This window comes from Haliotis cracherodii, unplaced genomic scaffold (assembly GCF_022045235.1).
Source record: "Haliotis cracherodii isolate W230 unplaced genomic scaffold, xgHalCrac1.p SCAF_9, whole genome shotgun sequence".
Classification (NCBI taxonomy): domain Eukaryota; kingdom Metazoa; phylum Mollusca; class Gastropoda; order Lepetellida; family Haliotidae; genus Haliotis; species Haliotis cracherodii.
Genome location: NW_027266343.1, coordinates 19183582 through 19327760, shown reverse-complemented (window position 1 = coordinate 19327760; position 144179 = coordinate 19183582). Strand labels below are relative to the sequence as shown.

General features: G+C 41.5%; 5 protein-coding genes and 1 pseudogene across 7 annotated transcripts; 2 read left to right on the top strand and 4 right to left on the bottom strand.

Annotated features, from left to right (window-relative positions):
- Positions 1–443: 443 nt before the first annotated feature.
- Positions 444–16215, bottom strand: LOC139452608 (DNA cross-link repair 1A protein-like). The gene is made up of 11 exons (XM_071234136.1): positions 16166–16215; positions 15229–16037; positions 14636–14746; positions 12754–13701; positions 12141–12274; positions 11132–11250; positions 8850–8993; positions 6994–7139; positions 5422–5576; positions 2039–2180; positions 444–844 (listed from the first exon to the last, which is right to left on the bottom strand). Exons 2-11 carry the CDS (start codon positions 15875–15877, stop codon positions 618–620), a joined length of 2775 nt encoding a protein of 924 aa, XP_071090237.1. The 5' UTR covers positions 15878–16037; positions 16166–16215; the 3' UTR covers positions 444–617.
- A 5679-nt stretch (positions 16216–21894) lies between these two features.
- LOC139453301 (uncharacterized) lies at positions 21895–42732 on the top strand. Of its 2 annotated transcripts, none has more exons than XM_071234949.1 (3): positions 21895–21979; positions 37577–38776; positions 39355–42732. In XM_071234949.1, the coding sequence occupies exons 1-3, from the start codon at positions 21920–21922 to the stop codon at positions 41089–41091; spliced, it is 2997 nt and encodes a 998-aa protein (XP_071091050.1). In that variant the 5' UTR covers positions 21895–21919; the 3' UTR covers positions 41092–42732. The 2 variants fall into 2 exon arrangements, with proteins under 2 accessions (XP_071091050.1, XP_071091051.1); XM_071234950.1 differs by lacking the exon at positions 21895–21979 and adding an exon at positions 27222–27381.
- Positions 42733–48566: 5834 nt separating this feature from the next.
- Positions 48567–68053, bottom strand: LOC139453308 (transcription elongation regulator 1-like). The gene is made up of 21 exons (XM_071234964.1): positions 67810–68053; positions 66228–66543; positions 65816–65965; positions 65226–65385; positions 65020–65058; positions 64682–64818; positions 64334–64463; positions 62263–62381; positions 61552–61643; positions 60401–60540; positions 59696–59753; positions 59147–59321; positions 58508–58716; positions 57718–57868; positions 54200–54367; positions 52753–52956; positions 51656–51835; positions 50425–50508; positions 50075–50175; positions 49321–49381; positions 48567–48772 (listed from the first exon to the last, which is right to left on the bottom strand). The coding sequence occupies exons 1-21, from the start codon at positions 68043–68045 to the stop codon at positions 48632–48634; spliced, it is 3051 nt and encodes a 1016-aa protein (XP_071091065.1). The 5' UTR covers positions 68046–68053; the 3' UTR covers positions 48567–48631.
- On the bottom strand, positions 62455–64324 carry LOC139452906 (uncharacterized; annotated as a pseudogene).
- Positions 68054–70593: 2540 nt separating the features above from the next.
- On the top strand, positions 70594–115530 carry LOC139452143 (phosphatidylinositol 4-kinase type 2-beta-like). 2 transcript variants are annotated; one of them, XM_071233481.1, is made up of 9 exons: positions 70594–71038; positions 99830–100030; positions 105599–105730; positions 106225–106378; positions 107331–107395; positions 109184–109283; positions 110802–110935; positions 111706–111765; positions 112511–115530. In XM_071233481.1, exons 1-9 carry the CDS (start codon positions 70706–70708, stop codon positions 112679–112681), a joined length of 1350 nt encoding a protein of 449 aa, XP_071089582.1. In that variant the 5' UTR covers positions 70594–70705; the 3' UTR covers positions 112682–115530. The 2 variants fall into 2 exon arrangements, with proteins under 2 accessions (XP_071089582.1, XP_071089583.1); XM_071233482.1 differs by lacking the exon at positions 70594–71038 and adding an exon at positions 81768–82255.
- Positions 115531–124992: 9462 nt separating this feature from the next.
- LOC139451785 (stabilizer of axonemal microtubules 2-like) lies at positions 124993–143072 on the bottom strand. The gene is made up of 10 exons (XM_071233092.1): positions 143023–143072; positions 141738–141831; positions 139905–140053; positions 138055–138232; positions 136685–136774; positions 135130–135333; positions 134042–134192; positions 128702–128976; positions 127895–128138; positions 124993–125967 (listed from the first exon to the last, which is right to left on the bottom strand). Exons 1-10 carry the CDS (start codon positions 143070–143072, stop codon positions 125657–125659), a joined length of 1746 nt encoding a protein of 581 aa, XP_071089193.1. The 3' UTR covers positions 124993–125656.
- Positions 143073–144179: the final 1107 nt, after the last annotated feature.

Genomic DNA, 144179 nt, shown 5'->3' with positions numbered 1-144179 from the left:
ACGACTTGTACAATAAAACACTGCAGAGAGTATGTCACTGGCATCTGATTCAGGTAAACACCATTGGTTTCACAAATAACATCCCATAATACCCTGTTTATTTGAAGCCTACGTAACCTGAGGATTGTTTATCTGAAGCATTGTTAAACTGAAGATGGTTTATCTATTAAGCACCAGTAAACTGATGCCTGTTTTCTTGAAACACTGTTGAAGGAGGTAGATGTATTGGTATAGATATAAATGCTACATTCATATTGTCCATAGTCAATGAAGTAGAAAGCATAATTTCACTTCCTATTTCTGTGATGAAAAGTCCCTGGTTTACAGAACAGCTAGATTGGGAAAAGTCTCAGATCCAGCCTATATGTCTGTAAACCTTTGTGTGTTCTTCATATAATGACATATTGAAAAAGCAAGAGATCCAAATACCTGTACCCCAAGAATTGACTGTCACTGTACTTCCATGACTGATATCAGCTAAGACAATATCATGCCTTTTCATCAAATGGCAATATCCTGCCAGGTATTTCACAATGGCTTGCACTAAAATCTGTGACCTCCCAGACTGAAAATAGATCTCTATTTCTCAAAACTATTCATTTGAAGCATGAGGGAAATTATTTGAACCAGGAGGAAAGGAAAGATTGTTTTTCTGTGGGTACAGGCTCCTTCTTTGCTGGATCATGTTTCTTCACTTCAGACAACCATGTCATGAAGAGAGTGTTCATTTTCTGGCGACTCTGTGGGTTGGTGTTGTTCACTGTGGCCAGAATTCGGTCTGGCCGGATGTACTGGGTGAAGCGTTTCATCTCCAGGTAGCTGCTGTGTTCGCTGTATGGAATACCTGGACAATATAGAACCATGTCAGTATTCACAGTGTTGGTCTTACAATATTGGTTTCAAATTGAGAAAGAAAAAGTATACCCAGAAGTCTTCATATGTTAGAAAATATACCCCAACAATACAAATCATGACAAGATTCATGAAAGAGATGACATATCCCCTGGGCTGTTTTTGCTGGTTACAAAACCTAAGTACCAGATGTTAAACCAAAGTACTAAGTACCTTTCTTCAAACTTTTTGAAACGTGAAAAAACAAAATTTCCAAAAATTTCCAAATAGCAATAGACAGCACTTTATCCCCTGATGAATACAACTACCATGTCATCTACCAAATCTGGAACAGTTTTTGAGTTCTGCTCCAGAAACGACACCTACCTCCGTTTTAGCCAAGTCTAACTGGAAATTCTGATAAATTCAAACAGCAAAAGACACCACTTCAACCCCTGGTTAATACATGTGCCAAGTTTGGATGAAACATCTTCAGGTTTTTTAAGTCATGCTCTGGAAACGAAATACGGCCGGCCGGACAGACCAGATGATGAACCCCCACCCCGCCCCCATTATATTCCAGGGGGGTAAAAAGCAATCAAATAGTCTTTCAATTGCACAAACATAATTGGCAAAACAGTTATAATCTGTTTCAGAAAAGCATACTGTTGAATATTTTTTGCATCTTGAAAACACATCATGTATGGCAACATTGTAACTAAAAAAGCTATCAGTAATGTTTGGAAGGACTATCTTTCTGCAACAGTTTGGAAGGACTCTTATTACATCAATTTTAAACAATGAAAAGACAATCGGTTTAGATATTTGAGTGATTTTAAGTCAATAAATGAAAAAGACAACAAAAAAAGAAAAGAAATTTAATAAAGAACTGATGTTCAAAAGCCTGAGTGAGAATCATCAATGGAGAAAGTGTATTTCTTTTTTAATCATTTATTATATAATTAATTATCCATGTCTGAAAACCTCAATTTAAAATCTATACACATGACAACTCACACACCAAAGATCTTTACCAAAAAAGGTACCGGTAATGGCTTGTGTACATCTTGTTTTCGTCAGGCAACCAACATATTTCTCAATCTGGGGTATTTCGAAAGTGAATGCTAGTCTGTTTATAATGTGCATTTGAGTCAAATAACTTGCAAGACATCAGATGTTTTTGTTTACATTCTTGTTGTCCCCTTACCATATATGGTAATGCCATTCCTGCTGTACTTGGGCTTTATCTGTTCAAGGGAGACAACTCTGTTGCTGTGAGACCACCCAGTGGGTTCCAAAGCGAGGATGCTGTTGAACTTGGTGTGTTGACTCAGGTAGATGCTGAGCTCCTGGACAGAGAAACCTAGCCTCAGTATACACTCAGATCCTGAACACAAAAACCTAGCCTCAGTATACACTCAGATCCTGAACACAAAAACCTAGCCTCAGCAAACACACACATCCTGAACACAAAAACCTAGCCTCAGCACACACACACATCCTGAACAGAGAAACCTAGCCTCAGTACACACACACATCCTGAACAGAGAAACCTAGCCTCAGTATACACTCAGATCCTGAACACAAAAACCTAGCCTCAGTATACACTCAGATCCTGAACACAAAAACCTAGCTTCAGCACACACACACATCTTGAACAGAGACACCTAGCCTCAGCACACACACACATCCTGAACAGAGAAACCTAGCCTCAGTATACACTCACATCCTGAACAGAGAAACCTAGCCTCAGTACACACTAACATCTTGAACAGAGAAACCTAGCCTCAGCACACACTCAGATCCTGAACAGAGAAATCTAGCCTCAGCACACACTCAGATCTTGAACAGAGAAACCTAGCCTCAGTACACACTCAGGTCCTGAACACAAAAACCTAGCCTCAGTACACACTCACATCTTGAACAGAGACACCTAGCCTCAGTACACTCAGATCCTGAACACAAAAACCTAGCCACAGCACACACTCACATCTTGAACAGAGACACTTAGCCTCAGTACACTCAGATCCTGAACACAAAAACCTAGCCTCAGCACACACTCACATCCTGAACAGAGACACCTAGCCTCAGTACACACTCAGATCCTGAACAGAGACACCTAGCCTCAGTACACACTCAGATCCTGAACACAAAAACCTAGCCACAGCACACACTCACATCTTGAACAGAGACACCTAGCCTCAGTACACTCACATCCTGAACACAAAAACCTAGCCTCAGTACACTCAGATCCTGAACATAAAAACCTAGCCTCGGCACACACTCACATCTTGAACAGAGACACCTAGCCTCAGTACACACTCAGATCCTGAACAGAGACACCTAGCCTCAGTACACTCAGGTCCTGAACACAAAAACCTAGCCACAGCACACACTCACATCTTGAACAGAGACACCTAGCCTTAGTACACACTCAGATCCTGAACAGAGACACCTAGCCTCAGTACACACTCAGTTCCTGAACACAAAAACCTAGCCGCAGCACACACTCACATCTTGAACAGAGACACCTAGCCTCAGCACACACTCACATCCTGAACACAAAAACCTAGCCACAGCACACACTCACATCTTGAACAGAGACACCTAGCCTCAGTATACACTCAGATCCTGAACACAAAAACCTAGCCTCAGCAAACACACTCAGATCCTGAACACAAAAACCTAGCCACAGCACACACTCACATCTTGAACAGAGACACCTAGCCTCAGTACACTCAGATCCTGAACATAAAAACCTAGCCACAGCACACACTCACATCCTGAACAGAGAAACCTAGCCTCAGTACACACTCACATCTTGAACAGAGACACCTAGCCTCAGTACACACTCAGATCCTGAACAGAGACACCTAGCCTAAGTACACTCAGGTCCTGAACACAAAAACCTAGCCTCAGCACACACTCAGATCCTGAACATAAAAACCTAGCCACAGCACACACTCACATCCTGAACACAAAAACCTAGCCACAGCACACACTCACATCTTGAACAGAGACACCTAGCCTCAGTACACACTCAGATCCTGAACAGAGACACCTAGCCTAAGTACACTCAGGTCCTGAACACAAAAACCTAGCCTCAGCACACACTCAAATCCTGAACACAAAAACCTAGCCACAGCACACACTCACATCTTGAACAGAGACACCTAGCCTCAGTACACTCACATCCTGAACACAAAAACCTAGCCTTAGTACACTCACATCCTGAACACAAAAACCTAGCCTCAGCACACACTCACATCCTGAACACAAAAACCTAGCCTCAGTACACTCAGATCCTGAACATAAAAACCTAGCCTCAGCACACACTCACATCCTGAACAGAGAAACCTAGCCTCAGTACACACTCAGATCCTGAACAGAGACACCTAGCCTCAGTACACACTCAGATCCTGAACAGAGACACCTAGCCTCAGTACACTCAGGTCCTGAACACAAAAACCTAGCCACAGCACACACTCACATCTTGAACACAAAAACCTAGCCTCAGTACACACTTACATCCTGAACACAAAAACCTAGCCTCAGTACACTCAGATCCTGAACACAAAAACCTTGCAACAGCACACACTCAGTACACACTCAGATCCTGAACAGAGACACCTAGCCTCAGCACACACTCAGATCCTGAACAGAGACACCTAGCCTCAGTACACACTCAGATCCTGAACAGAGACACCTAGCCTCAGCACACACTCAGATCCTGAACAGAGACACCTAGCCACAGCACACACTCTGATCCTGAACACAAAAACCTTGCCACAGCACACACTCAGTACACACTCAGATCCTCAACAGAGACACCTAGCCTCAGTACACACTCAGATCCTGAACAGAGACACCTAGCCTCAGCACACACTCTGATCCTGAACACAAAAACCTAGCCACAGCACACACTCACATCTTGAACAGAGACACCTAGCCTCAGTACACACTCAGATCCTGAACAGAGACACCTAGCCTCAGTACACTCAGGTCCTGAACACAAAAACCTAGCCACAGTACACACTCACATCTTGAACAGAGACACCTAGCCTCAGTACACTCAGGTCCTGAACACAAAAACCTAGCCACAGTACACACTCACATCTTGAACAGAGACACCTAGCCTCAGTACACTCACATCCTGTACACAAAAACCTTGCCACAGCACACACTCAGTACACACTCAGATCCTGAACACAGACACCTAGCCTCAGCACACACTCAGATCCTGAACAGAGACACCTAGCCTCAGTACACACTCAGATCCTGAACAGAGACACCTAGCCTCAGTACATACTCAGATCCTGGACAGAGAAACCTAGCAGCTATGGTCACATAGGTCTGTTCTTAAAAGGTTAAATAGGTTCTTCTCCCACGTGTTTACGCAGTTTAGTTTAAAAAAAGTAAATTTATCACTGGCTTTTTGTGAAAAACATCATCACAAGATATATTTGCTAAAACAAGTAAGATGTGTAAGAGTGCCCTTCAGAAACCAGGAACCTTGTTTAATCATGCCAATAAGATTTTAACTGTGCCACTGACACTCTTAATACAAGGAATTTCAAACCCTGTACTCACATTGGGTTTTAGTTTTCCCATGGGCAGGACATGGACCCTGGCTTCAGTGGGGCAAAGTGTGACCATCTTCTGAAGATGCTGGTCCTCAAGGCAGTCGAGGATAACCTTCTTGTCTTTCTTCACACATACTTTGCTCTCAAGGGCATCAGCTATCGCTGAAAACATTATGGACAAGAAATACAAATTCTTGGAATAACCAGCTGATAACACTAATACACATATCTTAGCCACTGAACTCAAACTTAATAGTACTAGTGAAAGTTTATGTCACTATTCCTCACAGTTTGCAGCAAATCCTGCTACAATGTTTCCTATATTTACATTTTCTGTCAGTTTTATTCATTCCAATTTGGAGAAAAATTGAACCATTGAGAACTGGTTCAGAATTATAAACCTCAAATGCTACTAATCCATGAGGACTACCATCATTGGATTATCACTTTTCCTCAGCACAATTCAGTAGTCTTAGGCTAACAGACTAGCGTGAATTTCAGAGGCTTGTATTGTGACACCACAAACCAATCCTGTCAGGGAACTCCAAAAGAGTTATCTCCCTTACCCTATCTGCATGGTTATTCTGCACAGTGATATCACAAATTAATGTAAAAAACACATATCAAGTCTTTCAATGTCCCCCTTCTCTAACAGACATGAAGTAACTGACAACCTTCATTGTGAACTGCAGCAAAATGTATTCAACAATAATGTCACTGTTTGATATATTTCCGAATTCAGCATATTATGATGCATATTGTAGAGTTGTACCACTTCAGTGAAATCTGGGAACATTTGTATGGTGCTGGCTCAGTGAAATCTGGGAACATTTGTATGGTGCTGGCTCAGTGAAATCTGGGAACATTTGTATGGTGCTGGCTCAGTGAAATCTGGGAACATTTGTATGGTGCTGGCTCAGTGAAATCTGGGAACATTTGTATGGTGCTGGCTCAGTGAAATCTGGGAACATTTGTATGGTGCCGGCTCAGTGAAATCTGGGAACATTTGTATGGTGCCGGCTCAGTGAAATCTGGGAACATTTGTATGGTGCTGGCTCAGTGAAATCTGGGAACATTTGTATGGTGCTGGCTCAGTGAAATCTGGGAACATTTGTATGGTGCTGGCTCAGTGAAATCTGGGAACATTTGTATGGTGCTGGCTCAGTGAAATCTGGGAACATTTGTATGGTGCTGGCTCAGTGAAATCTGGGAACATTTGTAATGTGCTGGCTCAGTGAAATCTGGGAACATTTGTATGGTGCTGGCTCAGTGAAATCTGGGAACATTTGTACAGTGCTCTCATTGGAAGAAAGACGTGAAATTCCTAATGATAACAACTTCTTTATTGTTCGTAACGTTTCAGAGCTACTTCTTGACCCTTCATAAGGTGAAAACTGAGAGAGCATATTCAGTTAATATTGTCCGGAGAACTGATGAAAGCATTTGCAACAGCAGAAACAACCACTTTCTTCACAATGGTATTCAGACCTCATACATAGTCATACAGGGTTAATTGACAGGTCACAACTCAACTTATCGTGGCTGACTAGTACTCTGAGAGGCTATGCCCTGCACTGACCTGTAAACACTCTCTCCTTGCCGATGGTGTATGTCCCACACACAACCAGCGTGTTTGGACTGGCCTCAACATGCTTCTTGGTTAGAGTCACAGCAAACTTGATCACTTCCGACTGAGGTGGGAATGTGTAGGAGGGGTCACAGTACCTGCAGCAACATCAGTAACACTTAAACATTTGAAACATGACAATAAACCTTGAAGATAAAATAACCTTTTGGAAACAGGCATTCAAAAAGCTTCAAGGGCTAAACATTTGTTTGTGTGGAAACATACTACAAAGTTACTCTTAGATCAAAGGACTGTCCCATTCCTATTCGAAACACATGCAAGAACTAAGGTTATACTTAAAAGTGACAAAGAGATAGGAATTCTTTCAGGTAATTTAGTGACCAAGAATAATCATATCCTTTCTAAGAAATCTGACAAACCATCCATTGACGGTTGCCTCTGGTGATTATCAGCCAATAAGCATCCAGACTTGTAAAGTATCTGTACAAGCATTAAGGATGAAAGCATTCACAATAGGGTATCTGTGTCTTTATCGTGAAAACAAACATATCTGGGCTGTCCTAAATGGAAATATTAAAAACTGGAAGTCTGGACTGTGTTCACCTGACACAAGCTGCTGTCACGTGTCTTCATGCAGGTATTGTACATGTATCAGAGTCAAGGATCTGATTCTAGTAAGAGTGGAGTCAGCTAGGAGTGAGTGAGTGAGTCGGTGAGTGAGTGAGTGAGTGAGTATGGCTTTACGCCGCTTTTAGCAATATTCCAGCAATATCAGGGCAGGGAACACGAGAAATGGGCTTCACAGATTGTACTCATTGCAGAAATCGAACCTGGGTCTTCGGGTGGCAAGCGAAGGCTTTAACCACAGAAACGGTCTTTCTGATCATTAAGACCCTTTGATCTTGAGCATTTTAGCATACATTGCGAAACATCAGAGAGTTTAACTGCATGATCGTTAACGAATATCCTTGCTCAACCCATCCCAGTGAACAAAATGAAGAAATGCACATCCAAACTATCATAGTATCAACTCCATCCGTGTCTAGGCTGACAGTGACAGTCGACAGCAATCTATGAATTTACTTTAGTGTCTATTTGACACATCTTTAATCACCTTTCAATGATCAGACAACTGATCAATGATGACTAACACATGTAACCGCCACAGATTCATGAACAACTTCCGAAATCTTTCCTGTTATGAGTTGGCCATTTTGATGTCTTGTACTTGATGTAAATGTATTACGATGCGCTGTCATTGTGGCTGACTTACTGTAGTCCTTAACAGACCTTCCTCATCTAATGGTGATATTATTTGAATACATGTGTTGCAATAGATATTTCTGAAGAGCATATTGTGCATCCATACGCTCATGTCACCATGGAACTATTTATTCCACGATATAGCTTGTTGTTGTATGGCTGTCAGTGTGAACATGCAGTCACACATACTAAATAAACTTATGTATAGATTTAGGCCTACATCCATGAGGTAAGACATTGACTTTCACTTTGTGTGGGTTTATTGGAGTATGAACCTTCATAGAGTGAGGGCACACAAAGTGAAAGTCAATTCCTAAATACAATATTTCATAGCTTCACAGAGTTCCAAGAAAGTTTCACATTCATGGATGCTTGTTTTTGAGACACACTACCTCCATAGTTAAATAGAACCGATATTACTAACAAAAAATAATGTATTTTCCCTGGACACAAGAAAACTTGACTTGAAAGTTGCTCTTGTGAGTATGAACAACTCTAAAGTTTAAATCTTCACATTCTATTCTTAAACAAGAATTATTTCAGGCAGTTTAAGAGTTAACTACGGCAGCTGAACCCGGACTCACGTGGTGTCGAGGTACAGCTGGTGGATCTTGGTGCCGACCAGGGGTGGGTACTGCTCCATGGCCGGGTCCGCTCGGAAGTCTCCTGTGTGGAGGAACGTCTGTCCGGACTTGAGACGTAACAAGATGATGACAGCACCCGGACAGCTGAAGTAAACACACACAGTAAGTGGCAAGTCACATGGGGGTCAGTCAGTGTGAGAGTGGGTGGGGAGTCAGTCGGAGGGTGAGTGGCAAGTCACATGGGGGTCAGTCAGTGTGAGAGTGGGTGGGGAGTCAGTCGGAGGGTGAGTGGCAAGTCACATGGGGGTCAGTCAGTGTGAGAGTGGGTGGGGAGTCAGTTGGAGGGTGAGTGGCAAGTCACATGGGGGTCAGTCAGTGTGAGAGTGGGTGGGGAGTCAGTTGGAGGGTGAGTGGCAAGTCACATGGGGGTCAGTCAGTGTGAGAGTGGGTGGGGAGTCAGTTGGAGGGTGAGTGGCAAGTCACATGGGGGTCAGTCAGTGTGAGAGTGGGTGGGGAGTCAGTTGGAGGGTGAGTGGCAAGTCACATGGGGGTCAGTCAGTGTGAGAGTGGGTGGGGAGTCAGTTGGAGGGTGAGTGGCAAGTCACATGGGGGTCAGTCAGTGTGAGAGTGGGTGGGGAGTCAGTTGGAGGGTGAGTGGCAAGTCACATGGGGGTCAGTCAGTGTGAGAGTGGGTGGGGAGTCAGTTGGAGGGTGAGTGGCAAGTCACATGGGGGTCAGTCAGTGTGAGAGTGGGTGGGGAGTCAGTTGGAGGGTGAGTGGCAAGTCACATGGGGGTCAGTCAGTGTGAGAGTGGGTGGGGAGTCAGTTGGAGGGTGAGTGGCAAGTGGATGGGGAGTCAGTTTGTGATTGGTGAGTGAGTGAGTGAGTGAGTGAGTGAGTGAGTGAGTGAGTGACTCAGTTTGTGGTTGGTGAGTGAGTTAGTGAAAAGTGAGTGGTGAGTGTGAGTGGGTGGTGCATCAGTTTGTGCATGAGTGAGGGAGTGAGTGAGTGAGAGAGTGGATGGTGAGTCAGTTGTGATCAGTGAATGACAGAGTGAAAAGTGAGTGAGTGAGTGGCTGTGTTTGTTGTGTGACACAGAAAACATATAAAGCTAAGCGATTTATGAAAGACATTATTTGTAAAACCCCAAATGTGCTAAAAAGTAAATATATGCAGATATAAAAGTCTCTGCATTTGGTTAAAATGACATGTCTCTTTTGCTACTCACTGATTGGCTTCCATCAGAGTTAGCTCCACCCCTTCCACGTCACATGGCTGGTTCAGGGGAAGTGTGTGTTGTGTGATATGTTTGTGTTGCTACTCACTGATTGGCTTCCATCAGAGTTAGCTCCACCCCTTCCACGTCACATGGCTGGTTCAGGGGAAGTGTGTGTTGTGTGATATGTCTGTGTTGCTACTCACTGATTGGCTTCCATCAGAGTTAGCTCCACCCCTTCCACGTCACATGGCTGGTTCAGGGGAAGTGTGTGTTGTGTGATATGTTTGTGTTGCTACTCACTGATTGGCTTCCATCAGAGTTAGCTCCACCCCTTCCACGTCACATGGCTGGTTCAGGGGAAGTGTGTGTTGTGTGATATGTCTGTATTGCTGCTCACTGATTGGCTTCAATCAGAGTTAGCTCCGCCCATTCCACATCACATTGCTGGTTCAGGGGAAGTGTGTGTTGTGTCTGTTGCTACTCACTGATTGGCTTCTGTCAGAGTTAGCTCCACCCTTTCCACGTCACATGGCTGGTTCAGGGGAAGTGTGTGTTGTGTGATATGTCTGTGTTGCTGCTCACTGATTGGCTTCCATCAGAGTTAGCTCCACCCCTTCCACGTCACATGGCTGGTTCAGGGGAAGTGTGTTGTGTGATATGTCTGTGTTGCTGCTCACTGATTGGCTTCCATCAGAGTTAGCTCCGCCCATTCCACATCACATTGCTGGTTCAGGGGAAGTGTGTGTTGCGTGATGTGTCTGTTGCTACTCACTGATTGGCTTCCATCAGAGTTAGCTCCACCCCTTCCACGTCACATGGCTGGTTCAGGGGAAGTGTGTGTTGTGTAATATGTCTGTGTTGCAACTCACTGATTGGCTTCCATCAGAGTTAGCTCCGCCCATTCCACATCACATGGCTGGTTCAGGGGAAGTGTGTGTTGTGTGATATGTCTGTGTTGCTACTCACTGATTGGCTTCCATCAGAGTTAGCTCCACCCCTTCCACATCACATGGCTGGTTCAGGGGAAGTGTGTGTTGTGTGATATGTTTGTGTTGCTACTCACTGATTGGCTTCCATCAGAGTTAGCTCCACCCCTTCCACGTCACATGGCTGGTTCAGGGGAAGTGTGTGAATGTACTGTGGATCCACCTTGATCTTTGTCCTGACCAAGTTGCCGGTCACCTATGACAACAAGAGGCGACTGTCAGGGGTGCAATTTTAATGTAATGGAGCAGCCCCCGAGAATTATCTTTGCACATAGAAAACTTGAAAACTTAACATGAATTTTAACTTTCAATACATGATGACTGCTTCAATGATATGTATCTAATCAACACTAGCTTCATTTGTATATAGTTGCTATATGGCTGAAATAATGCTGATGCAACGTAAAATGGAAGACTTGTCCCTGAAACTGAAACACGCCTTTATTGTGTGAATGTCTTTATATATGTGCTACTGTATACTATAAGTGAGGTGAGGTGAGGTGAGGTGAGGTGAGGTGAGGTGAGGTGAAATTGGGTTTAACGTTGCGTCCAAGATTATTGCACTTATATAGCGATGTGCATGTACATGTTATGTTTGTGTGGCTGCTTGTACTAGTCCGGACTGATGCGGATTTATAGTGCTAGCTCACTGAGATACCATGCCGCAGTTTAACATGAATACCCCACTCAGACACAGTATACTGACTCCGAGCTGACCAGACCTTGTTTTAGCCCCTTAATGCGGAGCGCCAGACAGGGTAACAAGTACCATATTTTAACGTCTTTGGTATGACGCGGCCGGGGATTCAAACCCCGGACCTTCTCCTCTCCGGGCGGACGCTCCACCACTAGACCACGGAGGCGGTCTGTTTTCAAGTGACTCTCACCATATACATACATGTTATGTTCCCCCAACCTGACATTTATCTGTTGAAGGGCAAGGAGTAGCCCTGAAACATTGTCTAGGTATAATAAAGAAGTTGTTTTCCATAACATATTCCTTGTCAGGTGATAAAGAGATGATATTCTTCCCTGACATGTCAGAGATACAAGTGCATGTTCCCCCCATTTGAAGCCCTGACAGACCTTGCTACAATACAGATGCTGCTTGAAGTGCTTGGTGAGGCCACCGTAGTGGTCGTAATGGAAGTGGGTGAGCACGTACGCCCTGCAGCCCGGGATCACACCATACCTGAAGGCATCCACGGTCAGAGTCGTGCCTGAAACACAAGTCTTTTTCATTACTGAAAATTACACAACTTTCATCCTCCTTCCAACATTGTCCAACATTCAGAAGAATTAACTTTGTGACCAACAAGCTATGACATGTATCAGAAATTAGGCTGTATCAATCCAATGTATTTAAAAGGCCTGTCCCTTTTACTGTTCAGGCGTCAGAATTACTAAAGCATATGTGCAAATACATTAAATATTTTAACCATAACCCAGATTATTTTTTCTAGGTTTGTCAGCACCATAACTGTGCTTAAGGGTTTCACCAAAGTGGCCAACGTCTAAGACCTGCATCACTTCAGGCCTTCCTCCAACACAAAGCTGACACCCCATGATATAACTTGAATACTGTTCAAAGTGGTGCTAAAACAAACTCGCTCACAAAAACAGACACGCTAACGTGTCTACTATTGTTCATGGATACGGAGACAATGTGTGTTTCTTTTTCCTTCATGGGGTTTGTTACCTGGTATTCTTTTGTAAAAGGGGCAATTTCTCCCTGCACCTTTGTTATAGACAGTCTTCTCATCACCAGAAATACCAGCACCCACAGTCTTGGATCTTTTCAAATCAAACCCACCCCGTGGACTTGGGTCACCAAGCAATGGGGTGGATGCAATTCTGGCCAAACCGTTCCTTAATTCTTTGATATCACAGGTCCGATCAGCTTGGTTGGTTTTTGCTGCTTCAGTCTTGTAAGCTTTAATGCTTGGTCGACTGAAAAAACTAAATATTGATGTCTGTTTTCTTGCCAGAGAAGATACAGGTACCTTCCCCAAACTCAAACTTGGATCTGTGGTCAGTTTATCGTCACTCGTGACATCGTTAATGCTTAACTTTTCATCATCATTCCTCTTATCATTTTTATCACAAATTTCCATGTCATCTCCAACCCTAGCATCACAGTCATCATAGTTACCCATGTTGCCAATTTCATTTCCGGTGTTGTCAGTTTCATACTGATCCTTGTCAATTTCAACATGTTCATTCTGATCACAATGAATTTCAGCATTATCCTCATCAACATCGCCTCTCTCTTCCTCATCTTCTGATCCTGCCAACAACTCTGTCAACTCTTTCTCCGACTCGTCATCTCTGTCATGTGCCACAAAGAACCCACCAACTTCATCATTGTCAGTCTTGGAACTCACTGCAGCACTTTTCCCGGGAATGGTTTCCATTATGTTTTTCTTGGCTGTTTTCCCCATCATAGTCAGTCCAACCCCTTTGTGGACAGGCTCTTCCATCTCCTCACTCTCAAGGCTGTCAATGATACTGTTGGCTTGTGAGGTAGATTTTGATGTTGCCTTGGATGAAGATGAGGTAGAGGCAGCACTCTTCTGAGAGGAGGTAGATTTTGGCATGTCATTTGTATTGGATATGTGGAGTTTAACATCTTCATCGACAGTCAGGTCTGGGGAGAGATTGACAGGAGTAAATTCAATACCTTGCACATACAAGAAGACACAATTTTATTGGCATGTAAACAAATCTGGGTTTATAACTTGAAAAATATATCACAAAAAAATGAGTTAAAAATTTGAATATTGCTTTTGGCCAGCTCATATAGTGAGTGAGTGAGTGAGTTGGGTTTAATGCCGCTTTTAACATTATTCCAAATATATATAACGGCGTGTCAGCTTAATGTGGGAGGAAAGCCCGAAGTGATGCAGGTCTCAGACGTTTACCACTTCGGTGAAACCCACGAGCACGGGTATGGTGCTGACAAACCTAGAAACATAATTGGGGCGAACCGGGATTCGAACCCACAATCATAGGTTTCTGGCGTGTCCAGGAGACGCAACTCTGCACAGCGGCGCCTTAGACGACTGGGCCACCCGTGCCCCCCCAGCTCATATAGTATAGCATAGGGAGGGTGTGACGTTAAACATCAAACAAATAAAAAATAATAATAGGGAGAGTGTATATGTGTGTGTGTGTGTGTGTGTGTGTGTGTGTGTGTGTGTGTGTGTGTGTGTGTGTGTGTGTGTGTGTGTGAAATGAACAAATGTTACATGTTGCATAAAATGTTGGGAGGTCAGCTAAATATGATAGTCCTAAGACCAATTTCAAACCCATCCACCCACCCATCCCCTATAAATGATAAATGGCCAACCCCTGACCATGATTTATGATAAAAGCTTTCATCAAATTTGGTATTTATAGTGGTGATGCAGTCATAACACACGAAAGGGCACGAAACAGTGTGAAAAAATATTTGCCTGCCCTTGTAGACTATTTCCGTGTCCATCATTTTAGCTCAACTTATCAGTGGCTGACTCACTAGCAAACATGCATCTACACATCTATTAACTTCTCTGGAAGAATTTGAAAGTTGAATATTATACCTGCTGACTTCCTGTTTTGAGTTGTGTCCCGTGATCCTGCAAGCTGTGTATGTGTGTACTTTCTGTAGTGAGACGGTAGGCGGCTCAAGCAGCACACACCATCTTCACACTCTGTAACACAACACAACATGTAAAACCCTCACATAAATGTCCAAAAGATGTCCACATTGAAGGTGTTTTATCAGGTACCATTTTCACTTCTGTGTTAAGAAACTCCAAACTCTTTAAGATCCTTTAACCATCAAAGTCATTTACTACTTTATTTAATGCCCACAGCATACAGTGATACATTGAAAGCACCGTTTTATCTTTTAATTAACAGTCAGAAGATATAATTGATATTGACAGTGTAACAGTTAAGTGAAATAAACAAGTACCAATAGTAACAAATGATACCTTGATATTTGGTTATTGTAATATTTTATATAAGGTAGCAAACAAAATATTTTTAGGGGCAATTGGTATTGTTGTTTCTTGAATATGTCTTTTCTGGTACTAAATTATATTTTAGTTAACTAGCTGTAAACATTTGTACATATACTTATTGTAAATGATAATTTTATGTTTTACTTTTATTCATTGAAAAATACTACCTTCAGTGTCAGACAAAAATGGTAAGTCCATGCATTCCATTGTGTGAGCATTGGGAGACAGTCGCAGCAGAGCAGAAAATGGAACTTGACAAAATGGACAGTATCCCCCAGAGCTTTGATTTGTCTTCTCATCTGTCTTTGCCTCACTTCTTCTCCCTGTCTTTTTCTTTCCAATTTTGTTTACATCTTTTGTTTTAGCTATAACCTTGGTTTTAATAGCTGAGCGTTTTGTTTTCACATTTGTAGTTTTCTGTGTTTGTGGAGATTTTAATGCTTGCAAAGTCTGGCTTGAATCACTCTCATCTACACCAAGCTGTGTCTGCATCGCCAAAGAAGATTTACTCATGAGGTCATCATTTGGTCCACTCGATGTCAAAAATGCCCTCTTCCGACTCTCCCTCAGCTCAGGGTCGTGGCCGTGTGAACTGACAATCAAACAGTCTGAATCGCTGTCACTATTGTCTATTTGGGATTTTAGCCGTTGTGAAGCAACTTTGGATACAGTTCGTTTGGGTCTATTGTTTGTTCTCGAATCTGCTGAAATAGCATTATTTTTCTTGCTCGGTACCTTCTTGGAACGCTTCAATGATTTAAAATCCCATAAATCATCTTCTTCATTTAATTCTTTAGCGTTTTTACTTCGTTTCATGATGATTGAAGAGTTATGACTTTAACATATATACCGTGACAACCCTGAACTCATGTCCATATCATCATCAACAGCCTGTCTGCACCCTCTACACTTCAGTACGTGTGTATCCATAAGCGTATTCGTACCCGTGTGATTTCCAACTTGATCATAAGATTAACTGAAACATCGATGAAGACAGATCGACGTTAAAAATCAAACTATTAACGTCGCAAGTCTGTTCAAATGCATTTTAGTTATTAAACCTACGTAACTTGCCGAAACATTACATTTGTTAAAGTTACCTACATGTTATGCAATTTCAAACTTTGTCCGCCATTCTTTTCTTTCGCTAAAATTCACGCAACATAAACTTCCTGTCTTAGACTCTTAGCACTATCTAACCATGGGTGCTATGAATAAATAGAGCGGTTGGATTGGATTTTTGTCAATGCAAGGAGCTTTCGCCGTTTTGTATATCTACAAATTGAGAAGTGGTGTTGAAACGAAATATGATTGTTATGCGATAACATTAAAATGTAAGTTTATCTGTTTTTAGTGTTTACTGGATGAAGGATTATTCTCAATCAATCTTTTTTTAACAGTATTGAAAAGACCATAGGAACATAGTACATATAAACATACAGTAACATTTGGTGCAATATGAATAAAAATATCGTAAACAATATCACATCTTCTAAAAGAATCATCATATCATAGCATTTCTTTGGGAATCTGGCGCTTGGCATATTAAGCAATTTTATCTACTGTTTTATTACTTTCATGTAACTAAATATATGCATAGGGTATCTCCCACATTTCCCATAAACTGTAACATTTGGAGTGTTAGAATTTAGCCTAAAAACTCTTACACGCATATAAATGTACCTTCTCTATTGTGTCTTAGTTTTCCAGACCCCATACTTCAGCACCATAGACTACAATAGGGCTAATCTTAGCATCGAAAATCTTGAAAAAAAAGTGTCAGAGCTAATGTTTCCAAGAGGTTTTAGGTTTTGTTAAATGCCAATAAATATATTTTTGGCTTGCAGTGCGGCTTTGTTCAATGCAGTGACCAAGTTAGTCGATTTGTAAAATGTACACCTAACTATTTGTAACTTCTTACAACATCAAGATTTTTTCCCACTTTCATAGAACCATTTTTCTCGTTTTGATAATTGCCCTCCATTTTTGAAAACTGTAACAATTGTCTTATCGATATTGTCATTCAATTTCCATTTATTATCTATGTAATATATTTATTATTACATGTTGTTTGATGCCCTCGTTACAATATTCATATATTTGAAGCGAAAGTTCATCTATCAAATAGACAAATGGACTTAGAATACATCCTTGTCTTACCCCAATAGTACAGTAGAAGTTATAAGTGTTATTTTTCGAACACAAACCTTCACATTGTGATATAGGTAACGTAATAATTAACCAGTTTAGTACTGATACTTTGATATTTACAAAGGGACCGCAGCATGTTTCTGTTAACAGAGTCAAACGCTTTGGCAAAATCTACAAATACAGTACACATTTCGTCTCCTTTTCGTGCTACATATCTCTGTACAAGTGTCTGCAATATAAATACATTATCAATTGTTGAGTATACATTCCTGAAATGTACTGTACCAGCGTGACGTCTCTGGGTGAATATACGAGCCTTACTTGGTCATGTCATCGTATCTCAATTGCGTGGATAGATGCTCATGATATCAATCACTGGATTGTCTGGTCCAGGCCCGATTATTTACAGACCGCCGTCATATAGCTGGAATACTGCTAAGTGCGGCGTTAAACAACAAACAAACAAAACAAAACAAACAAGCTACTATAGAGCTGAGTGAGTGAGTTGGGTTTAACGCCGCTTTTAACGGTTCCAGTTATATCACGGCGTATAGAGCTGTGAAGGGATGGGGTGAACGCATGAGTGAGTGAGTTGGGTTTAACGCCGCTTTTATATATGCGTATGCTTGCAAAATACATTATCAACTTACACATATTTTAAAGGCCGCACGTTTTTGTTGTTGTTTTTAAAAAAAAAAATAATGTCGTTTCATGGACTCACCGCCCCTTCTGAAAAGCAACCGGGAAAGATATAAATTCGACGGTAGAATGATTTTATATAAATAAATAAATGATTGACTATTTATTTTAATTTTAATTTCGATCGACCTTGTGTAGAAAAGCTGGAATAAATCCTTGAAACATAAAATTTAAAAGGCGTGTCCTAATATATAATATGTTTGATCGTCTAATTTGCACTGCATAGCTCCTAAAACTGTAAACTATATTTCATTGGAGATAAACTGCAGTCAGTATCAGATGTTACATCGCTCCAGGGATGCGGCATTATCGCAGTGATAATGTGAGGTTCCTAATGCGATTGCTATCGAGCCGTCACACGTTGTGTAGAGCCTTCTTTTCGGTGATATGTAGAGAATATCCACGCTGTCTCTCAGATGACGTCTATGGCAGGTAGTGCGTGTATATGTTCATGACTGGTGTCTCTTGCGAGGTAAGGCGACATTTTCTTCAACATTTATTTAGTTACTGACCGACTGGCAGACACAAACTATTAACAAACAAACAAACAAACATATGGAACTCGTGTAAGACAGTAAATTAATTTCCTATTAGTGTAAAGAAAACTTTAAGCACATTTCATATACCACCTGACAAAAGTGTAACTGACAAGTGTGGATGAGTGCTCATAGAAGTAGAGGTGAGGTGGGGTGAAATGGGGTTTAACGTCCCTTCCAAGGCTATTGCACTTATATAGCGACGTGCGTGCACGTGTGTGTGTCTGCTTGTGCTAGCCTGTCCTGATGCGAATTTATAGTGCTAGCAAACTGAGATACCATGCCGCAGTGTAACATGAATACCCCACTCAGACACAGTATACTGACTCCGAGCCTGACTTGTTTTAGCCCCTTAATGTCGGGCGCCAGACAGGGTAATAACAAGTACCATCTTTTAACGTCTTTTGGTATGACGCGGCCAGGAACGAACCCCGAACCTTCCGATCTCCAGGCGGACGCTCTTCCATTAGAGCACGGAGGCGGTCCATAGAAATTAAATACTAATAGCTAATAATTTGATGATGATAAAGACATGACCTCGAAGATCAACCAAATTTAGATTAATGCATAATACCGATTGTTGAGAAAGTCCTTGGGGTTGAATGTATGTGTACCTAAAGTATAAGTTGCTCCACAACCGTGCCGTTCGGCAAAGTAGGGTTTGACAGAATACTCTTGTGCCTTACCTCCATGTTTGTTCTATGTGATGAGCAGTCCGGCAATAGGATATCAGCCGTACACTGACATGTATCGTCAACAGAGTGAGTGAGTTTGGCTTGTCGCCGCTTTGAACAAAATTTCAGTTAATCTTTGGCGTGTCAGCTTAGTGAGGAAGCAAAGCCCGAAGTGATGCAGGTCTTAGACCTTTACAAGTTTAGGGAAACCCACGAGCAAACATATAGAAACATAATCAGAGCAAGCCCAAACATAATCGGGACCCACCAACATACTATAATCCTCGCCACTTGAATAAGAAACAGACATGTCCATTTCCTAATAAACATCATCATTGAGTTTTGATCACGTGGTGACAATCTGATTGCGGATCGGCAGTCAGGTGACTACGAGCGACTATATTTAGCAGCATGCGCAGAGGACGTACATTACCAGCACGAACTGAAAGCAACAAAACACGTGCAGATGAAGTATTCAAAGCGTTATTAACCAAGTTCACTGCTCAATATAATCGCTCGCAGTCACCTGACTGCCGATACCCGGATTGCAACCACGTGATCAAAACTCAATGATGATGTTTATGGTTAGCAAAATGGATATTTCTTGGAAAGCGAGCTTTGTAATTTTTGTCATAACTGTAAGTAACATTCTGTACCGCCGGAATGACTTGTTTTCACTTTATAAGTATTAGAACACATGCAGCTATCTTCGCGATATCTACACTCAACCACCCCCCCCCCCCCCCCCGCCGAGAGAGAGAGAGAGAGGGGGGGGGGGGTTTGGGGGGTTGAGTGTAGATATGTAGATGTGCGCGTGCGTGCATGCATATGTGTTCGTGCGTATGTGTATGTGTGTCTACGTGTATGTATGTGCATGCGTGTATGTGCATGTTTCACTTTTGAACGAAGAGTATATTACAAACGGTTTTTACCAAAATAGTCACACCCATCACAAGTGAGTATGACCATGCCTATTACAGCAGGGTACAGCCCAGCTTTTACACATTGCACCATGTGGGGAATCGAACCCGGGTCATAGTTGTGACCAGCGAACACTTCAACCACCATCGATGTGTCGCCTCGACGTGGAACCGGAAGGTCCCGGAACGGAGTAAGATGACCTGTATACACGTGGGTCCAAGTCGAGCTCTCTGATGTCGCCTATAGGCTATATTGCTCGTCACGGTTGAACATAACACGAAAACACTGACCTACTGATACTGCAAAGGGTTCAGGTTTATTTACAATAAAACGTCACGGCTCCATAGGGTCCATCTTTGTAATAATTGGGGCATGTGTTAGTTCGGAAGTTTGAACACGTTTCACTCACTGTAAAACATCATGGCTTCAAAAGGCCCAGCTGTGTAAAAGTGGTTTATATGTTTACATGGCGGTTTTACACGCGTTTTGCTGACAATAGAACGTCACGGCTCCATAGGGTTCAGGTGTAATTACGTAATTTTGTTTGTTTTTAACGGTGTCACGGGTGGCCCAGTCGTCTAAGGCGCCACGATTCGCTGTGCAGAGTTGCGTCCCTTGGGAAACCTATGATTGTGGGTTCGAATCCCGCTTCGCCCCGATTATGTTTCTAGGTTTGTCAGCACCATACCCGTGCTCGTGGGTAAACGTCTGAGACCTGCATCACTTCGGACTTTCCTCCCATATTAAGGTGACACGCCGCGATATAACTGGAATACTGTTAAAAACGGCGTTAAACCCAACTCACTCACCCAATTATGTTTTTAACGCTGCACTCAGCAATATTCCTATGCCGTGACGTCTGCGTGTAAATAATCTGGGAATATTACAGGTAATGACACAGGCCGTCATAGTACGTTGCCATGCTATCAACCAAAGACGTATCTAGATGTTATGTACAGTCAAGTCTGGTTATAATCCGACAATCGGCTTTATCCGACGCTAATGATGGGAACCGATTAAATCAGTGCTATTTAGACCCGTTAATCCGATCGTCTCGCACTCCGACTAATTTGCAACGAATTACCGAAATCATTCATTAATCAGTCTCGTTAATCCGACACAGTGATCAGCGTACTCCGTGGTCATCTGCCCGCGAGTACACAGCCCGTGTTTTGATGCGAGACGAATTGGCCGTTAGCTGCATATTACAACGGCTGCAGAGATATACTTGCTTAAACAATAAACAATAAATGCTAAATAAAAATAAAAACAGGATAAATCACATGCTTAGATTACCCCAATCCCATTAAAATCAGATACAAGTTCTCGCTCTCGACGAGGACATCCAATTACAGGTCACGTCAGAACAACCTTTCGCGAACTATGACCTACCAATGAAATGACCAACAGGAAGTCGACGTTAGCCACTTAGAAAGCAGCTTTCTTAAGGTTTGGGTACCAGTTTCAAAGTTGCGACTTCCATTCCAGACTATGCTTTTTAAAGTATTTTGAATATACGTAAGTGTATATACGTAATTGTATCAATCAAGTCATCGAGCCTGACCACCCGACTGTTTAGTCTGTCGACAAGCATAGTACATGTATACATATAGATTGCTGGGGATCAATTCTTACCATGAGGTTTTATGTAATAATTGCACTGTTTGTTAAAATCCAACTGACATGGCACATGTTTATTTATTGTTGAAGGTAAAATGCCCAAGTTTCAAAGGGTTACCCTGTCACTGTGTCAAGGATGGGTGGCTATATGGGATGAAAGTAGAACATCCAATCGTTGTTAAAGATACAGAATACGTAACGATACACCTCGTGATATATACCAGACAGCGTGTTATGGAAACCCTGTTCATTAATGCATGGAGAGCGACTGGTCCAGGGAGCGGTATCGCTTACTCAGATGTCTCTTAAGGGTACAGGTGAGTTCTGACATATGCAGTGTTCTAACGTTCACACGGGAACACACAGGCGATTAACGTCCCCTTTGCTCGGCTCCAAGGAACGCAGCCATTCTGTACAGTATATTCACGAACGCGGCGGTTATAAGATATATAAATAACTACAGATTTGTGAAGGGTATTCAGGGCGCGGCCAACCTTTATGATGCTGTTTCGTGTTAGCAGCTGTTGAAAGCCATTAGGAAACATCTACCTGCGCAGTCTGTAGCACGTATATTATGTTACATAGATGTTGTCGTGTTAGCTTACAGATTTGCGATGAAGGTGTCAGAGGGGGGAGAGCTCTAAACAATTTGTATAAGCAGGAAGTCTATTCCTGAAACAAGCCATGCAATGTGGGGCACGGCATTGTAACTGTATTTTATTGTGTCCCGGAAATTCATATATTTTGCGATACCATCTCAATTTATGTGGAAGGTGCCCATCAGTGTAAGAATGAAAATGAACATAAAATATATACACCTCGTCAAAAGTATAGCACCACTACGATTTTTTTATGATTAGAGTGAGTGAGTGAGTATGGTTTTACGCCGCTTTTAGCAATATTCCAGCAATATCACGGCGGGGGACACCAGAAATGGGCTTCACACATTGTACCCATGTCGGGAATCGAACCCGGGTCTTCGGCGTGACGAGCGAACGCTTTAACCACTAGGCTACCCGCATCTTTTATGATTAGAAAAGAGATGGGTAAGGAGAATCTGGAAAGCGAAACAAAAACCGACAAAAGTGTTACTTAATGTCAAATAAGATAAATAGGAAAAATAAACATTTGCGGAAAAAAACAGCCTTTATTCGCCAGCGACTATACAAAGGGCAGCGACGTCTAGAGGCAGTATAAGTATGGTAACTGCCAGGAGTGAGATGGACAGATCCACACAGACGTGTCTATGTTACATTGTTCCGGTGTCACAGTTACATGATCAACAGTGTAAGTCATAATCTGGTGTAGCCACCCCGTACACGGATCACATCCGCAAGAGGTCTCCTCGTGCTCAAAATCAGTTTGCCTGATCCTCAGCCGAGGGAAGTGTTGCCATTCCTGGGTAATTTTTTGGATATCCTGTACTGGAGAGCCCTTGGATCTAACCCTACGTCCCAACTGATCCCATAGATGCTCGATTGGATTCAGGTCAGGGTTTCGAGAAGGCCAAGGCAGAGTCTCAATGGCGTTGTACTGGAGAGTCCTTGGATCCTAACCCTACGTCCCAACTGATCCCATAGATGCTCGATTGGAATTAGGTCAGGGCTTCGAGAGGCCAAGGCAGAGTCTCAATGGCGTTGTACTGGAGATAGCCAGTGATCGGTGTCCTCCATGAACACAGGACGTGTGGCAAGTGCGTGGTTATCAAAATGAGGCACAATATAACCGTCCAATATGGCATCTTGGTACCTTCGTTCATTTAATGTCCTCTATGCCTCCAGACACGAGTCCTGCCACTGGTGTGGTACAGTAAAAAACGACTTCCGTCACACCAATGAATCCTTCATGACCACAAGTTCCAGTGTGCTCGACCTGAAACCAGGCTAAAACGGTCCTGCGTATGATGGGGCGAGGAGAGGGCGTGATTTTGGTCTTCTGGCTGCTGCATTCAGTTGATGCCTGGTGGTGCTAAGAGACACCCTGTTGTGGGGGCATGCCAATGGTGACAGGAGAACATTGCAAATTGAAGCTGGCGTCCGTTTTGCCTGGCGTAAAGGACCCTGTCCCCACTGGCACTTGTCTTCCGTGAACACAATGACCTCGGCAAGTCCCTCATATGGCCAGTCAGTGTATGTTTTCTAATGAGTCGACTGGTGACAGTATTATTAATGTTCAACATGGTGGCAATAGCCCGACATGCCATGCCAGTGGTTTGCCATCTTTGATTTTCTGGGATAGTATGCACTTCAGTTACAGTCGTTCAAAAGACAGACGTTCAAATTGGTAGAAGTTTTATTCAAAATTAATAGCAGTAAAGACGCATGAACTTACTGTCATTAAACATGAATTTATCTAGGGACCCCTTTGGTGTGCATACGGTTCGCACAAATGCACCACAAGATTAGGCAGTTAAGGTGGCTACCATTCTACAGGCAGATGATGTGCCAGCACACAGTCGACTATTTGAAAATCTCTACATTGAATATAAAATGTCAAACTTGGTGGTTCGATACTTTTGATAAGGCGTGTATATGAAATGTCAACCCTTCAGAGAAACTTCCCTGAAGACAGCCTACTGTAATGACGTAATGTAACCAATTTGTGACGTCATATTGTATTTTCCTAACAACGAATCACTGTGAGGCCATGATGTATGGCTTCAATCTGTATACGTCTTTGCTTCAGCTGACCAATCAGGATTAGGAATTGCTTTATGCACAGGTGCAAATATCGGAAAGTTCTTACACGATCATTCTACACTTCTGGGTAACTATTTATTTATCACCCACACCTGATTTCCACGGGATATATCGGTTGGGTGAGATCAAGTAAGTGCATCACAATGCTTTGCAGAACATTGTGACGTCTAATGTTACCATGACGTCCCAATCCAATGACATCACGTGCCTGGTTAGCGATATGTTTTTACATTTAAGGCGCTGCTTATAACTGATTACAAACTGAAGTTGTTGGAAGAATGATTTTGAATGGTAAATAGAAATTTATCATCGTGTCTTTTGATATCAAACATATCAACACTCCTCGATACAAGGTTAAAACATCTTCCCGAGGCAAGAGAGTTAACTGACTTTAAAAGTCCAGTTTCCACCCTTGCCGAACTAGGCCCAGGAATTCCAGCCTAGTTCGGCAAGGGTGGAAACTGGACTTTTAAAATTTATAGTCAGTTAACTCACTTGCCTCGGGCAGATGGGTTAAAACGGCACAGCAAGTGTTGAAGTTTTAAACAGTTAGCAACTCGTGTATATATATTTGGTTTATTAAAAGACACTTGGGTATGACGAAAATATTTTCGTGTGCCGAAACAACGCAGGTGACATCCTAACAAGGATTGTGGTGTTATCCCAAAACAGCTGTTACAAATAATATTTACGTATAAACATAGAACCTATTCATCTTGAGGAACGGATATGGTTTGGGGAGGGTTGGAAGATGGGTTTGATATTGTCTTTTATAAAGATGCTATGATTGAATTATATATTTTCTTATCATTTTTAATAACTTCATCTATGGGACAGGCATCCATTTGATTTGTTGCGGAGGGATGATTTTTTTGGAACAAAATATTTATTTACACAAAATGTTTGATATTTGGGCAGAGCTCCAGATAAGCTTTTGGTGTTGTGGGTATTTTACCCATGCATTTTAAAATCATTGGGTATCAGTAATTCAATCTGCGTATTCAAATTTCTGTTACCCACTAGTTTTTACAGATGTGGTTATATAAGTTAAATATTTAAAAACACTATTCATCTAGTCCCTGCAAACTGGTGTAGTGTGGGTTCGAGAGCTTTATAGGACTCAAAAATACCACGATACTTCCACAAGAAAGTGTGATGGCAAATGATCATGATGTAACTGTCATCGTGGAGTTTGGCAAGGTTGACGGAATGCCCGTTTATAATTCAAAATAAGTTGCTGATTTGCTAATCGAATACGCAGGGTTACTTCACAATATTTTGATGATACGCGCAAGTTTTATTTTTGTAGCGTATCTGTAATGTTCGTTGCGTATTTGATACGCTTGGATTATATTTTACTGCGTATTTCTGCATTTCTGATGCGTATTTCACGCAGATACGCAGCTTATCTGGAGCTCTGTTGGGTATATTCCACACAACCAACTTTCAATGTTTTGGTCATCACTGCCAACAAACTGGTCATTGTGGGCATATTTCTGAAGAAACTTTTCACTTATGTACAACGTAGTTAGGACGGAGCAGCACAGCCGTATAGGGGCAAATTTCATTGTTTAACAATATCCAAATGAATTTATGTCTCATGTTTATGCCTATACCACTCTCCCCAACTCTCTCTCAACCAATCCACCATGCCACGGATCCTGCATTACTACCTGATTCATACAGTCACCTCTTACGGCCTGCAAGTAGGTTGTTGAGGACCTCAATCTTATTGAAATTAGATCTGATACTCCGATACGATACCTACCCTCTGCGTGAACCACACAGGCATCCTACCGGGCATACTGTAAAGCCTAGGGAGGGGTGGGGTCTGGGGTCTTGCCTGGGGTTATGGGCTGGGGTCTCTTGTATGTAATATATAAACAAAACCCAGAAACTGTGATGGGGATCTATCCCAGTGATAGCCCAGCTGCAGGAGAATCCGGAGTCTGGACCCATTCTGGCAGCAATCACAGATGCGGGATTTTTCTAGCAGCCGACATTTTCATTTGACAGCTTTGAAATATGTACAGGGTAGCCAATGAGAAAGATTTTGGATTTTTTAAGGAAAAATAATGTTATTTACATAAAATGAAGATAAACATTGATACATTATGATATATTCATAACAATAATAAGCTAGAAAACTTATTTAGTTGCAGTCTTCATCAAAGTGTTAATTTATGATAAATTTTTAGCTGTATCATACATAGCTATATGTGCGTCACTAATCACGTCTTCGTTCTCAGCTTTAGACAGAAAACATGATGTGAATCCAAACAAGTCTATGAACCCAGCCCAAGACCTCGACCCAAGATCCTAGACCCCACCCACCCCAATAGGTCTTCAGCAACCCATGCTTACCGTAAAAGGTGACTATGCTTGTCGTTAAAGGCGACTAACGGGATCGGGTGGTCGGGCTCGCTGACTTGGTTGATACATGTCATCGATCCCAATTGCGTGGATCGATGCTCATGATATTAATCACTGGATTGTCTGGTCCAGACTCGATTATTTACAGACCGCCGTCACATAGCTGGAATATAGCTGAGTGCGGCGTTAAACAACAAACCAACCAACCAACCAACCAACCAACCCACGTATACAGTATGCCTCCAACCGGAGTGAAAAGATCTGGTTTGAACGATATTGCAAGGGATCCGATTGGTATTTGATATGGTACAGTGACGTATTTGTAGTCATACAATACAGACGTGACACAACAAAGCTAGAGTGTCAGCGATCTCTTTCACCTTGTATTTCCGTCGAAATCTTCTTGTTGGGACGTGCACGAAAACTTCCCCATAAGGGTCTCCATGCGTGCTATCTCACACTCGCGTCTACAGCCGGTGGGAATTCTATACAACTTTAAATTAGCAGCATTTATTCATATTATCCTCACGAATAGAAAGAGAGTTGCATTGAGAAGAGAGTGCTACGTGTCCATGGCATACCTCATATAACACGGACCAGCTATCATGTAGAGCCAGCCGCTTGAACTAACTTCAGTTATATAAACGGTAAGTCTATCTGAGTGAATATTTTTTAACAAAGTAGTCCAACGCAAGTCTAGATTGTTTCAGCCTGAAATTAACCATTGTTCCGGGCTTTTGTTTTTGTATTTTTTAGATATATATTGTTAAAGAGGATTAGTTTATTTCTGGGACTAAATGTTAGTGTAATAAACAGTTAGCTTGCGCAAAGATGCACTCACTGTTTGCGCTGTTATAATCCAACATAAGACTGACAAAAATAATATGCGAAAGGCAGGAATGTCGACCTGATTTTTTAAATAAATTCTTTACGTTTCTAAAAAGGGATTTGGATGATGTATACGCATATACAAAGGCCCATTGATCGTTGTTTAGTAAACAGAGATGTATGTCCGTGGCATATCAGGACTGGGCACATGGTGTCTGTCTTGTAATTCAGGCCGAGATTCTATTTCCCCTCTCTCATTTATATCAGCCTTGAAGTCCTTGGTTTACTGGGCTGTAAGCTCTTTACAAAGAATTCGAAGTACTTAGCTTTTCTGTAAAACCAGAGACCATACAATATATTTATTCTATGGTCTCTGGTAAAACAAAGCCGATTCTGGATAAAAATCAAACAAACATACAAACAAATTTACATACTTCAACACCATGTTTCATTTCGTGAACGTTTCATATCCAAGGTCAGACAATGTTTCTGCAGTGTGTGATATTTATGGATGATTTAACATTCCGTTAGATCTGATTAGAAGGTAATGACTGTACATTAACCCTTGTGGTTATCAAATGTTGCGGTGTGTGAAAGGCGATGGGTTCCAACATATAGCCAGCTACAATAACACAAAATGTGTTGGCTTTGATTACTGTAATTAGTTCTTCGGGTGTCAATCATCTTCTCGAGGCAAGGGAGTTAGTTACCTGACTATAAACGTCCAGTTTTCAACATTACGGAACTAGGTTGAAATTTCCAGGCTCGATCGTAGCGCCACTAGTGGCTTTTACGAGTTACATCCCTTCTATGTCCCTCCCATTGACCAATCAGATGCCATCTCTCACATAATTTGCATTTGCTATATTTCATCACCTCATTGTCTCAGCTGTAGTAGTATGAGACCAGTGAAGATTTCGGGGTAGAATAGGTCTTCAGCAAACCATGCTTGCCGTTAAAGGTGACCATACTTGTCGTAAGAGGCGACTAACTGGGGTCGGGTGGTCAGGGTTGCTGACTTGGTTGATGCATGTCATCGTATCCCAATTGCGTAGATCGATGCTCATGATGTCAATCACTGGGTTGTCTGGTCCAGACTCGATTATTTACAAACCGGCGTCATACAGCTGGAATATTGCTCAGTTTGGCGTTAAACAACCAATCAACAAACAAACAATCTTATAGACCCCTGAGGTGTGCATACGGCTCGCATAAACGCACCCACAAGATCGGCGGTTAGGCTACCATTCCACAGGCGGATGATGTGTCAACACACAGTGTACCATTTGAGAATCTGGAATATTGCTGGATGCGGCGTTAAACAACAAATAAACAAACGAACAAAGCATCTGCTTCCAACAAAATGGCGGCGCACTGTCAAGACGATCTGATCGATAATCAAGAACTATGTTGTAATATAATAGGTTTTACCTTGCGAAGTGCATCAAATCATTTGAGCACCTTGATTAAAAACATGAAAAGATTTGGAAAATATCTGTCGACGCCCAAAAGACAGTACACATAAATTGCAAATCCTGCAGTCGACGGAAATCTGCACGATCAAATTCATGTTATCTACGAACCGGATGTCTAGGTCGTTACGTGATTTTGATTGGAATGTGCGTAGTTCGGCAAGGGTTGAAACTGGACTTTTACAGTCAGTTAACTCCCTTGCCTAGGGAAGATCTACCTCAATATAATTATCTGTTCGTGATAAAAAAAATAACAACACCAAAGCAAACAAAAAGATCGATAAACGGAACAAAAATGAAGAATATAGCTAAATCGATTCTTGTATCACCAAAAGGGTTAACTGATAACATCAGCGACCTTGGGACCTTACTTCCTGGCTCATAAAGCTTGGTCGCCAAGTAAAATAACCTTGTGCACAGAATTAACACACTGTGACATGTAATGTACACCTTGTTGAAACTGGAGATTATATGCGCAGAACTCTACATGCAACATAAATATGAAATATACATGATATAAGTATGACTGGGGTTCTTACCATAGCTAATAGACCCCAGTTTTTGAGGTGGGGTTTAGAAGTGTTCGGGATTTGTTTTTTGTTTAGATATTTGACTAGTCTGAATTGATATTTTTGCCTGTATGTGTTTTGACGCATGTCTTTGTTAAGAAATATAAATTCATAGATATTATATATTGCTTGATCTCCACGATTTCCGAAGGGGTAATGGGGTACAAACTAAACATTGTAGTCACTTTATAAAAATATTTTGGAGGGAAAATTAAGAGAGAGAGAGAGAGAGAGAGAGAGAGAGAGAGAGAGAGAGAGAGAGAGGTATCAGGTGGTTTGTTGTGGCAGTGATGACAAAAAAAAGAAGTTTCTTTTGTGGAAGATACCCAAACGTCATACATTTTTTGTTTATAGTGATAATGAATACATTGTTTCGTGGTGCTCAGTAAATAAATATATTGTTCTAATAAAATCCCTCAATCCCTCCCTACAAATCAAATGAATGCTCGCCCCATATTAAATATAATAAAGAAAGAAAATTTTAAAAGAAACTGTTTTCGTTACTCTAGATAAACAGGTTCTATGTTTGTACGTAAGTACTATTTGTAACAGCTGTGTTGGGATAACACCACAATCCTTGTTCACATTTCACTTGCGTTGTTTCGAGCACACGAAAATATTTTCGTTATTCGTATTCCGCTAATAAAGCCAATACAAAATTTTGTATCTCCCTTCCGTCGTTTGCGTTGTCACTAAGTGGAGGCCACAGGTATACAGGGGATCAAAGCCGACAGGTAAACTCGCTCTGCAATGCGATATCGGGCAATCCAAAGATATTTCAGTTTGTGAAGCCGGTGCATCTGTTGTCATCGTTGCTCAGGATTTTAGATGTTTGTGGTTTGGTAACCGTTCGAATAATATAACCCCAGTTCTAGTGAGGTGTTTTCCTCCATAGGATAGGCTAAACACTATATTTCAATCAGGAACTTAAATTACTTACTTTCAGCTTCAGACTGTTTAACGTTGCTTTGGATTTTATCATGTGCTTACAAGACAATGCAATACTCAGTGCATTTAAACGTTAATCAGTATAGGCCTACCATAGACGGATTGTACTGTCGTGAAGACAATTCAGAGACACGTTGGCCATAAAGATTGCAGTTATCCAGCCATGCCAGAACCTGTCTCTACACATTTTACACAAGTAATCGGGTTTGCATGTAGGGAGGGGCAAGGATGTCACCCTCGTTCTTACCTGAACTGTAACCATTGTTAGCCACTGCACCTGATAGGTGTTGACATACAGAAGATAGGTCTACTGACTTCCTGTATAAATTATGCCCAAATAATTATATTGCACCAAACATGCCCAATTTCCTTGTTACATGCAAGAATTCATTTGCGCAGCTGCCTGTCACTCAACTCATGCTTCACTGATAATGTGCAATGTTCCTTCAGTTTGCCTAGGCCTTGTCTCATACTGCAACAGAAGTGCTTACGGATCCATGAATCATGTTGATAAGTTTTCATTCAGATTTGTATGTGCATCTGATTACCTTTAAAATGTGATACAGTACGATGAATACAGAACTGGTGCCCAGTACCACATGTTTCCAATAAGAGCCAACTAATTAGAATCAGGGTTATAGCTGCAACCTCGGGGCATCGCAGTACTTGTTTTGTTACGGAACAAAGCGACTCACTAACCTTTATGATTATTCATGTTCTGTATATCAGATGTCATATATTTTATTTAACTATGCGTTTTTTACCGCTAATAATTTACAATAGTCGCGCCGAGTAAAAGCTGGACCTCATGCTCAGTTTGACAAAGGTAGAGAACTCCAGAGTAATGCGAGTAAGTTGTGTATGGAGGCCCAAGTCGGACAAAACAAGGACATACTTGTACCTGACACAGAGTATGAAGATGTCAGACTTCAGTGATTCATCCAGATAAGTGCAATGACAGCACAAGGAAAATTGTTGCATAGTCCCTGTTAAAGTGCGGGACTGAGAGTTAACTAATTGCTGGCTGTTCATGCTGTCAACCACTGGTTTGTGTGATCTAGACTTTATTGATTTGGTTATTTACATGTAGAATTATTAATCACAGTGTTGCAATATGGTTGGGTTTAAGTTATGCATATTCGTAGCAACTAAAATTGATTGGGTTATGGTGATTTATTTTGCAAATCTTAGCTTATCTGGAGCTCTTCTGGTAGCAAATTGGTCAAGACATGCTCTAGATATTCTCTAGGTATGTGACAGCTAGAAAAGTATAGTCTTGGGTTACCAAGTTTTATTACTTTGCATAACGGTAATATGCTACATAATAGCCATTTGATCATTTCTAAGTAAAAAAAGACTTGTTAGGCCAGCCAAAATTTAACTCACAAATTCAAGCCTTGTTCAACAAGTATGGAAACTGGACTTTTATGGTCAGCTAACACCCTTGCATCAGGAAGATGCTTTTTAGCAAGTAAAGTAGAAGTAAGGTGGTAATGGGAAATAAATCTGATGCTTGTTTGCTAGGTTCAGTAGAATTGAAGCAAGATCTTCACAGCGATAGCTTGTTCACAGAGCTCTCTATACTATCGATGCCACCAGTCAAAGCTCTCCGCTGTGATAGGTGGCCACTTCCATACTTGGACCTCGCAACCAACTGACCATTATGTTTACAAACATGTGATGACTGTCGAGATGCTGAATACTCTTTCCCCAGCTAAATTCTTTTCTTTGTCAATTTGAATTTTATTTAGTTCAAACTATCATGTAATTAGTATAATGAGAATGTAAGGGGGGGGGGGGGGGGGGGAGTTTTTTCCCCGTTAATCTGCAATCTCTGACCAATCTGATTAAAGGAACAAGATGATAAAGACAAGACTGGGAAATATGGTCAGTCATAATAAACCTTTTAAAAATTCACTATGGTGGCATTCCCAAAGACATAAATGAAGATATAAACATGACTACAGTTGGGGTAAGAGGGCAAATTTCAAGATACTTGTAATGGCCGCTTCCACACTGATTGCAGCGATGTTACCGAGAGTGCTATGATGGTGCCACATGCTGGGAAGGGGCATGGAAGTGAGATGGTAGAGAAAGTGACTGACGCTTGTTTACTAGGTTCAGTGGAATGACGATGGTGGATGGACGGAGCTTGGTTGACTGTTTGCTAGGTTCAGGCAAAGAGAAGTTGTAGAGGGAGGTAACGCTTGACACTTGTATACTAGGTTCAGTGGAATGACGATGGTGGTCGGAGGGAGCTTGGTTGACTGTTTACTAGGTTCAGGCAAAGAGAAGTTGTAGAGGGAGGTAACGCTTGACACTTGTATACTAGGTTCAGTGAAATGACGATGGTGGTCGGAGGGAGCTTGGTTGACTGTTTACTAGGTTCAGGCAAAGAGAAGTTGTAGAGGGAGGTAACGCTTGACACTTGTATACTAGGTTCAGTGAAATGACGATGGTGGTCGGAGGGAGCTTGGTTGACTGTTTGCTAGGTTCAGGCAAAGAGAAGTTGTAGAGGGAGGTAACGCTTGACACTTGTATACTAGGTTCAGTGAAATGACGATGGTGGTCGGAGGGAGCTTGGTTGACTGTTTACTAGGTTCAGGAGAAGAGAGTTTGTGGAGGGAGGTAACTCTTGACGCTTGTATACTAGGTTCAGTGGAATGACGATGGTGGGTGGAGGGAGCTTGGATGACTGTTTACTAGGTTTCGTGAGAAGGGAAGTTGTAGAGGGAGGAAACTCTTGACGCTTGTATACTAGGTTCAGTGGAATGACGATGGTGGGTGGAGGGAGCTTGGATGACTGTTTGCTAGGTTTCGTGAGAAGGGAAGTTGTAGAGGGAGGTAACTCTTGACGCTTGTATACTAGGTTCAGTGGAATGATGATGGTGGATGAAGGGAGCTTGGTTGACTGTTTACTAGGTTCAGGAGAAGAGAGTTTGTGGAGGGAGGTAACTCTTTACGCTTGTTCACTGGGTTCAGTAGAATGAAGGTGGTAGATGGTGGGAGCTTGGCTGACTGTTTACTAGGTTCAGTAGAAGAGAGGTTGTGGAGGGAGGTAACTCTTGATGCTTGTTTGCTAGGTTTAGTAGAATGAAGGTGGTAGAGGGAGGTAACTCTTGACAATCTGTTTGCTGGGTTTCATACAAATGATAGATTGTAGAGGGAGGTAACTCTTGACAATGTTTAATGAAAAATTCATTTTCATCTTTGTTCCTGTGTCCCTCATGATGGTCAGCATAATAATATTGTGTAACACAGCATTAGTGGTTATCCCATTTTCTCCTTCTACTTGTCCTCTTTCTTCTCCTTCTTCTGCGTTTCTGGCATTCCCAATGGATGCAACTTTGCACAGTGAATTTGCGGCGCTTTAGACAACTCGGCTTCCTATGCCCCCAGTGATCATCTATTGACATCTTAAGTTTGGTCCGACATGGTTACAATGGGTACAAGCCCATTTCTTGTGTCCCCCGCTGTGATATTGCTAGAATATTGCTAAAAGTGGCGCAACACCATACTCACTCGCTCACTCTTAAGTTTGATCTGTCATTACACCTCATATAATAAGCATGTTACTGAACTGTCCATGAATCGTGCAACCTGTGAAGATCCGAGATAGAATAGGTCTGCAGCAACCCATGCTTGTAATAGGCGACTATGCTTGTCGTAAGGGGCGACTAACAGGATCTGGTGGTCGGGCTCGCTGACTTGGTTGATCCTTCTCATCATATCCCAATTGTGTGGATCTGTGCTCATTATGTCAATCACTGGATTGTCTGATCCAGACCCAATTATTTGCAATTATATGTAGCTGGATTATTGCTGAGTTTGGCGTTAAACAACCAACAAACAAACATTACTATTGCAAGTTAAACATTCATGACAAACAGCATGGTCAGCATGGTCAGGATTTGTGGAAAATCGGTCCATCTGGCATGTCTTGTGAATATTGGAGATGACATAAATGATTTATTATTTGGTATTGATTTATTTTGTCTCAACTATCACTGACATGAATCTCATGAATAATACATGATCAGCAGTGAAAAACACTTGTTAATGAATCAATATTGATGACAAAAGCCCTTGTGTCCTTCAGGTTAATCAATAAATAAGTTGTAGCAGAAACCTGAGTTTACATTGACATTTATTTATGACATATATTATGATGATTTCCATACACTGTTGTAGTGAGATAGTGCAACTGAATGTGTGCAAAATAGGAATATTCTTGCAAAATTGAAAACTACCGCACAAATTCTATGCCCAATAGGTGAGGTGCAGTTGAAAGTTTTGATTTCAATACTTGAGTTTTCTGAAAACATACAGCTATTTTTAATTCCCCCCCCCCCGACATAAAATGTCGGGGGAATATAGCCGCCGATATAGCCGAATATGTCCGCCTAGACTCATTGTTTGTCTGGAGCATATTTCCTAAACCGTACAACCTAGCTTCACAAAACTTGGTACACTTACCAATCAGGCTCAGTAGAAGTGCCTTTTGCTATTTAGAGATTTTTGGAATGTTATGTTTTTGTCGTTTCCATGGAAATATTATGAACTTAGGAAATTTGAGGTTAGTGCTCTTGTCCGGAGCATATTTTCTAAACCGTACAACCTAGCTTCCCAAAACTTAGTACACTGAACAGTCAGGCTCAGTAGAAGTGCCTTTTGCCATTTGAGAGATTTTTAGAATTTTATATTTTTGTCGTTTCCATGGAAATATGATGAACTTAGGAAATTTGAGCCCCAAATTGAGGTAGTGCTCTAGTCCGGACCATATCTCCTGAATCATACAACTTAGCTTCTCAAAAGTTTTTACACCTATCAAGCAGGTTATGTAGTGGTGCCTTTTCTATTAACAGATTTGTTTTCTTTTTTCATTTTAAATTGAAAATTGATGAACTTAGGGTAATGTCCTCGTCTGGAGCATATCTTCTAAACCATGCGACAGAGATTCACCAAACTTTATGCAAATATCAATCATGTTCACTAGTAGTGCAGTTTGTTATTTATAGATGTTAATCTTTTTAGTTTGTAGCCCCTGACATATAATGAAACAAGATGTTTAGGTTTGTTTTTTTGTCAATCCCTAGTACATTCTCTTTATGCCTTTGTGCCATGAGGCTACTACAGAGCTATTCATATGCGAATCTGCAAAGTTATTGTTATTACAATTTCATGAGATCATCAGAAAGTGAGCTACATGAACCAGTGTTTAATAACCTTCATTATATTTCTGGTTTTAGCATCAAGGAAAAAGATTTCCTTGCCAATCTAAACATATTTAAAGGTAGAAACAGTTTACCGACATGCCATAGGGGGGATATGTCATCTTCGGATGACTCTTGTTGGAATTTTATATACAAACATGCAAACGAAATGCATGTGGTTTTAAGCAAATAGGAAATAAACACGGAACCATAAATTGATACAAGTTTTAGCCTGATGGTGTTATCAATATTTTTGGTTGCATTTTGGAAGCCCTGAGTAAAAATGCAACATAAAAAACGAATTGCCAAAACGCACCATTTCAATGAATATGTGGGTATCATGCACCCATTTCTAAACTGTCTTCAGTCAAATATTTGTCAATCTTGCCCTATTAGTATTTCTTGTCTTTACTGTTGAAAATAAATAACATGTATACTGCATACTCGACTTGCGTTTCTTTTGCGTGTGAGTATATATAAATCCATGAACCTTCTTCAAAACGAGGATCAATCTAGGGTCAAAATACTAATCAATGTCAACATGGTCAAGTGAGGTGTACTGTATCCAACAAAGCTTGTTCCAGTGCATCTTTGAATCATACTTTTAGCCTATTACTATTTTATATTAATGTGCTTTTTTAGCTAAACCAGCTCAAAGTTAAGGCATCAATATATTTTCATTTTCCAAGATCAAAATCATTCTTCAGCTGATGTTTGAGTCGAGGTCAGCAGTAGTAGTGTGCCGTGCTCACATTTTGCCTTGTTGACCATGTATCGATATATGTTGCAGTATTTATTCTGCTGCTTATATCTATGTGTATATAATGTGATGTGATAATCATTCCCAAAGGTTGTGTTCAAGACTGACTGATATGGCTTATCAGGTCCCGGGGTGATATGAACATTGATGTTTCACTATTGTCGGTATGGCCCCAAAACTACATATGAAGACTAATAAGTAGTATATTGTGTGATAAGTATATGTAAAACACATATCAATAAACATCCTGCAGAATTTATATGATCCAGATAATCCATGTTAACAGACTAACCCTAACAACTTTATGCCAGATTCCTGAACACTGAGCTACAAATTATATTTTTTAACTAGGGATACCAGTGTACCGGGTGTATCAACATCTTCCTACGGCAAGGAAGTTAACTGACTGTAAAAGTCCAGTTTCCACCCTTGCCTGACTGTCCTGGAATTTCGGGGCTTGATTGTAGCACCACCGGTTTCTATTACGAGTTATGTCCCTTTTATGCCCCTCCTATTGAAAGACCAATCAGATTCCACCTCTCATATCACTTGCATTTGCTTCAAACAAAATGGTGGCGCCCATTCAACATGTTCAAAATGATCTGATCGATGAAGATCTATGTAGTAATAAAACAGGGCTTACCTAGCTAAATGCATAAAATCAGGTGTACACCTTGATATAAACATAGAAAGATTTGGAAAATTTCTGTTGACACCAAGTTGATAATATACATCTTTTGCAAATCCTGCAGTCAACAGAAATCTGCTTTTGAAATCCATGTTGTTTACAAACCGGATGTCGATTTCCTTACAGGGTTTTGATTGGACTATGCAAAGACTCGTTAGTCCAGCCAAAATAGAACTCCATAATTGCAGCCTTGTTCGGCAAGGTGGAAACTTGACATATATGATCAGTTTACTTCTGTGTCTCGGGAAGATGGTATATCAATAGCAAGAAAAGGCCTGGCCTCATGTAGAATATCCAGCCAGCATGGCTATATCTATTCAAGTTTATGGCATAGATGTGTAAACTGTGACAATATTTCTTGCAGATATACATGCGTAGACGACACCGAAGTGGAGGAAGAATCATGTTGCGGGGGAAGCCAGCGCTGGTGGTTCTGGCACTGCTCCTGCTAGTTGGGACATTGGTTGCATATTACTCCTGGAATCGGGGTTCGTCTGTCACCTCCAGCTCCAACGCTAGGTTTGAGAAGTACCGTCAAGTGAGTGGTTTCAAACAAAGAAACATGCCGAAGAAATACAAGGCTCAAGTCGGCCCTCAGATGCAGGACCCTCCCAGCTTCGAGAACCGGAGGTTCAAGGACAGGAACAAGTTTGGCGGGATGGAGAAGATGAAGCCGCTGGAACCCCCGGGACAGTTTGGATCTCGGGAGGAACTTGAAAAAGGAATGGATGAGGATTACAAATTCAGAGAAGATACTGATGGTGAGGGTAAAGAATATTTTAAGGACAAAGATGATGGTAAGGATGATCCAAGAAGAGACTTCAAGATAAAGGATGATGTGAAAGATGATCCTAGGAGCAATTTCCAAGACTTCAGTGAGAAGAAAATGTCAGGGGGTATTCTGTATCCACAGTTGTATGTCAAGCCTGATGATGCCATGATTGAACGCTTTAGAAAGATGGAACACATGGTACATATCGACCTGAAAGGTGCTCCTCCCAAGATTGACTATCTTATTAGTCTTTTCCCTCTAATGGCTAAGCTTGGGGCTACTGGATTGTTGTTGGAATATGAAGATATGTTTCCCTTTAATAATGATCTACAAATCCTTGCTGCGAATAATGCTTACAACAGGGATGACATTAGCCGTCTGCTCAAAGCTGCCAAGATCAATAATCTCAAAGTCATCCCACTTGTTCAGACATTTGGTCATATGGAATTTGTTCTCAAGTATCCCAACTATCAAAACTTACGAGAAACAGCAGACACTCCACAAGTGATCAGTCCTGTTCTAAATGGGTCGTATGAGCTCATCAATAAGATAATCGAGCAGGTGATGTCCCTCCATCAAGATTCTCCCTATCTGCACATAGGCTGCGATGAGGTTTATGAACTGGGGAAAGGCTTGACAGCAGATTTCATGAAGAAAAACAACCTCACCAAGTACCAGTTGTTCCTGAAGCATGTCAAGAAGGTGGCAAAGTTTGTCAAAACCAAGTTCCCCACCACCAAAGTTATGATGTGGGATGATGAATTACGACGGATGCCAGACCAGATGATTGCGGTAGGGTTTTTCACTTGTTTTTCTTTTTAGATGTATTTAATTTGATATGGATCAGTGACTTCATATTGTGTGGTTGATGTTTGATAGAGTGGCCATAGTTAAGAAGATTGGGTCTCATAGTCACCTGCATTCTAATAGAGAAGCTAAACAATGCTGATGTCAGCATCTGGTGTTTGGTTTTGTTCCAAGATGTACGATGACCTTCAAAAAGTTCATTGTTACATGAACTCTGCCAGTAATTTCATATGTCATAACTTTGCAGTAACAATGATAATAATCATGATCATAATGATTTGTATTTGCACATGCATCCTTTATTTTTAAGTATACTATGTCTTCATTGTATTATAATTATTATCCTTGAAAAAATTGCTATCAAAATGTCTTTTTTAGGAAATGACATGCTGCCTTCCTGTATTCAGACTCCATGCCAACCAGTTGTTTGTTCACTTTCTGATTTTAGTATTGTGCATCACAACTTTCCAAATTTCTGGATCTGCCTCTGGTATAATTCATGCTTTGTTTTGATAATATTAAGAAGCAAATAATTCTTCAGGTGCAACTTCATTATATTTCAGGGATCTGGCTTGGGAAGCATGGTGGAGTTGATGGTGTGGAGCTATACTCCACATCCCAAAGACAGATTCCCCAAGGATATGTGGACCAAATACAGCAAGCACTTCTCTGGAATCTGGGCAGCCTCTTCCTTCAAGGGAGCCACTGGGAGTGCCCAGTTCTTCACTAATGTCTCCTATCATCTGGAGAACCACCTCAACTGGATTCAGCTTGTGAAGGAAATCAAGGACATTCTGCCCCTGGAGAAATTCCGAGGATTTGCAATGACCGGATGGCAGAGGTATGACCACTTTGCCGCTTTGTGTGAACTGTTACCATCATCTGTTCCTTCAATGGCTGTCAACTTAATGACCATTAAAAATGGTGGGTTCACAGCAGACATCCACAATGTCACCAGCAGGATTCTCAAGTGTAGTCGACTGATTGAGCTTGATTTTCCAAAGAAAGTGAATAATTCTTACATCATAACTCAAGACTGCAGTTTCCCTGGAAGTACCTTCTACTTTGCTGTGCAGCAATTGTGGGGAGACATGGACAGATATCTCAGTGATGCTGGCCTTCAGTCGAGAATTGAGGGCTGGATGACTAACTACCATGTGAAGAATGGTTTCTCAAGCCCAGGGCAGATGAAAGTTTTGAAGAAGAAGTTAGTGAAGATTCTGGACAAGCTGAAAGCGCTAAAGCAGCCTGTACGGAACTCTTTGTCGAACATCTTTGGCCTGGATACAATTGATGAATGGGTTGAGGTGCACCTGACTCAGAGGATTGATGATTTGCAGGACAAATTGAACAAGGCAAATATTCTGCTACAAAACAAAGTGTGGAATAAACGACCTCTAGCTGGTGCATATTCAGGAAAGCCATTGATGCCAGGTTTAACTCAGGGTTTAAGGCAGCAGCAACCACAACAGCAACAGCAGCAGGGTTTTCAGAGAAGTCCCTATAACAATATGCCGAATAATGGACGGTTTGGCAATGATCAGGGGTACAGACAAGGACAGTCAAATGTTAATGGTCTGCAGGGCAACCAGAATGGTGCTGGAAACCAGCGTCAGTCACAAGACCAAAGATTACAACAAATGCAAAATAAATTTGGACAACCTTTGAATGTCAATGTGCAGAATGGACTACGAAACAACCCAAATGGGGCACAACAAACAATTGGTCAACGCCCTCAAGGCAATAACATAAATATTCCTTCAAACCAAAATCAGAAACCTTTTGGGCAGAATGCTTTCCGCCAATCTAACCTCCCACTTGGGGAGCAGAATGTTCGAACAGTGAAGGAGCAGATAAAGTACAAAAATGAAGACAGGTTTGGCAAAGCAGGAAACAATACATTCCATCAATATAATGCACAGTCTGGAGTCAGTCCGAAAGGACCACCTGCTGCTCCTCTTGGGAGAGAGAAACCCCAGGCCAATTTCTTCCTTCAAAGAGGTGGGGAAAGAAACGACCCTTTGAAGAGAGGTGATTTAGGCAAAGGGGAACGGCAGTTTCAGAACAAGGTTGATCACATGGACAGAAGTAGGAAGGATGGATTGGATGATACAAGGAGACAGAACGGTGTTGGTGGGAGTGTGTCTGTCCAGGATGAGGACAAGCTGATTGACAGTGGAAGGTCAAAGCTTGGGGTGGGCCAGGGGAAAAGAGAGATTGATGAGAAGGGGGTAGATTATAATGATGGAGATGAAGATGCTGGCCAGAAGTCACTTCGTCGAGGATGGAGGTCAAAGTGACCTGGATATGTGCGCTGAGTGAATATGTACAATCTCAAGTTTTAACAGGAGTCCTTCAAGGAAGGATAGAAGTTGATTGTCTTTTAGGAATATATGGCAGTATGCATTATATACATTGATGTTGGGTTTGTACGAAGATAGAATTTGATTCAAATGAATTGCTGGTCACTGATGTTATGTTTCAACAGATGGAATTTGTAATTTTTTGTGCCATCTTCAGCACATGACACATGATGGTCATAGCATATGTGGACATTTTGGTATATTTTGAAATACTGCTATAGTTGTGACTCTGGTAGGACTATAAGACTGTGACACAGTAAACTGTTTGTATTCGAGTTAAGGTACAAGGATGCTGATCATGGTAATTCAAGTGGTTTGGTTACATACAACCCTTTAATATATATGATTAGAATTAATTTCTGTCAAGTGGTTATGTTTTAACAAGGCTTCTATAAAAAGAAAGGCAAATTACATATAACATGGTTATGAAAATGTAAATCTGTTTTTCATGTTGTCTATGGTCAAAAAGAGTTTTATGTCTCTGATGCAAAACCTTGGATGCTTTTTACATACAAGGTTATCATGTCTACACTTCATCAAAACGCAGCAAGGTGTTGGAAGAACATACCATAAGCAATATATCACTAATGAGCAAATTAATCATCAACATATTTGCAAGGGTGGAACAAAACTCGAAAGCTTTACTAGACGGAGTAATGATAAAATACCCTTGTATTGTTAAAAAAATGGAGAAATTTGTACTAGACCGCAGGAATTTAAGTTCTAACCCTGTATTTGCCAGGGCTACATACATCCAGTAAACTATAAAGGACCCCCAAATTTAGTTTGTTTTAACCGTAGTTTGTTATAAGCATATATACGGCATAAATACAGCCAATGGACAGTTCCAAAAGGCTGTTCATTATATCCATCAGTTTGTTGTAAGCGTGTTCATTATAAACAAAGTTTACTGTTGTATGATTCTATTTTCAAAATTTTGAAACTTTTGGTCTACATTGTGAAGGGGAATGGTTCTTGGTTTCATAATGATGTGTGTATGTCATGGATAATCCAGCCCCTTGTCTCTCAGTGGGCCGCTTCAAAGTCAATACGTCTTGCATGTGATGGGTGTACAGTCTGCAGTATCAGCAGACAGTAACAACACTTTGCGGGGCCTAGCATTGTGGATAGTGGATTACCAAAGGTTGCTGTTTGTTATTAAAATGTCCTCAACATCAAGATCTTGCGTCTGTCATGGTAATGATTGTGAACAATAGTTCTGAGAAATTCGTCACAATTCTTGTCTTTGTAAACTTGGTTTCAATCAAGCATTGGATTACTCTGAGTTTGTGAGCAGTATGGCCAAAGTACTGGGTCTGCTTGGCATAGCACAACTTATAAGAAGGGCGATATCTATATGTCTTGGTATGTTGGCAATACATGTATTAAGGGACAGGGTATAATATAACATTGTAATTGTGGAGGATTTATAGCTCTACTTTCTAAAACTGAGGTTATTCTCAAACAAGGCAAGAAAATGTCCAATTTCATCAATAGGTTTGGAGTAAATCCCAAATGGTGTGACACATGGTTAGTTAAATAGTTGTGATTGGGAAGATAATAAATGTACAAGTTTTATTTAGTGTTTCTGAATTGTCACCATGATTGCTTCACTTGCCGCATGACAAAAAGATGTAGGAAGCTGGTGATATTTGTTAAACCATTCCATCCAGATCAGCTGAACACATTTATGATATTTCCGCTGTGAAAATATTTTCTATGATGTACACAAATATCTGTATATTTAGGGATGCTGAACATTTGGTCATTGTAATTACACAGCAGAAAGAAATGTCATATGTAAATGGATGTTTGAATGGGATGATTGCAAAATCATTGATTCCCAGTTGAATCAATCACACTGTGTTAAATGTTGTACATATTTCATGTAGTTTCTCCATTAGGATCAAGTGACTTTATAAGTATTGATATGCTTTATGAAAGCTGTTGCCTTAAATGATGAACAAAAATGCTTGTTGATAACAGAAACGTGTCCATCTTCAGTTCTGTGTAGCTTGATTTTGTTATTGACTTATTGAAACACCTGCTGACGAAAAATAGTCATGCTGGCTAAAAATGACACTATATATGACAAGCTTAATATGACTCGTTCAAACTGTCTAGCACAAATTACAGCCTCCACACAGTGGTTGTGGTTTCATGACTACAGTGAATGGCGTGTGTGATTATGTGGATTCCCACCTGTTGAGAGTTGGGTTCAGTCAGTTTATCTGCAATGGCTGACTTCCATTGTTGTCTTAAATTGAACTGATAGTCAAAAAATACCTGGTATAAACATGAGAAAGTCCCACATTTTAAGTGACCGTGATGATCTACAGTTTCTGATTGTTTCATCGACTTTGATATTGGGGATGGGGAAATTGACTTTAATTACAACTGTGTTGACAAAATACAGATGTCACTTTTCCGTTTTCATTTCAGGTATTTATTTTTGACATATTGTCTGAATTATTTTGCTGTTTCTTTTGTTATGATGTTCAATAATTTCATTTGTTGCTCATTTGTGACTTCTAAACACATTAAAAGTTCCAAATCTGTTAAATTGCTCATTTGTGTAAGTGCAGGTTGGCTATAGATTATTGGCGGAAGGCCCTGCACTAGTGAGTTCACAATCCTAGTGTATTACAAATCAGACGTTTACTTCTGTTTACTGTGAACATGATAAACATAGTTGGCCATAAGGTGGCCCCGATTTCTCTCCGCTTGAAGTATTGTAGTGGGCTGATGGAAGTTATGGTTTCTGTAATAGTGATCAGGTCCTTGTTGTTTAGAATGATTGAGACAAGTCATCAGGATCAGGCTTGAATTGGTTTCATGGAACATGGAACACCAGCATTATATATTTTGTTAGAGCATCAGGTAAACTTGTCATTAATGAAATGTCCGGGGAAAAGAATGTTTTCTGTGTCATGTGTCCTGCTTTAGTTTGTACATGTTTGGCTAGTTAAACAATGTCTTGTTTCTTGTGAACTAAGGTCTCAATAGGTGTCTCATGACAGGGTTGGGAGGGAGGACTTGAATTCATGTCCTCAGTAGGTTACATATTAATAAAGGAAGCTTTAATATCAATGTTCCACGTGGCCACGACCCTGCAGTTCCATGTTTGAGAGTTCAGGCCCAAGGCCATGTGACCATTGCTAGATTCACTTGCGAATCTGACTCACTATGAATAGCTGGTACAAAAACTTCCAATCTGAAACAAAAATGAAATTTGGGTCATCTGGATAATTTTGAGTCATTTCTAGAGGATGTAAGAGTGCTTAAAATATTTAAGTGGGGTCTGCCGGACATTTATTTGAACAAGCCATTATGGGTGTTTTTCAGGGATCCAAAGTGGGCACAAGGTTCCTCCTATATCCTAGCCAGTAGCAGTTCCTAGTTCACCTTTACTGGGCTGAGTTTGCAGTCTGTTTTCTTTATAGGACTAAACTTATTGTACATATTTTGTTACTTCACATCAGGTTTTGTTCAGGGGTTTCCATGTAAACTATGCATGCTTAGTATGTATGCTTAATATATCCATGCTCTGTACTGTTTTGATAAACTCAGGCTAGGAGTTTAATCCAGTGTTAATAATGCACTGGTATAGATTAGGCTTGGTTAGTAGTTGGATGAGGCCATGACAAAAAATAAATACTGTTTCTCATCATAAGTTTATTTTCAAAATGACAGGCCACCAGCCATTGGCATTTAGACAAGGACAGATAACTCTTCTATTCAAATCAGATGGTCTTGACATTCCTAGAGCAAATATAACTTTCAATCTGACAGCAAAGAATTTTGATTGCCCTTAACGAAAACCATTCCTATGGCATGTTTGAATTTTTCACCTTCAGTGATGAGAAACATTTTTTTGAACAGCTCATGGCCTGAGGGACTGAAATCCATGGGACTTGATAAAATTGTATGTTATGCACCCAAATGTATTACTGTAGCTCCTTCCTAAGCTGGACATGGGCAGTGTTCAGCAGTCAGTCTACTGTATGACAGGGCAAAGTTCAGCATTCAGTCTACTGTATGACAGCAGTAGTTATTTTATACTTCCAGAACTGTAACCTTCAAAGAAACATGTTAACCTATTCTGATTTGGATGGAGACATACAGCATTTGGACATTTTCCTGCCATCAACATTTTAGGACATTCTTATTTATCATTACCAAATTTGAAAAATATCTAAGGATGTTTTGAATAACAGTCAGTCAGTGTCCTAGAAAATCTGAAACCCTTACTTACAATTTTCTTACAGTATTTGTGAAATGTATTGCAATTGTGAAGTTGCAACAAAATTAGTTTGTAAAAGATTCTGCCTTTACATGGCTGAACGTATTCTGTGTGATGTAAATAACTGGCCATTCATTATAGGGTTATTTGGACTGAAGGCAATCCGATGGTTGTGCATTCATACATACTTGCCAGGTTCAAGGGGTGGTTGTAAATAATATTATCATACCTCCATGTCAGAATGATGAGATCGAATTGGTTCACATGATCTTGATAAAACACTATGGAGGGAAATAAATTTATCAGCAGGAGAATAAATCCCTTATATCCCGCCAGAAAGGAAACAGGCCCCATGTGGATTTCTGCGTTTGGAGAATAAATACTTTATACCCTGCTTTGAAGCAAAAGGTCACACTTTCCTTCCCCCCCCCCCCCCCCTCTTCCCCTTCCCTCTCTCTCACACACACACCTTTTTTTGTTTTGTTTGTTTGTTTGCACATGCACATTTATCATTTTTAAATTCTTCACCCATTTTGTTGGTTATTAATATCATGATATATATGTGAATCTAAGTAATGGTATGTTTGAAATTATATTCAGACAAACCTTTCTTAGTAGGTAGCTTCGTCAGGCCATTTTCTCGTTCTTGTTCATACTATTTTGATAAGTTCTGCACAGTTCTGTTTCATTGTGAGAGCACATTTTTTTGTATGTGAGGGCACATTTGATTGTATATGAGAGCCAAGTTATGTTGTATGCGAGAAGCACATAAGCATGATTTTAAAGATTAGCAGGAGTTTTATTTAGAATATTTTTTATATGAGAAGATATGAATCATTAGAGAGTTTTATGGATGATGATTTCTGTGATTATATGTTGTAAGGCAATAGGCACTTCGTCATTATTTAGAATTATTTGGAGTTTCAGCTTTCATGATTCTTTGTTTAAGCATTGAGGTATTTTCACAGAATTTGTGTCTTGATAAAAGGCTTTACTTTTAAGACTAAGTGGTTAGATATATTGTCCTTAAGTAAACTGTACATGCAAATTTTTGTTTCTCTTGGTTATCAAGATGCACACTGGCAGTAACACATACCGAGAAACAACCTTTTACTCTGTATATATTCTGTTGGCTCGACGGCCTCATATTGTCACCTCACTGAGGTGTCTTTCAGTTCATGGTTTGTCATGGTGTTTCCAGTTGTGAATAATCACCGGTTTCCTGTTTGATTAATCATTGATGTGTCGATATTCCATTTTAAAAGACTCTGATTTGCAATAATTTCAGATAAACATATATGTTGTTGAAAGTGTTTGAGTCTGTATTACAAGCATTAGTTACACAGAAATCATTCTACTAATGGTCTGTAAGGCTGCTGGTACCTTGTCATCAGATGCAATTCTAATTCGGTTTTCCAAATTTAACTCTGAATTATTATTTTTCCCAAATTGTTTCTGCTGCTGTAAACATGGTATAGCAATTGATTATTCCATAAGAATAAAGAAAAGTAAAATTGGACTCTTTGTAAGTCTCTCTTCGTTTAATTACCTCGTTTAATAAGGAAGGTTAAAAAAAGAGAGAACAAATTATGATGAAAGAACACAATGATCTTAAATTTTGGTTAAATTTCTGGTAGAAAAAAAGAGTTCTTTGTTCATATCTCCATGACTTTGATAACACATCAGTTGTTCTCTGTGAACAAAAAAAAAGGCTCTGTTTTGCTGTGAGTTAACCAAATCATAGTCTGTATTAATTGTGACAATAACAGCAACTTGTACGATGAGCGACTCAGCCACAGATGATTTACAGTAATGCATGCTCCCTCTGGCCACACACTGAACTGAATTGGCCGAGTGTTTCTTGTGTATGTTTGGCTTCTGTGAATAATAATTTTTTTAATCACATCTGTAAATCGCACATGAAAATCAGTCATTTTGTATTGAAGAACACAGTTTACATATTTTCTTGAAAAAAAAGCCAGCAACAGCGAATAGCTGTTTGGCCAACTGTTTTTAGGTATGTAACAGTTACTTGAACCTCTCGTTCTTGATTAGTTACTGTTTTTAACTTCACTGGCAGAGAGGTATAAAATTGTATGTTTGATCTGTAGGAACATCTATGTATGGGTAAACATACAACCTGGGCACAGACAACTTGTTGTAGGACATGAACGCCTGTGACAAACATTGCAGCCGTGGGCAATTAGAAGCAGCTGATGTTGGAAGCCAGAATTAGAGAGAGTGTAATATACATTGTATTCAGTTTAATTACTCAGATATCATATCAATGTTTTCACAATTATGGGAATGAGTTTTGTCAGGCTCTAATGTCTGTGGCCATGCTAGATGTGGAATGAATGTCGTACCTAATTAAGCTCAAATTCATGTTAGTACTACACTTTAATGTATTAACACAATTTGTGGGGATAAATTTGCATTGTACAGGTTTTCTCTCAATAAAGCTTTTGTTTACTTTCTGTTTTATATTGTTATTGTCTTCAGTTTTTCGTCGACGTCATTGTTTCGACTCATCTGAACTGAGTGCAAGTGACCTGTCATCATCCGTCCGTCTGATTCATTAAAGCAGACAGCCTGGCTCTCATAAACCTCTTACCATTTCTCTTTTCTTCAACTTTTCCAAAATTGGAACATGAAATTAATACCTCCCGCCATCTTTTGTGCCTTCACATAGGTCAGATAAAATATATATATAACGAAATGGACCAAAATTCATCACTCTGCAGTCAGTCCATGTTGGGGCAGTTGGCAAGAATGAGTGGTGCTTACAAACCAGAATGCCAACGGTTGTGCCTTTGACCTCAATCACAAGGGGCAGAGCAGGTAATTGTTTTGTATTTTATACGTTAAAGACGCACACTCCAGCTACATGATACTAGTCTGGACCATACAAACCAAGGATTAATATTTTGAGCAACGTCCAACGCCTTCAGGAAATGATGGCACTCAAATCAACCAGTCCTTCTAGCCGATCCCTTTAGTACGACAAAGGTAGGATGTTCTAATCCCAGTAGGATTGTGGGTTTGGGGGATTCACTCACGCAATTTGCTTTCCTTTCTGAAAATATTCTTTTGTTCTGCATTCTCATCTGAGAACAATGACTGGTTCACAGAACAGAAATTGCTGTCAATGTTAAAATTGTTTATTGAGTGAGCGCGAGATGACAACAATGGAGACAGGGACATAGCATATATACAGTGTTAAAACCAGTAGAACTATTTGGTACTGCGTCGTGAGGGCTCCGATGCTGTGGGCGGGGGAGGGGGGCCCTTCCGGTCTAAGTCGTCGATGTACTGCATTAGGATCTTCCTTCGTTCATCCTCCACACACTCCAAGACTAGGTAGCGCTTGTCATTCTGACAACGGAAATTATGCAAATCATCTTCACAGAAGTTAGATTACAAAATGCAAATTGTTTACAGTGAAACCTAATTCCAGTTTACGGGAATAATTAAGATTTCTTGTGAAATAATGGCGAGTTACGAAAGAAAATTCTAGATTCTTTTGTCACCCACCCAGCTTCTTGTTGCTGTTAACGCCACAGTCAGCTATATTTCAGCTATCACAGAGGCCTGTAAATTGTTGATTCTGGACCAGACAAACTGGTTCATAAGAGTTACGTCCCATGATAAAACAATTTCAACCATTGCACCTGATCTCTAATAACAAGCAATGGAGAGCTGGGGACCAAGTTACCAGGGTGTCTACCACTGACAAAGTAGACAACAATTTCTTTAATACTGTAAAGGTGACAATTTGGTATAGACGAAACGTTGCCTTTACAGTATTAAAGAAGTTGTTATCCATAAATTGTGTCTACTTTGTCATCTGTCAACTTCTAAGTAATGCCTATCAAACCACTGTGTCTACCACTGCGTGTATTGTCATCGACAACAGCACTTACTTGAAGTATTTTTTCGATGTCCTTCAGATGATGATCAGTATCTTCCAGCATCTTCTTGGACCTGAACAGCACAAGACACAAATCAATATCTGTACTGACCGTGTACCCCAGGTAGATACTTGTCAAGTGGGGTATTGGAAGGGTCAGTGAGTTCATGTGTAGCAATACTCTAAACAGTGTTTCGGATACACCAAGGAGAACAAGAGTTTGCCACTAACGCGGCTATATCCCCTGCCCCTGTTGCAGAATTTATGACATAATTAAATCTAAACAAACCCTAACCTTTTTTAACCGAGGTGGAACATGTCATCATGGTCATGGAATTGTTAAAAAAAAGAAGAGTTTGGAACCTAAGTCCATCTTGTTGGCATGGAAATGTAAAAAATAAAAATTTCTAAAATTTCTAAATAGCAAAAGGCACCAGTTCAGCATGTACTTGACAGACCTGCAAAGTTTCATGACAAAATATTGAACGGTTTCTGAGTTATGCTCCGGACTTGACGGACGGACGGACGGACAGAGCCTGTTTCTAATAATAACGTAAATCTGCTGGCAGAGAAGTACAGCTCCTCAAACTATGGAACGGCAGGACAGAAGAGGCATGGAAAGGGAGGAATAGAGGGGCATTGAGAGAACACTAATTATATCCATTGTGTATATGAAACAAAACATCGTTTTTAAGATATCTGACACTTTCAAAGCAGTTCATGTTTGCGATTAGTTTCAGATGTGCTATGCATAAGCTAACACTTACCGGTATGTAATGAGTTTTGTTTCTTTCAGAAGTTCACGGAAGTCTCCCTTAGCCTGTACAAACTTCTCGTGCATATATTCATTGAATTCCTTTTCTCTTTTCTGAAACACAGAAATAACTTCAAATAAAGATTGTTCTCTATTGAGAATCTGGTTTGACCAAAAAGGCTTGACATTGAACCTGTACTTTGGAAGAACATTTTTATACTTGTTTTAACCAAGTACTGGAAATACTAGCAAGTTACAAGGTATTGGTGTTACATTAATAAACCCTTGTTTAAAGATTAATAAACTCTGTTTTATCTGGCCTAATCACTGAATGGTCCTGTGACATAACTGCCTGGTACCCACCCTATCACTAGAGGAGAACTTGCTGTAGCGGGGGTCCTCCTTGATCATTTTCTTGGTCTCCTTCCAGTGAGACGTCAGTGAGATCTGGGACACAGGAACATATGTGAGACAACAATGCACACTACATATCAACATCGGTATGTTCATGAGAATTAACTCATGTTACATATACTCTGTACTCATTTCCACCTACATAAATACTTCTTCCCAGTATCACTACCACATCAGCTTGTATCCAGTGAGTGAGTGAGTGAGTGAGTGAGTGAGTGAGTGAGTGAGTGAAGGAGTGAGTGAGTGAGTGAAGGAGTGAGTGAGTGAGTTGAACACTGTCCCAGCACTGACAGCTGATAGGAAAGTGACACAGATCTACCACATCAGAGTGAGTGAGTGAGTTGAACACTGTCCCAGCACTGACAGCTGATAGGAAAGTGACACAGATCTATCACATCAGAGTGAGTGAGTGAGTTGAACACTGTCCCAGCACTGACAGCTGATAGGAAAGTGACACAGATCTACCACATTGGAGTGAGTGAGTGAGTTGAACACTGTCCCAGCACTGACAGCTGATAGGAAAGTGACACAGATCTACCACATCAGAGTGAGTGAGTGAGTTGAACACTGTCCCAGCACTGACACCTGATAGGAAAGTGACACAGATCTACCACATCAGAGTGTGTGAGTGAGTTGAACACTGTCCCAGCACTGACAGCTGATAGGAAAGTGACACAGATCTACCACATTGGAGTCGGAGTGAGTTTGGTTTAACACCGCTTTGAACAGTATCACAGTGATATCATGGCATGTCAGCTTGAAGTGGTAGGAAAGCCTTAAGTGATGCAGGTCTCAGACATTTACTACTTTGATGAAATCCACGGGAATGATGCTGACAAACCAAGAAACATAATTGGGCAAACAGGGATTTGAGACCACAATCATAGGTTTCTGGCGTGCCAAGGGATGCAACTCTGCACAGCGAACTGCCGTGCCTTAGATGACTGGCCCCCGCTGTCCCCCGCCACCAGATTGGAGAAACCAACCACCAAGCATGGTCATCCGAACCAATCTGGCACTCAAACCCATGACCTCATAATAGATGGTCAAGATATAAACAAAACCCAAAAGTTTTCAAGTCCTTCCTTCCCAGATTGGTTTTCAATCGCTCCCTGCCACCTACAACCCTGACTGTTGTAAACAAGGACCACAATTGTACCCCTCCCACTTGTCGCCTTACCTCGACTGTCTCCTCCAGTAGTTTATGGAACATTTCCTTGTTTCTCTTGGTCAGGTTCTCGATGTGTTCCTCGAACAGCTTCTCCTTCTCGTCCCGGTCCAGCTGATCAGCCTGGTCCCAGCGGTGGTCCCTCCGCAGCTGCTTGCGCGTGTCTCGCCAACTGGCCTCGGAGTTCCGTACCTCAAGTGCAGAGAATGGCGAGTGAGTAAACATAGCTGTACAACAATTGCCTGCAATCTGCCTCTGACAACCCATTATCTGATACAACTGAGCATCCCAGCCAGCCCACATGGGAGAGTTGGGCTTCAGTCACTGAAACTCGGCATGAACCAAAACTAAGTGAGCAACAAATAGCTGCCCTTTTGCCTATGGCCAGCAGAAATAGCAGAGGACCTGCTACAGCTTTTCAAGTCTTGCTAGTGGATTCTCACACATCATGTGGTAATATGAAAGAGTGAGTAAAAGGTCACTAAATGCCAGTCATTATCATGAGCAACATCTGGGTACAATGACACAATCCGATCAACCAAGTCAGTGAGTCAAGCAATACACCTCTGGGAGTGAGTCAGTATTCTGGTTATATCATGGCATGTCAGCTTATTGTGGGTGGAAAACCTGAAGTGATGCAGGTCTCAGACGTTTACCACTTCAGTGAAACCAATGAGCACGGGTATGGTGCCATAATCATAGGTTTATGGCGTGCCCAAGGGACGCATTTCTGCACAGCGAATCGCGGTGCCTTAGATGACTGCCCCCTACACCTCTGGGAACAAAATATTTATTATGGCATAGCTTTGTTATAGAAGGGCCAAAGTTTGCTTCTTCAGTCTACCCCTGTAAGGCCCCTTGTACAACTGCTTGACTGGAATAAGAACTATTCCAACTCCACTGTTAGAAAATGACACTACTCCTACAGTCCTTGCCAAACAGCCCAATAGTTAAGGTGTAATAAGGACTAGCAGAAACTTGTTCGTTTCTATTGCTGATTACTACCATTTGGTTTTGCACCAAGTGCCAAGACCCGATGTGTCCTACTTTTAATCCATCATCCCACAGACAATACTCTTCAATAAACAACCCTTAATGGCAGCACTCACCAGATCGGCCAGCAGGGCCTTGAAATGCTGAATAGACTCATCCTTCTTGTGTTGTTCCCGCTCCTTGTCACGCTCGCGGAGAGAGTTGGACAGTGTCCTCTGTACCTCTTTCTCTCGCTCACGCAGACTGTTCTCGATCCTCTCCTGCTTCTCCTTCTCCTTGCGATCTTTCTCTCTCTCTTTCTTCTCCTCAGAGTCGGAGTCCTGTCAGCACAATGGCAACAGAACATTAGCAGAATGGCAACAGAACATTTACAGAATGGCAACAGAACATTTACAGAATGGCAACAGAACATGAACAGAATGGCAACAGAACATGAACAGAATGGCAACAGAACATTTACAGAATGGCAACAGAACATGAACAGAATGGCAACAGAACATTAGCAGAATGGCAACAGAACATTTACAGAATGGCAACAGAACATTTGCAGAATGGCAACAGAACATTTACAGAATGGCAACAGAACATTTACAGAATGGCAACGGAACATTTACAGAATGGCAACAGAACAGTAACAGAATAGCAACATTAACAGAATGGACACGGAACATTAACAGAATGGCCATGGAACATTTACAGAATGGTAACAGAATAGCAACATTAACAGAATGGCCACTGAAAACATTTACAGAATGGCAACAGAACATTTACAGAATGGCAACGGAACATTTACAGAATGGCAACGGAACATTAGCAGAATGGCAACAGAACATTTACAGAATGGCAACAGAACATTTGCAGAATGGCAACAGAACATTTACAGAATGGCAACAGAACATTTACAGAATGGCAACGGAACATTTACAGAATGGCAACAGAACAGTAATAGAATAGCAACATTAACAGAATGGACACGGAACATTAACAGAATGGCCATGGAACATTTACAGAATGGTAACAGAATAGCAACATTAACAGAATGGCCACTGAAAACATTTACAGAATGGCAACAGAACATTTACAGAATGGCAACGGAACATTTACAGAATGGCAACAGAACAGTAACAGAATAGCAACATTAACAGAATGGACACGGAACATTAACAGAATGGCCATGGAACATTTACAGAATGGTAACAGAATAGCAACATTAACAGAATGGCCAAGGAACATTCACAGAATGGCAACAGAACATTTACAGAATGGTAACGGAACATTAGCAGAAAGGCAACAGAGCATTAACAGAATGGCAATGGAACATGATTGATTGATTGATTGATTGATTGATTGATTGATTGTTGTTTACCGCCACACTCAGCTATATTCCAGTTATATGACGGTGGTCTGTAAATAATCAAGTCTGGACCTGACAAACCAAGAAACACACAGAATTCAAATATAAAATCACAGGTTCCAGGCCTCCTAACTCAGCAGTGAATTACTCTGCGTTAGAAGACTGTGTCACACATATTTGTAAGGCTATTTCTAAGACAAGGTACTTACAGTGTCTAGATTACGAACATAGTCCTTGAACCAGTCCTCTCGCCTGGAGCTGCTGTCTACTGCTTCGTAACGAGAATCTGAATTGATTTTCTTTTTCACTTCACTCCAGCGAGAGTGCCGATCCAGTCCTGACGTCTCCTTCAGCAGACTGATGAAGTCGGCCTTCAGCTGAAATATCCAAAACACAAAGTTCACATATCTGGCCCGAACATCGTGAGGCATTACAACAAGCCCTGAAACAGAACAATTAGCCTGGAAACTGTTCAATTCCTGATCGTAAGTGGAGCACTCATTGGAACAAGGTTTAGCAGGAATAAAAGGAGTTTTTCATCATTGAACAAAACAGTTAATTGTTAAAGAGTTGCAAAAGAATATTATAATGTACAATTTATTGCATTAAACTGAACTTTCTTGCAAGATTATCATTGCAAAAGATGATGTGATGGCATTTATCTATCCCTATACCAATGTATTGTACAAAATTTACCCTCACATTTGCTGTAGAATAAACTGATATTTCTAGCCACATCTTATAAAATCAGGGACAAATTTACTCAAATCTTGTTTCATTGTTATTCTGTCATGAAATGTGAGAGTGAATTTATTTGAAGACATATCTGGACGACCTTCTTCAAAATGTGATCCTACTAAACTGAGGAGCAGTGAACATCAAGGATTTCACTTCACACATGTTGCTGATGAGGTGGACAATTTGGACGTTTTCACAATCGCCCAAATATCTCAATCTGACAATTCATTCAAAAGAATAGTAACATCCTTATTTAAAGCATTCCATTCCTAAGCTGATGACATCTTTACTGATTAAAATCCTAAACAAAATAACTGATACCCTCTTTCAGGCTTAGAAATTAACAATAAATAACCCAAAATATATCTCATGTTTTAATGAAAATGAGTGTCAGTAAATTTGATTAATGAGAAACAAAACGGTGAAATCTTTGAGCCTGAAAATGGGTTTGCATTTTCAATTATTCAATCATTAAATCTAATTACAGATTCAGATATCTGATGTCTTTATAGATTTCCATCCATAGTCAATTAACTCCATGTGGTAGAAGTCCAAAAACTTCATTATCTCTTTCATGTGTCAACCATCAAACATTCATTTACAGTACCGGTATATTCAGATTATCTGACCATAAACAGGCACATTAGTCTCACACAGAAGACACAGTATCGCGAATCTGTGACTAAGAAATCGGATGAAAAAGGTTTTAAATTTCACTGTCAGAATTGACAGCCGCTCATATGTTATCTCACGACGATGGATAGGCCAAACACAAAAGAATTCCAAAAGATTTTAAATGTCCACTGTAAGCAAAACTTGCTTGATGGTAGAAAGAACTTCCATACGTATCAAACGGCTTTGACACTTGAAGACACAATGAAGCAGGACTTTACATTTGACAGAAACTGCATTTACAGATTCATTCAGTTGTCTCATCATTGTGGCGAGCGAGACTTGAAATACAAAATCATTATTTTAAGCATGTTAAGAGGGACGTTAATCCCCAAAGAAGACATCAAAATCATTTTTTTCTTTTACCCATTAGCATCCAGTAGAAAATGTTAATCATGCACATTAATCGAGATATTCATTTATTGTGTCATCGGATCTTTGAAATATTGTGAAGTGAAAATCCTCGATCACTGTCACAAACGATGAGACAACTGCATGATCATCTCATGAACTGCGTTGACAATGATTTCCATAATTGTTCGTTAACAGAGAAGAGAAACAATATACCAGGCTTTGTGCCTCTCACATACTCAGAGTTTTTTGCACCGCTATTGCAAGGTGGGAAATCCCATAATGCATTGCAACTGAGAGAGACAGGAAGTTGTACATCGACAATTTCAACCCCGGGATCTATTCGACTGTGCTGCTCTCTTCTTTAGGTTGGGACATAAATCGACAATTAATAATAGGTAAACAAATACATTCTCTCTTCAAACAGAATGAATTACAGCAATTACAAATTATTTTCTCTCTATCATTTTTTCTTTACTTTTAAGATTAATATTTTCTAATATAAGATATATAATTAATTCTGAAATTAAAATCAACAGAAGTTACTCGATGTTTATTTGAACTGATTAAAATCAATCTTAAAATCAAAAGGCTAGAATGAAATACTTAAATTAATATGAAATCATTCTAACAAATTCAAATAGTTAAAAAATAATAGATCATGAATATCTGATACTGTCATGGCAGCCATTTGCATTGAAGAATGCAGGCTAGTGAATAATACTATGAAGACTAGACACTGCTGACAATAAATATGTGTAACTGTCTCTGAAGATATGACACACAATTTGCATAATACATCATCAACACATGATAATATGTCATTCAAAGCCTCTACAATTGGCTTTTATATGAACATAACACATTTACACCTGGAAAAAAAACAGGATTATCAAACTCCTATTTTTCAGTTCCTATCAACATTTTCATATGACATGTTTACAATTGTGTTCAAATTGAGCTTCCCATGTAATAGCTGCAGGTAATATTTACCTTCTTTTTATAACAATATGCTTTAACATTAAGTTCACAATAGTGAAAATAATAAACCCTTCCTTATTTCTGTAAGAATATCTAAAATAATCAGTACATTCTGTCAAATGTAGTGCAATTTATTAAATAGAAAGCTCAAATAAATCTTCTGAAAGAAAGCATTAGAAGTGAACTTAGTGATTTGTCTTCATGAAATCACAATTAGTCACATTAAATACATGAATAATCAAATATCACAAGTTTCTTTGGCTGTCTGATACATATATATCACATTAATATGTATTTTCTTACTGCTTGAAACACAGGATTTATCAACATAGGATCTAAATCTTATTTGTACTTACAATGCTGAAAAAAATCCTTTCCAAATTATCAATATGGTCAAACACTAACTTATTTTCTGCCATCATCCCAATTTTCAGCTCAGCAAGAGAACTTGACAAGACATTAAAAACAGCATTTCAATTATTTCAAAGGGAAAATTGTTAGAGAGTGGGGTTTAATGCCACTTTTAGCAGTATTTCAGTCATATCACAGCATAGCAGCCTAACGTGGGAGGAAAGCCCAAAGTGATCCAGGTACTGCCATTATCACTTTGATGGAACTCTCCATCATGGATATAGTGCTGACAGGCCAAGGATCACAATCACAATGAACTTGGTATTCAATGCACAGCCCAATGGATACTGACAGCTAACAGTTCAGTGAAGCAAGCTGGAGCCTTAGGCACTGGACCCTCAACAGAGGAAAAATAAACTAAGACCAGAAAAACAGGGAAAATATTCATTTCCTAAGATATCTCAAGTAATAATCAATATGTCACACAGTTTCTGCCTATCCAGCAATGAAAAACATGAAGCATACAGCAGAGCTCCAAGCAACAAAGCATGTATGAATTTTGCTGACTTGTCAAGTCTCTTGTCAAGCTGAGTTATCTCCCTTAGCCCTTGGAAGAATTGCGAGAAATGTGTACCTTTTCCTTCTGGTTGGATTTTTCTTCCTTCTCCTTACGACGGAGATCGGAGACATAGTCGTTGAAGATAGATTCTCGTTCTCGCATTTTGTCAATGCCCTTGAATCTATCATCTTTACCATACCGAGAGGCGAAGTCACTAAAGGATGACCTGAAACAAACACACACAAATAAAGGAGTGACAAGATAAGCTGTTCACATCTACACATACTGCTTGTCCATCAGCACCTTCAGGATGTCATGACAACCATGGGCACTGCTAGGACTGGCCTTCAGGCATTTACATCACTTGGTTTACAGATTAGCAGACCAAATATTTTACAAACAGGAATAGCAAAATTTTGGGGACAGTTCGTTTAATTAAAAACCTTTTGAGACTGTAGAGTAATTTCAGCACTGAAAACAAATTGAAATAAAGTCAATATACAGGGAGAGATTAACCCTTTGGCCTGACATTCCAAAAATCTCTTTTTCATTACTGTTTTCTTTCACCCAAATGTCAACGTTTTTTAGAAATCTCTTCATCACTAATGTCTTCATTTTTGTCAGATAACCATCCCAGCAGTTTAGGAAGATAAATTTGTAAGTCAAGTGATTAATGTGAGAAGCCAAAGTAGCCGTTGTGGACATGTCATATCCATGTCAGTCGTCTCTTACAACAAGGTACATGGGACCACTGTATTTCATTTAACATTTGGTTTTTAGTAGCCCCACGTCAGGTCCTCAAATACTGTTTCACAAAGGTATCATATCACTGTCTGCATCTGTTCAGAAATTCGGGACTACTGACTTTCCATGCAGCTTTGCTTCCTCCAATAGCTGCCGGAAAGAATCCTTCTTCTCCCGGAGTTTCCTGTGCTTCTCCCGCCTCTCCTCCTCGGCCCGCTCTTTGACGTACTGCTCGAACACCTGCTTCCTCTCCTTGGACGTCAGCAGCAGGTAGCGCGGGTCGAACACGATCTTGTGAAGCTCCTTCTCCCACGTCGAGAACGCCGATACCTGGTGGGAGGGGACAGGTTCTCAGGTTAGAAGTGGTATCAACATTCAAGCAGCCAAGGAAATAATATCAAATACAATTATTTACCCAAATTCCTGGCAGGTAAGAGCAAACTGTTATTTTTTCACTGACAGGATTGTCATCGTCATGAGTGAGCGTGTATGGTTTGAAGCCACTATTAGCATTATTCAAGTAATATCATGGCAGAGGACACCAGCAATGGGGTTCACATTTTGTACAAATGTGGGGAATCAAACCGGGGTCTCTCGCTTGAGGAGCTACCACATCACCCCCAAAGGTGTGTGAGTTTGCTTCACTATTGCAGTGAAATCCAAAGGGTCAGCTTGATGTGGAAGGCTTTAGGACAACAGAACAGCATGCTGTACACAAGACTGCAGCAGCGCCACTACATGACCACAACAGTGCTAGTACCTCCTTCTCTGCCAGCATGTCACGGAACTGCTTCATCCGGATCTCCAGGGGGACGATGGCTCTCTGCCTGGCTGCCTGCACCTCCGCCTCGATGGCCGCCTCCTTCCCAGCGTCGATCTTCTTGGGGAACGCTGTCTCCTTCTTGTCCTCCTCCTTGCTCTCGTCCTTGTCCATCCTGCCACAGACAGAACACATGCCCTTCACAACCTATTCCATATCCAGGACGATATCAAGTTTGACATCTCTTTCTTTTAGATACTTCAATATGTCCTGATCTTTCATCACTCAGGTAAATGATGCATGATCAGGTAATGGATGGTTATTCTTGTTAATGAACAGTTAAACTTGATGCAGAGACGGATGAGCATCTAACATTGATTTTTCTTAGTTTTTCTTTACATTTTATTTCGCTATTTTGTCACAATTAATGCTACTGCAAACACAATTTTTTTTAGAAAATCCTGATACACATGCCAGGATAATTGGAACATGTAGTTACAGCTCAAAAATCACAATCTGCAGAGTGGACAAAGACCAGATAAGACATACTTCTTTTTCTTGGATGCTGGTTCCTCATCGTCTTCTTTCTCCTCCTTCTTCTTCTCAGCTGAACACAATGTCAAACACATCAGTGAGTTTGTGAAGCAAGAAAAAGCATACCTCAAGAATTTACCAAATTAAAAAACGGACATTCATCACAGTAATTAATCTAGAGTTACCAAGCAATGAGTACGATTATACACCCATTTTCAATTAATTTTGACCCTACACTGGGAGTGAGTGAGCAACAGTTCTAGTATTCTGCAGTCAACAACATTTCAGCTATATCATGGAAGTAAGTAATGCTGGCCATGATGTGCTTGGATGACACACTGACAGCAAGGTCGTGGCAGTCAGACTCCCATGTTAGTCAGCTCTCACGCCAAGCAAGGCAAGCTGGGGACCTACGCCAAGGCAGACATCACATAACAGAGAGTGTCCACGATGACAGACAGATCACAACAGCGTGTAAGAAATCTAGAGAAACCGTGAGTAATGATGACTTACTAGCTGAAGGACAACTGTTGTCATTCACTGTTAATTTATCAGAGTCACGATCATCTTAGAACAATGTTAAGATCTGAGACTTGTTCTTCCTATGTTGTTCCCCATCCATAGTCTTATTATAATCATAGAAAGCCATTGTGAACATTCAATCTCACTTCAAGCCACAAGCATAAGGGTGTTATATTAAACACACCCAACTGGGTTTACCTTGCTTCGTGTCTGGGGGACCGGCAATCATCTTGTCCACATCCGGCCTGTTGAGAAGCTCCTCTGGTTTCTCCCACAGAGACTGCCTCTGACTGGGGTTGTAGAAGAAACACCGCCCATCTCCAGTCCACACAACACACCTACAAACAAAATGCTAACATGCACCAACTGTAAATATTGCACACCAACATTACGACCTGCATTAAGTATGAGAGAATAGTTTCTTGCAGAGCTACAGATAAGCTGTGTATTTGCGTAAAATACTCCCCAAAAATATTCAAAACCCAATTACTTTCAATCATCTTGCGTACAAAAACATGTGCATTAAAGGAAAAACTAAAATGTATAAAAACAGCACGCGTAAATACCAAAATGAAGCCTTTTTAGCATGCGTACAACAGAGCTAATTTCCGAAACACAATTATGAGCTAATTTACATTCTGAGTCAAGCCTATATATTTAGAACAGTTGTATACATCTAAAACATTATTTCGCTTTTTTTAAATGTTACAATGTTCACTAATTTTGGGAAAAACCCAATAAAGTGATGAATGGATGAGTGAAATAATATTGGTTACCCAATGAAAAATGTTATTACCCAATTAAAATAGAAATCCTAGAGTAAAAACTCAATTGCTCAAAAAGTTATCTGGAGTTCTGTTCTTGTGCAAATTTGCCCATGGAATGTAACATTAGTGATAGCAGAGCTTGAGAGTATGCCTATGCGAGAGTTGTGATAAGAGAAAACTACAGACTGTACCAGAAAACACAACACAAACTGACATACAGTGCCTCTATGCCTCCACAACAATGTGGAGTGATCAATGTACAGCCATAACGTCAATCTGATGCAACCCTTCCTCCCTGGTATGACCCCAATACAATTGCTATGACAGCCCGTCAAGATCCGAGTTTGAATTGGTCTACAGCAACCCATGCTTATCGTAAGAGGCTTTGGGACCGGGTGGTCAAAGTGGCTGACTTGGTAGATGCTTGTCATTGTAGGCAAATTGTGTAGATTGATGCTCCTGATGTCAGTCATTGGTTTGTCTGGACCAGACTCGATTAATTACAGACTGTCGTCATATAGCTGGAATATTGCTGTCAGCAGCATTAAACAACAAGCAAACAAGTGACTATGATTGACTTACCATGGCGTGCCGGGGACAGGTGTACTGGACACCGGTCGAGCTTTCTCTGCTGCCTTTTGTTCCTCCGTCTTCTCATCTTCCACTGGCTTCTCCTGGGGGGAACAAATATACATGTTAGCAGCAACACAACACAGACGATATAAGTAAACCGCATGGGTCATGATCATGGGAGTCTCAGGCAAGTAGATTCTTGGATATCTAGATAACAAGTATTTGTCACAAATTGACGAAATGTCCCCCGCCTGTATATACACCATAGTACCAAATATGAAGACAATCCAGCGATTAGTTCTTGAGATATTGCGGCAACACTGTTTTCCAACTCCAAAAGCAGATTTGCCTGCTGTGACCTTGAAAATGGGGTCAAGGTCACCAAAACCGACTGGTGTCTGCGGTGTCTGTATATACACCATAATTCCAAATATGAAGACAATCCAGCAATTAGTTCTTGAGATATCGTGGCAACACTGTTTTCCAACTCCAAAAGCAGATTTGCCTGCTGTGACCTTGAAAATGAGGTCAAGGTCACCAAAACCGACTGGTGTCTGCGAAATCTGTTTATACACCATAGTTCCAAATATGAAGACAATTCAGTGTTTAGTTCTTGAGATATCGCGGCAACAAACAGGTGGGACGTACGGACGGTCGTGAATACTATATTCCCCGCTTCGTGCTTTCGCGCGGCGGGGGACAATTAATAACCAAAACTACCTCCTCCTTTTCTTCTTCTTTTACTTCAGTCTCCATGGCAACCTCCTCTCCATTTGTGGCTCCATTTACATGAACAGGTGGCTCCGTCTTCACAGGTGCTGGCATCTGATTGACTGAAGCTGAAACAGACAGATCCATCATAGTTTGATCTGAATCATAATGTCTAGTTATATGCACTGGGAACATCACAGTTTAACATGGAAGACTCTTGTTGCAGTGTTTTCTATCAAATTCTACAGCCTCAACATAATGCTGTCTCTCCTGATGACAAATGATGTACTAAGGCCAATAAGTGGCAACATTGGGGGACAGTTACGTTCACAGCGACCATAATCCTATAACTACAAGATGCCCAGACTTCAAGGGTCTGGACTGCCATGGATACAACTGTCATGATCCTGTATACAGGGAGTACAGGGGCAGCTTATCCTTGGCCTCGCCCAACCTTCCCATTCTGATTCAACCAGTGTTTGGTGTTTCTCCCTACCTACCCATTCTGCCAGCATCTACTGTTTCTCCCTACCTTCCCAGTCAACCAGTGTCTGGTGTTTCTCCCTACCTTCCCATTCTCCCAGTATCTACAGTTTCTCCCTACCTTCCCAGTCACCCAGTGTCTGCTGTTTCTCCCTACCTTCCCATTCAGCCAGTGTCGGAGGTTTCTCCCTACCTTCCCATTCAGCCAGTATCTACAGTTTCTCCCTACCTTCCCAGTCACCCAGTGTCTGCTGTTTCTCCCTACCTTCCCAATCAGCCAGTGTCTGCTGTTTCTCCCTACCTTCCCATTCAGCTAGTGTCTGGTGTTTCTCCCTACCTTCCCATTCAGCCAGTGTCTCGTGTTTCTCCCTACCTTCCCATTCACACAGTGTCTGGTGTTTCTCCCTACCTTCCCATTCAGCCAGTATCTACTGTTTCTCCCTACCTTCCCAGTCACCCAGTGTCTGGTGTTTCTCCCTACCTTCCCATTCAGCCAGTATCTACTGTTTCTCCCTACCTTCCCATTCAGCCAGTGTCTAGTGTTTCTCCCTACCTTCCCATTCAGCCAGTATCTACTGTTTCTCCCTACCTTCCCATTCAGCCAGTGTCTGGTGTTTCTCCCTACCTTCCCATTCAGCCAGTGTCTGGTGTTTCTCCCTACCTTCCCATTCAGCCAGTGTCTAGTGTTTCTCCCTACCTTCCCAGTCAGCCAGTGTCTAGTGTTTCTCCCTACCTTCCCAGTCACCCAGTGTCTGGTGTTTCTCCCTACCTTCCCATTCAGCCGGTATCTACTGTTTCTCCCTACCTTCCCAGTCTTCCAGTGTCTGGTGTTTCTCCCTACCTTCCCATTCAGCCAGTGTCAGAGGTTTCTCCCTACCTTCCCAGTCATCCAGTGTCTGGTGTTTCTCCCTACCTTCCCAGTCAGCCAGTATCTACTGTTTCTCCCTACCTTCCCATTCAGCCAGTGTCTGCTTTTTCTCCCTACCTTCCCAGTCACCCAGTGTCTGGTGTTCCTCCCTAGCTTCCCATTCAGCCAGTGTCTAGTGTTTCTCCCTACCTTCCCAGTCAGCCAGTGTCTAGTGTTTCTCCCTACCTTCCCAGTCACCCAGTGTCTGGTGTTTCTCCCTACCTTCCCATTCAACCGGTATCTACTGTTGCTCCCTACCTTCCCAGTCACCCAGTGTCTGGTGTTTCTCCCTACCTTCCCATTCAGCCAGTGTCGGAGGTTTCTCCCTACCTTCCCAGTCATCCAGTGTCTGGTGTTTCTCCCTACCTTCCCATTCAGCCAGTATCTACTGTTTCTCCCTACCTTCCCATTCAGCCAGTGTCTGCTTTTTCTCCCTACCTTCCCAGTCACCCAGTGTCTAGTGTTTCTCTCTACCTTCCCATTCAGCCAGTGTCTGCTGTTTCTCCCTACCTTCCCAGTCATCCAGTGTCTAGTGTTTCTCCCTACCTTCCCATTCAGCCAGTGTCTAGTGTTTCTCCCTACCTTCCCAGTCACCCAGTGTCTAGTGTTTCTCCCTACCTTCCCATTCAGCCAGTGTCTGGTGTTTCTCCCTACCTTCCCATTCAGCCAGTGTCTGGTGTTTCTCCCTACCTTCCCATTCAGCCAGTGTCGGAGGTTTCTCCCACGTAGACTCCATAGTCCGTGAGTTGTAGTAGTAGCTCCTCCCATCAGCATTCTTGTGTTCCGACCACTCTGCCACCTCTGGGGGCTTTGGGGGCAGCTGGAGGCAAAACACAATAAGACAACATGTATATCTACAGATACAGTGACAACTTGCATCCTTAGTTCTAGACAAGCAGGGACCCAATATTACACATGAAATTCATAATTCAAATAAAGAATGAACTATATAGCACTAAGTTTAACTCAGTTAAGAAGTGAATATATTGTGGAGTTTCTCGATGGATGTTGACTCTCTATGGGGACCTGCTGACTCACCTGTGTCTGTGGGGGTTTCTGTACGGAGACTGCAGATTCCTGGGGTTGACTCTCTATGGGGACCTGCCCCATCATGGGCTGCTGCTGCTGGGGTACCGGCTGCTGGTTGAAGGCTGGTGGCATCATCCCAGGGTAGCCTGATGAAGGGGAGTATGAAGGGTGAGACTGTCAGACATTCACAACTCCAGCAGCAGTCTATTTACGGACTGTAATATAGCTTCGGTAATTGGTATTATTAATATTGTGAAACATGATACTCAATGTCAATACACACTGACTGAAAAAGATTAATATCAAAGAATGCCATGCCTATAGATATGACAATGTTGAAACAGTACCTTGAGTAGGTGACTGGTCGGCTTGGTTAGTCGCTTGAGCTGAAATTCAAAGGAAAAAAATAAAAAACTTGACAAATCCCCATGATCACTACATCAGCATAGCACAGCTCAAAAAGATCACACTGATTTTTCTTTTATCAACATACTCATATTTATTTAAGGTTAAGTTATTGTCCTTGCTGAATACAAAGATAAAGTTGTGTTACCCTGAGCTACTGCGGCCTGAGCAGCTGTTGTGGGCCCTGATGACGTTGTCGCCCCGCCCTGTGCTGCAGCCATTGCCTCCACCTCCGACTGAGTAATAATCTTCACATTCTCCGGCTTAGTCCAAGCGGATTCCCTCGTCCTTGCATTGTAGTAGTACATCTGCAACAAATAAGGTTCAGAATTACTTAAAATCAAATCTTGAATTGCTTTATAAGAAATGAGGTATGACAAAGTAGAACTGGCAGACTCATGAAATGAGAAGACAATTTATCTTAAGCGTTTATGTAACATTTCAGTGCTCACATTTGGACTACCAGACGAAAAGTGTGCCAAGGGCACTCAAGGCTGATTCAAAGTGTTGATACAAATCTTAAGATTAAGTTGGATCAGGAGTGAGTATCGTCTTGCCCATTTGACAGCAATATATTCCAAAAATATCCCCACATGGATTGGGAGATTGGGCATGACACACATTACAAAAATAAGCAATCACACATGGACCTATACCGTTGCCAGAAAACGATTAAACCATTAATTTATGCCAACATGCCTCTTAGGTCAGGGACTTATGTTAATTTCCTACACACACCTTGCCCTCAGCTGTCTTTGTTTCCACCCACAGCTCTGCGTCATTCTGTGCGGACTGCTGGGGAGGTCCGTAACCAGGAGGGGGCACAGAGAAGTTCGGAGGTGGCATCCCCGGGGGAGGCATGTTTGTTGGGGGCATCATGGGAGGTCTCTTGAAAAAGTAAAACCGATAATTTCATCCTAATGCAATATACCATTCAGCTTAACACAATAAAAATCCTGCTTTATTGTCAAGCTTAATAAAGATGACAAAAAACAATTTATTGACATCACACATTATTCACATATTCTACGAAACTTGCTTGTTATCAAACCACATATCTATCACTACTAACTACATGCTATCTATAACATTACATGAAGTATTAGTCTCTGATGGTTATTATCTCACAACATCTGATTCCTTAACTTACCATGCCTGGTGGGGGCATCCCTGGTGGTGGTGGCATACCCTGATGTGGCCCTGGGGGTCCCATGCCCGGGGGTGGTCCCATCCCAGGTGGGGGAGGACCCATTCCTGGAGGGGGAGGTCCCATGCCAGGCCCACCTGGGCCAAAGTTGGGATCAAACGGTGGTCTGCCAAAGGGAGGTGGTCCTCGAGGTGGAGGTCCACGCATTCCAGGGGGAGGTGGACCTCTCATGCCAGGTGGTGGTCCACGCATGCCTGGGGGTGGGGGCCCTCGGAAACGTGGGCCAGGCGGTCCTGGAGGTCTGCCAAATGGGCCTCCCCTAGAGATACAATGTGATGATCAAGTTATAACAGATGCTTAAGATGCTTATCTCAAAATTTATATGATACAATCTGTTAATCAAGTTAATTAAAAGTAGCTTATTATTGTTTTAACCATGAACTACTGAAAATATCCAGAATCATATTGTGCTAGTAGAAAGATGACTGTAATTTCAGTTCACATGCGTGCTTGTCAGTCCTTTCCATGACTGATGATTGAAGTTCCGGTATGAAAGCAGATTTTAAGGTATACAGTGGTATAGCTTGTAAAGTCATCCAAATTTTTCAGGTTTGAGATTTGTCATATAGTGACTCTCTCACACCGTGTCACAGACCGTGGTGGCTTGCCAACAACCCTGTGGTGATTCTGGGTTAGAATAAGTCCCCAGCAAGATATGCTGCTTGTAAGAGGTGACCAAATAGATCAGAGTGTTCCGGCTTAGTGACACGAGTGATTGTGTGTCATCGTAACCCAATGGTGTGGATCATTGTTCATAATATCAATCACTGGATTGTGTGGTTGTGTGTTTTGTACTTGCCGTTAAACAATCTTGTGACTAACCACGGATCTGGGGAGTCCTTTGAGTACCTGAGTTGTACTTAAGACCCGGTTGCCCAAGTTAATTGTCCTAGCCCTTGTCTAGACTTGATTATTTGCAGGCCACCATCATAGACTTGAGCAAGGCATTAAACAACCAACATGTACATAGCTTGCTGACGTACATGTTTGTTTAGCACTGCACCCAGCATTTTTCCAGCTATATGGTGGTGGTTTGTAAATAACCAAGTCTGGACCAGACACTCCAGTAATTGACATAAGAATAGATCTACGCAATTGGGATACAATGACATGCATCAACCAAGTCAGCGAGTCTGAACATCTGATCCTGTTGTCACTTCTAACAACATGAACAAGCTTGGGTTGCTGAAGACCAAATCTTGCTAACGAGAAACGTAACTTGTATATGACCGGTATCATAGCAGGAAGCCTGTTGACAGTAGAGTATGGGCATCACATGTCATATAGGAATTACAACCTAGCTAACACTTAGTAACAGTAGAATAACCATTTGTCTTTAATGTTGTGGTATTTCTACTTTTACTGTCAGCATGCAAATGTAGGTCATCATTCCTCAAGATAGAAAATAATACAGGTTGCAATGAACATTGCCCCCGTGCGTTAGAGTTTCTGAGTGTAGTTTTGGCCCTCACTAAAGTAGTTAATGCACTATTTTTAAGATGCATATATAATAAAACCAAATTACCAGTCGGGTCGGAAGCGTGGTCCACGGGGCCCCATGAAGCCACCTCTTCCCCGAGGGGGCCCTGGGAATCTGTTTTTGGGATGGAAGTCTGGCGGGTAATCGGGTGGATAGTCGGAAGGATAGTCTTGCGAATATCCTGACTCATTATATTCCCCAGAACCTTCCATTTGCTCCATTGGAGCTTCTGTAGAAGCCTCCGGGGCTGGTTGCGTTGGCTGACCATTGTCGTCCGCCATTTTGATATGATGGGGCACGCTGAAGTCGGTTGCATGTAAAACGTATCAAGATTTAGCACCGGAAGCAGATTTGTTTTTATATCAACAAGCACAATTCATTTTTAAAAACATTTCGGATTAAAAGAAAGACTGATACAAATGCGTAGGCTTCGTGCAAGCTAGTTTATCCTCGTGAAGGATTTCAAGATACAAATAATATCACGTTGCGATGAAGGGGATTTGAGAGATATTGAAACATATTTCTGTTTGACTGGCATTTTAGAAGTTGGTGAGTAAGTAAGAAAACGTACAATTTTTTTGGATAACAACTTCTGGTTTATTGCATATAGCTGGAGTAACAACCAAGTGACGCAAGGTATATATGCATGACATGTTGTGATAAGCAGCAGATTAACATACAGTTAATTGTACGAACCAAATGTACAGTAAGAATAACAAATAGCACACGGGTAATGAAGCCAGATATTAATTTAAACAGTCTAATGCTTGATGTAAAACATATTTCGTTTTCATAGCAATGTAAGAAGTGTAAGTGCTGATGTTTTTTCAGGGCGAAAAATTCATTGAAAGTAAGTTATAAGTTTATAAAGATTTTTACATATTTATAAGGTATATGTCATGTCACAAGTTGTACTTGTAAACCGTTCTGGTATATATATGATTTTATCTCCACAGGTCAATTCGGGAGAATTTACAATATTCTAGTGTGTGTGTGTGTGTTTTTAATGATAAAAAAAATTGTATAAATATTTAGGAATTTAAAAAATCTATATCATTATGAAATTTGATCCAAACATCAGTCGACAAAAATGGGGAATTAATTAAAAATTAATTTCGTCCAACAATCCGGATTTTGTACATTCAACAGCGGGCACCTGCAAATAAACCATATTTTCGTATTACTCTTGCAGAAGCAGATTCATTGAGAAGTTGACAGCAGTGATTAAAAGTAAATGACGTATGTAAATACTTCCAAATGTAACAATTGTACAGAAATTACAATTGCACAAGTACGAAACTGTAACAGGAAGCTAGCACGTGACATCCGGTTTGTCACGAGGTGGCTTTTTATTCGGACTGAATAACCAGACGGTGTGTGGATTTTCATGAAAACCATTCTTTTATGCGAACATATCCGTTGTCAACAAAATAAGATACGTTTCCATAAAATAGCTTCGCTTAAATTAAAACGTAGCAGTGTCTGATGTTAAGTGGAGACAAATTTGACTCGCCCGAACGACAATTTACTTTGACTTTTGAATATACTTCTCGTCTGCTGTAGTTTTATATAAATTAACGATCGTGAAACGAAATGAACACTATATTTTATCCACTAATTCATTCATAACGGATTTCCCCGTAAATTACAATTCTAAATGTCTAAATGTAGCATGATTAAGGGAAACCGATATACACAGGCCGATATAAGTATAGTCTCAATTGAAGTTCGTCAATAGATGCATATCTAAAATCATAAAAACTGCTGCCGGCAAGTCGACTGAGAGTTGGCGTGCTGTTTCTCTTTTCATTGATTCTATGACCTGTCAGAAAGCTTTGTTGGGGGCGTTGATAATTAAACGAATCTTAACTGGAAACACATGACCTTGGTTTGTTTGAAATATGAAAACAAATATAGTTATAATTACTCAGCGACGTTTGTGGAACAAGTAACATTTGTATAGTGTAGATCAGGGTAGGATATCCTTCTCCCATGCTTGACGAAATGAGGATATAGATAGGCTTACGACGGCTTTGATCGTTGCTCGTGCTATAAACCACTGGTTTGAGATTGGTATGTATACCGCTATGACCGCAATTACATTCACACACTGTACATTGTGTATTTAACCGCAAAAAAATCAACAAACAAACATGTTTGCTGTTTGCGAGTTATTTGTGAAAGGGATTTTCCTTAACAAAAGCAGTGAATATTACGATTTCTCGATGTAAACCGTCTAATCTGATCTATTACTGAAGTCTTAAACATACTTGAGAAGTCTTACTTTTGCACAAACACCGATGACCGTTTATAACATATTTCCCCAAATGCATGTTTGAACTATCACATATGTATTGTGTAATCCACTGTCTGCGGAAGAGCCCTTCACTGACTAGCTGCTTGTCGTATGCCACAGGTCATGCTAATATACGCTGTATTGTTCAACCGATATAAAAAGTCTTCCAAATATGCACTCTCAGGTGGAAGGTATGTCTCCATTCATTGTTATGATGGACTAATACAAAGGTTTGTTTCCTTCATGGCGGAAGCCTGTTCCTGGGACTATGAAGTGATCTGAAGACGTACTGTTCCGTGTAACGTACAGTACATTGATATACTGTATACATATACTGCATTCAGATTCTTAGATTTATGTTAAACAACATATGCTGGTTAAGTCAAAATAGGAACACTCATTAGACACGACTGTAACTGTAAAGTATCACATATCGCTTTAAAGAAGTGTTTCGTTTTTGTTTACTACTCGTTCCACATTTTCTATGCAACACTCCAACACTACCGGTCCGGAATTGTCCGGATCTTAAGAAATCCTAATGGTCACGGAATGAATTGTAAGATGTGTATGCGTATTATTATTGTTGATTGTTGACACGGCAGTTGTCGTGTATTTGTGAAATTCCCCACCAACGTGTTTGTTAATATGAGTCTAAGTGTACACGCTGACTCATCATCAGAGGAGGAGATATCAGCGCTTCATCCAGAAGTTACTTTCGCTCCAAGAGAAAATAACTTTCACGAGTACAATAATCATGGACCTAGGTCTCCGACTAGGGGGACGGGCACCAAGGAGAGCTCCCCCTTACTTGGACCCAAATCGGAGCATCATGACATAGGAATGTGGAATAATTTTCCTGATGATCCTAATTTTCAAGAGACAATACGTGTAGCAGAGGACTCGATCGAACATGGGATGCTGCCACAGAGAATATATCAGGGGTCAAGTGGCAGTTATTTTGTGAAGAATAAGGAAGGGGTTTGTATTTTTGTTGTCATCTCTTTTGGTCATTTTTCAAAGTCGACATTGCCGTTATGGCGTATGCTGATGTCATGTTGTTTTGAGAGGCCCTGGACAATGTTCCAGAGTGAACTTAAACACCCCCTCTGATGATTCATCTTTGGCTGATCTTGACAACAGTTTCTTAACAAAAACGTTTACAGTTTTTTGAGTGCCAGTCTTTCCACATGTTCCATGATTTATGATTCATGGGATTGGTGTATAATTAGGAAATCATGTGGGAAGGACTTCTGTATCTAATTATGCTGTACGTGTAAAGAGGTCTATTTCTCATGCAGAGATATACCAAGCACTTGTGGGAGTGATGATCAAGTTGCCTGCAATATATGGCACACCTGGATGTAGTTAACTACAGATGTTTGAAGTTATTGACAAATTCCAATTCTTAATAGTATTATTATGAACCAACCAAAACAAATCGCAGTTTACAACAAAAAGTCAATGTTTTCATTTCACTTATTAAAAAGTGTGTCGTAACCATGGTAACAATCAACATTTTTAACTGAACAATTAGATTGCTTTCCATAAAATAATTTAATGTGACTACAATCTCAATAGTTTAATGCAGGTAATTTAGAGGGATGACTCTCAGGGACATTATTACGTTCACTATCACAATAGTATTGCAATAGTTTAAAGGCTGTTGCAATACTATTGCAGTAATACAATTTTGGTACAGTTTTGTACAGTTTCTACCATAATATTGTGATAGTTTGATGAGTACATTTACAATGTTTTCTGAAGATTTCTTGCATTAATTGACATGAGAAAGATGAACATGTCTTTGAATCAGCAGATTGCTTGAGAAGTTGCTCAGGAGTAAAGGGAAGTACCTCTGTTTATTGACTAATATAACATTTATGAATGTTTTTAGACTGGATATGCACAATAATCCAAAAGCAAGGTGTATTTGATAGATTGCCATTGGGTCATGGACAATTGCAGTGGACTGATCAATCTTTACACCCCTATTTCTTTTTCTTTCATTTATTTAACATTGAGCATAATGAGTGACAAAATCTGACAACTGACAACATAAGAGGGTGGGGATTTTGGGTTAGAATTGTCCTGAGCAGCCTATGATAGTCATAAGAGGCAACTTAATGGGTCTGGTGATCAGGTTCAGTGACTTGGTTGATTGCTTATCATTGTACTCCGATGACCTGGATCATTGCTCATCATATCAATCATTGCTTCATCTGGTCCAGACTTGAATATTGCTGATTGCAGCATTAAATAACAGACAATGCAAAACATTCAACAGGATAACAGAAGATAACCTAAATTATGATAGCTATCACAATAGATTGTTTATTGATTGAAGTGTATCATAATACACTAATTGCATGATATGTTTCATTTTGATACAACAGCTGCAGTAACTATGGTGACCACAGATACCACCTTGTTGAGTCACAAGTGTGTAATGATGTAGGTGAGTGAGGTCACATGGGGTTTATTGTTGCGTCCCAAGATGGTTGCACTTATACAGCAACGTGCATGCACTTATATAGCAACATGCATGCACATGTTTGTGTGACTACTTGTACAAGTAAGGAATAATGCTGATTTTATACTAGTGCTAGCCCACTAAGATACCATGCCGCAGTTTAACATGAATACCCCACTCAAACACAGTATACTGACTCCGAGCCTACCAGTCCTTGTTTTAGCCCCTTAATGCAGAGTGCCAGGCAGGGTAACAACTAGTATCTTTTAATGTATTTTGGTATGACGTAGCCCAGGGTTGAACCCCGACCTTCTGCTCTCCGGGCCGATACTCTACCTCTAGACCATGGAGGCGGTCTGATAATGGACGGACGTTTCCACTATCCCAATCCATGCTATCAGTTACATGAACTGTTGAGACTTGAGCCGTATGTTCAACTTTGACCAGTTTGTTTTTTGATTTTCAAAATTACGTTTAGTTGTGACATAATGAGTGAGTGAGTTGGGTTTAACGCCGCTTTTAACAGTATTGCAGTTATATTGCGGCGTGTCGGCTTAATGTGGGAATAAAGCCCGAAGTGATGCAGGTCTCAGACGTTTACCACTTCCGTGAAACCCACGTGCACGGGTATGGTGCTGACAAACCTAGAAACATAATCGGGGCGAACCAGGATTCGAACCCACAATCATAGGTTTCTGGCGTGCCCAAGGGACGCAACTCTTCACAGCGAATCGTGGCGTCTTAGACGACTGGGCCACCCGTGCCCCCTAGTTGTGAAATAATCAGTGCATGACATTTTGGATGAGGCTGATGTAATGGATTTATATGATAAAGCTAACATATTGATCAGTTATATAACATCGGTCTGTTAACCACCTGATGTGTGCATAAGTAAAACAGTTTGTGAAATTTGTATCGATCATTTGATACCGAGCAAGGCTTATCACAACAGACATTGTAGGGATACTTTCCTATACCTTAGGCCACAATAAATTATTTATTAGATTTTCATGTATATTTGAAAAAAAATGTGAGGACTTTAACATATAAATGTTTTTATTGAACAAACTGTTGAAGGTATCTCTGTGCATTAACTGTCAATGGAAGTGATTCACATCAAGAATGACCATTGTTTTAAAAACACGATTTGTTTGTTTGTTGTTTAATGCCACACTCAGCAATAGTCCAGCTATATGACGGCGATGTGTAAATAATTGAGTCTGGACCAGACAATCGAGTGATTGACATTATGAGCATAGGTCCACACAATTGGGATAAGATGACATGCATCAACCAAGTCAGCTAACGTGACCTCCAGATCCTGTTAGTCGCCTCTCAGGACAAGCATAGTCGCCTTTTACGGCAAGCATGGGTTTCTGAAGACCTATTCTAGCCCGGATCTTCTTAATCAAACTGAGATAGACTGGAGCACATACAGATATTTTGCAGTCTGTTTGTTTTTGTTTATCGCCACACTAAAAAATATTCCAGGTATATGACGGCGCTGTGTAAATAACCGAGTCTGGACCAGACAATCCAGTGATTGACTTCATGAGCATTGATCTACAGAATTGACAAACAATGGCATGCGTCAACCAAGTCAACGAGCATGACCACCCAATCCCGTTTGTCACCTCTCATGACAAGCATCGGTTGCTGAAGATCAATTCTAACCCACATCTACCAAGTACCATCTGTAGTTACTTGGGGTCTACAACATGATGAGAGGCCAGCGAGAAAAACTGACCGTTTTAGTCCACTAGTCCTTATAATAATAACATATAGCAAAGCTCTTGATAAGGGCAAATCTGTACTCGTCCTTATGATACCATAACTATTGGTCTGTTTGGCAAGGACTGTAGGACGAGTGTCAATTTCTAATGCTAGAGGCAGGTGGGCCTGAAAATCAACTGATCATTTTGCCTAATGTTGAGCCTGTGTTGAGATGGGTTTCAGGTTATCAGGGAGATACGATGGAGTCCGCACTGTCCAGGTTTTATGTAGGCCAGTGGACAAGTGGAACACCTGATTGTTAGCACTTGTCGTGTACAGAGGCAGCACAAGTCAGCCCAGTCATTGTCAGCAAGATAAGATAGTGTTTAGCTCTCTTCCATTCAGATTGTCTCAAGTACCCAACAGGTCATAAGGGTTTACTAAATTCAGTATCAGGTGGTCTAGGTATGTGGCTTGAATGACTGTGTCGTTGTGACCCAGATATTGCCTAAGCTATCGACCTCTGGTTTGCTTGGCCATGCAAATATTAAAACCAGTCACTAATTTACGATGTTTCCAGGCCATGTGATGTATTGGATATTGCTTGCTGACAGTGTTTGTCAGGGTTTGAAACTCCTTGTATTAGAGTGCCAGTGGCACAGTTAACAGAAGTTCCCGTGTCAGTTAAGCCAATTGTAAATGTACTTTCGAACAAGTAAACTAGGCAGATACATTTAACATGATGATTCAATGAGGGTGCTTAGTTCACTGTATGATTGCTAAAATTAAATGTTAGAAATTGAAAGAGTATTACCAACTTCTATGAAAATGAAAGGGGGCAAACTTTCATAGTTACAACTGCTTGTTATCTACCTCATGGTGTAGGGGCTTTCAACAGGTTCGCTGATGGAATAGTGTCCTTGTTGGCATGCATAATTCCATAGGACACACTGACCATGTTACTGAGAGTCTTGTGGTAAGCATGAAAAGACACATTCCTAAACCTGTTGACATTTGCCAGGACCAAACAGAAATCTGAAAATTCAGATCATCATAAGTTGATAGTGATTGTTTGTCTCAACATTTATAATCAGTGATTCCAAATGAATATATCTTTCCATTCATTTTTCAAAAGTTCTGATAACCATGATAATATTAGTTGTTGTTAATTGATGTGACGTAAAGTACATTCAACATTGTCAAACGTGGCAAAGTATTTGTATTAAACGTCACTGATGGTCTGTGAATTTTGTGTATAAATAATGAATCATTGTTCATAGTATTCTGGAGTTAATCATGTAATAGGACAAGATAGACACAATTTCTATGGAAAACAACTTCTTTAATACTGTGAAAAGCTACGTTTCGGTATAGATCCTTATACCATGTATACTGTTGTCAGCGGTATAAGGTATAAGGTATAAGGATCTATACCGAAGCGTTGCTTTTCACAGTATTAAAGAAGTTGTTATCCATAAAAATTGTGTCTATCTTGTCATCTGTCAACTTCTAAGTAATGCCTATCAAACAATTTATGTGATAGGGCTGCTTTTTTGTCTCAACATGCTCAAATGACTTTGAAATATGTTGATTCAGTTTTGTTGGGTTATTGTGACAGTTTTTAGTGTGATATTGCCATTATTTGGACTGAAATATGCTGAAATGGGGTCAAGCATTGTCACAAATCATCGGGTGTTCCATACATAATAATAATATCGGGGTAACCTAAGTCTCTTCTTTAAATGTTAGAAGTGACGAGAACAGATCTGTCTTTGTTCGAGCATTGAGTTCACAAATCAGTATTGTCAATCAGTTCCAATGCTCCAGAGCAGCTTCCACTCCCAGCTCACAGTGGGTGGCCAGTGACGGAGCATTTCATAATGTCAGATGTAACTCTCAGTTCCTTAACTTATTTATGCAGGTTATCTTGCTATAAGTTTTCTGTGTAAAATATGGAAATAGCATCACTGTCGTAGGTAATATCAGTGGAAATGCAAGAACAATTAGGCAAGTTTACACTTTTATCTTGTGTGCACGAACTGTTTGAAGACAGTGTTGTTAACAGGTAGTTGGTGGTACTATATGGTGTTATGTAGGAAAATCCCTTTAGCGTGTCAACATTTTCATGTGTAAATTTTAGGGGTGGTGTAAGTGTATATCTAAAAAAATAGTTAATCATATTTTTTATCCGACATCAAACTTTAGATGTGCTCCCTGTCATGTTTTGTGTAGCTGATGTTGGTTATGGGGAGTTATGATGTGTTACCTGGCATGTTACGGGTGTTATTCTCAGATGATGTGCGCCATTGCTTATACTGTCAGCCATAGCATCGTTAAACAACGTCAGCCTACTCTTGCACAAGCCTTGTATACTTAGTGTACCATCTGCACAGTGTCACCTGAACACTCACACAGCTGTTCATACACACCACACTGGACAGCTTCTTGTTGTATGTTGTATGTTGTATGTTGTGTGTTGAAAACGATCCTGCCACAAGCAGAGATGCACTGAATACATTGGATTCTTTTGCTCTCCAATATGATATAATTATTATTTCATGTTCTGTTCATTTATTTTTACCATGAAAGTTTATGATGATAATATAGTATATCGCAAAGTCCAATAATCTTGATAATGTATAGAAACCCTGGGAACAATTCATCAAAACTCGAGTTTTATATTAAACATACTTTCTGTGGATGAATCACTTGTGATCATCTTCCCGAGGCAAGTGAGTTAACTGACTATAAAAGTCCAGTTTCCACTCTTGCTGAGCTAGGCTGGTATTTACATTTTGGCTTGACTAATGAGTCTATGCATAGTCCAATCAAAATCGCGCACCGAAATCGAAATCCGGTTCGTGGAAAAAAAGTGTCATGCAGATTTCGGTCGACTGCAGGATTTGCAAAGCATGTGCATCGCTAACTCGTTGTCAGCAGATATTTTCGAAATCTTTTCATGCTTTTAATCAAGGTGCTCACGTGATTTGATGCACTTCGCGATGTAAGACTCGTTTTATCACAATATAGATCTTGATTATCAATCAGATCGTTTTGACTGGGTGCCACCGTTTTGTTTGAAGCAAATGCAAGTGATATGAGAGGTTGAATCTGAGGGAGGCATACAAAGGACATAACTCGTAATAGCCACTGGTGGCACTACGATCGAGCCCAGGAATTCTAGCCTAGTTTGGCAAGGGTGGAAACTGGACTTTTAAAGTCAGTTAACTCCCTTGCCTCGGGAAGATGCTTGTGATAGGAAATTATAGTTTGATATGATATTGTATTAATTGTTGCATCATGATTTATGAACATAATACTGCTCATATACATGATACAGTCAAATAGAGCATGAAAAGAAGTGGAATTCAGTGTTTCTATCATAATGGGCAGTTCGGTAGCCCAGTGGTTAAAGCATTGACTTGTCCTGCTGAAGACCAGGTTTGATCCCCATATGGTACATAATGTGGGCCTGTTCTTGGTGTTGTCTCCAATATTGCTACAGTGTGCGGAGGCAGAGTAAAAGATTCTTCTGCGAGTAGCTGCAGAGTTGCTGCATCAATCAATCAATCAATCAATCAATCCTTACATTGATACTGTATCTACCGGCTTGATAAATCGCTCACTCATTCACTCCATACATTGATACTGTATCCACTCACTCACTCACTCACTCACTCACTCACTCACTCACTCACTCACTCACTCACTCACTCACTCACTCACTCACTCACTCACTCACTCACTCACTCACTCACTCACTCACTCACTCACTCACTCACTCACTCACTCACTCACTCACTCACTCACTCACTCACTCACTCACTCACTCACTCACTCACTCACTCACTCACTCACTCACTCACTCACTCACTCACTCACTCACTCACTCACTCACTAAATCACATAACATTCCAAAACTATTTAGATATAGGCTTCCCGATATAGAAGTGCTTATGAAAATAAACATGGCTGAGAATCACTTAGCGCTTTATGTGATGGGACTTTTTAATAACTGTTATCAAAATAAAATGAAAGTGTCATGTGTAATTATCATTTTTTTATCAAAACTGTCTGGGTAGCGAAGGATCTTACTGATTTAGTTTATTTGTTCATGAGGTCTATAAAAGTAACATGGTTCTAATATGCTATGTGACCTCTTTTGGCCACACTCCACTGCAGATGTTACGAGATCGTTTATCATTAGGAACAAGAAATTTATTTTAACAAGCCTATTTAATGGTTGCACTTGCCAATTTTCGTTTCATGAAATATCATTTGAAAGGAATGTCTCTTGGCTGCCTGTTGACATAGTTGCTTAGATCTGATGTGTGTTAATCTCAGGTCAAGTATGTCATCCTGCAACCTTCATGGAGATAATGAACATTGTCTGTTACTGGATGGATGAACAATTGTTGAAAGATGTATGGAATAGATATTTCTATTGTTTCAAGGATTTCATCATGTTCTTGAGGTGACATTTAATGTTTGAAGCACTCATAAAATACTCTGATTCTGTCAGTGTGACAGTCAAGGCTTCACAAGCTTTGCAGTCATAGCTACTGTGGGGCTTCCAGAATTGTCCTGAAGAGTCTCTGCCACTTCCCTATTGTGGACACAAATTAATCCTGATGCCCCTTTTGGGGTTTCACCAAAGTGGTATATGCCTTGGACCTGCATCAGTTTGGGCTTCCCTGCCACATGAATTTGTTTGTTTGTTGTTTAACACCGCACTCAGCAATATTCAAGCTATATGACGGCGGTCTGTAAATAATCCAGTCTGGACCAGACAATCCAGTGATTGACATCATGAGCATTGATCCAAGCAATTGGGACACGATGACATGCATCACCCAAGTCAGCGAGCCTGACCGCCAGATCCCGTTAGTCGCCTTTTACGACAAGCATAGTCACCTTTTACGGCAAGTATGGGTTGCTGAAGACCTATTCTACCCCAGAATCTTCACGGGTCAATATTAAAAGAAAAAAATATGCGGTCTCTAAGTGTGTCAATATAGATTTAAATGTTTAGTTAGTTATTATACGAGTTCTACAATTGATAGATTGATTTGATTGAAGCAGTGCTTAATGTTCCTTCAATCAATGTACAGCTGTCCATCTCAAAACTAAAGCCATGGTAGTGGTAGTATTCAGGTAGTAGCTATCTAGGATAAGAATCTTGGAGAGTGGAAGGTAGTGTCTATTTCTAAGTATCTAAGAATCTCTTCAGTTTTGGGGTAACCGGGAATTGTGTCCAAAGTTTGATAGGAGATGATGAAATTAAATGACAGTTTAAAAATTATCATCACTTTCAGCTGAACTTGTGTGAATAATTTTGAAACTTGTGTGTTGGTCATGTTGGTCAGCAATGGTCATGCATGTTGTTCTTAGTGTGTGAGTTTGTCTGTGTCTCAGATTGGCCAAACAATCTGACTGCAGGGATTTATCCATAACTCCAAACCAAGTGTGGCACATCGAGAAAAAGTTGTGATATTCTTAAAATTTGGATTTATTACTGTTCGTCTTTTAATTAATTCTTAGTTATTGAGAAGTTTTAATTCAAATTAGGAATGTTTGCTTTTATTTGATGCAGGCTTTGGGCCAAATATCGGCGTTTGTGTAGATCTAGTTAAATGTTTGGAGTGGTCAGGAAGAAGAGGTGATTGTTGGTTCTCAGCGGGGATTGTTTTGCTGATATAGACAGATGTAGAGGATATATAGACAGATGTGGAGGATATTTAGGATATATAGGATATATAGACAGATGTAGAGGATATATAGACAGATGTAGAGGATATATAGACAGATGTAGAGGATATATAGATAGATGTAGAGGATATTTAGGATATATAGGATATATAGACAGATGTAGAGGATATATAGACAGATGTAGAGGATATATAGACAGATGTAGAGGATATATAGGATATATAGACAGATGTAGAGGATATATAGACAGATGTAGAGGATATATAGACAGATGTAGAAGATATATAGGATATATAGACAGATATATAGTATATGTAGACAGAAGTAGAAGATATATAGGATATATAGACAGATGTAGAGGATATATAGACAGATGTAGAGGATATTTAGGATATATAGGATATATAGGATATATAGACAGATGTAGAGGATATATAGACAGATGTAGAGGGTATATAGACAGATGTAGAGGATATATAGGATATATAGACAGATGTAGAGGATATATAGACAGATGTAGAAGATATATAGGATATATAGACAGATATATAGTATATGTAGACAGAAGTAGAGGATATGTCTCTCCTGGTCAAATCACATGTTTGTCTTGCCAAGTGACCTGACCTGATATGTGTGGTACCGTCAGCAAGGAAACTGTCACATGATTGGATAAACATGTTATTTGGCAGGAAAAGACACAATCTATTTACAATGTATTTTTGTCATTATCTTCATGACCTTACTCTGACAATGAAAGTGTCATTGAGCATGCAGATGGAAAATAGTTCTGACACTAAGTGTTATTTCACTTGAAATGAAATAGGGATTTTTTTTTTCCAAATAAGAATTGTATTGCATGTATTTGAACTAGGGTCAGTTCTTAGTTGTGTGATTAAATTGTTATTAGCGCAGATTTGTCCTTTAAGATTTCTGCCCGAAGCTATTGCCTTTGATTTGCACTTGCTCTCTGCAGAAAACTATAGAATCAGTTATATTAATTCCATGGCTCAGTTGTCAGCTTTAATGAAACCTGACAGAGGCAAATAATATATTTCACAAGTGCCAATGTCCTTGATACAGGAAGAAAATGTAATTTTCCTCACACTGAACATGGTGAAAGAAAGATGTCAGAAAGTGTGCTTTGTTAAAAAATTATCAAAGACAAGAGAACAAAACGATTTCATTTTCTTTAACTTCCTTCATTTGTTTCTAATTTGACACAAATGTCAAGATTTATTTGAAGAGTAAAATCAATGAATCTCTCTCGGTACATATTCAGCTTTGTGGCCTGCCTTTTACAGGAGTTATCTCCCTTTTCCTGTTTGATGTTGTCACATGACTTTACAGGTGGTTTAATTTCCTTGAGCTATTTATAGCAGGCTACTGGCCACGTTTCATGGAGCGGAGAGAAGGGCTCCCACACAGGTGTGTAGAACTGTTGGAAGTGGTCACATCCAGAGTCTTGTTGGATATGCGTTGACATCTGCTGTAGGCTGCAGTGTGTGATCAGCTGTGGTGATACTGCGGACAGTGAAGTGATATGGATGACTTCAGACAGTGGGAGTCTCATGTGAATATACATTGTTGGGACTGAAATTGGCGCCTGAAAGTCAGGTGGTATTGATGGAATATTGATACATTGTTTGTAGTGACTGTCCCTGTATTGAATTCTAGCTGAAAGTGCAAATCAATTTGAGAAGTTTTCTTTTGGGTTGTTTCATTTATCAGAATGATCTTAGAAATACAACATTTCTTTCTTTTTTTGTTTTTCTTGGAAAAGCCTTGAGGAATAAGAAATCTATTTCTCAGAAGTGTTTCAAGTATGGGTGCTGGATTTACAGATTAGAGTTCTGTAACTAGACATACTTAACTCAGATTGACTTAACCAGTTAGGATGACATGACATAAGTTGAAATGAACATGCTGGGATAGTGTTTGACAAGGAAATGATAAGTACATTTCTCAAGGAACTACTTCAAGGTGTATGAGTATCAGGATTTGAGATATTGACGTGAGTATTGTAACGAAGGATAATGTCAGTTTCAAGAGGCGACAGGACTCAAATATTTGAGAAGACTGAGCGCTCAGGGGTGAGGAGTGCTTCAGATGCATCTGAATACTATGAGGCAATGGAATCTTTACCCAATGTGATTCAGGAACTGCCATATCGAAACACTTTCCCCAATGATCCCGATTTTGGGAGACTTGTTCAAGAGGTGGAACAAGCAATTGATATTGGAATACCACCTACATTAAGCTCAAAAGGAACAAGCGGGTGTTACTTTGTCATGAATAAACAAAAGGTAAGAAACCAACATACGGAATAGTTTTTTTCTGTTTCATGATAAATGGAAAATATTTTCATGTCTTGTTATACCATCTTGTCCTGTTATTTTGAATTTTAGTTAATATATCAGTGTTTGAAATTAATGTTTTCCAAATGGAGTTTATTCTTGGGAACCCCTGGACATCTGCTGAATATTTCTTTTAATATATATTTCTGAATAATGTTGATCTTTTAATTTTTTAATGTTAAAGTTTCATGACAAGTTCTTTTAGTTTTGAACACAATACATAAAGATACAAGAACAATCAAAATTCTAAGTCAGTAAGCATGGTAAGCACAATCAGTAAATGATTTTGAAAAAACACATGGTAATAGTTTACTTTATGATTTTTTAAGATATTTAGTAAAAATGTAAAATATTTAGTGTTAGTTGAGTTCATGTTAGTGCACAGATTAATTTTTGTATTTATATGGTTGGTATTAATTTCTCTGTATGTCTGTATATGACTTCAAATTCAGTTGGATATGTCCTGTTATTGGATATCTAGCATGGCAGGGAATGGTTTGTTTTGTAGGTATAACTTGGAAGTGTGGGCCAGGCACTGGAGATAAGTAGGAGGACTTAGTGGGGCGGTGTAATCTAACAAGGGGGGGTAATAGGTACAACCACAGCCATTTCGCCTTATCACAGATAAGCTTAGCAAGTAGTGCCTCGGGCCGTTCTGTCCTGGTCTGATGTGACACCCAGGAAATTGAGGAGGTAGCCTTGGGGCCGAGAGGATGTGTTGTGATGACGGCGTACATGGCAGATATTGACATGCATCCTGTCGATGTGTGCGATGTTAGTTTCACACTTTCATGGAGGATATCTGTGACTCATATCCAGGGATATTTTATTTTTCATTGTTATTTTTCTATTCAGCAATATTCAGATTATAGGTGCAGACCTTTGTGGAAGGTGACTTCGCACAATGAATATTTATATCCTATCAAAGTAACGACAGGAAGATGACTGATTTGAATTAGGGTATGTTTCATATAGCATGGTATAAACTTGGTGTTACATTTAGCTGTGAGGACTAGAGGTTGTTGTAATTAGAGTAGTCCCGCACCATGACTGTGGAATGAATATATTTATTTTATGAAAAAAAAAACACAATCTAGAAACACATACAAAAGCAAGTCTACCCAGCTCTAGCTAGCTCTATTCCAAGTGAAAATCAGCAAAGGGAATTTAAAAAAAAAAAAATTGAGTCAAGAAGGGTATTGTGTAATATAAAATTTCATTGACTAAATGTTAGTCAATAGTTAGAGGTGAAATGCAGTATAATTATTGACAGTTGTGAGCAGTCGTTCAGTTCTACTTACTGTTTCTGGTCCATAACCCTGTTGGAGAGTGGTCGTGACAGATGGTGTGAGGAATCAGGTGATGAAATGCACATCTCATGCTGGTGCCATGGAGATCATGGAACATGGCCAGTCGTGGTCATGCTCGGTTAGTCTCACAGCCTGGGTCAACTGGAGCGGAATGGACTGTCTACATTAACATTGCAGGACTGAATAAAAGTTTGTATTTTTTGTTAATTTGAAATTAAAATGAAAGAAATGTATTGTTTGTACTTGGACATGTTGAACACATTTCAGCTGATCGATACCAGAGTGGTGAATGTAGATTTGGTGTTGTGTTCTTGATAGAGCCAGATGAGATAAGGATGGCTGTGTGGAAACTCCAGACTTCTCATGTGCAGGAGACATTCCATGATGAAAGGGAGACTCAACTATTGAACTAATACATTAAGCTTGAGAGATTTGATCAAACCATTGCTTGGGACATATTGTACAGTCAGAATAGTACTTGACAATTATTTTTCATGGTATGTACTGTGCCCTCATGATATAACTATCAGAGCTATAGATAAGCTTTTGGTTATTTTGTATTTTACCCAGGGGTTTGATTTATTTGGGTATCCACAGGTTTTAGAGGGTAATTTTTTACCCACCTGTTTCTTCACATTTTAATTTGATTTCAATAGAGTATTTATAGTTTTAGTTGTGTTTCTGATAAACTAGGATTTGATTTGTCTGCGTATTAAAGGTTATTTTATGCATATTTTACGCAAATATGCAGCTTATCTCGAGTTCTGATTATCATGTTTTTTATTGATCATTGACCATGTGATCCTCATAACATCAACAAAGTGTCCCAATACACCAGTCCTGGAATCATTATTCCAGCACAATTAGGCTTTGAGTTCCAACTTGTGTGCCGAGTCATCACACTGATTTTGCTCAGAGCTAAGAACAAGCCTAGATTGTAACCAGTCCCTGTCACAGAGCCCCCAGCCCAAGGCATGCCCTGTCAATGTCGGTGGGCCGCTGGTCCTTCTTACATCATGTCCCCAAGTCTACTTTGTCTGCTTACAATGGAGGAACAAAGCTGTAAAACTGCTTTGTTTGTCTTTTCTATTTGTCACAAAGTACATTAATAGTTCTGTGTCCTCAATGGACATGCAGTAAGTTTACAAGAAAGAGTCTTTATCCTTGGCTATTAGGGAAATAGGACTGTTGAGATCTATCAGAATTTGGTGTGTCTGTATTTTTATATTTGAAATATACTTAGTTAAGGCCAGATTGGGATTGCCAATTGTGGGACCTCGAATCAATAGTCAGGATTGAGAAGGTAGCATGCAATATTATGATGGAAAGACAAACACATTTTCAACCAATTTCAGATTAAATAGAGCAGACTGAAACTATCCAATGTCTATCTGGCATGCAGCAAATAGTTCCACTCAGTGTAGAAGCCAACTAAAACAACCAGGGGCAAAAATGTCAGGAAGGTGTGACACATGTCATTTTATGTTCAGCTGTTGTTTACAGTTAGATTGTTAACCTTGGTTAGTGAGTGGGTGGATGTTGTCAAAGTCAGCAGTATTCCAGCTAGATCGTGGTGGCCTGTACATAACGGGTCTGGACAACACAAACCAGTGACTGCAAGCAAGAGCAATGGTACCCTCCATCAGGGCACAGTGACACGCAGACAGGGACTGCAAGCAAGAGCAATGGTACCCTCCATCAGGGCACAGTGACACACAGACAGGGACTGCAAGCAAGAGCAATGGTACCCTCCATCAGGGCACAGTGACACACAGACAGGGACTGCAAGCAAGAGCAATGGTACCCTCCATCAGGGCACAGTGACACACAGGCAGGGACTGCAAGCAAGAGCAATGGTACCCTCCATCAGGGCACAGTGAAGCACAGACAGGGACACAGTCTGACCAGCATGTCCACTGGACTAGACCACTCGTGGGTATCACCAGAGTGGTAAATGTCTGACACCTGCATCACTTCGAGCTTTCCTCCCAGATTAGGCTGACTGTCGTGATAAAACTGGAATAGTTGAACCCAACTCACTTGCTACAACAAGCATGCTGCTGCAGTTCTACCCTGATCCCCAGCTGCTGAACAACTTGCATTAACAACTGCCGATATTTCCCACTGATATGAGGCAGCAAGGTTTGACAGTGAAGTGGGCAGGGATGAAAATATAATTGCTAATTTTTTTTGTCGAAAAGGTCAAATCTTTAGATGACAAAGTTCTTACCACAGGAGCAAATCAAATTATAATAGTGTTTGGAAAGTAGGAAAAAGATTCATTCTGACATGATGCAACAGTATGTGGCAAGACAGACATTTGATTGATTGTCACTGTATTTTTAAGTTGACCATATTTAGTGATGAGTCAGCGTGTAATGACAATGTAGATCAGGTCGTAAACTGTGTGGTTATTTGACAGTCTGACAGCCAGCTAATGACAGGCGTGAAGACTGGGTTCTGAGGGCAAGGTATGGCCTGACTACCTGCTGTCCTTGACGATGATGATTAGGTCACATTAAGTCCAATCACTGAATCACCTCCAGACATTAGTTAATTCTGATTAGTGCCTGAAGGTGTCAATAATTACGCCAACTAAGTGCTTCCTGTCTAAAAGCTCGCTAATCGATTGTCTTGTGCAATTAGGATTTATTTCTAGATCTTATTTTGATTATCCGAGCGTATTTCCACAACTAAGGCACCCGAGAGGATACACCCAATGTTTGCTGTGTCAGCAATTCTTTTCTGTGTTTATTGCCTCTCTGGAATAAAAAAATAGAGACAAATTATTTTAACGGATCAGACATCAAAAGGTATTATTCTTTATTGATATTGCTTAATTAAGGACGGATGATTTTGTCTTCCTCACAGATCTGGGAGTTATGTTCAATACTATTCAGTTTCAACAAAGGAGCTCTTTTTTACCTGTCATAAACAGAATATTTTTGGTATTTATCATTTCTCTTTGTCAAATTTGTTTTGAATGGTTTGTTGAAAAAATACAGCAGTACTTTTCCCCTGTTTTTTTCATCCTATTATCTGGTGTTTTTACCTCCATTCTATTATTTATACCCTGGAGACATTCACAGCCATAGTTTTGTATTTAGGTCTGATTTGAATGACAGATTCAGTGCTGAAAATGACATCCAATCAAATTACACACACGTGCAAGGGAAATTCTGTGGGAAGTTGCTGAAAAGGCAGGTGGAGATCATCAATAACGTGTAGCATCCCATCCCAAACAGAATGGGTCCAGGGTATTTATCACAAAAGAATGGAGGTATAATACACTGTATATTAAATCAACGATGAGTTTTTCTTTTGCAAGATATGGTTGTGAATTATTCCAACGGCCCAGTAATGTAAAGTAATGTCAATATGACAGATGCTATTAGTATTTTATGTGATGGTATTGTCAGACAATCCGTTAAACACGTTAAAGGCTTCACATACCGGTACCATATGTCAGACTATGATGATTCATTGTGTTGTGGACCATGCCTCAATATGTCTGTCAGTGTTTCTACGTGTATTCAGGACAATGAAATTTGATTGCAAATTTTTAAATGTTTTCATGTAAGTTTCTGAATTTACTCACACAAGCTATTTAAAATTTAATATCCTTAGCTGTTAAATGTGTCTCCACAACATCCATATTTAATGAGGGATATAGCGGAATTTGATGGACCAATCCAATTTGCCTAATGTTAGATATGTCCCTTTGGGTAGTGTTGATTGTAACATTTTGAGATCGATGATGTATTTTTTTTTTCTAATATCATTATTGGTCCAGTAGATTGTAAATAGTACATCCCATCCGTGTTTAAACATGGAACATGAAGTGCCTTTCCACCCAAGTTCATCATTGGAGGAGCCATGTCATTACTTAGAAGAGCAAGCATGAGGGAATTCGTAAATATCGAATGTTGCGAGTGATGTAGGACTCGTTATGGACGCACTGTGTTCAAGACAACACTGGGTCAATGATGTCATCGTTCATTTCATTGTCTAACTCTGTGCTACTTCCTGTGCACTTTTGTGAATAATTTGTAACAAATTGACTATATAAAAAAATATAGGTTATAATTAGTGATTGTCTACTCTGTTCTGATGAAATGATCAATTGTGAGTGTGCATTTATTTATAGCTGTATCATATTATGTTGTTACTCAAATTGTTCAACCATCTAAAGAAGATCTAGAACACATGATCTCATGACTTTATTCTGCTGTCAAGTGTTTTCGTGTGTGCAGTAAAATTACTAGAATTTCATGTCAGTGTAAAAGCAGGATCTTTGAAATCCCCTTTTTGGAACATAAAGAACATTTTGTAAGTGATGTGACTGATGACTGACTAGAACAAACGGAACATGATGATGAAAGGTAGAAGGTAGACTGATTCCCCCAAACTACTACATACATTCTATTGCTGTCATACATAGCCTGCATCAGTTGAACAAACACGCTGTATATGCACCAAAAATAAAATGAACTCAGCAAAAAGCAAGCCCCCATTGAACTACAATAACGATCCATTGATAGACTGTGATGTTGCATGGTTGTGTGCTGTAATCATGTAATGCTGCAATAGCATGTTACCTGTCTTTGCAACATAGCTTCCTGCTCAGGATTGAGATGCTGACAGATGTAGCAGAACATGGGGGAATTAGCAATTAGTGTTTGTGACACCTGGTGTCTGTTCTGGAGGGACTTCCTTTTCAGGACTTGTAGATGTAGCAGAACATGGGGGAATTAGCAGTTAGTGTCTGTGACACCTGGTGTCTGTCCTGGAGGCTTCCTTCTCAGGACTTGTACATGTAGCAGAACATGGGGGAATTAGCAGTTAGTGTCTGTCCTGGGGGCTTCCTTCTCAGGACTTGTAGATGTAGCAGAATATGGGGGAATTAGCAGTTAGTGTCTGTCCTGGGGGCTTCCTTCTCAGGACTTGTAGATGTAGCAGAACATGGGGGAATTAGCAGTTAGTGTCTGTCCTGGGGGCTTCCTTCTCAGGACTTGTAGATGTAGCAGAATATGGGGGAATTAGCAGTTAGTGTTTGTGACACCCAGTGTCTGTTCTGGGGGTTAGATGTAGCAGAACTTGTGGGAATGTTAAATCAAGAGAATGAAGCAAATTTGGATTCTGCAGTTGTTGTAAATTGTTAAATGATAAGGCTTTTAGCCCTATTCCAGCCATATCAGGGCAGGAGGGACACCAGGAATAGGCTCTTTTCAGCATGACGGTGAACACCTAAACACAAGGCTACTCTACAGCCCTAGTGTATTCTATTGCTACAGCTACAGGTAACACACATTACTGATGTTACCTGTACTTGGGGTGGGTAATATGTAGAACGTGTGCACATGTAATGAGGGTAGATCTACCATGGAAGTGTCAGCGACTTTTGACAGCCTCGACAACCTCGAGTCACACACTGCTGCAGTGCAACAGGACCAACTTTTGTTACCTAATCTAGAGGTGTACATTAGTACGCATGTTATGCATGTGCTTGTACCCGTGAAGATATGGGTTAGAATAGGCCTTCAGCAACCCATGCTTGTCATATGAGGTGACTAATGTGATCGGGCGGTCAGGCTCACAGACTTGGTTGATGCATGTCATTGTATCCCAAATGCGTAGATCGATGCTCTTGATATCAATCAGTGGATTGTCTGGTCCAGACTTGATTGTTTACAGACGACTGTCATGGAGTTCGGCATTAAACATCAAATAAACAATGTTCTTGTTCTAGTAAGCAATCTACTCAGGCAGCTATCGAGAGTAACATCAACCATTGTGCTAGGATTAATGACGTGTATGTTATGTGATCTGGGTCAGGTAATACTAGTCCTGGATCCCAGATGAGACATAACAGAGATTATCCCACATAATTATCTCAGGATTATAGTCATTATCTACCTATGATGTAACAGCTTTATGTATTTACATACATTCCACTGGGGGTCATGCCTAATCCTTTCTTCAATACCGTAATTCTCTGACAAACATTATTAATTATTTATTTTTAGTCCAGATTGTCTTTTGGTTCACCGAAAAATACCTGTATATGAATCAGTACTTGTTAACAGAACATGATAGGATGACTTGATGTTTTGACCAGATATCTGCACTTGCCATTGTATGGAGCCAGTGGTGTGTGTGGAATTAGCTGATTGAGATAGTTGAAATCATATATGATTGTCAATCTACAAGCAAGCCAAGACAGTAGGCAAGATAGAACAAGGAGAAAACTGGAACTATGGATCTCAGTATGCACAAGAAACCTACACCATTGTAACTTATAGCATGTGCAGTATGCTGGTTAACTGCACATAGTGAGGGTTGACAGGTTTAAGCCACATAAACTGTGGTTATTGCCTACTCATTGTTCGCTTGAATATAATTATGTTAAATACACTAACATGCTGAACAATGTTATTGGCTATAGATAACTGAAAATGCCTATTTGTAGTCTTAAAAAGTGACTTTTGTCACGTTTTGTGTAACTTAATCAAAAATCAATATCTATACCTGGATACCAATTCCATAATTACCATCTGATTACCATCTGATTACCATCTAATTACCATCTAATTACCATCTAATTACCATGTATACCATTGATGTACTGAATTACAACAAAAATCTGATTTTGTAAAAGCATGAAACTTACTTCACAGGAGACATGAAGCCCAGAAAACTGATAGATTGTCTGAAGGAAATGGATGATATGATGTTCAAGTTTTTTAAGCATCCAAGCTAAATATTGTTATAAACAATTTCTCTGAAACTGCGTTGCCAAAATTGTATTAAAAGTGAGCATGGATAGTTCCCACCATCTGCAATGATTATTTGCTTTACTGTTCTCATCAAATGTAGTTATTTGTTTTAAGAAGAATACACAACAAATAAAGGATTAAGGATTCCACAGACCATGTACATGATGTAGAATGGAAACTAGGACTTCCTCTTGACAAGCACATTGACCACCTGACAACCATCATCCCTGGAGCGGGGCATCTCCTGTCATGTGTGATAAACAAAGTAACAGACATTCGGTCCTTTCAGAATTACAACAGATTCTTTGAAATCTAGAAAACACAGGAAATTCTGATATTAGCATGATTAGAATCCTATGCTGACAACTTTTAGATATGGCTTTATTGCAAATATTTGTAGGTGTTAACTATAGGATGAGGTTCTGCTGTTATTTCCCCACCTTGGACATAATTCCAAGCCTGGTATTGTGATGTGTGTAGCATCCTCATCTCATTGCAGGGGTAAATATACATGACATTTTGACTGTCTCCTTTGTTCTATTCTAAGCCTTAAGGAGCCTCAAGTTAGATCATTGATCCTGCTGGATGTCACAAGCGGCCATCTTCTCATTGTAGGAGGCTATAGACATGACTCAATTGCTTTCATGTGGAATTACAAGGATTTAGTTATGACATCTTATATCGACTTGATGGTGTTACTTGCGCAACATACAACAGCACCAGACAGCAGGGGCGTTGATGGACAAGACATGATACCTGAAATTGATTCACACTTTCAAGGTTTTGTTTGTTTGTTGTTTAAGCTGCTCTCAGCAGTGTTCCAGCTGTTGGACAGCGGCCTGTAAATAATCAAGTTTGGGTCAAACAATCCAGTGATTGACGTCATGAGCATCGATCTACATGATCGTCATGATCTTGGCATGTAGACAGAGAATTCATATATCAAGAAAAACATTGAGCGACAAAGAAAATATGTCACAGATAGCCCTGTCACTTGCTATCAGCAAGATCAGTAGGCACGGAATATTCACCCTTTTTTTCTTGTAGTGATGGTGACACATCATTGGCCATGCTGATGTATCAGTGACATGTTCTGAGTCATCAGGGTACCAATCGTATTGGAATTTGTTTCCTACAAATTCTTCTGAGAAATATATTTGATATTGTATAGCCAAATGAATGACTTATCATAAGTCCAAAGATTGAACTTTCATATTTGTAATCCATCATATGTCGATGGTTTTAAGTTCATTTAGCTCAGGTAGTATGTAGGTAAGGTGATCGTGGCAATAGAAGTTTTAAATTGCTGCTGGTAATCTAATATTGATGTTGACAGGAAAACTAAAGGGGCCAAATTATAAGTTCACTGTCTGGCAACTGTTTTTTAATCATCCAAAACTATCTTATTGTAGATATTGCTGCAATGAAATTGCATCACAATGCTTGCAGACCATTGTGATGTCATTGGTTACCATGATGTCACAATCAAATGACACCACTTATGGTGCTGCCACTGAAGCTGTTAGCAGTACTTTTTGCACTTAAGATGCTGCTTATTACAAACTGTCTACAAACTGAAAAAGTCGGAAGAATGATGTTTAATGATGTATAAAATCTCACCCTCGTGGAAAAACTTTCCACTTTTATCAACTCGTGTAGATATATTTGATATCAAAAGACACTTGGGTGAGACTCTCTATTTCTTTCATATGTATGTTTCAAATATTGCAATACAAGAAAGGATATAGAAATAGACAAATGTCGTTCATGAACTACTGAAGTCGGCAATAATCATCTGAGAGAAAACAAATGCTGCATCACAGGCGGTGAAATGTTTCCTTCGTCAAGGATGGGCCTGACAATGTTGTCACTTGGAGCCAGTGTGTACAGCCCCATGTGATAATGATCGGGACATGACCTGAGTCCCCTCCCCAATGTTACACATGCAACTGTGCTGGACTCAAGTGCTGACATGGTGATAATGTGGCCTGCACACATCCAGCACTTCACACTTGGGCCACTAACGCCAGTCAACGTTTGCCATGAACCTCTCTAACATGTTGACAGCAAATAGGATCATTAGAGCATTGGAATTTGGCACTCTTAAGAACCTTTAACTTGTGACTGTAATGGTTAAAATTCTTCATTGGTTTGTTTAGCCTGTTTAACTGGTTTGAACATTTCAGGCCTTGCTAAAAGAGATATGTTTTTATTCTAATGTTGAGGACAGTGACATTGACATAGAATGTTTGCTTGGAGATTCAGAGGGTGTGATGTTGAGTGATGTTGACAGTGGACTGATGATACAAGATGGAACATTGCTTGTAACATACTGGGGATGAGGTGTGTATCACAAGCCATGTACATGTTCCTTTTTTTAAAGAATATTAAACATGTTTTCAATTTGGCAAATTAGTCTTCTTACAACACTATTATGGTAATGATGGTAATTATTAACATAGTTATGTTTCCGGATTACAGTGTCTGGTTGTGGAAACAGAGTCACAATGACCCCCACAAGTTACTCTTTTTGTGAGTGAGTGAGTGAGTTGGGTTGAACGCTGCCTTGAACAGTATTACAGTTATATCGTGGTGTGTCAGCTTAATGTTGTGAAGTTTTTAGGAAAGATCCCTGAACAGTCCGCCGTGCTATAAGCCTGCACGGTATCACTGGGACATGGGTAAGCTGTGATACAAACCTTCAACTATACACACTCCCATAATTCCTACATGGGCCAGTATTTTGTGAAGTACAAGTGGGTAGGTGACCCTAAGTTCTGAGCCTAACCAAGAAGGATGTATAGGGCACCCCAACAGTTTTCATGTATTAAGAATAAAACATTCCATGCTAACAGGCTGTGTTTGAACCAAATGCACAACCAGGCAGCATATTTATGCAGGCATCAAAGTAATAAGATATTTCCTGATGATGAAATTGGACAAAATTGGCTACTGCACTGTCATCAAGTATCTCCAACTGAAAGGGCTAACTCCAACAGCCATCCATGCAGATATGGTGTCAACGGAAGGGGCTGATGCTCCTTCCCCAGCCACTGATAAGACGTGGACAACTGAGGGGAAGAGAGAGCCTTGAAGATGATCCAAGACCAGGAACACCTTCAGCTGTCACCACTGAGGAAAATGTAGATAAGATACATGATATAATTATGGAGGATCGATGACTCTCACACGTCACATAGCCAGTATTACAGTAGACATCTCTCATGAGAGTTGAGGACATTCTGAGGAATGAACAGAGCCTGACAAAGGTTTCAGCACGCTGGGTCCCTAGGCTGACTCCTGATCAGAAACGTTCCAGTTTCGTCATTTCTCATGAGAATGTACGTTGTTTTGAAGCAGACAGAGCTGAGTCTATGGTTCACCCACTATCAGCCAGAGACTAAACAGCAGTCAGAGCAGTGGAAATGTCTCCTCCTGAGCAGAAGGCAAAGTCTCCTACATCAGCTGGCAAGGTGATGGCTTCGGTCTTCTTGGATTCTTGGTCAGACCATTAATGGCCAATATTTAGCTATTCTGCTTAAGCATCTGCATGAGGATATCAAGTCTGAATTTCATGGAAACCTCACTAAAGATGTGCACAAGTCCATGGGGCAATGGCTGCAATGCATGACTATGACTTCCTCTGTATTCACCTGATTTGGGACTTCCAGTTCCACCTCGTCACGTGATGATGGCAACATTTCTGCTGTGGAGGACTTTTTACTCCACCAGGAGGAACACTACACCAGTAGCATCCAGGCACTCCAGCATCATTTGCAGAAGTGTGGACCTCAGATGGGCAAAATAATTGACACACAGGTCCATCAATGCAATCCATCAGCCACCCCTTGTATTGTCAGTAATGAAATGAATTAAGATCTTCTTGGTACCGGTATGGCTAATCCTGAATGATATTGCTACTATGCACTGCTATTTGTCATTGGGTTACCTCCCTTGATTAAGTGTACTATGTTTACAAATGGTGGTCGATTGTCTCTACCAAAGGATTGTTTTTTCGATCAAAAGCTGAAAAGCCAAAGCATGGCGCTATTTTGGTCTTTAAGACAATATGTCATGGTGAAATATGCCGGAGGAACAAGCAATTTCACAACACATATGTGCAGGCACTACTCAACATCGCTGACAGTTATTGTCTTCAGTAATGGCATCCCAAAGTGTTGTTATTCTTTGCACAAATGTGACTTGACTGAAACCCTGTCATCATGCCCTCACTGAAGCTTGTTGCTCTCACGATCCACCACTGGTTGGTCTCAATCAGACATGATTACTGGCCTCACTCACTCACTCACTCACTCACATTGTCGGAGAGGTCAGCTTGGTGTTGTTGAGTTGAACACAACCATGGCTGCCACTGTTGCATGATTTACGTCAAGTGCAACATGTCTGGGACACATGGTACAATGAGTCACCTCAGAAATATTTACATTGTCAGTTGGATGAGTTTGAACAATAAATCTGTGGAAGAAATGTTGTAATTCTACCAGCATTTGTTGTCAGCAACACCTGGCTGCATGCATCATGATGCCGTCATTACCTGGGAAGCAGGACATTTGTAAATAGAAATCTTGAACTGTTTTGTAGGGGACTTGGCACAGGTAATTCAGCCATAATGGCAGCGTGTTAATAATCAAGTTTTGCTCAGGCAAACTAGAGATTGGAAGCATGAGCAATGATCCATGCCACGGGGGTACGATGACACGCAGTCAGAACAATGATCCATGCCACTGGGGTACAATACAACACAGTCAGAACAATGATCCATGCCACTGGGGTACAATACAACACAGTCAGAACAATGATCCATGCCACAGGGGTACAATACAACACAGTCAGAACAATGATCCATGCCACTGGGGTACAATACAACACAGTCAGAACAATGATCCATGCCACTGGGGTACAATACAATGCAGTCAGAACAATGATCCATGCCACTGGGGTACAATACAACACAGTCAGAACAATGATCCATGCCACTGGGGTACAATACAACACAGTCAGAACAATGATCCATGCCACTGGGGTACAATACAACACAGTCAGAACAATGATCCATGCCACTGGGGTACAATACAACACAGTCAGAACAATGATCCATGCCACTGGGGTACAATACAATGCAGTCAGAACAATGATCCATGCCACTGGGGTACAATACAACACAGTCAGAACAATGATCCATGCCACTGGGGTACAATACAACACAGTCAGAACAATGATCCATGCCACTGGGATACGATGACACGCAGTCAGAACAATGATCCATGCCACTGGGGTACGATGACACGCAGTCAGAACAATGATCCATGCCACTGGGGTACGATGACACACAGTCAGAACAATGATCCATGCCACTGGGGTACGATGACACGCAGTCAGAACAATGATCCATGCCACTGGGATACGATGACGCACAGTCAGAACAATGATCCATGCCACTGGGGTACGATGACATGCAGTCAGAACAATGATCCATGCCACTGGGGTACGATGACACACAGTCAGAACAATGATCCATGCCACGGGGGTACGATACAACGTAGTCAGAACAATGATCCATGCCACTGGGGTACGATGACACACAGTCAGAACAATGATCCATGCCACTGGGGTACAATACAACGCAGTCAGAACAATGATCCATGCCATGGGGGTACAATGACACACAGTCAGAACAATGATCCATGCCACTGGGGTACAATACAACGTAGTCAGAACAATGATCCATGCCACTGGGGTACGATACAACGTAGTCAGAACAATGATCCATGCCACTGGGGTACAATACAACGCAGTCAGAACAATGATCCATGCCATGGGGGTACAATGACACACAGTCAGAACAATGATCCATGCCACTGGGGTACAATACAACGCAGTCAGAACAACGATCCATGCCACTGGGGTACAATACAAACGCAGTCAGAACAATGATCCATGCCACTGGGGTACAATACAACGCAGTCAGAACAATGATCCATGCCACTGGGGTACAATACAATGCAGTCAGAACAATGATCCATGACACTGGGGTACGATGACACGCAGTCAGAACAATGATCCATGCCACTGGGGTACAATACAACGCAGTCAGAACAATGATCCATGCCACTGGGGTACGATGACACGCAGTCAGAACAATGATCCATGCCACTGGGGTACAATACAAATGCAGTCAGAACAATGATCCATGCCACTGGAGTACGATGACACGCAGTCAGAACAATGATCCATGCCACTTGGGCAGAATGAAACGCAGTCAGAACAATGATCCATGCCACTGGGGTACAATGACACAACAGTCAGAACAATGATCCATGCCACTGGGGTACGATGACATGCAGTCAGAACAATGATCCATGCCACTGGGGCAGAATGAAACGCAGTCAGAACAACGATCCATGCCACTGGGGTACGATGACACACAGTCAGAACAATGATCCATGCCACTGGGGTACGATGACACACAGTCAGAACAATGATCCATGCCACTTTGGCAGAATGACACAAAGTCAGACCACCTGATCCCCATTTAAGAGAACTTTTTATGATAACCATGACAGAAAACAAACTTCTATGTCCTATTGCTAAGCCCCCTTTACTCACTGGTACCTTGTTTTATCTACCCGTGAAGATTCCGGGGTAGAATAGGTCTTCAGCAACTCATGCTTGCCGTAAAAGGTGACTATGCTTGTAGTAAAAGGCTGCTAACGGGATCGGGTGGTCAGACTCGCTGACTTGGTTGATGCATGTCATCGATTCCAATTGCGTGGATCGATGCTCATGATATTAATCACTGGATTGTCTGGTCCAGACTCGATTATTTACAGACTGCCGTCATATAGCTGGAATATTGCTGAGTGCGGCGTAAAACAACAAACCAACCAACCAACCAACCAAACCTTGTTTTATCTAAATTTAGGCACAAAACATGATTCAAATTGCTACATTTATGATTGATTTTCCAGTGATGACAAATGAAACCTTTGGGTTGATGAAATATGTATTATTATCCATGTACAAACTGCAAATTGTAACAGTGTTGCATTTCGTTAAAATCCATTGCTCCAATCAAATATTATGATCATGCTGTGACTCATTAATAAAACTGCACTTCTGTGATGTCAAACTCAGGTAGGGCCAGGACAGGTAACTTGGGTACTCGGGTTGGGTGGGTACCCAAATGAGTACCCGGTTAGTCTCATGATTTATTGTTTAATGACAAAAACTATCCAGAACTTCATGGTTGCACTATATACTTACGTTCACATTTCTTTCTCACTATGCACACATTCCTTATATATATTTGAGTAAAGATAAAGCTTCAGTCATCGTCAGTGAATTCATGATCAGATTTTTTAATACGTTTATCAAAATAGTTTTTGCCAGGGCTCTCGTAAAACAATTTCCAATGGACATTTTCAATGCAACTCTTGAGAGCTACACCAGGTACCCGGGTAGGGTCGGGCAACAGGGGTTGGGTACCTGGGTAGTAAATTTGGACTCATCCCGCCCCTACACTCAGACTTGGAATTTCACAATGGGCCAAACTAACAGTGGTGCCCTCTTGCCATGGTTAGACAGAGTGGAAGTCAATGCTGCTTTTTCAAAGTTCCAATACAGATTTCACACCTGAAGTGTTGAGAGCAGTGCTTCAAGGTGAGCCTGGAGAGTCTTTAGTCTGGATACTGATGAGAACACATCACAACATATGCCCAGTCTGCTAGCCCCCTGGATACCTGTAACACTTGGCAGATGCACTAGACTGGTAGTCTGCTGCTAGTAATCTGTAACATGTGTCCGACCATAGTGTAGATAATAACTGGAGTGATGCATTATGACTTCAGTGTCGATCTGGAACGGTACATTGCAGCGGTGCAATCTGCAACACAAGGTGGTATACATGGCACATCATTGTTTTCTGAAATGTTTTTTTATTTCCGCACATAAAAGCAGCTGTCTCTTGAATGTGCTGCTAAGGAAGTGACATGACAGGGTTTTTTTCATTTATTTATCAAGACATTTTTGGAATTATAGTGAAGCCTGTCCAGTGTCAAGGTGTACATATCACAGTTAAGAACCAGATTTCAATACAAGACAATGCCAACCTTTTATCGGTATGTAAGGTAAATGACAAGAGGACAGGTAGAGGCCCATGGGACATGGTGGTGAAGGCTGCCACACTTGGTATGCAGAGTTATGTCCCTTTTATGTGCAAGGATCTGATGGTTGCAGTTAGAGTCCCAGGATTGTCTAGTTATGAGCCTTGGTTTGTCAGCATCATGGCTTGTGTTATCATGTGACATTCCCTGTTCGTGTATGACATGGGTAGTCTGACACACACACAACAACCTCACAACAATGCAGTTTGATTGCAACTGGGACTGTTGGATGAAAATACAGATTGTTATTGTAGCTATTTGGAAACTTCCTGTAATTTGACATTCATAAATGACATGCTAGTATCTAGATCCGTATCTACATCCTATTATGGGCCTGGATAATTGTGAGTTATCCATGCTAAATAGGGCTTTTCAATTAAACACTGAACAATAAATGAATAACAACAATAGAATTACTAATAAAATGCTGTCCACATGACTGATGTAATGTGATATATTACCATGGTTACACTTACACGCTGCCACATCATGTGAAAAGGACATAGGGGCTAATGCCAAGGGGACATAACTTTTTGAGTATCAACAAAAACTGAATATTTTCTCAGAAAGAAATCCTAAAATCCATCTGGCATGTCTGGCAACAGGTGGTTTGTTTGACTGGGTCAGTGAATGTGTGAGAAGAGAATGGTTTTATAGGCTCTGTGTTGTCAGGTAATCTATACTGCAGCTGTCAATACCATTAACGAAGGCAGACTTCTAGCATATGAACATGATGAATTATGATGGAGCAGGACGAACATGATGGAGTTCAAGTATAGACTAGAATATACTTGAGTTTCAGATAAGCGTTAGAAATTGGCACTAGTCATGTAGTCCTTGCCAAACTGCCGAATAGTTAAGGTATCATAAGGACTAGTAGAAATTTCCCATTTATAGGCTTTGCTAAATGTTGTCATTATAAGGACTAGTGGTCTAAAATGTTAGTTTCTACCGCTGCAGATTGACATTCTGATCACATGTCAAACCCATGTCATAGAGATGTCTGGATTAATAGATGATTACTAATTTTCCAAGACCAGGTATATGAGCAGTGGTAAGTCCATTTCAACTGATTTGTGAGCGAGTTGAGCAGGGAGAATGAGAAGGCTGATAACAGACAAGGTTTAACATCCAATATCTTATGATTTGTACTTCAGGGATAATGAGATGTAACCATGTTAATGTTTCTAATGAAATTTTGTTTTCATTCATGATTGATCATGACTGGTTATTCATTATGCAATTGTTTTCCAGAAAACAATAGGTGTGTTCAAGCCAAAGGATGAGGAGCCATACGGTCAGCTAAATCCCAAATGGACCAAGTGGATGCACAAGTTGTGTTGTCCCTGCTGCTTCGGCCGCAGCTGTCTGGTGCCCAACCAGGGCTACTTGTCCGAGGCCGGCGCCAGCGTGGTCGACCAGAAGCTGGGACTCAACATCGTCCCCAAAACCAAAGTAAGTCCACCTTGCAGTAGCAGCCATCTTGTTTCAAATAAATGGTTGCAGTGTGAGACCCGTCGTTATGGTGAGTTGGGGGAAGAGTAAAAACATCAGGATTATAAAAAAGGATGTTGTAAGTTACCTTATGGCCATGGAGTAAAGGACAGGTTTGTTTTAGTGAGTTCAGTTTCTTCAATTTTGCACCTTTTATGTGAACTTTGAAAAACTAATGATAGTCTCTATTTTCATGGTATTGCACAATATGTCAGCTGTTAGAATAAAGGGAGGTAACTCTATTTCTATTCATGACATTGCAATTTTTATATAGAAATAAACTATGCAGATATACTGGGACACACAAAAATAGATGTACATGACAATAACACCACTCAGCCACAGAGCACATGTACATGAATGCTTACATTGTGGACAACTTTGCGGAAGAAATTGGGTGTAATGGATAATTAAACTGGTGTTAGATATTCAATTTCACGCAACTCTGAATAATGTTGATCCAGATATATTTACTACCTATGTAATTAATATTACTATTGATATGTTTGTGTGGTTGTAGCAAGAATAAACCAACATTCATTTATCTGTAGCTCCATGTTTGAAGCTTGTCCCCATCCCTTGCTTTCCTAGCTCTACACTTGTCCCCAACCCTTGCTCTCCCAGCTCTATACTTGTCCCCAACCCTTGCTCTCCTAGCTCTACACTTGTCCCCAACCCTTGCTCTCCTAGCTCTACACTTGTCCCCAACCCTTGCTCTCCTAGCTCTACACTTGTCCCCAACCCTTGCTCTCCTAGCTCTACACTTGTCCCCAACCCTTGCTCTCCTAGCTCTACACTTGTCCCCAACCCTTGCTCTCCTAGCTCTACACTTGTCCCCAACCCTTGCTCTCCCAGCTCTACACTTGTCCCCAACCCTTGCTCTCCCAGCTCTACACTTGTCCCCAACCCTTGCTCTCCTAGCTCTACACTTGTCCCCAACCCTTGCTCTCCTAGCTCTACACTTGTCCCCAACCCTTGCTCTCCCAGCTCTACACTTGTCCCCAACCCTTGCTCTCCAAGCTCTACACTTGTCCCCATCCCTTGCTCTCCAAGCTCTATACTTGTCCCCAACCCTTGCTCTCCTAGCTCTACACTTGTCCCCAACCCTTGCTCTCCCAGCTCTACACTTGTCCCCAACCCTTGCTCTCCCAGCTCTACACTTGTCCCCAACCCTTGCTCTCCTAGCTCTACACTTGTCCCCAACCCTTGCTCTCCTAGCTCTACACTTGTCCCCAACCCTTGCTCTCCCAGCTCTACACTTGTCCCCAACCCTTGCTCTCCTAGCTCTACACTTGTCCCCAACCCTTGCTCTCCCAGCTCTACACTTGTCCCCATCCCTTGCTCTCCCAGCTCTACACTTGTCCCAAACCCTTGCTCTCCTAGCTCTATACTTGTCCCCAACCCTTGCTCTCCCAGCTCTACACTTGTCCCCATCCCTTGCTCTCCTAGCTCTACACTTGTCCCCAACCCTTGCTCTCCCAGCTCTATACTTGTCCCCAACCCTTGCTCTCCTAGCTCTACACTTGTCCCCAACCCTTGCTCTCCCAGCTCTATACTTGTCCCCAACCCTTGCTCTCCCAGCTCTACACTTGTCCCCAACCCTTGCTCTCCTAGCTCTATACTTGTCCCCAACCCTTGCTCTCCCAGCTCTACACTTGTCCCCAACCCTTGCTCTCCTAGCTCTACACTTGTCCCCAACCCTTGCTCTCCTAGCTCTACACTTGTCCCCAACCCTTGCTCTCCCAGCTCTACACTTGTCCCCAACCCTTGCTCTCCAAGCTCTACACTTGTCCCCATCCCTTGCTCTCCAAGCTCTATACTTGTCCCCAACCCTTGCTCTCCTAGCTCTACACTTGTCCCCAACCCTTGCTCTCCCAGCTCTACACTTGTCCCCAACCCTTGCTCTCCCAGCTCTACACTTGTCCCCAACCCTTGCTCTCCTAGCTCTACACTTGTCCCCAACCCTTGCTCTCCTAGCTCTACACTTGTCCCCAACCCTTGCTCTCCCAGCTCTACACTTGTCCCCAACCCTTGCTCTCCTAGCTCTACACTTGTCCCCAACCCTTGCTCTCCCAGCTCTACACTTGTCCCCATCCCTTGCTCTCCCAGCTCTACACTTGTCCCAAACCCTTGCTCTCCTAGCTCTATACTTGTCCCCAACCCTTGCTCTCCCAGCTCTACACTTGTCCCCATCCCTTGCTCTCCTAGCTCTACACTTGTCCCCAACCCTTGCTCTCCCAGCTCTATACTTGTCCCCAACCCTTGCTCTCCTAGCTCTACACTTGTCCCCAACCCTTGCTCTCCCAGCTCTATACTTGTCCCCAACCCTTGCTCTCCCAGCTCTACACTTGTCCCCAACCCTTGCTCTCCCAGCTCTACACTTGTCCCCATCCCTTGCTCTCCCAGCTCTATACTTGTCCCCAAACCTTGCTCTCCTAGCTCTACACTTGTCCCCATCCCTTGCTCTCCTAGCTCTACACTTGTCCCCAACCCTTGCTCTCCTAGCTCTACACTTGTCCCCAACCCTTGCTCTCCCAGCTCTACACTTGTCCCCAACCCTTGCTCTCCCAGCTCTACACTTGTCCCCAACCCTTGCTCTCCTAGCTCTATACTTGTCCCCATCCCTTGCTCTCCTAGCTCTACACTTGTCCCCAACCCTTGCTCTCCTAGCTCTACACTTGTCCCCAACCCTTGCTCTCCCAGCTCTACACTTGTCCCCATCCCTTGCTCTCCCAGCTCTATACTTGTCCCCAACCCTTGCTCTCCTAGCTCTACACTTGTCCCCATCCCTTGCTCTCCCAGCTCTATACTTGTCCCCAAACCTTGCTCTCCTAGCTCTACACTTGTCCCCAACCCTTGCTCTCCCAGCTCTACACTTGTCCCTAACCCTTGCTCTCCCAGCTCTACACTTGTCACCAACCCTTGCTCTCCCAGCTCTATACTTGTCCCCAACCCTTGCTCTCCCAGCTCTACACTTGTCCCCATCCCTTGCTCTCCCAGCTCTATACTTGTCCCCAACCCTTGCTCTCCCAGCTCTACACTTGTCCCCATCCCTTGCTCACCCAGCTCTACACTTGTCCCCAACCCTTGCTCTCCTAGCTCTATACTTGTCCCCAACCCTTGCTCTCCCAGCTCTACACTTGTCCCCATCCCTTGCTCTCCCAGCTCTATACTTGTCCCCAACCCTTGCTCTCCCAGCTCTACACTTGTCCCCATCCCTTGCTCTCCCAGCTCTACACTTGTCCCCAACCCTTGCTCTCCCAGCTCTATACTTGTCCCCAACCCTTGCTCTCCTAGCTCTATACTTGTCCCCATCCCTTGCTCTCCTAGCTCTACACTTGTCCCCAACCCTTGCTCTCCTAGCTCTACACTTGTCCCCAACCCTTGCTCTCCTAGCTCTATACTTGTCCCCAAACCTTGCTCTCCTAGCTCTACACTTGTCCCCAACCCTTGCTCTCCTAGCTCTACACTTGTCCCCAACCCTTGCTCTCCTAGCTCTACACTTGTCCCCAACCCTTGCTCTCCTAGCTCTACACTTGTCCCCAACCCTTGCTCTCCTAGCTCTATACTTGTCCCCAAACCTTGCTCTCCTAGCTCTACACTTGTCCCCAACCCTTGCTCTCCTAGCTCTATACTTGTCCCCAAACCTTGCTCTCCTAGCTCTACACTTGTCCCCAACCCTTGCTCTCCTAGCTCTACACTTGTCCCCAACCCTTGCTCTCCTAGCTCTATACTTGTCCCCAACCCTTGCTCTCCTAGCTCTACACTTGTCCCCAACCCTTGCTCTCCTAGCTCTACACTTGTCCCCAACCCTTGCTCTCCTAGCTCTACACTTGTCCCTAACCCTTGCTCTCCTAGCTCTATACTTGTCCCCATCCCTTGCTCTCCCAGCTCTATACTTGTCCCCAACCCTTGCTCTCCCAGCTCTACACTTGTCCCCAACCCTTGCTCTCCTAGCTCTATACTTGTCCCCAACCCTTGCTCTCCCAGCTCTATACTTGTCCCCATCCCTTGCTCTCCCAGCTCTATACTTGTCCCCAACCCTTGCTCTCCCAGCTCTACACTTGTCCCCAACCCTTGCTCTCCCAGCTCTACACTTGTCCCCAACCCTTGCTCTCCCAGCTCTACACTTGTCCCCAACCCTTGCTCTCCTAGCTCTACACTTGTCCCCAACCCTTGCTCTCCTAGCTCTACACTTGTCCCCATCCCTTGCTCTCCCAGCTCTATACTTGTCCCCAACCTTTGCTCTCCTAGCTCTATACTTGTCCCCATCCCTTGCTCTCCCAGCTCTATACTTGTCCCCAACCCTTGCTCTCCTAGCTCTACACTTGTCCCCAACCCTTGCTCTCCCAGCTCTATACTTGTCCCCATCCCTTGCTCTCCTAGCTCTACACTTGTCCCCAACCCTTGCTCTCCTAGCTCTATACTTGTCCCCAACCCTTGCTCTCCCAGCTCTACACTTGTCCCCAACCCTTGCTCTCCTAGCTCTATACTTGTCCCCAACCCTTGCTCTCCCAGCTCTACACTTGTCCCCAACCCTTGCTCTCCCAGCTCTATACTTGTCCCCATCCCTTGCTCTCCTAGCTCTACACTTGTCCCCAACCCTTGCTCTCCCAGCTCTACACTTGTCCCCAACCCTTGCTCTCCCAGCTCTATACTTGTCCCCAACCCTTGCTCTCCTAGCTCTATACTTGTCCCCAACCCTTGCTCTCCCAGCTCTACACTTGTCCCCATCCCTTGCTCTCCCAGCTCTATACTTGTCCCCATCCCTTGCTCTCCTAGCTCTACACTTGTCCCCAACCCTTGCTCTCCCAGCTCTACACTTGTCCCCAACCCTTGCTCTCCCAGCTCTATACTTGTCCCCATCCCTTGCTCTCCTAGCTCTACACTTGTCCCCAACCCTTGCTCTCCTAGCTCTACACTTGTCCCCAACCCTTGCTCTCCTAGCTCTACACTTGTCCCCAACCCTTGCTCTCCAAGCTCTATACTTGTCCCCATCCCTTGCTCTCCTAGCTCTACACTTGTCCCTAACCCTTGCTCTCCTAGCTCTACACTTGTCCCTAACCCTTGCTCTCCAAGCTCTACACTTGTCCCTAACCCTTGCTCTCCTAGCTCTACACTTGTCCCCATCCCTTGCTCTCCAAGCTCTACACTTGTCCCCAACCCTTGCTCTCCTAGCTCTACACTTGTCCCTAACCCTTGCTCTCCTAGCTCTACACTTGTCCCTAACCCTTGCTCTCCCAGCTCTACACTTGTCCCTAACCCTTGCTCTCCTAGCTCTACACTTGTCCCCATCCCTTGCTCTCCCAGCTCTACACTTGTCCCTAACCCTTGCTCTCCCAGCTCTTCACTTGTCCCCAACCCTTGCTTTCCTAGCTCTACACTTGTCCCTAACCCTTGCTCTCCTAGCTCTACACTTGTCCCCAACCCTTGCTTTCCTAGCTCTACACTTGTCCCCATCCCTTGCTCTCCTAGATCCAAGCTTGACTTCTTGCCGTCCAATGATTGTCATATACTTGACTGTTGCAGGTTGTCAAGCTCGCAAGTGATACATTTAACTACAATGCAATAGACAGGGCAAAAGCAGTCACAAAGAAGAACATCCGGGACCATGTGCCAGCAGTCGGGAAACGCTTCAAGAGGATAGGCTTGCCACCGAAGGTAGGTTGTAAATACCAGCCATGAGCATGGTGAGGGAGATGTGGTGCCAGGTATGTTTCTACAGTGCTACATGCTTGTAGATGACAGGGCTTTACAATGGCATGTCGTGGCTTGTGTAAAGACTCCGTGGTTTGTCATGGCTGGTCTAAAGAGTCTACGAATAGGTGCCTGTCGCCTATGGTTGATGGTCCAGTTTCCCACCACAGCATTGGGACTCATGTGGACACTCATGCACTTTCTACACAATTCTTGTGGTTGCTGACTAGTACAACTAGGTACAGGTATTGATGTATCAGTAATGTCTACCCAGTATGTATTTCAAATTCATATTTGGGCATTGTGTAGTCTTAGATCTGATTATTATCAGTAAGCCTTTTTGAACTGAACAGTATGTTAGTAACTCACACTTGGTAGTACATTGTCCATGTGAGAAATTATTCTGCTAGAAAACTACTTCTACTTGTAGTATTAATAATACATTTTTCTTTCTCTAGAACGGGTCATTCCAGACGTTTGTGAATGGTTTCAAGGATGCAGACTACTGGCTCCGGAAGTTTGACAATGAGTCCCTACCAGAATCCACTGCCAAAACATTCCAGCATCTGTTTGAGAGGCTGGTTGTTTTAGATTACATCATTAGGAACACAGGTCAGTTCACAGACAGGTGGAGTTAGCATGCAGAACCAGCATGGAATAGTTGAATATTGACGTCAGCCAAAACAGGTTGTGTTGAAATACCATCCAATACAGGGGGCACGGGTGGCCCAGTCGTCTAAGGCGCTGCAATTCGCTGTGCAGAGTTGCGTCCCTGGGCACGCCAGAAACCTATGATTGTGGGTTCGAATCCCGGGTTCGCCCCGATTATGTTTCTAGGTTTGTCAGCACCATACCCTTGCTCGTTGGTTTCACCGAAGTGGTAAACGTCTGAGACCTGCATCACTTTGGGCTTTCCCCCCACATTAAGCTGACACGCCGCGATATAACTGGAATACTGTTAAAAGCGGCGTTAAACCCAACCCACTCACTCACTCACTCATCCAATACAATTTTCCAACTTGAGACACACTTCTTTCAGAAGAGAGTCTGTTTTGGGTCCAGTTGTCTAAGGTGCTGCAGCTAACCGAGAGGAGTTATTTCCCTTGGCCAGGATCTGTTGATGAGTGTTTTGAACTGATTTGACTCAGAGTCTGCTTCATGTCTTTGTTTGTGGGTTTCCGCCAACTGTCAGCATGTAACATGTCTATGACCTGTGTCATTTCAAACTTACGTTGCCTGAGACACACTTTTCAAAGACCAAAGCTGCTGAGTGTTATGTCAGACAGAAGATGGCACCATCTGCACCCCATCACAGGATGGCTTGCATGACTCCATGACTTGGTTGATGCTTGTCATCTTATCCCTATTGTGTAGATCGATGCTTATGATGTCAATCACTAGATTGTTAGGTCCAGCTCGATTATTTATATTCTGTCGTCATATAGCTGGAATAATGCTGATAGCGGCATTAAACAACAAACAAACAACAAGTGCTGTTGTACAGACATGTAGTCTATGGCGTCATTGTTGTTGTAATACATTTTCAACCTACTCTTGTTTGCAGACCGAGGCAATGACAACTGGTTAATCAAGTATGACATAGCTACAACAGCACAAGACAGCAGAGAGGTGGGTCATGTAGATACATATTGGCAAGACAGCAGAGAGGTGGGTCATGTAGATACATATTGGCAAGACAGCAGAGAGGGGGGTCATGTAGATACATATTGGCAAAACAGCAGAGAGGTGGGTCATGTAGATACATATTGGCAAGACAGCAGAGAGGTGGGTCATGTAGATACATATTGGCAAGACAGCAGATATGGTGGTCATGTAGATACATATTGGCAAGACAGCAGAGCGGGGGGTCATGTAGATACATATTGGCAAGACAGCAGAGAGGCGGGTCATGTAGATACATATTGGCAAGACAGCAGAGCGGTGGGTCATGTAGATACATATTGGCAAGACAGCAGAGCGGTGGGTCATGTAGATACATATTGGCAAGACAGCAGAGCGGGGGGTCATGTAGATACATATTGGCAAGACAGCAGAGAGGGGGGTCATGTAGATACATATTGGCAAGACAGCAGAGCTGTGGGTCATGTAGATACATATTGGCAAGACAGCAGAGCGGGGGGTCATGTAGATACATATTGGCAAGACAGCAGAGCAGTGGGTCATGTAGATACATATTGGCAAAACAGCAGAGCGGGGGGTCATGTAGATACATATTGGCAAGACAGCAGAGAGGTGGGTCATGTAGATACATATTGGCAAGACAGCAGAGAGGGGGGTCATGTAGATACATATTGGCAAGACAGCAGAGAGGTAGGTCATGTAGATACATATTGGCAAGACAGCAGAGCGGGGGGTCATGTAGATACATATTGGCAAGACAGCAGAGCGGGGGGTCATGTAGATACATATTGGCAAGACAGCAGAGAGGGGGGTCATGTAGATACATATTGGCAAGACAGCAGAGCGGTGGGTCATGTAGATACATATTGGCAAGACAGCAGAGAGGTGGGTCATGTAGATACATATTGGCAAGACAGCAGAGAGGTGGGTCATGTAGATACATATTGGCAAGACAGCAGAGAGGTGGGTCATGTAGATACATATTGGCAAAACAGCAGAGCGGGGGGTCATGTAGATACATATTGGCAAGACAGCAGAGCGGGGGGTCATGTAGATACATATTGGCAAGACAGCAGAGAGGTGGGTCATGTAGATACATATTGGCAAGACAGCAGAAGGGGGGGTCATGTAGATACATATTGGCAAAACAGCAGAGCGGGGGGTCATGTAGATACATATTGGCAAGACAGCAGAGCGGTGGGTCATGTAGATACATATTGGCAAGACAGCAGAGAGGTAGGTCATGTAGATACATATTGGCAAGACAGCAGAGCTGGGGGTCATGTAGATACATATTGGCAAGACAGCAGAGAGGGGGGTCATGTAGATACATATTGGCAAGACAGCAGAGCGGGGGGTCATGTAGATACATATTGGCAAGACAGCAGAGAGGTGGGTCATGTAGATACATATTGGCAAGACAGCAGAAGGGGGGGTCATGTAGATACATATTGGCAGGACAGCAGAGAGGTGGGTCATGTAGATACATATTGGCAAGACAGCAGAAGGGGGGGTCATGTAGATACATATTGACAGGACAGCAGAGAGGTGGGTCATGTAGATACATATTGGCAAGACAGCAGAAGGGGGGGTCATGTAGATACATATTGACAGGACAGCAGAGAGGTGGGTCATGTAGATACATATTGGCAAGACAGCAGAAGGGGGGGTCATGTAGATTCATATGTTTGCTTGGTGGAGCTGTAATATTGCTGTCTGTGTGAAACACAAAGCACTCATGTGAACATGGTAACAACATGTGTTGTTTATTTACAGGACTCGGAATGGAGTTTAGTGGAGAACCCTGAAATAAACATAGCAGCGATAGACAATGGTTTAGCATTTCCCTACAAACACCCTGACGAGTGGCGAGCGTGTAAGTACATTTGGCAATTACAGCAGAGGTACATATGAACGGACAACCACCACAGCAGTGGTACACATGAACACAGCAGAGGTACACATGAACACGGCAGTGGTACACATGAACACAGCAGAGATACACATGGACACAGCAGAGATACACATGAACACAGCAGAGGTACACATGAACACAGCAGAGATACACATGAACACAGCAGAGATACACATGAACACAGCAGAGATACACATGAACACAGCAGTGGTATACATGAACACAGCAGAGGTACACATGAACACAGCAGAGATACACATGAACACAGCAGAGATACACATGAACACAGCAGAGGTACACATGAACACAGCAGGTGTACACATGAACACAGCAGTGGTACACATGAACACAGCAGTGGTACACATGAACACAGCAGTGGTACACATGAACACAGCAGTGGTACACATGAACACAGCAGAGGTACACATGAACACAGCAGATGTACACATGAACACAGCAGTGGTACACATGAACACAGCAGAGGTACACATGAACACAGCAGAGGTACACATGAACACAGCAGAGGTACACATGGACACAGGAGAGGTACACATGAACACAGCAGTGGTACACATGAACACAGCAGAGATACACATGAACACAGCAGTGGTACACATGAACACAGCAGAGGTACACATGAACACAGCAGTGGTACACATGAACACAGCAGAGGTACACATGAACACAACAGAGGTACACATGAACACAGCAGTGGTACACATGAACACAGCAGTGGTACACATGAACACAACAGATGTACACATGAACACAGCAGTGGTACACATGAACACAGCAGAGGTACACATGAACACAGCAGAGATACACATGAACACAGCATAGGTACACATGAACACAGCAGAGATACACATGAACACAGCATAGGTACACATGAACACAGCAGAGATACACATGAACACAACAGAGGTACACATGAACACAACAGAGGTACACATGAACACAGCAGTGGTACACATGAACACAGCAGAGATACACATGAACACAGCATAGGTACACATGAACACAGCATAGGTACACATGAACACAGCAGAGGTACACATGAACACAGCAGATGTACACATGAACACAGCAGAGGTACACATGAACACAACAGAGGTACACATGAACACAGCAGAGGTACACATGAACACAGCAGAGGTACACATGAACACAGCATAGGTACACATGAACAAGTGCTCATGAACATCTCTTGAATTATTTGAATATTAGTGCATTGTATTTGTGCTTTGAACAGTTCTTAGGAGTAATGGGTTGGTAGGAGTCAGTTTTTTGTTGAGAATGTAACACACTGATTTCTTTGTGGTATCTGGTCACATAGGAGACGTTACTTATATGCTACTTTTGTTACTGTGTTACTTATATGAAGTTAATCTGTCACATCAGTGTCACTGTCAACCTCGTGAGCCTCCCTCCCTCAGTAGTGTTGGTTATTGTGTGTATGATGTCATGTCCTGTTGTCAGATCCCTACCACTGGGCATGGTTACCTCAGGCCAAGATCCCCTTCTCCCAGGACGTGAAGGACCTCGTGTTACCTCAGCTGGCCGACATGAACTTTGTACAAGACCTCTGTGATGATCTCTTTGAACTCTTTCAGGTAGGAGCTCAGTGGGTAGGGGAGAGGGTGTCGGTGGGGAGAGGGTGGGGTTGGGGGAGGGTGTGGGTGGGGAGAGGGTAGGGGTGGGGGAGGGTGTGGGTGGGAGAGAGGCTGTGGGTCAGGAGTGGGTGTGGGTGGGGAGAGGGTGGGGGTGGGGGAGGGTGTTGGTGGGAGAGAGGGTGTGGGTGGGAGAGAGGATGTGGGTTGGGAGAGGGTGTAGATGGGGGAGAGGGTGTGGGTAGGGGAAAGAGTGTGGGTGGGGGAAAGGGTGTGGGTGGGGGAGAGGGTGTGGGTAGGGGAGAGAGTGTGTTGGGGGAGAGGGTGGGGAGAGGGTGTGGGTGGGGAGAGGATGGGGGTGGGAGAGAGGGTGTAGGTCATGGGTGGGTGTGGGTGGGGAGAGGCTGGGGGTGGGGGAGAGGGTGTGGGTAGGGGAGAGAGAGTGGCTGGGGGAGATGGTGTGGTAGGGGAGAGGTGGAAGATGGATGAGGTGGTAATATAGACATTCATGTGATTTTGTTGGCATTGTAATTACATTGATTGAACATATGAATTAAGGCATAATTGATGTAATAGTCTGACAGTTGATTTTGGAAAGAGATGGCTGTGAAGGTTTTGTTCATTGAATGCTGCTCAGAGTAGAGTTTGAGGTGGTCAGAGGATCTGTAATATTCTGACATGGTTTTGTCCAAATGCTGTCTTATCTCATAATTTAACCTTTACTTACAAATTGCATAAACACAAGCGTAACTAGTTTGATTTCGTTCTTGCAGACTGACCAGGGTTTTGACAAGAGTACTTTCGAGAAACAAATGTCTGTGATGAGGGGACAGGTGAGTTATCTCCCTTTGGTTGAGATGGGCTGTTCTTCAGGCAGTTTGTTTTGAGTGCTCAGATAGGTCATCAGTCTGTCACAATAGCTGCTTGGTGTGAATAGCACTAACAGCTTCACAAGATCAACATTCACTGGTTAGTCATTCCCAGACCTGATGGAGCTTTGTATGCAGCTGTAATATTATTGACTGCTGCTTCTGTCCCACTGAATCCTGTCACCCCTACTCGCTGTACTATTGCTGGGTGGGCCAGTGATCTCAGGTGCCTCTGTCTGCTGTGCAGGGTTGTGTCCCATGGTAGTACCAGGATCCACTGATCATGGGTTTGAATCCCACATTTACCCTGATTGTCATCCTTGGTTCCTTGGTCTGTTATGTTCCTTCCTGTAGGTTCACCAGAGTGGCAAACTGTTTCTACTTGCATCACTTTGGACTTTCCTCGCATGTATAGCTCAGATGATATCATGAAAATACTTTGACCAAAGAGGTGACTAAGCTTGTCGTAAAAGGCGACTAACGGGATCGGGTGGTCAGACTCGCTGACTTATTTGATGCATGTCATCGATCCCAATTGCGTGGATCGATGCTCATAATATTAATCACTGGATTGTCTGGTCCAGACTCGATTATTTACAGATCACCGTCATATAGCTGGAATATTGCTGAGTGAGGCGTTAAGCAACAAACAAACAAACAAAAACAAACAAACTTTGACCAAACCTTGAACTCTCCATCTTCCTTCCAGATCCTGAATCTGACCCAGGCCTTAAAGGACGGCAAGTCTCCAGTCCAGCTGGTGCAGATGCCCGTGGTCACGGTGGAGAGGAACCGGGCGGGGCTGGCTCGGACACGCCTTGATAGCGATACATTCACGCAAAGTTTTGCACACAGAGCACCATTCTTCTCCTGGTGCTGACGAAATTGTAATCCTAAAAACTATGTCTTGTGATAAAATATCTCTTGCTTGTCTACATTGAAATGAGGTATACTTTATCCCGAAACTATTCATGGAGGGAAGCTTGCTGTCTCTGGTTAGACGTGTGGTGATAAGCTACGTGTGAATGAGTGTACTCGGCATGTTCGATGGACTTAAGCTTCAGTGCAGAAGGGTCAGCGCCAGAGCGTGCTGGACGTAGTATTAGCATTCAGATTGTACATTCCTGTACCCAACTCATATCGTCATGGTTTACCCCCCATATAATCCAAATAATATATTTTCTACTTTATGATCCTGTAGCATCCCCGATTGCCATTATAATATCCAAGCTTCTACACATCTGTAATATGAAACACGTTCACAAGGCCGCAACAAATTGATTACTTGTTTGTCAGAAATTGCCTCCTTTTTATAGTGACTTTTAGGAGTAGATTACAAAAAGGTACTTGGGCCAAATAAACTGTCTGCTAGGCACAGAACTGGAGTCCCAAATTAATCAATGTGATCACTGCATCAGACAATAAGCAGATATTGTGTTCCTTTGGGAGAAATTATGAACAAGTAATCACTTTGCAGTGCCCTAACTGTCATAATAGTATAGCATCTGTATGAACTTAATTTCACAACAAATATCATGTCAAATATTTAAGATGATTTCATTTGGGTGTAAGTTTGCCTTACCACCAGAAATCCTTGTAGCAAATTAAGAGAAATATGCTGATTGTATCAGACCATTGTAAGAAGTATTTATCAATTATTGTTTATGTTGATATTTCCTTCAGTGCCAAATGCTTACTAAGGATGTACAACCCCAAAGCTGAAAGAGAAGGAACGAAACAGTAGTCTGGCATCACAGTTGCTACTATAGTCACGGAGGTCAGGGATCTATCTAGACCAGCTCACAGGCCAATCTTCTGCCCTAAGTCAACAGTAAATGTCTTTAGAGGCACATAGTTAAGAATCCTAGATAAATCCCTGGTATTCCTTGAAAGAAAATCATGGTTTAAAATAAGGTAATATAGATTGCCATATTTGTTGTCTTAACTGTATTTCTGGCGATGGGATCGCATTTGTTTGTTCAAACATTTTCTATCTAGAACATTTGAAATATCCAGATGAAATGCATTCAGGTTTGATCTTTTGATGACTTACAATGCATTTTGAGAGTGGAGGCAGGCACTGGGAAGATTGGTCAAGTTAAACTGAAGCGTGTGTTCATTACACATCCTTGCATGGAGTGATGTGATATTTATTGTAAACAGTTTACTTTTAGTACAAGACGTAAGACTTTTGCGAGCCTTCAGTCATGTTCCTAGGTGTGTCAGTCCTATCTGTGAGATAAACACACCAAACTTACAGTGAAGCAATATGAAAAGAAAATACCTCAAACGGGAGAAAGCATTTATTTTCTGTTTAATATGTTCATGTCAGAGACTAGATGTCAGTCTATGGGAGGATCCTCCTGTCATTTCTTCACTCGGCTTACGTCCTCTAATCACTGGTCTCTTGGGTCTGTATCCCAAACCTGTGTAGGAAGAAGCATCTATATTAGACGATGTCCATGTTATGAGAGCTGTGCTACAATTAGAATGTGAAAATCTGTAGAATTCAGGGATGACAGTTATGGCAATGGGTGGGAATCATTTAGGAGAACATTTAGGCATGAGAAAGGGGTGATACACAGATAATCAGAGACATTGCCCAACTTTCCATTCCAATCCTTGTAAGGTTGCCATCCCTCAAAGGTTCGTCAAAGTGATATTTAGGCAGAGATATCTCTGATACTTTGTCATAGACTTACAACAGCTGCAGTAAAATGGCACTTTGTGCTGCGAGTTCATACTTTCAAAACATGTAATTCAAAATGCCAGACTACCTAAAAATAATACCTATTTTTCAGTAGGAGTGTATAGTATAGGATAGTCACAAGTAACTCTTCCATCCCTGTGTGTTTAAAGCTGCCATGTTATGCCATGAGAGACTGCCTTGGAGATAAGACATTTCGATTGGCTGGTGGGGAACCTAGGGTGGTTGTGGGTTACAAAACAGGTCTCCATCAGCCTATACTTGCTGTAGAGTGACCTGTTAGTTCCAGGGGGCACGGGGGGCCCATTCACTGTGCAGAGTTGCATCCCTTGATTGTGAGTTTGAATCCTGGTTTGCCCCGATTATGTTTCTAGTTTAGTTAGCACCATACCCGTGCTCGTGGGTTTCACCAAAGTGGTAAACGTCTGAGACCTGCATCACTGCAGCCTTTCCTCCCACATTAAGCTGACACGCCGTGATATCGTTGGAATACTGTTCAGAGCGGTGTTCAACCCAGCTCACTGTTGGATCAGGTGGTAAGGCTGTGTCTTTTGGTTGATGGCATGTCATATCCCATTTGCATGGAGTGTCTAGTCCAGACTTGATTAGTTACAGAATGCCATCATGTAGCTGGAATATTGCTGAGTGTGCCAAGAAAACAACAAACAAACAAATGGTGTGAAACCCTGCCTTTCATGACGTCTTCATCACATCTGACAACATAATAAAAAGACATTGTACTGTGGAGACACTTTATGATTTAGTTTGAATGTCTGTGTGTTCAAGTCATTGTAATATAGACATTCATGTGATCTTGTTGGCATTGTTCTTACATTGATTGAACATATAAATTAAGGCATAATTTATGTAATAGTCTGACAGTTGATTTTGGAAAGAGATGGTTGTGAAGGTTTTGTTCATTGAATGAATGACACATTTGGTTCTTGAATGGATGCTAAAAGATAATCTAGTATTGTTTTCAGTGTAAAATGTGTGCAAGAGTAGATATACAACTAAGTTGGGGGGGGGGGGGGGGTTTATGAGAAGAGGAAGCAAGGAAAAAACCCAGCTACAATTGAAGTAGTTTGATTATTTTTGCTCATTAGAATAATCATCTATGCCGGAAGGTAATTAACTACCTTCTCAGTTGTCAGTTGTCAGCAATGAATCAAAGCCTGACAAGACACTGCAACAATTACTTTCTGAAAGAAATCAGTCAGCTATTTAACAAGGCAGTGAAAATGCTTGACAATAAACCAACTGGATGACTGACACAACTACCATGTGTCAATCTTTGAGGACTAGATGTTTGATATCATCATAACCATGTACACTTGCTCATGTCATTTTCAATCATTGGATAAAAATGGATCAAGTTGAAGGTTTAGGTGGTTGCCAAGATCACAATCCTTCTTTATCTTTGTAGCCTGCTTTATCCTCAATCTCATTAAAATCAGATCTTAGTTCTCGCTGCCGCTAAACAAAGATCTGATGACATCCCATTACGGGTCACGTCAGACCGGCCTTTCGTGAACTCTGACCGACCAATGGAATTACTGACAAGAAGTTGATATTAGCCAATCAGAAGGCAGTTTTCTCGTGCTTTACGGCACTAATTTCAAATTGGGGACTACACTTCGAAACATATTTTGACAAATTCTGGCTTAAAAATTTGAAACCTGAACAAAAGAACATTCTCGAATGGCTCATATATGGTCAAGATTGTATAGATTCAGTCGTTAAGCCTGTAACTATCGTTCGGAATACCCCGTTTTAAAGTTTTCGACGCTCCATGATTAGAAATCACATTCCGACTGTCACTTTCATGATCTGGTAAGCGACGCTCTGATTGGTCGGATGAAAGGTCGTTCTGACATGAACCCTAATGGGATGTATCTTATCTTTGTTTAGTGGCAGCGAGAACTAAGATCTGATTTGAATGAGATTGGCTTTATCCTGTAAATGAAGGGGGTCCTTAATGCATATACAAAGAGCATGACAAGTATTCAGGCTTAATCAGTGAAAAGCTGTGTGGGGCAAGGTGTAGGAAGTAGGACCAGAGCTTCTGGCAGCGTGTAGGGAATCTGCTAGTGATGATGTTCTGTATGGCATCCAGCGGGAATCTGTTGATTCTGGAGGGACACTGTTGACTGAAACGCCACGTCTTTCACAAGGAGGCATTTAGTTGCTGATTGTTGCTGATAGTTGCATCCAACATGTCTTCAGTGAGCATGGGATCTGTGTTCTTTATGTGTGATGTTTGTTGGTGTCTTGTTTACCTTGTAGCTGACAGTGTTAAGTGTTTCATGAAGGCAGGGCTGAGGAGAGTGTGTTGATCCAGGTGTTAGGAATCATGCAGAAGAGACATTTCGTCTTTGCTCATCTTGACATTGTCAGTGATGGCTTGTGTTATTTGTTTTGTCCATCACAGTTAGAACTCTTCCTCTGCAGCAGTACTGAGCAGATCAGTAACACATTAGTACTATGTCTCCTATCTCACTCTGGCTAAGGGAAGCATTTTCATTTTGCAAAATTCAAAATGGCGGTTAATTAACAAAGGGGAATTAGAGACAAAGCTTTTATGCTTAAAACTTCTTCTATGTTACCATAAGAAGATATTGTTTTGAAATTATCAGACAGAAATGAGGATATAATTGTTACATACCTACAGTGAAGTAAGATATATTTTGAAGTACACAAAAGCACAGTGACATAAATAGAGGTTATCACGCGAGTGTGTTTGGGGATGGTAAATATCCTGAATTAGGAATAAACATTGTATTTTGCGAGCCTCTATGTACGAATATGACCCCAGCGGATATTGTTTTATGGCTTTATCCATCTGAGAAACCCACCCATTATATGATAGAGTTAATACCAGCCAAGAGTTCAATGACGCCATCATCATGACGGGATCGGGTGGTCAGGCTGGCTGACTTGGTTGATGCATGTCATCATATCCCAATTGCGTGGATCAATGCTCATGATGTCAATTACTGGATTGTCTGGTCCAGATTTGATTATTTACAGACTGCCGTCATATAGCTGGAATATTGCCAAGTGCGGCGTTAAACAACAAACAAACATCATCATGTGGAATATAATACAGTAGTGTAACCTATTTATATTTAAGGTTTCTCAAGCAAACAGCTGTATGTTTAAGCATCTTATCTGTGTTTGAATTAATCTTATAAGAGTATGTCAGGTTTGTCAAAAGTCAAAGCTGTATCTTGTATCTGAAATGTGGGTTCTATCTGTTGATGCTTTAGCTTTCATGATTTCACATTAAGTATCAGAATGTCATAAATCAAGTTACGGGACACAATATTGACAATCTGTTGAAACACTGTATGAATGAGGTTCACCAGACGTTACACTAGTAGCAGGACTTGATGGTTACAGCTGAGAGTTGGTTATGCAACAACAAGGGTGTTTCTTTTCTTTCACATTTTCTTTAAATCGAGTAGATGTTTGTAAAAGTGTTGGGTGAAAGGTTTCTCATCTATTCAGATTATGTTATCTTTTAGGACTTTTAAGTCCTATTATTTACATTGTGGTGAGTGGCGTGCATGGTAGTGATAGTTTTGTTTAGTTTTTTTAATAAGACATTTGATTTCACTACTGGCATGTATTACCCCTGGATAGGATTGCACTCCAGACACAAGATGCATAATTCACCAAACGAGAAGTAAAATTCTTTTCATAGAGGCATATTTTCTTTCATGTAGCCAAAACATTGAGAAATATGTTTCTCACCTTTATATCATTTGAAGCAATGAACACCCATGCATGAAAAAGCATGTTTTTCTCCTTTATTTAAAAATGAAATTTCTGACATCATGGTTGCTCATTTTTTCCAAGCTTCTTTTTCTAAAAGTCTTTGCTTGAAAACAGAAGTTGTTAAGTTTCAGCCTTGTTTCCCTTCTCTGAATTCATATCAACCACCTGTTAATCAGTCCTGCTTGCAAAGCGTTGCAAATGAATGAGCTGATGTACTTGTCAACTCAAGACCAGGCCCTTCTGCTGTCTAATTGCCTTATTGAACTATGTATATACAAGTGTCCCATTTCATTGTACCAGTGATTGTCTTGAATATTTGTCTATTTTATCATTCCATGAACCATTTATTGTGTATTGATATATGTATATAAGAACTAAAGCTGTAAATACTTATTGTGAATAATATTAAATGTCTTCCTCATAAAAGAAGTGTTATGTTTTATTTCATTTTTTAAATTACTTCTAAACATGAAATACGTGGTTGCCTTAAATCTGGATGATTAGTAATGAGTACTGTATACTCTATAAAAAACCTAGGGGATCATGGAAAATAAATGTTAACATAAAGTATTAAAACAAAGGTAAGCAATGACATCAAAGGTCCCATGCAAGAGCGTTTGTGTCTGTAAAAACGTAACACCTAAACACATCCTATAGTTTGTACGTGCCTCAGTATATAATAGTGCCAACACGTTCATAGGATGTGATTCCTGGTCTTGATACTTTCAAGGAAGGTCGATTAATGTCACTGGACCATTATTTATGTCGATCTTTTTGATACTGTTTTTCATACAGTTGCGATTTAACTTGATTTCATTCGTTGTATGTGTATGAATTTGCAACGCAGGAGTGTCTGCAGGCAATTGACATGCTGGAAACTGCCAGAAGTCCACGTGCAGTGGTCAGTGCGTTAAATGTTTTAGGTCTGTGAATAGCATACTATGGAAAAAGTACCAATAAATCCAAAATGTTGACGATCGCCCACCTTGAGGCATCACAGCTCAATGACAAGAGTACAGGATCGATTGATCTGAAATTGAGCTCAAACAGCGAATCACCTGGAGTCAACTGGAATACGAGTTAGGGTCTACATGCAGTTCATCTCCATGCGCGAGGGCCATGTGTTGTGCCGCCCCTTTCACAAATTGTCACATTGCCAACAGACGTCAACGGTGTTCACAATGTTGAACCTGGGATAGTTGTCGCTGGTCATATGTCATGTTTTCAGATGAGTCCGGATCCACCTTGCAATAGCCAATGCAAACCTGAGACCTCATGACATATTTCGCTGTGGATCGGTTATGGTGTTGGGTGGCATCATTGTGAGTGTGCGAACCCTACTCAATATTGTGCAGGGAAGGTCACTGGACAGTACTATCGGGGCAACTTACTGACACCCTTTGTTGTCCCGTTTGCAAGACAGGGGGTGAGGGTTGAATGTCTTGTGTTTCAGGGTGCCGTTGTACAAAGCGATCTAAGCGCTAAGGCGATCGTAACTCACATTCCTTAACACAGACTTACGACTGTCTAAAGTTGTTTTGTACAATGGCACCCAGGACAACAACGCCTGTGCTCACCCCCAGCAGCACAACATCCATAGAATGCCATGACCTTCCTCCACTGAACACATCTGGGACATGAGGGAGAGAAGTGTGCGTCAACATCATAGACCGCCGACCAGTCGTCTAAGGCTTTAAAGGGCAAGTTCACACGGAAATGAACCATTTTTTCTTGTACTTTTTCCACATTAAAAGTGTTAACATAGAAGTGTCATAGACAAAAATATAAAAACATCATATTTAATTAACATATTTTTGGCACTAAAACGATTCATATTTTTCACATTTACCAAGTGTTCTATTTCCATAACAAAAACACCATGGCTTATGCCCCTTGCAATATGACGTCATTGGTGCCAATTGATAAACATTATGACGTCATCATGCTTTGTTAGAGCCGCTTCACGTGGGGTAGGTACAGTTTTGTGATTCTAGCATCTCAGATGCCAGCCAGAATTGTGTTATGCTGAGACACCACTGCGCCAGAGTGTGTCGTAGACCATGTTGTTTTACCGAAAAGTGGTCCTTGATATCTTTTGCGTTGAGAATAGACAGGGACCCAGTTGAATTGGCACCAATTACGTCATAATCTAAGGGGGATAACTCAGGCCTATTTCGCTCGTAAAACGAAGGCCTCATAACGGCATATCACTTTCACACTATTGTGAGCTTCCTACTTTCACTGTGAAAAAAAATGAGTGTATATTTTCAAACACAGATACTAACTAATTCTAAAATTGCGTTTTGTTTAGAAAAAGAAAGAAAGTGATTTTTGCGTGTACACTTCTCCTTTAAGTACATTTATCATCCAAAACTGGCGTTGGCACAGGCGTTGGATGAGATCAAGCGATATCTACACTGTAGATATCGCTGCAATGACATTACATCACAATGCTTTGCAGACCATTGTGATGTCACTGGTTACCATGACGTCACAATCAAATGACATCACTAATGGCCCTGCTACTGAAGCTGTTTGCAGTACTTTTAACACTGAAGACACTGCTAATTAATGTCTACAAATTGAAAAAGTTTAAAGAATGATGTTGGATGATAAATAAAATCTCACCCTCGTGTCTTTTGATATCAAATATATCAACACTCGTTGATAAAAGTGGCAAAAATCCTCGGCAAGCCTCGGAATTTTTCCACTTTTATCAACTTGTGTGGATATATTTGATATCAAAAGACACTGGGGTGAGATTCTCTATTTCTTAATTGACTCGGTAATGTGATGCCGAACGTGATTCTCTCCTCCATGCTACTAGGGGGTCAGGCAGTTTGTGGTAGCCTTATACTTAAACGTGATGATACAATAATTTCTCATCAATAAATCCATCCATATTTCTTAAACCTGTTTGCTCAAAATGGGTACCTTTTTTAGTTCAGTAAAGTGGCTATTGAATGAGTGTGAATAACATGAACATTGCTCAGACAAATTAAAAACACATATTCTTGCTTCTCATGACATATCAAATCAAATGTTCTCTTGGTCATAGCCTGTGATGACCACAGTTAGATTCTCCAAATCAGACACACTCAAACAGACATTTACTGTCAGCAGTTATGTCTTTGATAGGTGCATACCTTTCCTCTTTCAAACAGCAGCGATCTGAGAATCGAGAGACATTACATGTAGATCTTTTGGTACACAAAATATATTTTATTGCCAGAATGGAGAGTGCCTGCAAGAGGCTTTGGAAAATGACAGCCCGAGATAGAACGACCTGACACACCGGAAGAAAATGCAGATCTGTGTAGCAACAAGTCAAAATCAAAATCATTAATAGCGAGCAACACGAAGATACGGTTATCACAGCTAAGTCCTTCCTTTTTCTTATCCATCCGTTACTATCACTCGATACCTCTTTGTATTTCTGTAATCATCCGTTACTTTCGAATATGCCCTACTTTGTTTGGAGAGTATACATATCCCAAAACATATTATTTAGACTCCCTGGTTATATCGGGTGCAGGATCAAATGTCCCCAAACAATGTGGAGAAAATGGACACAAATTTAGCCAGAAGTTGGAAAGACCAATAAACAGCAGTGTTGTTGATAGGATTCTTGGATCCATCAGTGTATGGGGCCTGGGCCTACCTGTCCGGGGTAGTTTGAATTTTAGTGATGGCTACTGATCGTAATAGGTTTGGGTTTCTTTTCTAGTGACTTCTGATGTTAAAGCATGCTGCCTTGTGGCGTGCTGTTGGCTCGTGACATATGATTAAATTGATTGTTCCCTATTTTAACTGATAACGACTTGTCTTGCAAGGAAGCTGTCTATGAAGTTTGACATGTTCCCTTCTACTCCATTTTGTGTTAGTTTTGTGAGAAGTCCAGAAATACTGCGTCTAGGTATGGTCTGTTTAATTGAGTTTTTTAAGTGACAATGCTCACTACTACTAATTGAAAAACAAACAAAATAACAATTAATAATGTCAAATGGGGGGCACGGGTCTGGTGTAACAGTTTTATCAGCTAAGTTTTATTTGGGACCATTTTAGGCGTCCTTTTCTCCAAAACATGGGGCCATTGTCTCCATAATTTGTTTCCATTTTCACTAAAATTTAGAGCCATTTTCTCCAAATTGTCTGGGACAGTTTCTCTATAACCCGTTATATCAACAAAGCTGGGAAGCTATGGAACTAAACTAGCACCTTACAAATTCCGTGTTCAATATAATTATAGACGTGAAATAACGTCTCTGTCACGCCTTGTCGATGACATTACTTGCACGTGCCTGCCATCGTATATCTCTCGGCTGTACGTGACTCTACTCGATCTTCCTCAATTTATACGCGGCCGTCGCCTGATCTCGACTTGAAAGTGTGACGGTTTGTGTACTGATTACCATTCACACTTGTTGCACGCAATTCACGTGCTAAAAGTCAGAGTCACAGGTGCTCATGTTGGTGAACACCTCCACGATTATGCTTGGGAAATGTCCAATCTGACGTTTCCAGTACCCATGCGCATGATTCAACTTTGCTGTACCTTGAGTTTGGCAATCTCAGCTTTAATAATCAGTGTAGCCGTGACCAAGAAACATATTATTACAGAGAAATTTGTAAGAAATCGAGTTGAAGCATAGATTGTTAAGTACTGTGTCCCCTATGAAAATATAGACTCGACTGGCACGTTCAGCACGAAAATATCGCTTGTCAAGCACGGAGTTCCCCTATCTCATGCCTAACGTGAACTTGGACCATCAGTAGCTGAAGTGTATCTGTTTATTAGCAATGTCTAAACAAGTACTGTTGTCAACTTTTCAGATCCATTATACTTCAGAAATATTCATAGTGTATGCCTCACTTTAAGGACAACATTACCTTGACCAAGGGCATCTTCCCGAGGCAAGAGAGTTAACTGACTATAAAAGTCCAGTTTCCACCCTTGCCGAACTAGCCTGGTATTATGGAGTTACATTTTGGCTGGACTAAAGAGTCTATGCACAGTCCAAACAAAATCAGGGCGCCGCCATTTTGTTTGAAACAAATGCAAGTGATACAAGGGGTGGAATCTGATTGGCCCAAAGGAGAGGCTTAGACGGGACATAGCACGTAATGACCACTGGTGGCGCTACGATCGAGCCAAGTTATTCCAGCCTAGTTCGGCAAGGGTGGAAACTGGACTTTTAAAGTCAGTTAACTCTCTTGCCTCGGGAAGAGGGACCAAGGGAGGTACACGCATTTCTCTGAAAATAGGATACTATGTTGACCAACCCGTCTTTCCGATACAGGGATTTGTGGCCAATATATACCTTGCGATTCATTTCTGTAACTGTTGAGTAAATACCCGTTTACATGCTTGTCTTTGCTATACATGTGCATAATCATTTTAATGCACGCATATGCAATAATACGTATGTATGTAATTGTTAAGATGAATATGAGACCCGTGAAAATCCGGAGTAGAGTAGGTCTTCAGCAACCCATGCTTGCCGTTAGGGGTGACTTTGCCTGTCGTAAGAGGCGACTCACTGGATCGGGATGGAAGGACGGCGTTTGTTTTGGTGGCGACGTAGAATGTATATAATACACAAGTAAGCAAATAAGAGCATGCAACGGGCAATAAGCGAGAGTCTTCGAACATATAGATTTGTCCACTGGTAACCGTTTGGTGTCGTCACGTTTAAGCACTCGGTCATACTCAGCAGGCCAACGTATACAGCCTCTGTATATTCATAGTCAAAAGGGTGTAATTCTCTTATATTTCTTCGCACATTTAAGTCATAAAAGAGATGTTACACTGAAAAGAAAAATGGACAAATCTCTCGTGGCATTTGCTACATATTATTTGAACTCGACGTAAAGACAAAACATCATGGCTTATCTCCCTTTGGCCATAATCGTTAAGTCTGTGGCTTGCGAGTGCTTGTGACAATATTTTATCACAGCGGCCAGGATTTAATGATTGTTTGTCAATAGAATTAATTGAAATTAAACGAGACGTTTACAACTTGGATCGAACCCTCGACATTTGTTTAGTGCTGATAACCCAAGGATTTAAATCAGATGACTTGGGGATTCGACCCCACAACCCGCGGATTTTGGCATAACAGGGACGCAGCGAGTTGTGGCCATATTAAATCTCTTGTCTACAGCGTCGTGCAGGTTTATCACCTCGTGGCCGTGACTTTGGCAACGTCACTCAGTGAGAGATGTTTAGTGTATGGCACGTGTCAGCCTCTAGGTACTGTAATGCGTTCGCTCGTCACGTGAAAGTCGGGTTTGAATCCAAGATAAACATTTATGGTGTCTCCCGCCATGTCATTTGCTGTAATATTGTTCAACATTGTATTAAACAACACTCACTCACGTATTGAATATATAGAGAATCTCCCCCAACTGTCTCTTACATCAACAGGGGTGTACAAATACTAGTATTGTGAAACTTTTAGTAACTTTTTTAACCGATGAGGTCACAATAGCCTTCATTGTAGCATCTCACCCAAGCGATATATCCCGTGGAAGCCACTTTTGGATGATAAATACTATTAAAAACACCATGAATTCGTTGAGATGACATCATGTGATAATTAAAAACAAACAAAAGAAAACATGTGAAAAAATAACGTGTTACGTCTTTATTTGGGCGAATGATTCAACATTTCACCTTATAAATCAGACTAGCTGCATAATAAAGATACCATTTGCTGTGTCAAACAAATGATCGTTTTAGAAACCATTGCCACATAATATATTGGAAGCAGATTTATGGCTCATTCGGTATATCTATCCAATTTCTAAACCATTATAGTATATACTGATGACTAAAAGCTGTTACTAATAGCGTTTTGTAATATATCATTGTATACTTGTATAAACAACCGGTCCGTGTAAAGACAATGTTCTCTTTTGTAAAAACTGTATCAAAATAGAATGCTCAATGAAATGGTTCAGAAATGATCATGAGAAACTCGCATGTAAATTATACAGGTTAAGTCTTAATTTACATTGCAAGGCACTGAATACTCGACCGACACTCACGTTTTTTCAAGCACATTGATAGCTGTTCAGTAAACAAGAACACAATAGTACAATATAAAAAAACCCAACTCGTTGAAATCTACATGAGCTCATTAAATGTTATACGAAGTTTAGACATGCCAATTCCATTCCACTGTGTTTGCAAATTATTAATTTAAAATCTTTCACAAAATTTAAACATCTTATACAAAACCACATAATCGGATTAATGACAGCTGAATAAAACATGCATTGTCGAATCGATCATCGAAAAATATACGTTCACAATTTGTTATTGGGGAACTTTGAAATCACGTGTACAGTATCCTTCCGCCAGGATTAATTACTTGCTACCTCGCCGCTTGCGCCAACGTCGATGCCAGAGTCTTTTGACACATTGACTGTGCTGTTGGTACTTGTCTCTGTTGGAGATAATTTGGTTTCAGCATTACAAGGGACACAGGTTAATGCGGGGCAATTCTTCAAACCAGGCGGGCTCCTGCCCAAAGATGATGGACTACTTTTTGGCCGCGCAACACCACCAGTATAAGTGTTCCTATACGTTGTTTGGAAGCACATGTTTGTTCGCTGGTTTAGCCGCCGGTGCTCCGAGACATGCCGACACAGCTCTGCTCTCTTTGTCTGCTCCCCTGTCAACATAATAAATATACTCATAGTGAATAAAATGGAACAATAAGCAATGCATCTATTCAACCTTGGCTTAATTGCGTCTCTTTGCAATTCAGACTTAGTTGTACTTTATTCAAAGTTAAGGCTTTGGCTTAATACAAGCAAATGGTCAATTTGAAAGAACCCAAACAAATTATCTTATCAAACAAAACGCTTCCTTTTGTTCTGTTCTGCATTCACTGTTATCTGTATACATGTATGTAGGGTACAGAAAACTACGTTTATTACGAACTGGATTTTTGGTCCCAGCCATTTGCTGCATATATGCTGTATGAATGTTTATAACGAATTACGGTTGTAACGAACTAAAATAAGTGGTCCCTTTGAGTTCGTTATAACCATAGTTTACTGTATTGGCAAATTTCTTCCCAAAGGTTGTCTTTACTATCTTCAGTTAACAATGATGCTGTGCGAAATTTGTCGATTTATATTTATCATGCTGTCAATTAGAAATTAATTCATATTTTTTTACAACCGGACCGCCTCCATAGAGGTAGAACATCTGCCCGGAGAGTTGAAGATCCGGGGTTCGCTCCCGGCCGCGTCATACTAAAAGACGTTAAAAAATTGGTACTTGTTGTTACCCTTCCTGGCGCTCGGCATTAAGGGGCTAAACAAGGACTGGTCGACTCGGAGTCAGTATACTGTGTCTGAGTAGGGTATTCGTGTTAAACTGCACTAGCACCATTAAATCGGCATTAGTTGGGAGTAGCACATGTAGCCAAAGACACACACACACAAACAAACACACGTGCATGCAGGTGGCTATATAATACTCGTAAGTGCAATAATCTTGGACGCCACGTTAAACACCATTTCACCTCACCTTATACAACCGCTTCCTGCATGCTTTATGCAATGGGTCTGTTGCCTCACAGTTTTCTATAAATAAATTATCTGTCTGACTCACTTCTTCCAAAAGGTTGTTAATCTGTCTGCTTGTATCTATACAGTTTAGTGATGATCCGTTGCAGAATGGGTTCGAGTCCCAGATTGACATGTTTTTCTTCCTTCATAAGTAAGCACGTGTAACCAATGAGCCGTGTTATTCGGTTGACAACACACAGATCATTGTCGATTTCGTTCTCCCACCCTTTTTTAGCTCTATGTAAATATAAAAGAGTCGAACTTATGGCCATGTTTCTGTCAGCTACCAACGATGGCATGAATCCATGGCAGAATATGTATCTACTATCTTGTACCAGTGGAATGTAGGGTTACATACAGCCTGACCTAGCCATCTTCCCGAGGCAAGGGCATTAACGGACTATGAAAGTCCAGTTTCCACCCTTGCCGAACTAGGCTGGGATTATGGAGTTACATTTTGGCTGGACTAACGAGTCTATGCAGAGTCCAATCAAAATCGCGCACCGAAATCGAAATCCGGTTCGTAAACTGTCGTGCAGATTTTGGTCGATTGCAGGATTTGCAAAACATGTGCAGCGCCAACTCGTTGTCAGCAGATATTTTCCAAATCTTTTCATGTTTTTAGTTAAGGTGCTCACGTGATTTCATTCATTTCGTGATATAAGACCCGTTTTATCACAATATAGATCTTGATTAACGATCAGATCGCCCTGACTGGGTCCCACCATTTTGTGCGAAGCGAACGCAAGTGATACGTGGGCAGGAATCTGATTGGTCCGTAGGAGAGGCTTAGAAGTGGCATAACTGGTAATAGCCACTGGTGGCGCTACGATCGAGCACAGTAATTCCAGCCTAGTTCGGCAAGGGTGGAAACTGGACTTTTAAAGTCAGTTAACACTTTTGCCTCGGGAAGATGGACCTAGCAAGAGAGGTTCTGTTCTAATCGCCCTTGCAAAGTTTGCCAACCTGGATAAGCAGGTTAGGGTTTATGTCTAACTTGGCCAAATACTGTCTCCTCACCCCGATAGTGACTCTGCTGTGTTGATAAATAAGCCATTTGCTCTTTGGGTGCTGCATACTCCCTCTTAGGGGTGTAGGATGAGGCTGGACGGGCGTTCTTCCACGCCCCATAGCTCTCCCTATACACAGTGTTGCCGTCCCCACTGGAGTCACCATTCACATGCGTGATCATGTCTTTGCCTGCCTCACTCGGAACTTTAGGAATGGCAGGGGATTGTTTAGGTGTTCGATTTTGGTAATCCATCTGAAACGAAAATGCGTATGTGATGAATTCGGTCTGCCTATACTTGACGGTTTGGTCAGTTGGATTCTGCTGAATGTCCCGAACTAGTGTCTGCATGGATTTATCAACTGGCTAAACACAAACACCATCATTATCCTCCAAAGTGCAGAAAAAAATGTGAAGAGTCTTATTTCCCCACCAACAAACACAACTGGGCACACACTGATCTCGGCCTTTCAGCTTTATCATGTACTGTTTGGAGCAAATTCACGGTTGAGGTAAAAATTGGGCTGTATACATTGTGATGATGGAGTGAATCGACCCTGGGTCTTTGGTGTGATGTGCGAACTCTTTATACACAAGAGGTTGTTGCTCAAGTGTAAGTGGTTCATGTTTTTCTTCAGACAATAGGCAGAAAAACAAATGGCTAGAAATGGGGGCGATTTTTTTATGTTATTTTATTAACAGTTACGAAGGATGGAGGTTTTTCTCATTCCTTTTCCCAATACGGCGGAAGGTATTCTGTATTCTATCTGTCACGAGAGATTTAATGAAACTGGCTTAAGTTCCCTTGACCCACTGACCATGTACGTTGTGCTCAGAGGCAGCCTGCCTTGGGGTAACGTGTACTCGGCCTTTCTGGCCCACAAGGGGTTCTCTCTGGGCTGAACCGGCCACGACTTGTATGTTCTTGACACCGTCGTCTCTTTGGCGAAGGGAACGTCGGCGACGACGACAGTGGTCTCTGGGGGACGACAACTCGGCTCCCGCCTCGCGTTCTTATGTTGCTTGTAGTCTGCCATGAATGTTGTCAAGGCCTTAAACGGTGGCTGCCTTTTCGGGTAAGTATCTGGTCTCGCTGGAACAGAAAGGTGAGAACTTGGTCAGCAGATGCTCTGTTATGTAACACTTAGTGCTGACGTCGCAGTTTCAGAAATGTTTATTAAAATTAAAAGTGTTTTATGATCTCATTGCACTGAATAAGGTCCAGAAGCTCGGTAACCACTTCACTAATCTCACCATATTTCGCAAGCTTAAACACTGTATACCATCCGAGTTACACGTAGGCCCATACACGTAACTATTTTAGTATCAGGCAACCGATTTGAAAAGAGAGATTTGATCAGACTGGTCAGAAAGATTTACTTTTACCCACTGTACATTGATTTATTGGCCTAAGTCTACTGACGTTTAGTCCGCAACAGTTCAAGTATTGCATATTTTTATAATTTTATCGACTGTTTGTCATGACGAATTAGCATTGAGACAGTCTGGCCCTGTCTGTCCCTGACGAAGGGGATTGTATCTATACTTCTTATGATGAAGAGTTATATAAATGATCGGAGGGGGTTTGTAGGGGATATATAAATAATGAAAAACAGGGACCAGCGAAGTGACAAAGTACATGTATGTGTCTTCCATGAGCTGTAAGATTGCAATTCCTGAAGGGGAAGTTAGGAACTAAAGCAACAAGCCAGCGGTAGGGACATCAAAAATATCGCAATGATTCCGTGACACATGGATTTGACAGATAGAAGACAGGGAGATTCGGCACCAAGGCTACAAAGTGGAACACGTTTCGACTGCTGTCCGAGCAATCGTCTGATGGAAGACAATCACCTATGTACCTGACTGGCCACCACGTCTGCACTCTGCACCTAGAACGGAGTTGTCGTCAAGTTATGACGCGGGAGCCGCCATGTTGGTGATACCGGAAGTCAACCAACAACCGAGAGGAGCTGACGTCATTGACGATGACGTCAGAGCATTGTTCTATTGAAATAGCAATCTCAATACACAGTGGTAGCGAGCACTAAGATCTTGATTTGAATGAAATTCAATCGGATGGTCGGATGGAAATGGGTTAACGAAACCAGTTTAGGACAGGACGTGGCTCCCTGTTATAGTTGTTGTCGAATAACATTAACATGTTTTTCATAATTATTTATGTATTTCGTATGTACGCATGTCATTATACACATGTAAGACAAAGGTAAAGTTTGTTTTAATAGTTTGGTTACATGTTTCCAACGATTAATCATCCCCATGGCCCCTACCCCATGTAATTTTCTCAAACCCATAACAAACAATTAAGGCACGACGCCAGGTGTCGTGCAATAAAGGGCATGTGTAGCCTTTCTTGGTGTTTGTTAAAATACACCTAATTATAACCTCGCTGTACGAGGTGATATGGGTTGGTTAGACACCCCTAATACAAAGTTTATATTGAGGCTGTAAGACTTGAAAGGGCATCTGATTCCAGACTTATTTAAAAAATCTACTCCTGGTCAGAAACTAAAGGTATATCCTGGGAAAGCAAAGTTTTTTCACAGTATTGAACTGAACTCTTGACTCCCTTCACAAGCCCCTTGGGTGGATTTTATGTAGAAAAAACTATGCACCTGAAAGGAGCGGATTATAACAACTGGTTCCAGTCTCAGCCAACGCTCAAGACATAGAAGCTTTTTAAATACGTTTTACTCCCATTTGACAAGCATAGTAACCTCTCTTCGCTGTGGTTCTCTTAAACTAGAAATAGAAACAGGCAGATACGGCAATCCCCTACTCCTCCAACAGAAAGATTCTGTACCAAATGTGTCGAAGACGAAAACATGTTCTACTACAATGTCCATTCTATAATGATATTCGCATCAATGAATTGCCGAGTATATATTTAATAATCCTGCTTTCACAAAATGCAAAACTTGTATCAATGCAAAATGCCTCAGCTATCGCCGAATGTGATTTTGAATGTATGCCCCGCGAAATCGCTTTTTTTTACACTTACTGTACATTTTATAATTATGCTAAAAACTAGAAGTTGTGTCTCCTCGGCCTTTATTGGCCCTGCATAAATATATAAACTTTTTATGATGTATATGACTTAAATAAACAATTTCATTCATTCATTCATTCATTCATTCATTAACGATATTATCATGCACGCACCTCACTGTTGCAGTTGTAGTAGCAGATGTATTTAATTATGCTAAACAGTATGTAAAGCTTTCCCGAAAGGCTTGCATCAGGCCGGTCTGTAATTTCAGAATATTCGCGTTTGTTTACAAGAGAAAAGTCCGGTCACGTGATATGCAAATTAGCCTGTGGCGGTTGTGTTATGCTTAGTCACCACTGCGCCGGAGCATGATCTATAATTAGTATTAATTACACAGGTAATACTAACAGTTCACATGTCATATAACAGGTGTATTGTAATCTATTGTAAACTACACCCAGCGCCCGTAATGTCCTATAAACTTAAATGACTGATTTGACGACGGTTGAAATATGGTGGAAATGTTCCTGATAAATTGTAAATTGATAAAAGTAAATATTAATGTCTCACCTTACTATATGTACACAACACGGTCACGACAGAAACGTACGTACATGTAGCAATCTGGTCGTATTGTCAATAGTTTTAGGGGTCAGCTGGTCTGTGGTATTTAAACAATAGCGACGTGATGGAAAATATAGATCCGACTTTGCCAACACTGACTGTACCACACTGGGCGAATGATTTGCTTGCTTTACGACCGTTCGAATGTTTACTAATGTCAAGGTCACGTGCGCTGTAAGAAGCTGTCGGATTGAACGGGGCTCGGTATTGAATGGGTGAGGTTTTAGGACGCTCCATCAAGGCGGATGACACAATGAATGGGCTTCACTCATTGTACCCATGTTGGGACTCGAACCGAGTCTTCCTGCCTTCGGTGTAACGAGCGAACGTGTTTTAAGGAATCTCCTGGTTATCCCACTGTCCCTGGAGTTCATAAAGCGGACCTTCAATATTCCGGTGTCGGCACCATACCTCCGGGATTTTATCAAAGTGATAAACGTCTGAGACCTGAATTAGTTTGGGAATTCCCCACACAACAAGCTGGAAAATTATGTTACATACACATATTTTAGTTATACCGGGGGACCAACACCTTCCCGAGGCAAGGGAGTAAGTTAACTGCAAAAGTCAAGTTTCCATGCCGAAACTGGTCTTTTATAGTGAAAGTCATGTTTCCACGTGGAAAGTGGACTTTTTATAGTCAGTTACCTCCCTTGCCTCGGGAAGATGGGGGATCAAGTAAAACATGTAAAACGATGCAGGCTAACCTTCTTTTGTGGACAAAAAACAAGGATACAATTTTGTCTGGAACGAAAGTCTTGCGAAATGCATTGTTTCGATCCTGTATCGATCTTTGACAAGGAGTTCAAAGACTTTATTGCGACGCGTGGAGTTTGACTTGACTTACAAACTCTAAAAGCGGGAAGTAGTGGCATTGTATTTTATCCTCCGAAAAACTGCACGGCTTCCACAGGAGATATCACTTGCAGAAGATTGTGACGTCTTTGGTTACTATCGGTTACATCGGTTAAAACTTTTGTCGACTTGTATTGATGTAATTGATATCAAAAGACACTTGGGTGAGACTCTCTATACAATGTGAAATCCGTTGACAGCGTTTAACAGTGGAAACATACAGCTTTTCGACTGTCGTAAATCTGCATGTTATTGTATGACCCTTAAAGACAGACCTATGTAAAACGGGCACCTGCATGTGCATGGCTCGCCTAAATAAGTAGCCAAAATCACCCCAGGAATCTGAAGTTCCAATTACAACAGTGGAATTGTGTGCCTTTTAAAAATATATTCGATTATAATGGAGAAATTATGACTTCTACTTATTCAGTTCGGTTCTACTTTTGTGACGTCACCACGTAATGGCTTCTTGGTCAGGAGTACGAACTTCGCGTAAAGAAAAGACATATGATTGAGTTTAATGTAACGATTGGTAGTCACACTTATGCTGAAATCGAACGACGGTACTATTGGCGATTGTACTGAAGGATGACATGGTTGCGAAATTTGGTGGCCCAGGCGTCTAAGGCGCCGCCATTCGCTGTGCAGAGTTGCGTCCCTTGATTGTGGGTTCGAATCACGGTTCGCCCCGATTATGTTTCTAGGTTTGTCAGCACCATACCCGTGCTCGTGGGTTTCACCGAAGTGGTAAACGTCTAGGACCTGCATCACTTCGGGCTTTCCTCCCACATTAAGCTGACACGCCGTGATATAACTGGAATATTGTTAAAAGCGGCGTTAAACCCAACTCACTCACTAAAGAACACCCAATATTTTCATTTGACTATAAATCCGTCATGACACATTAACTATAGTCACGTGAAAACAAGGTGTTCCTAAATTTATTTCTTGTGAGGAGTATATACTTGGGCGGGTGTTTGACAGTACAAATGACATGCACTTCCACAACTGTTTCGATCAGATCTGCTGATACCAGTGGATTTACAGTTCTGTCACAGAATCAACCTCGACGCCTATGTCCTCATCTTCCCGAGGCAGAGGGAGTTGACTGACTGTCATAGACCAGTTTTCATCCTTGCCGAATTAGGTTGGAATTATTGAGTTATATTTTGGCTGGACAAACGAGTCTATGCATAGTCCAATCAAAATCGCGTAACGAAATCGACATCCGGTTCGTTAACAACATGGAATTCAACGTACAGATTTCGGTCGACTGCAGGATTTGCAAAGAATGCGTACCGTCTACTTTGCGTCGACAGATAGTTCCCAAATATTTTCATATTTTTTAGTCAAGGTGCCTACGTGAACTGATGCACTTCGCGAGGAAAGACCCGTTTTATTACAATATAGATCTTGATAATCGATCTGATCGTCTTGATTGGGCGTCGCCATTTTCTTTGAAGCAAAGGCGGGTGATATGAGAAGTGGAATGTGATTGGTCCATAGGAGGGGCATAGATGGGACATAACTCGATATATCCACTGGTGGCGCTACGATCGAGTCCAGAGTTCGGCAGGGTTGAAACTGGACTTTTATTGTCAGTTAACTCCCTTGCCTCGAGAAGATGCCATGTTCTAGACATCACAGATGGCGTCAGTAATAATGGTACCTATAGCTTTTCTTGGTGCAGGCGTTGGTTTCTTGGTGAAGTTTGATTTGTAGGTGGTGGTGCTGTCGAACGGCCCATCGGGCTGGATCTCGTTGTCCTCCTGGATGATAACTGATGGCCGCTCCACGTTCTTGTGTGCTGGGAAGCTGTCCTGCAGAGAGACATGGATTTGGTGTCGGTTTACGTCGTAGTAAGAACTATTCTAGCTTCGTCACGGCTTCCTGTACATGATCGAACCTGGACCTGGCAAACCAGTGATTGATCACTGTCGGGGTACAATGCACGCAGTCAACAAAGCATGATCACTGGAAGTATTCATTTGCCTCTTTCGACAAACTTTGATTGGTGTTTAACGCCGCACTCAGCAATATTCCAGCTGATTTCACACAAGAGTGAGTGAGTGAGTGAGTATGGTTTTACGCCGCTTTTGCAATATTCCAGCAATATCACGGCGGGGGACACCAGAAATGGGCTTCACACATTGTACTTTCACACAAGACTTGGCACAAGCAGGCCATACAAACGATCAGCCAATCTTATTCATTTTCTTTGTTTGTTGTTTAACGCCGTACTCAGCAATATTCCAGCTATATGACGACGGTCTGTAAATAATCGAATCTGGACCAGACAATCCAGTGATTGACACCATGAGCATCGATCTACGCAATTGGGATACGATGACCGGCATCAACCAAGTCAGCGAGCCTGACCACCCGATCCCGTTAGTCGCCTCTTACGGCAAGCATTATGACAAGCATGGGCTGCTCTTTCGGCAAGCATGGAACGTATTGTTGATAGATGAAAGTACTGCCAACAATCACGAGAATATAAAACGTAAAAATAACGAATATACTGACGGAAGTATGTAAGTGAAAGGTAAGGTGAAACCATGTGTTAAATGTTGTATGTGCTCCAGCCAGCTCCATGATTGTGGCTCCTGGTAATGTAGTGAACACACGTGACACAATAATGTTATTCCATAACATATTTTGTAGTTTGCCCATCCTAGCACGGTTAAGGGGCGCAACTCTCCACAGCTATAGACTTGTTGATTCCGTGTTTATATGAGGTTAATGATTTTTTCCTACCTGGCAGGTAGAGACATTCTTGCCATCTGTCGCCTTGGAGACCTCAATGCTCTCTACCGGCATGAAGAGTGGAGGCCTGCATGATCGGGCTAGTTCCGCCTCGTACGCCTCGAACGAACCCTGGTAAACAGACTGACTACTGAACTTGACCGTCGGCGACTCGTACACCCGGGTCGGCTTGAACGAATTGGCTGGTGAGAGTTTCTGTGAAAACACCATGTTGGTATGATGTGAGTTTTAGTATATAATGTAATAAATCCATAGTGTGTCTTTCTGGCACCTTAACAAAGAATTCAAACTTTATTTCTTGGAATGGCGTTGATTAGCGGGTTTAGTTTCAACGTACGGGCAAGCTATAATAAGCTATCCATTGATATATATCAAATAATATTTCTTTGTCACAAAGAAAATGGTAACCCCTCATACTATATACCTGCACATTATCTTAATAATCTAAAGGGCGGTCGGGTAGCCTAGTGGTTGAAGCGTTCCCTCGTCACGCCGATGACCCGGGTTCGACTCCCCACATGGATACAGTGTGTGAAGCCAACTTCTGTCCCCCGCCGTGATGAAGCTGGAATGTTGCTAAAGCGGCGTAAAACCAAACTCGCTCACTCTTGATAATCTTGTCACACTACATGAAGCATAATAAAATGTCCCTCGTTGCTTCTGAGAGAGACCGTTGTCTAGTGGCTAGAATGTTTGTTTGTTGTTTAACCCACTCAGCAACATTCCAGCTGTGAGACGGGGATCTGTAAATATTCGAATCTGGACCAGGCAATCCAGTGATTGATATCATGAGCATCGATCCACGCAATTGGGATACGACGACATGCATCAACCAAGTCAGCGAGCCTGACCACCCGATCCCGTTAGTCGCCTCTTACGACAAGTAAAGTCGCCTATTACGGGAAGAATTGCTGAAGATTTATCATAACCCGGATCTTCGCGGTTAGGACAGAATGAATTGATGCATTATTGGGTATAGACAGCTCTGACGGGTCAGTGGGAAATGACAAAAAAAAATGATTATTGAAAATAATATTCTCTAATCATGTTTGTTGAAGCATTCTAGATCTGTGCGAGCGTCACTATCCTAGTCATCCTCCTGTTGTAATGTAAATACTGCTTCTCTTTCTTGCTGTGCCTATTAAACGAACACAGCATGGCTTCGTATGTAAGACGGTAACAAATCTTATATACAACAAACGACGTTAAAGAACTCCCGATTCTTCCGTCATGACATCGTTGAGACACGACACTGTGTTAGTATATGAAGCGCACGTACAATCTGTGTTGCCGCAGTCTGTGGCTGTTTCACACTGGACAACAGTCAAGCTGTGACACAGGGATCTGTAAATAATCGAGTCTGGACCAGGCAATCCAGTGATTGATATCATGAGCATCGATACACGCAAATGGGATACGATGACATGCATCATCCAAGTCGGCGAGCCTGACCAGCCGATCCGGTTAGTCGCCTCTTTCGGCAAGCATGGGTTGCTGAAGATCAATTCTAACCCGGAGTCTTCACGGGGACAGCGGCCTGTGTTACCTGTTCCGTGTAATCCGAACTGTAGGTGGTCCTCAGGCGGGCCTTGGGCTGCGGGACTATATACTCGTCTTTCTGCTTGATGAGTGCGCGCTGAAAAACACGGCAAATTACTGATTAGATATTCCCGCTATATGACGGCGGTCAGTGCATAATCGAGTCTGGACCAGGTAGTCCAGTGACTGACATCATAAGCATCGATCCATGCCTCTTACGACAAGCATAGTCTCCTTTTACGGCAAGCATGGGTTGCTCAAGACCTATTCTACCCCGGATCTTCACGGGTTCATTGTTAAGTTGAACTGTACAGACACCATGTTTGTTTGTTTGTTTGCTTATTTGTTTAACGCCGCACTCAGCAATATTCCAGCTCTATGACGGCGGTCTGTAAATAATCGAGTCTGGACCAGACAATCCAGTGAATGACATCATGAGCATCGATCCACGCAATTGGGATACGATGACATGTATCAACCAAGTCAGCGAGCCTTACCACCCGATCCCTTTTGTCGCCTCTTACGGCACGCATTGGTTTCTGAAGACCTATTCTACCCCGGATCTTCACGGGTCACAGACACTATGTTAGTTTGGTTTAATGCTGCTTTCGGGTTATATTTCGGTTATATCACGGCGTGTCGGCTTCATGTGGGCGGAAAACGCACTATACACAACAGGTTGGGAGCTTGCAGGTAACGATAGGAGAGGGGACGAATCTGCGGCTCCTGGCACGGTCAAGGGGGACCACTGACATACGTAGATGATGTACCCGCAGACTGATTAAGAGCGAGAGGCTCGAGAAGGTTATTACGGTCGTCATTTACTTTGCTCTCGAATCTACTTTTCTCAGGTTTGTTTGTTTGCTTGTTTTAAAGAAAATATGTAATATATACTGGCGAAAGTGGAGCGTAAACGTATTCCCAATCAGTTATGTAATGTATATTCACATATTACTCTCTCTGGTAGGTTACCTTAAAATAACATTATAAACGTGCGAATGTGGCTAATTTATGCACAATGATATCTGTTAATCCTTGCACTTCTGTATATGCATGGCTAATCTCACAGATACGTCAGTTGCATTTCAGACCAACTTTACTGTAAGACATTTGTAAAGACTGAATCTGATGAAACAAATTTCTATGTTGTTTGGTATTGGCGCCAGCACCAAGCATATTTCATTGATAAACACGTTGATCCAGATTCATACACTAGGAGTCTGCATCCTTTCCTATGTAAAAAAAACACATGGAGATTATTCAATGAAAAGAATACAGGATTTTGCTGAAAAAATACACTCGCACCTGAATGGGTTCCTGATAGTTCGAGCTCTTACAACAAACTCGCCAAATAGTGCATGGTCTAAATTCTCTTACCTGTGTCACGGAAACCGAGCAATTCACACTGAAATCTTTTCCCGTATAAGTAATAATGTGGAGAAATACAGATCCCGTTTCGTCTTTGTTAACAGAAGCCCACCTGGCGCCTAAAGCCACACAATCGATATTTCGGCCATTGAACACCAAGCTGTGCAAATTCTGGGGATATCCCGTTCTGTGGCAGAGGAGAAACTATTTTGCCTTACAGGGTGCAAAAGCATTTTCTTCACTCTCGTTTCCCATATTTGTAAACTTTACTCATTTCCCTAAAACAAGGAAGTGTCTGGACCAGGGCTCGACACCTGGGAGTGTTGGCCTTTGTTAACCATTGTTAGCGCACTATAGTGAGGTTGGTTTACAGGTAGCTGTGAAGTCAGATAACGAAGTCAGATAACGAGGGCAGGTTTTAAACCTGGGCATGTGAAATGCATATTATTGACTTTATCTTCAGCTTGGAGGTTGGTAATAATTCATATGAAGACGCCAGGTGTTGAGCGTATTACTGCAATATGACTCCAGTCGATATGGTCATACATGACACTTGGAGCTAGCCAAATGGTATTCTTCTTTTTATACCGTTATGTACATTGACATCTGACACTTGTAATAAAAATTATATCTTTTCCTTCAAATACTACATTTTATAGAAATTATCTTTAAGAATGAAAAGTAGGTTTTCTGGTTTTATTCAAGACACATGCAGCATGTTTGTGTTGAAGTCAGGGACAGGAATATAGCCCATGCCTCTTTCACCATCATCGAGTGTCCAGAGTACTCAATATATATTATATCGCCATTCTGTCATAGATACCTTGGACTAATTCTCTGATATTTAATGCATAGGTCCATTTCAGATACGCTGGATAAGCGAAGCCTTAATGGAAATGAATAATATAATAAAAGGAAGTAAAATAGATTTACAAATGAGACGTAGGTTGGTCTTCACATCATCATTGTTAGTGTCAGAATATTAGGAGAAAATGTTTAATAATCTGATGTTCATTTATCATTTGGATTTGAATGTCGATACAGTTTATCGATGGCTTCATGTACCTAGCCGGTTTCGGTGTTGTCAGGTATCATCCGTGTATGAGAACGGGAGGGCGGGCTTCCATCTCACGGACGCGTCATACCAAAAGACTTTAAAACACGGTACTTGTCACCCAGCCTGGCGCTCGGCATAAAGAGCTACAAAGAACAGGTCGGCTTGGAGTGGTTGTTTTGTTTGTTTGTTGTCTAACGCCGCACTCAGCAATATTCCAGCTATATGACGGCGGTCTGCAAGTGATCTGGACCAGACAATCCAGTGATTGACATCATGAGCATCGATCCACGCAATTGGGATCGATGACATGCATCAACCAAGTCAGCGAGCCTGACCACCCGATCCCGTTAGTCACCACTTACGACAAGCATAGTCACCTTTACTCACTATGGTCTCGGCGAGATAGATAACCCTCTGCATTATATCTACATTCTCTATAGAATGGCGAGTCACTTTGGAATTGAGATATACACTGGAGACTGGAGGATTGCACTCTGGGAAACGAAGCCCATAAGTGTGTACACAAGGCCATGGCGATGGTGGTGGTGGTGCGGATATACGATTGGGTCTATATGTTATGCGTTATGAAGCAAAGTTAGCAGTTGTGAAGCTCTTTTAAAAAGAGTTTATACACAATAATTATCGCAATATGTTTACGAAAACTCATTGGTCGATAAAAACAAAGGCAAATCTGATCTTGCAGCTTGAACACCATATCTACACCTACTCACTGAAAATATCTAAAACCTATACAATAAAGGCAATTTGTGGATGGCGCACACATGTTTAGTGGATGATAAACCTTGTTCCTACTTTGCTTTCTTTCGCTGAGTGAGTGACGAAGTCCTTCCTGTAGAGAGACTGCATGTCCGTGACGGCGTTGGTCTCGTGCTTGGCAGTCACAGGCTTCAAGGGGTCCCTGGGGGGCTGGAACTCCCACCACTTGTAGGCCTGGCACAGACAACATAGCTCGTGTCACAGACAACACTGCCGTCTCACCCCTTGTATCAGATCTAACACACCGTACTCACCCCTTGTGTCAGATCTAGCACCGTACTCACCCCTTGTGTCAGATTTAACACACCGTACTCACCCATTGTATCAAATCTAACACACCGTACTCACCTCTTGTGTCAGATCTAACACACCGAACTCACCCCTTGTGTCAGATTTTACACACCATATCCGCCCCTTGTATCAGATCTAACGCACCGTACTCACCCCTTGTGTCAGATCCAACGCACCGTACTCACCCCTTGTGTCAGATCTAAGGCACCGTACTCATCCCTTGTGTCAGATCTAAGGCACCGTACTCACCCCTTGTGTCAGATCTAACGCACCGTACTCACCCTTTCTGTCAGATCTAACGCACCGTACTCTCCCCTTCTGTCAGATCTAACGCACCGTACACCCCCCTTGTGTCAGATCTAACGCACCGTACTCACTCCTTGTGTCAGACCTAACGCACCGTACTCACCGCTTCTGTCAGATCTAAGGCTCCGTCCTCACCCACGACTTAGGACAATACGTTACAGTTTGAGGAAAACCATAGAATGACCATCACTGATTATAACCCGGAATTTGATGTCTGGGAAATCAACTATTTTATAATATCTACATTTCACAGATCTCCAAAGATAAAGGTTGGTATGTTTTTGGTTTGCATTGTACTGCAGCTTCAATCATTTGCTGCCATCTACATGAACAGAGTTTTCCCGATCATATATCGTAATTCTTCACTGGGAAGCTAATCTGATTTGAAACCGAGCGAGTGAGCTACGGAAATATATGAATGAGTGCCCTTCATTCCCCTGGTTTATGACCTGAACCAATATATACTCATTAGCACAGCTGAAGCACAAATAACAAAATTGTCAGCGACTCCGTGATATGTGTAATGAATATAACAATTCGTCGAGGTTTCGATTCTTTGTACTGCGATATACGATAATCGTATCGTCAGGCCTTGAATCGATACAAAACTTAACACGTAGGGCTTCATCCATTCACTTACTTTCATGTGGCGTTAAACAACATCCATTTATTCACTTTCATGTGGCGTTAAACAACATCCATTTACTCACTTTCATGTGGAGTTAAACAACATCCATTTACTCACTTTCATGTTTACGTCATGTTCATGTGGCATTAAATAACATTCATATTAATCATCATCATGGCGGTGGGGTATTAAGCACTGAACACAAGTGGCCCAAGTCCCCTAATGGATACAACGTTAAGTTGACATAGCTGTTGGTGTATCGTATCTTGTATCGTACAGCGAAAAAGGTGTAGTATCGGCATATTGAATACATCACTTCAACATCTCCCGGGCCTGAGTCGGTGTGTGTGAAGTATTACAGTTTACTATCTGAAACAGTGTATACTATTCTCACATAAAACATGTTTCAGGCTATGCACAGATGCTAACTACAGTAAACTACGTTTATAACGAACACGCTTTTAAGAACTTACTTTTTTGTCCCGACTATTTGCTGTAGTTATGCTGTATATATGCACATAACGAACTACGGCTACAACGAACTAAAATAAGTGGTCCCTTTGAGTTCGTTATAACCGTAGTTTACTGTATACGCAGCAATTAACACAAATTTGTTATGACACTATACTTTACCTCCTGATATTCGGAGAGGAGATCTGCCGGATGGGCATTCTTGGACGCCTTGGACAAACGCCATGGAACTGGGTTGACCATCCGGTTGTGGAAACTGCATGGAGATAGACAAACAGGGATCAGTCTCATGTTGTTAGTGACAGTCACGTACATACAGACGCAGACATGTAGCACGTGATCACAGTGGTTAGTGTAAGGAGGAGGAATATACTCTGTACACTGAGTGAGTGAGTGAAGTAGGTTTCATTAATGTCACGGTAGGACAGATTCCTGTCTGAAGAGATCCCAAAGTGATGAAGATCTTGGGCGATTACCACTTTGGTAAAACCTACGATGGCATGGTGCCGTCTCACAAACCAAGGATCATTATCAAGATCCTGGCACCCCAAGGGACGTAACTGCACAGCGAATTGCGGGGCTTCAGACGACTGGACAATCTGTTCTCCCCAGAAGACTGAAGACTGTCTTCGGACTTATGAATAATTTAAATGAACCATGTATATGATAACTGATAATGTGAACTTTCTCCAAACTTTGCTCCAGACAGTACTGGAAAAAATAACTTGGCATCGGGTTTTACCAAATCCAAACTATCACTGGACTTTATGGGTCTCCGAAAAGGGATTTGTATCGCGGATAGATATTGTTCTGATGCAGCTACAAATCCAGATATTTATTATTTAAAACAATGCGCCTGGATTTAACAAACAAACAAACAAACAAAAACAAAAATATGCAACAATGTATTTCTTGTGGCAGTCAATTTCTTTTTTTTTTTTCAAAAGCATAATTATTTTCTTCAAGAATTTAGGGATTGTTGCCAATAGAATCCCAGTCGCATGGGGCGGGAATATATGCTGGTAAATATACTGCCGTGCAAAAGAAAGCGGCGTACAACCATGTTTGATGGTGCCTAAAAATGAGACAAACAAGAAATGGCTGTTCGATGGAGATGTATTTGATACGGGTATCTTAGGCGATATTACATGCTTCATATCAATGAGTATCTCACAGGTGATGTGCACGTGATGTTGCAATTTTACACTACACAGCAATGAGCAGAGTTTGAATTTTTTTTAATCCCGTGTGAATTTTTAAGTGTAACTCCCTTTTGGACGGCAGTTGAGATCTCCGGGAGAGTTATCTCACTGTACAGTCCTTGGGGTTGGGCCATTCCCAAACACCAAGAAAAGTTCTGTATTAGATGTCTATGATACAAAATACTCATGAACCCAATACATGGTCCAGCTAACACCATACACTCATTGTATTCCGAACAACCTACCAGATCTGTGTTTCCGCCACCAGATCACCGCTCGCTTGTCCCCCTCTCATCTATAACCGGAGGACGGGGTTTTCATTTAGATCAGTTCCTTCTCCTCCATTGAAGCCGTTGCGAAGTAGCTACTGTGACGTCATGGCATTGTTTCGTGTAGGTTTCTTAGCGACAATGGGTATAACGTCATTGATTTGTGCGACCTCAGTCTGACGTCACATCAACACATAAAATGACTGATTTTCAATCGTAGCATGTACCATCACTCGCTCCGTACATGGGGCAGTGAGAGCAGTAGAAATATGAACGTGACATTTTCAAAGAACTCTCGAACATAGTGTGTACCATTGCATCTAAACTTTGTTGTTGGTTTGTTGTCTAACGCAGCACTCAACAATATTCCAGCTGTATCGTGGCAGCCTGTAAATAATCGAAGCTGGGCTAGATAAACTAGTGATTGATATTAAGAGCAACGTCCCATGCCGTCGGGTGCGATGGTACGCAATAAACTAGGTCACCGTACCCATATGCTTTCCTCCCCCCCTGATAAACTGTTGGAAGCATTTAAAACCTCATTCACACACTCTGTGTAAATTAAATGATGAGTGAGTGTAGTTTAACGCCGCTTTGAACAATATTTCATTATATCACAGCGTGTCAGCTGGATGTGAAAGCAAATCCCGAAGTGATGCAGGTCCCACCAGTTTGGTGAAACCCACGAGCGCGCACCGGTGCTGACAAACATAGAAACATAATCAGGCAGAATCTAGTATTCGAATCCACGATCACAGGATTCTGGTGCGTCTAGGGGACGCAACTCTCCATAGCTAATTGCAACGCCTTAGAAGTGAAGACTCGTTCTCCGGATAATTAGACCGTTCAGGACACCACCATACTACTAATTCAAAAACATTCTATTGATAATCAATAGGATTGGGAAAATACCCGGGGAGCTTACTCGATCCTTTCCATTTCAATAGTACAGAATGATTAATAGTATTTCAATACATGCAGAGCGGTCGGGTAGCCTTGTGGGTAACGCGTTCGCTCGTCACGCCGAAGACCCGGGTTCGATTGCCGACATGGGTACAATGTGTGAAGCCCATTTCTTGTGTCCCCCGCCGTGATATTGCTGGAATATTGCTAAAAGCGGCGTAAAACCATAT

What these genes read in the sequence shown, in the direction of transcription:
- LOC139452608 (XM_071234136.1), bottom strand. Translation starts at nt 15,877, where the DNA reads ATGAAACGAAGTAAAAACGCTAAAGAATTAAATGAAGAAGATGATTTA. An exon ending in ACTCTGATGGAAGCCAATCA is followed by an intron (nt 8,994 to 11,131) that starts GTGAGTAGCAAC and finishes TGTTTACTTCAG; the next exon opens with CTGTCCGGGTGCTGTCATCA. An exon ending in CAGCTGTACCTCGACACCAC is followed by an intron (nt 7,140 to 8,849) that starts GTGAGTCCGGGT and finishes ATGTTGCTGCAG; the next exon opens with GTACTGTGACCCCTCCTACA.
- LOC139453301 (XM_071234949.1), top strand. Translation starts at nt 21,920, where the DNA reads ATGGAGAGCGACTGGTCCAGGGAGCGGTATCGCTTACTCAGATGTCTC. An exon ending in GATGTCTCTTAAGGGTACAG is followed by an intron (nt 21,980 to 37,576) that starts GTGAGTTCTGAC and finishes TATTTCTTGCAG; the next exon opens with ATATACATGCGTAGACGACA. An exon ending in TGCCAGACCAGATGATTGCG is followed by an intron (nt 38,777 to 39,354) that starts GTAGGGTTTTTC and finishes ATTATATTTCAG; the next exon opens with GGATCTGGCTTGGGAAGCAT.
- LOC139453308 (XM_071234964.1), bottom strand. Translation starts at nt 68,045, where the DNA reads ATGGCGGACGACAATGGTCAGCCAACGCAACCAGCCCCGGAGGCTTCT. An exon ending in ATGTTCGTAATCTAGACACT is followed by an intron (nt 52,957 to 54,199) that starts GTAAGTACCTTG and finishes TTGTGCTGACAG; the next exon opens with GACTCCGACTCTGAGGAGAA. An exon ending in AGGCCCTGCTGGCCGATCTG is followed by an intron (nt 51,836 to 52,752) that starts GTGAGTGCTGCC and finishes TCTGCACTTGAG; the next exon opens with GTACGGAACTCCGAGGCCAG.
- LOC139452143 (XM_071233481.1), top strand. Translation starts at nt 70,706, where the DNA reads ATGAGTCTAAGTGTACACGCTGACTCATCATCAGAGGAGGAGATATCA. An exon ending in ACATCGTCCCCAAAACCAAA is followed by an intron (nt 100,031 to 105,598) that starts GTAAGTCCACCT and finishes TGACTGTTGCAG; the next exon opens with GTTGTCAAGCTCGCAAGTGA. An exon ending in GGATAGGCTTGCCACCGAAG is followed by an intron (nt 105,731 to 106,224) that starts GTAGGTTGTAAA and finishes TTCTTTCTCTAG; the next exon opens with AACGGGTCATTCCAGACGTT.
- LOC139451785 (XM_071233092.1), bottom strand. Translation starts at nt 143,072, where the DNA reads ATGAGAGGGGGACAAGCGAGCGGTGATCTGGTGGCGGAAACACAGATC. An exon ending in TCCTCTCCGAATATCAGGAG is followed by an intron (nt 140,054 to 141,737) that starts GTAAAGTATAGT and finishes TGTCTGTGCCAG; the next exon opens with GCCTACAAGTGGTGGGAGTT. An exon ending in TGCACCAAGAAAAGCTATAG is followed by an intron (nt 128,977 to 134,041) that starts GTACCATTATTA and finishes TTTCTGTTCCAG; the next exon opens with CGAGACCAGATACTTACCCG.